The 142,775-nt window shown below is 47.6% G+C and overlaps 2 protein-coding genes and 4 long non-coding RNA genes across 29 annotated transcripts in view; 4 read left to right on the top strand and 2 right to left on the bottom strand.

The window, feature by feature from the left end:
* Cpn2 (carboxypeptidase N subunit 2) overlaps window positions 1–2,787 on the top strand; it is a 10,894-nt gene extending 8,107 nt beyond the window's left edge. For both annotated transcript variants that reach the window (XM_076942768.1, XM_034514768.2), the window contains exon 2: window positions 1–2,787. This exon is cut by the window's left edge. In XM_076942768.1, the coding sequence (XP_076798883.1) occupies window positions 1–830 (830 nt within the window). In that variant the 3' untranslated portion in view covers window positions 831–2,787.
* Window positions 2,788–45,118: 42,331 nt separating this feature from the next.
* On the top strand, window positions 45,119–49,903 carry LOC143444035 (uncharacterized). The gene is made up of 3 exons (XR_013113544.1): window positions 45,119–48,345; window positions 48,804–48,905; window positions 49,596–49,903. It is a non-coding gene; the product is annotated as an uncharacterized LOC143444035 (long non-coding RNA).
* Window positions 49,904–54,521: 4,618 nt separating this feature from the next.
* On the bottom strand, window positions 54,522–63,579 carry LOC143444034 (uncharacterized). The gene is made up of 3 exons (XR_013113543.1): window positions 63,450–63,579; window positions 58,298–58,430; window positions 54,522–55,168 (listed from the first exon to the last, which is right to left on the bottom strand). It is a non-coding gene; the product is annotated as an uncharacterized LOC143444034 (long non-coding RNA).
* LOC117717546 (uncharacterized) lies at window positions 63,311–67,393 on the top strand. Its single transcript, XR_004607956.2, has 2 exons — window positions 63,311–64,139; window positions 65,524–67,393. It is a non-coding gene; the product is annotated as an uncharacterized LOC117717546 (long non-coding RNA).
* A 3,087-nt stretch (window positions 67,394–70,480) lies between these two features.
* Window positions 70,481–84,341, bottom strand: LOC143444033 (uncharacterized). Its single transcript, XR_013113542.1, has 5 exons — window positions 83,999–84,341; window positions 83,776–83,890; window positions 73,999–78,926; window positions 73,393–73,563; window positions 70,481–70,584 (listed from the first exon to the last, which is right to left on the bottom strand). It is a non-coding gene; the product is annotated as an uncharacterized LOC143444033 (long non-coding RNA).
* Window positions 75,128–124,903, top strand: LOC143444032 (uncharacterized). Of its 23 annotated transcripts, none has more exons than XR_013113540.1 (6): window positions 75,128–75,265; window positions 80,755–80,880; window positions 81,055–81,169; window positions 82,580–82,676; window positions 87,919–88,050; window positions 92,147–93,939. XR_013113540.1 is itself a non-coding variant. In XM_076942766.1 (5 exons), the coding sequence occupies exons 1-5, from the start codon at window positions 75,223–75,225 to the stop codon at window positions 124,633–124,635; spliced, it is 483 nt and encodes a 160-aa protein (XP_076798881.1). In that variant the 5' UTR covers window positions 75,128–75,222; the 3' UTR covers window positions 124,636–124,903. The 23 variants fall into 23 exon arrangements, 1 of the variants encoding a protein (XP_076798881.1); XR_013113529.1 differs by lacking the exon at window positions 87,919–88,050 and adding an exon at window positions 84,335–84,410; XR_013113530.1 differs by lacking the exon at window positions 87,919–88,050 and adding an exon at window positions 84,335–84,410 and having other exon boundaries at window positions 82,344–82,676.
* The last annotated feature ends 17,872 nt before the right edge of the window (window positions 124,904–142,775 follow it).

The raw sequence follows: 142,775 nt of genomic DNA, 5'->3' as shown, positions 1-142,775 counted from the left end.
TGAAGGACAATGCCCTGCGGACTCTGCCTGCTGGTCTCTTCACCCACAACCCAGGCCTGCTTCACCTGTCCCTTTCCTACAACCAGCTGGAGACCATCCCCGAGGGCACCTTCACCAACCTGTCGAGTCTTGTTTCCCTCACGCTTGCGCACAATGCCATCACCTACCTTCCTGGGGATGTTTTCAGGACCCTTGAGCAGTTGGCCAAACTCTCTCTGGACAGCAATAACTTGACGGCCTTGCACCCAGCTCTCTTCCACAACCTGTCCAGGCTTGAGTTCCTCAACTTGTCCAGGAACCAGCTGACCATGCTCCCCGGGGGCATCTTTGACACCAACTATGACCTCTTCAACCTGGCCTTGTTCGGCAACCCCTGGCAGTGTGACTGCCATCTGTCCTACCTCACCAGCTGGCTCCGTCTCTACAACGACCGGATCTTCAACACCCAAACTTTCTGTGCAGGCCCGGCATACCTCAAGGGCCAGTTGGTGCCAAACTTGAAGCAGGAGCAGCTGATATGTCCAGTCAACCCAGGGCGCTTGAGCCTCAAGGCCCTGGGGCTGGATGTCAGGGAGCCAGTGGGCAGTTGGGATCTGGCCGTGGAGGGGAGGGCAGCTCACAACCAGTGTACCTACAGCAACCCCGAGGGCACTGTGCTGCTTGCCTGCGAGAAGGCCCAGTGTCGCTGGCTGAACATCCAGCTATCTTCCCGGGAGGGCTCAGACTCCCCAGCAATGGCCTACAATTCCAGTCAGGAGTGGGAGTTGAGGTCAAACTGTGGCTCCATGAGGGTCACTGTGTCTATTGAGGCTTCGGCTGCTGGGCCTTAGTGCAGCAGACAGATTCAGAAGCCTTAGGACAGAGGGAACAGAATGTCTGAAGTTAACGTAAGGGACATGGCCACATCTCCAGAGTAGGGAGGAGAGAGAGGCCTGCTTCACCTAGGGTCTCCTCAACATCTGTCACTAGGATCTCTTGGAGCCTATGGCCTAACAAGGTCATCCTCAAATCTCCCGAGGTCTCCTTGAGAACCACAGTATGGTCTAGCACAGTGGCTCTCACCCTTCCTAACGCTGTGACCTTTAACACAGTTCCTCATGCCGACCCCCCAATGCTGTGACCTTTAACACAGTTCCTCCTGCTGACCCCCAGCCATACCATTATGTCATTGCTACCTTTGTAACTAATTTTGCTACTGTCTTGAATGATAAATGTTAAGTATTGGTTTTGGAGATAGAGGCTTAGCAAAGGGGTCACAACCTACCCGCTCCTGCTTCTGCTTCGAGCAGTTGGCCCAGAACAGGAAGCTAGGGCAACAGCTTGAGCTAGAGCCTGGCTAGAGATGAGACTCAACAGGGCAGGGATGCTAAGGGAACCAGACGATTTCAGCAGCCTGACAGCACATACACAGCCCGATGGTGAATTACAGGAATGCAAACGAACCCAGAATAGGCTCCGCTTTACATGTATTCTATAGAAAGCTCACATGTAGTGGTGTAACAGGGTCCAGACCTTAGCACAACTGACTCCATCATGGAAGGACCACTCAGACTGTAAAGCAAGCACATAGACAATACCACTAGCCAAAATGAAAACAAAGACCTAATCCATCCAAATCCATAGCTCTCAGGAAGTCTTTAAATACACTGGCCTTGCTTTTTGGCTTCTGTAGTTCTGCTTCTGGCTGATTCCTCTTGGTAACTGAAGTGTGTCAACACAGAACAGGGTTTTCCTGCTTGAAAGCTCATCCTGAGAGAGGCTCAGGGCTACACTGGCATCCTGAAGAGCCAGTGTGGTGGCCGGCCAGCTACTAAAGACTTTCTATTGGTTTAAACCCATGCCTGAGCAGTCTTCTCTGTGAATGCCCCACCACAAGAATGTAGGGTAGTGCTGCTGGTAGCCCTTCAAAAGCTACCAACAGGTTCCAGTAAAAGAAGGGTCTGGGGAGGGGCCGAGTGGGAGGTGTGGTGGGAGATGCAGAAGAAGAGCCTGGTCTCAGGGGTTTCTCTTCTGAGTGACTGAAGACACTGAGGTTGTGAACAGGGCAGGGACAAGTTTGGGAGGGGCAAGATGCCTGCCCCTGGAAAAGTAACACACGCTCTTAACCACTGAGCCACGTTGACAACCACTAACAATTGAATGGTTTGGGGTTTGGGGTTTTATCTTTGTTTTTATGATTCTGTACTAGAAATCAGGGCATCTGTCCCCCACTTTCGGGACTTCTGACATTTATTAACTTATGACCTCTTGCTGGGACTGTTTCTTCATCAGTGCAACACAGAGGTCAGAGGAACTCCAGAATCATCTAGACTTTAAACACAGACAAAACAAATATCAGAGACTGGTGCTGTAGTGCGGGGGGATTTGCTTGCCTAGTATGGTTGAGTTCCCAGCACTAAAATATAAACAAGCCCCAAACATTAGCTGAGCGTAGTGATGTATGTCAATCGTCCTGACTACTCAGGGGGCTGAGGCAGGAGGATCACCTGGGCCCAGAAGTTGAAGTCTCATTTGGACAAAATAGGGAGAACCCATTGCAAAAAATAAAATAATAACGCCGGGCGGTGGTGGCGCACGCCTTTAATCCCAGCACTTGGGAGGCAGAGGCAGGCGGATTTCTGAGTTCGAGGCCAGCCTGGTCTACCGAGTGAGCTCCAGGACAGCCAAGGCTATACAGAGAAACCCTGTCTCGAAAAAACAAAAAAAAACCAAAACAACAACAACCAAAAAAACAAAAATAAAAAATAAAAATAAAAAAATAAAATAATAAAGTCCAGCAAAAACCAAGCTAAGATGTCTGGGCTTCATCTTCTGAGATTCTGACTAAAGTTACACTAGGAAGTGGCAAGGATGTCACCCTCTAAAATAACAAAGTATCCACTCCTCACAATTCTAACCCACAGTCAGGGTTGAGAACAAGGCTCAGCTCGTATAGACACCACCCAGATTTGTGTCCAACCATGCCATTTGCATCCTAAGCCAGGGCTGTGTTGTGAATGCTACTTCATGGGACCTACCCCGTATAACACAGTATATATGGATCTTTGATTGAATCAAGTCACAAACACCATAGAAAAACATGTCTCCTATTCCCCCACCGCACCCCCGTACACACTTTGTCTACGTAGAGCGCCCCCTGTTGGCACACAGGATTCCTTCGAAGGAGTCTTTTGATACTGCAGGTTGGTGACTTCCTGTCACCTGCTAGCTAGTCTGGGCAGACTGCTGAGTTCTGTGCCTCCTAACCAACAGTTCAATACTTCACAGCACACTAAGACAGTGGTGTAAGATAGATTCCCAAAGAGTGATTGTATTATTATTATTCACCCTTTAAAAGGATGTTTTGGCCAGTGATGAGCCACATACATAGACTGTCTCATAAAATAGTAACAAATCTGAAAAATCTCTACCTTCTAGCAACGTGGTAACTGTACAAACATCAGAGGACCTTACTCACCATTTTCTGGGGAATCTACTGTAAACAACTTTGCAGTCTTAAAAGTATAGCATATGCAATTATAGATGGCATACTATACCTACAGTGAATGACTAATATACTGTTTTGCCTGTTTATCATCATTCGGAGTGCATTCCTTCATGTATGAGAAACATTTACAGAGATGCAGACTGCCTATCTCATATGTGAGACACCTTGGATGGTGTCCCTGAGACCCTAAAATAGGCAAAACAAAATGTTTACTGTACAGCCCCTTGCTTTAGACTTTGGCATCCAAATCCATCTTATGTTGTCCACTCTCTCGATTGCATGAGACCACACAGAGTGGCTGACCCGTTCATCTGAGTTGGCGTCGGTGCAACCGAGACCTGACAGAACCCCCCAGAATTATAAGAAGGTGTTCCCTGTGTGATATGACACAATTGTACTTCTAAGGAAGCAGGTGTGGGTGACGATAAGGTTGGACAAATGCTGGCCACTCGCTCGGCCATGGCTTTGTTTTACCTGCTCTCTTGACAACATGGAATCTGCTGTGTCTTTTTCGAGGTAGCATTCTTGGGCATAAGGGAGATGCACTTTTCTAAATCTTCCGGTTGCTAATAGAAGATGTGGCGAACTAGACGGTGCTGTGAAAGAGTAGACAACCTAGCTCTGTGCAGGTACCACTGTGAATTTCCCGGGTTTCAGCTTGCTTTCGAAGATACATCTGGCTGGGACCCTACAGATATTAGGCTCCTGGTCTCGGCACGCCCCCTTGTGGCCGATTGGTAGAACGGCTTTCCGCGGTGGCCGCGACGCCTCCTCCTGGCGGCACAGCTGCAGTGCCAGGTCCTGCCCACGCGCCCAGGAACGGAGTTGGTAATTGAGCGTTCCGCCCCGTGTCAGTGAGGCCCGTCTGGCACAAAGCTGACTTGTTGGCGCCCTCCCACGATGCCCAAAGGTGCCGCTAGACACCGCTACGGTGTGAATCCGGTCAACAGTCATTACTGCCAACATTTACTACGGGAGTCTGTGTGCATGGAAGTCTGCTTCAGGGTTCCAGGACTGCCAGGGCATTCTAGAAGAAGCAGGTTTTGTCTTTTTAGAATTACATTGATCGTTCATCATTTCGTAAAAAATAATTTCATCTTGGTAATATATAACCTGTATTTTGGAATCTAAATTTGAGCATAAACAGAGAGCTGTTTCTTTTACATCCCTCCTAATGAATTGTAAGTAGGCACACCTGTCTTAAAAGCGCATGTGCTAGAGCAATGGCTCGCAACCTTCCTAATGCTCCGACCCTTAAATACAGTCCCCTCATGTTGTGGTGACGCCCAACCATAAAATTATTCCATTGCTACTTCGAATTGTAATTTTGCTACTGTTATGAATCATAATGTGATTATCTAAGATGGTCTTAGGTGACCCTTGTGAAAGCATTATTCGATGCCCGCCCCTCCCTGAAAGGGGTCCGGACCACAGGTAGAGAAACACTGGGCTAATGTCAGGAGATGACAGAACGGTTATAGGGTCAGCCTTCATGGCAGGCACTGCCTGGGGGAGCGTCCCTGGAGGGAAATTGTTTCTTCAGAGCTGAGAGAACTGGTGCAACATCTGCTTTGAAACAAGAGCATCAGTCATCTGGAGGCCCCGTGTGCCGAGTTCCCTAGAGGCCTTGCTGTATGTGGTGGCTGCTGAAGGGTTCTGACTAACTTGCTGGCTTCAGAGTGACAGAATGAGCCAGGGGCTTCTGTTCAATGGCTCTGTGAGTGAGAGAACTTGACTAGTACAGAGGTTTCTGCTTTGCCCAAGGAACCAGTGTTCCACCTAGCATGTGCCCTTGGCTGAGAGTCCCATTCAGCAGGAAGAAGCATCTAAGTTTGATCCCATGTAAAAAGCCAAATGGTGATAAACACGAGTAATCTCAGGACTCCTACAGTGAAGTGGGAGGCAGAGAGATCTAGTCAGAACCTGCACAGTGGCAGAAACAAGGTTGAGCTGAGGTAATTGACTCCGGAAGCTTGTCCCTGACCTCTACACCCGTGCCACGGCATGTGCATATCCACACACAAACAAACATTTCAAATAGCAGTAAAAGACAGAAAGGTAGACAGGAAGAAAGGAAGGAAGGAAGGAAAGAAGGGAAGCCTTTCAGAGCTTTTCCTAAATGGAAAACACCTCCACAAGAGTTTAGCATGCTACAGCTTCCTAGGACTCTAAGCAACCCTTATACCTGGTTGAATTGAGCAACAGGACCACGGGTCCACTTCCTTCCCCACCCCTCCCCAGCAGAAGCAGTCTCTCTGGGACTCTCCATCCCATGCCCCCTTTGGAACCATTAAGCACACTGTCGAGACACCCTTGGGCCAGTCCTGCCAGACCATCTCTCTGAGAGCAGGCGTCCAGTGGCAACAGCTCTGTACCCTGCCAGCTTCCCGTTCATCCTGCAGCTGATCAATTCTCATAACCAGAGCTCAGTTCTGCCTTAGAGAACTTGACTCTCAGAGGGTTTGGGATACTCCTGGATTCCTGCCTAGAGGCCAGTTAAAGCCTCTGCTTACTGGGTGGAGTCCTTCCTGCTTCTGCAGATCCTAGGACTCACTAAAGAGCTGAGTGGTCTCGTGGATCTGTGACATTCATCCAGGCCATCTTGTCTGGGAGCCTCCAAGGGCTTCTGCGTGGATGCAGAGATGTCAGCATCCCACTGACATCTTGTGTGCCATAACTCACAGTGGTTTGGGCCTCAGCCTTGCTTACCAATAGCTACCCTGAGCTGTCACCCTCAAGAGTACCAAGAGGGTCACTAGATGCACTCAGCCTTCAGATCATGTTAACAACTACCCACTCTCCAGCCTCTCTCCAGGCAGTAACTACTCCCCCATCACCATCCACTTGGCTTGCTGCAGTCTTCCAACCACACATCAAAGCTTGGTTACTACCAAGCAATGCACTGCAACCATAACCTCCAACCCTGTGAGGAGCCGCATTTGCCATTAAAAGATGGCGCAGGCTTCTGCTTCCTGGTTCTTCATGGAAGCTTTACTTGAGAATGCGCCTGCGCATCGCGCGAAAACCGAGTATGACAATTGGATGAAAGATTTGAGCCAATGAGGGATCTGCACGTCTCCCAAAGCTCTATTTAAGCAGCGGGCTTTCTGAGCTTGGCGTCCTTCCCCTTTTCTCCATCTTGAAGAGCTGTTCAATAAATGCTGTCAGAAGAATCCTGAGTGTGGCGTGCTCCTTATCGGAGAGGTAGCGCGTCGCACAACCCCAGTTCTCTTATCTGTTGCCTGAAGACCTTAGGACCTTCATGACCATGACATCGGCATGGAGTCCAGAATTATGGTGGAATGTGCCTGGACTTCTGATCCTTCTCCAGCAGGAGACATCCTGTATAGTTCCATTCATGCATCAGGGAATCCCCATTTACTTCCTGCCCCAGGGAGCCCTTTGCAGCAGCCTTTCCCTCTCCCCCATGTAAAACGTCCCACAATGCATCTCCCATATGCTACTACTACACAGGGAACCCTTGGGCGACAGCTTGACTGGCTGGCCTTTCTTCCCTCCCCACTCCCAGGACTCCGATACAGGTGACAATGAATGTCTGCTGACATAGATTCTTGAACCTGGAGTTGGAGTACAGCATCATTTGGTAGTCACTAGGTGTGCCCATCAGCTATGGCATGGAGAGGCCTGCTCCCTGCACTTTGAGGTTCAAATGGTTGCAGAGGAAGGAGCCAATCCCCCCACAAAGACCCCCCACCCCTCTTTTCACAAGGAACAACACACACCTTTTTTTTTTTTTTTTTATGGCTTAAATCTGTCCCCAAAGCACTTGTGTCTTAATGCTTGGTCTCCAGCTTGTGGTGCTATCTTGGATGTTAAGGAGCTTTTAGGAAAAAAAAATGAGGCTTAGCCAGGGGCTGGAGCACGCCTTTAATCCTAGCACTTAGGAGGCAGAGGCAGGCAGGTCTGTAAGTTCAAGGCCAGCCTGGTCTATAGAGGGAGTTCTAGGACAGTTGGGCTACACAAAGAAATTCTGTCTCAAAAAACAAACAAACATAATAACAAAACAAAAGAGGAAGAGGAGGAGGGGAAGGAGGAAGAAGAAAGAAGAAGAAAAGGAGGAAGAGGAAGAGGAAGAGGAGGAGAAAGAGGAAGAGGAAGAGGAAGAGGAAGAGGAAGAGGAAGAGGAAGAGGAAGAGGAAGAGGGGGAAGCTGGCTAGCCTTTAGAGGGTAAGGTGGAAGCAGGTCGTCAGGACTGAACCTTTGAAAGTTATACCTGCTTTTGATTGTGGTCTGTTTTCTCTGTCCCCCAGCCTGCCACCATGTGAACAAGCAGCTGCCACAGATCAAGCCTTCCCCACCATGATGGGCTTGACCCTGACTGTTGGAAACCCTTAGCCATAATTATTCTGTCTTCCCTCAGTTGTTCTGGTCAGTTATGAATGTCACAGTGATGAGGAAAGAAACAGAAGCACACCTAAAGCCAGCATGCCACGCGCCTCCTCCCACCTCCAACAGGAAACAGGGGGCTTTCCCAGAGATCTGGCACTTCTGAGTTAGACTCAGGAGCTGAAAGGAGGGATTGGTATCGGTCGTTGGAATAATTTAATTTTTTGCTCTGAAATCACCGTGCCCTAGTGTGTGACATTGTTTTGACATCTGTAAAACCAGGAAACTCGTGAAGTCTCCAGGCATCTTAAAAATTGGATCTATAAAATCGGCGTGTCCTAATAAACGGCGAACAAAAGGCCCAAGGACATGCACGTGTTATTGGATACCACAGCCTCACCCACAGATGTGACTGGGTTTCAGCTCGAAATGTAAGAACTTCAGCAAAGAGAATCCCAGTAGCCCACCCTTCCACTCACCGAAGGGGAGCTTCCTATAGCGGGCATGAAGACTGCTCCTCAGTGGGCAAAATGCTCCAAGCACCTCAGTTACAATCTCTGCATTTGTTCACAGGGGTCTTTTCGCCCCTAGTATTCAGGAGCCGTTGTGTTAGACCCAGGCCAGCAGGTGTGCCCACATGATTTCCAGATTAAAAGCAAAAAAAAAAAAAAAATGACAAGCTGGAGGGTATACAGAGTCTTGCTGGGGAAAGCTTGCCGATGACACAGAAGGTGATGGGGGAAATGACAAAAGTCAGCCACAAAGTGCAAAAATCAGGACAGCCTGTAGTGTCTCGCAGAGGATTTCAAACTGAGAGTGTGGCATGCCAGTGACCCAGAGCTTCCTTGGAAACTTAGCATCTCCTAGGATGCTTGCCCTGGAAGCAGGGCTCTGATAATTACTTAGATGCCATCTAATCATGGGATGAAGCAGGACCATGGGAAGGAAGTCCAGCAGAAGATGTCTCATAAAAGCTGCCAAGTATCCTAAGAAGCGTTGAGAACAAGCCAAGAGCAGCTTTCTCATGGGGAAAAGGTGAGAATCTACTCACCAATACCAACCACAGAGGAGTTAGACCGAGGGTGAAGGCGGGGATGAAAGAAAGCTGTTCACATCGCAGCCTTGGAGGAAACAGAGCAAGAATCAGGTAAGGCTTGGCATACGCCGTAGCTTTCAAAGCCAGGTCTCTGATCACCCACTTCTTCCAGCTAGACTCTAACTCCTGATGCTACCATTTCTTAATTCTGCCAGGACAGGAAAAATCCATGAATGGGTTAACCCAGTGAATGTCAGAGCCTTCAAGATCCACTCGCCTACCAATGACAGCACCACCAGCTGAGGACCAAAGCTCTAACACATGAGTGTGGGGAGCTATGTTTCAGAGCACGAGGGAGGGCAAGCTTGTTACTGAAGGTAACACTTTCAGGATGACTGAAGGACAAAATTGGTAATAAAAGTAACTGTCAGGTCTGAAGGACTTGAGTCTCAGCATCCCGGGACATCAGGTCTCATGACCACCTACAACGCCAAAGGATAAAAAGGCAACAGTTTACACTCTTGTTCTGAACTCAGAACTGTTTCAAAAAAAAAATTAGAAGTATTTTTAATTGTGTCTGCACATCTATGTATATGCACACAAGTGTAAGTGCTCACAGAGACCAGAGGTGTTGGATCCCCTTTTTATCTTTTGGCTTATGCTCACCCATACTGAAAAGGCCACAAAGAGCAGGTTTCCCGTAGATGAATTCACTGGGATGGGGCCCAGTGAAGCGGCTGCTGGGTAGGACCAATGTGACTGAGAGCATCCACCCTCCCCAGCCCAGCAGCGGGAATGCAGTTCCTCTTTGTGAGGAACAGTGCTTGGGTTGATGAAAAATAATCTCTGTCATTCATGGAGTGTGCTGGCAAGGCATGCAGATGTCACCAAGCAGGGCGTTCCCAGGTTTACCTGTGCAGGGCCTGGGAAAGGATGCTGTCTGCTGAAGAAGAATGCTTGGGACCCCCTGGAGCCAGGTCAAGCTGAAGCCTGAATGCCAAGCAGTCATTTGGAGAGATTGATGGAAGGGGCGTGTGTCCCAGGAGGCTGAGGCCTGCCCGAGTTTCATTACTCTTATTTACAGCCCACCCCTGGGCATCCATCACCTGCTGACAACTCACCATAAACTGATGACTGGTGACTGCACAGCCTGTGTCCTTCCTGCCTGGTCCTTAGCAGGATCGACGCTAGTCTCAGAGACACCAGCAAGACTTGGAGGCATGTGGGAGGTTACAGAGCATGCCCTGACCTGCATGAGCTCATTATCCAGAGACAAGGTGCATGCACACATGCTTGCACACCTAAATGTTTATATAGCCAACACTTGTGAGACAGATATAGCATAGATAACTTGATTCTTAGTTTAGTACGGGAGAAAGAAACAATTAACCTAAGAAGTAAGCAACTCAAACAGTTATTTAAAGAGTTTTTGCCATCTTGGTTAGTTGGCTGGCTTTTGCTGTGTGTGTGTGTGTGTGTGTGCAGATGTGTGTATGTTTGCATTTGCCTGTGTAAGAGTATGTATGTCTTAGGGTTTTACTGCTGTGAACAAACACCATGACCAAGGCAACTCTTATAAGGACAACATTTAATTGGGGCTGGTTTACAGGTTCAGAGGTTCAGTTCATTATCATCAAGGCAGGAACATGGCAGCATCCAGGCAGGCATGGTGCAGGAGAAGCTGAGAGTTCTACATCTTGTTTTGCAGGCAAACAGGAGAATACTAGCTTCCAGGCAGCTAGAAAGATGGTCTTTTTTATTATTATTAATTTATTTTATGTATATGAGTATACTATAGTTATCTTCAGATACACCAGAAGGTCTCATTACAGGTGGTTGTGAGGCACCATGCGGTTGCTGGGAATTGAACTCAGGACCTCTGGGAGAGCAGTCTTAACCTAGAAAGTGCTCCAGCCCCTAGAAAGAGGATCTTAAAGCCCATGTTCACAGTGACACACTTCCTCCAACAAGGCCATACCCACTCCAACAAGGCCACACCTACTTCAACAAGGCCACATCTCCTAATAGTGCCACTCCCTGGGCCATGCATTTTCAAACTATCACAGAATGTATGTATCTATGTGTGTAAGAATGTGTGGATGTCTATGTGTATATGTAAGAGAATTTATGTGTGCGTGTCTGTGAGTTTATGTGTATTTGTGTGGATATGCATACTTGAGTAGACGTGTATATATGTATCGTGTGCACATGTGTGTATATATGTTTGTTTTGTATATGTGTGTGTGTATGCATGTGAGAGCGTATGTGTATGTGTGTGTGTTGTTTCTTCAGGCAGCAGATGTACTAGTTGAATCCAATGCAATATGACTGCATGCAGATCCCCTGTGCTTAGTTAACACAGGGCTGAACAATACCCCAGGTTCTAAGAGACAGAGAATCCCTGCGTGGTCAGTTAACCCCGAGCATATCCTGGCTGGACCCACCTCTAGTAGCAGCTGTACTTACTGTGTTTGGAGTGTGTGAGGGCTGGGATTTGGAGTCAGAGGTCCAGGCGAGGGACCCCCGTTGGCCACTTCCCTTACTGATAGCAGGGTCTTTGTTTCTATCTTGTCGATGGAAAGGGTGCCAACCAAATGACATAAGACAGGGCAGCTGAAAACCACAAGTGCTCCTGGGAGGTTGCTGTGGTTGTGAATCTCTGCTTAGGAGGCCCTTGAGATACAGTGTAGCCCATGACTTCCACGGAGGGCAGACAAACCTCTGCATGCTGCAGCAGACACAGCCATGATATGCAAAACCTTAGCGATGTAGGGGAACATCCCATCAATGCTGTGTTTGCTTCGAAGCTTCCAGTTTGTGTGGCCAGAGATGTAGCTCATGGTTCTGTCACCACAGAGCTCACCTTTGACATGTTGGATTCTCACTCCCTTCCTGGGGCCTGCTGGGTAAACTTTTGTGGAATGTGTGTCTGGCCAGGGAAGGCAGCTGCCATGATGACCTCAGTCTCTCGAGTGATGGAAATGCAGCAGGAGAGATGTCTAGTCAGCCACTGGTGAGAGAAATGCTCTCAGTAGGAGGCAAGGGACCTCAGAGAAGTGTTTCTGTCTCTTGCTGAGTGACAAATTGCTTTCAAATGCCATGGCTTAAAATAGCAGTGTTCATTGATGCTCTGGCATTACTGTGGGTTAGGGTGCAATGAAGGCATCAGGGATGGTCTGTCTGTGCCGTCGGGTACAGCTTCTCACTGTGGCCGGGACTCCCTTGCGTGTCCCCAAGCATGGTGAGAGGAGAGAGGTGTTATCCTTTCAATAACTCAGCCTCAGAAGTCACAAGTCCCATCTAGGCCCCAGGGAAGGAACACAGACTCCATCTCTGGATCAGGAACGTCATGCAGGCTGGAACTAGCATACAGAGAGATCAATTTGGAATAATATAACCTATTATGTCAGGAGAAGGAGGTGGAGCATCCAGAGAAACCCCTGGGGGAAGCGATGCTTGACATGGGTCTTGAGGACTGGAGAGATTAAATGTGAGGAGATTCTGGGGGCAAGGCAGCATCCACACAGGCCAGGATGCTGAAGAAGCAGGGAGTGAGCAAGCACAGGCCGTTTCCTGAGGTGGAACATGGGCTGAGGATGCAGCTGCAGGGTGGGGGAGCTTAACCTGGAAACTCACTGATTGCCAGCACGTCTGAGAACTAAAGAAAATGCCCTCTCAGGTTCTCACATCATTTCTGGAACCTGGGTTAAAGCCCTCCATTAAAGTGATCTCATGAGTCTCCTTTCTGCCTGTTTCTGAGGAGGCTTGTGTGTTAAGGCATTGCTTGGGGAAATGGTTAGCTCTGAGGACTCAGACCTAATATCTATCTATCTATCTATCTATTTCTCTCTCTCTCTCTCTCTCTCTCTCTCTCTCTCTCTCTCTCTCTTGTTTTTTGTTTTTGTTTTCGAGACAGGGTTTCTCTTTGTAGCCCTGGCTGTCCTGGAACTCACTCTGTAGACCAGGCTGGCCTCGAACTCAGAAATGCCTCTGCCTCCCAAGCACTGGGATTAAAAGCATGTACCACCACTGCCCAGCCAGACCTAATCTCTTGGTGGAGTCATAATCTAATGGGGCTGGGAGGTGGTGGGAAGCAGGAGGTGGGAAGCAGGAGGTGGGGTAGAGGACATGGGTCCTTGGAGTCACATGGGTCCGTGGTCCACAGCATGACTGGCCATGGCAAGCAAACAAGCTGACTGTCTTTGTTGAGTTTTTGTTGCTGCCACACCTTGGCCAAAAACAATCTGTGGAGGAAAGGGTTTATTTGACTTACACGTCCTCATTGTAGTCCATCACTGAAGGAAGTCAGGGCAGGAACTCAAACAGGGCAGGAACCAGGAGGCAGGAGTTGATGCAGAGCCGGCTTGCTCCCCCTGCTTCCTTATAGAACCTACTTTCTTATAGAAACCCTACTTTTTATACAGGCCCTCCAGCCCAGGAACAGCATTACCCAAAGTGGGTTGGGCCCTCCCCCCAGCTACCACTAATTTTTAAAATGCCCTCTAGGCTTGCCTGCAGCCTGATTTTACAAAGGCTTTTTTTTTTTTTTTTTTTTTTTTTAATTGATGTTCCCTCCTCTCAGGTGACTCTAGCCTGTGTAGACTTGACAATAAACTATGAAGCACACTGACCGTGGGTTGAAAACTTCAAAATGCTGAGCCAAAATAAATCTTTCATCCCAGGGCCAGTGAGATGGCTCAGTAGGTTCAAAAAGTGCTTGCTATGCAAGCCTAGCCCTCTGAGTTCGATCCCTGAAAGCCACATAAAGGTGGAGGAAGACAGTCAACTAACTGTACAAAGTTGTCCTCTGACCTCCAGACAGGTACACAGACACTCCTATACACCCGTGTCGTGCTCAGGCACATCTGTTGGTCATGTGTGCTCCCATGTGGCACCTGTGTTGGGCTCGGAACCCAGGCTTGCGTGTTCCTGCACGTATTTATTCCCAGTTCAATCACTTCCCTGCTTGTCTGTGATGAGGTCACAGGTCATCTAAAACAGCTTAAATAAAATACTATCACAGAAAGTAATTTGGAGCTTGGGAATTAGTAAGATTTTTGCTGTGGATGCATGCAGGACCTAAGTTCATATCCCCAGTATCCACATAAAAAGCAAGGGATGGCTACACATAGCAGTAACCCCAGCAAAGAGATGAAAACACAAGTAAATACCAGGAGCTCATTGGCTTGCCAGCCTAGCTGAAATGGACATGTCCAGTTGCCAAAGAACAAGGAAATGTGGCTCTCATAGTGTGCCCCGTGCTGCTGTGCCTTCCGAGTCAGTTCAGATGTAACTGGCTGGCCATGGAAGAACCCTCCAGTGCAGCAGTCAGCAGCAGGGCTGTGGTGCCACTTCTGTGGGTGTCTATAACTCTAAGAAGCCTGCCGGCCTCCAATCAGTTCTTGGCCCAAATGATTCACCCAGACAGTGGCATCGTCAAGCCTTGGCTACACCTGGGACTTGGATGACATCTTGTGTTCCTAGCCTTATAAAGTGTTCATAAAGTACTCTTACGTGATTTTGATTGTGGAAACTGGGGAGGTGTGATGTCCAGTTTATGGGTGGGCACTGAGGTTCAGGGAACTTACTTGTCCCAAGTCACACCGATTTATTGTCAGAATGGGGGAAGGTGTCCCAGATCTCGCAGCATCTCTGTGATGGCCCTGGTTGCACCACAGCATCCTTGTTTTTAGAGTTGTTAGGGTCAGAGCCTGGGCTCTCAGAGCCCCAGGAAGCTGTTCAGCTACCTGTCCTCAACCCAGTCGTTAAAGAGATATCGAACAGAGAAAAGCAGAGAGAAGAGAGGTATGCAGTGTTTTTCAATGCAGCTGCACTGAGGAAAGAAACACACAAAGAGGTATAGTAACACCTTCTATAACTTCTGAGGTGCTCTCCTATGGTTTAGGTTGAACAGAAAGATGTCTGCACAGTGCAGCAGCCTAGCCAAGGAGTGTCCATGCATCACTATCTCTGCTCCGATCCCTCTTGCAAGGTCACCTGAAAAGTTCTCAGAACTGAGTAAAATCTCTTCTTGGAACAAGTTCCTCTTTTGGTTTCTATTAGGAATTCTGCCTTTTCTTTCCTCCGGTGTGAGACTCCTGGAGAAATCCCAGTTCCTTGTGATCCATTGTCTCAATTGTCTAATGGCCAAAGGATGGGACACAAGTCTCTCTCTTTAGAATATCTTTATTCCTACAGTTTACGTCCCCTCTCCCAGTCTTGAGGCCTGGCATGTCACTGAGTCACCTGACACCACTTTATGCTGCTTTCCCCAGGAGATTCATCTCTAGGACAGGGTGACTCCAGAGAGCCAAGAACCTGGGACATGTCTCTTAAGATAGAAAGCAGGCATAGGAGGACCCAAAGGTGTGCATAGGGCATCTGGAAAATGCCCAATTCTGGCACATGAGAGGAAGCAGTTGAGGTACCTAGACAGAGCTAAGAATAGAAAGCTGTAGGCAAGATGGGGGTTCCCAGAAGGGAAGGGGCACCAAGTCTACTGCATACCCTGATTGGTGGAAGCAGAGGAGGTAGGCATGGTAGGCACACTCTCTGGGCTCCCAAATAGGTTTGGGATCTACTATCCCAGGTAGCAGACATAGGCTTAGACTTTTCAAAACCCTCTTTAATAAGGGTTCACAAATACTTCGAACCCCCTTCTAGCCCACCATCCAAAGGTAAGGGAGTAAATAGGACAAGTACATGTGGATCTGTTTAGAAGTAGGTCTTTGGGGGTGATTCCGATCTCCATTATCAGGGTACCAGCAGTTCAATTCAATAGTGTCACCAAACACAAATCAGCAGTGGTGGCACAATCCAGAAGAAACAGCCAGGCCTCCGCTGAATAGGCATGAGTCAGTAGGAGCGACCAGAACCAGCCAGGACACCAGAAGAAGTTCTCTGCTGTGCCTCCCTCAACGAAGAGAAGATCAGCAAAGACATGAGACCAATGACTTGTTACAAGGCTAGCTACAGGAGCGTCTCTTCGCTGTCTGTTGGGTCCTATTTATACTCTCTCCAAACGTCACGTGTACTCCCATAGGTCTTACCTCAGCAAAGCACCGGGTGAGTCTGCATCACATGACACAACCAGAACCCTCCGCTTCAAGTAGTAGATGAGAGCAGAAGAAAGGGGAGGAGCTGGCTTGTGGCTCCGCCTCACTCTGCTCCGAGGGGAAGCGGTTACTGAGTGACCCACAGACAGACCTGCGGTGGTTTCTATTCCGGCCATTTGCTGCCATTTCCGCCTCTTTTTCTGCAGATGGTGCCAGAGACTTCCATCTGCTGCTAAACTCTGGACTATCTGAATATCTGACTTGGCTTTTAGGGTTTGATAGAGGCTATGGCCTGTTCTGTTCAGTTCCTCTGTTTGAAATGCCAGCTTGGCTCCTGCCGGATCCTGGCAGGTATAATGACTTCTGGGAGAGAGTTTCAAGTCACAGGTTAACAGTGTTGGTGGTGGGGGCTTGGGGGGGGGGGGAGGGGGAGGAGTCCTAATTTGGTTACTCATTTGATAAAAAACGCTTATCAGAAGCAATGTGGGAGAGGAAAGGGTTTATTAGGCTGGGGTTAGAAGAGGATGTCTGAGCCCCTGGAACTCTAGCTACAGACAACTGCGAGCTGAGCTGCCGTCTGAATACTGAGAACTGATCCTGGCTCCTCCACAAGAGCAAAAAGTGCTCTTACCTTCTTAACCTTCTCTCCAGTCGCCTGAACTTGTTCCTTTTAAAGCCCAGAACCACCTGCCTAGAAAAGGTGCCACCCCTAGTGGGATTTCCTACAGCAATCACTGCTTAAGAAAATGTTCCACACAGCACAGTAAAGCTGGCCGTGATGGAGGGTTGTGGGTGAGCAGGTCCTGAAGGCATGAGCACAGGAGAGCTGGCCCCTGGCACTCATCTGCCACGAGGTGGAGTGGGCTCAGAGGTGATGCTCTCCCTACCTCGCCTGTCACTGGTGGTAGCAGTTGGGAGAACTGACCCAGCAATGCTGATGGTGGGGCATGTAAAGGGCGTGCTCACTGGCTGTAGCACCAGAAGAGCCAGCCCTGCAGCTTGCCTGGACAACACAATAGCGCTGACCCTGATGAGGAAGGGACAGGTGAGTAAGTCCTGGAGTTGGAGAGTTGGCCCAGGCCTTCGCCAATAGGTTTCTCTCTCCATCAAATACAAAGGTGTCCACAAACCAGGAAGAGAGTTCTCCTGAACCAACTCTGCTTTGACTTTGATCTTACACTTCCAGCCTTCAGAAATACAAGAAAGAAATCCTGTGTAAGCCACTCAGTCTGAGTATCTGCTATGGTTTTCCAGACTGACACTGGACCACAGACTGTAAGTCAATCTAATAAATTCCATATATATTCATACATGTGTGTGTATATATACACATACACATATATATTCTATTTATATTCTCTCTATATATGTATATATACACACACATATATATTCTATAAATTCTGTTTCTCTAGAGAACCTGACTAATACAGGTCCCAAGCTGCCTTCCAGTCCTGTACCATTGCCCACACTCCCTCCACACACTGTGCACCCCCAAATTCTGTCATCACATTGGTCATTTACTAAACACTCTAAATTGCCCTCTGTCCCTGTTCGTGCTGTCTGTCGTGCTGTCGTGCTGTCTCCTGTTCCCTGATCTTCTCCTCCTTTTCTTGATTGTCTGTTGACATAAGACCCTCATTCCTGCCTCCTCAGAGCTCTTCTTGCATGTAACTGGAGATTCCCTGCCTGAGCCTTCCTTGTGTCCTGGTGTGGTTAGGCCTCTGTGGATACCCCTACACAGGAATTCAGTAAATATTTATTAACTGCAATGAAAAGTATTTCTTGAAATCTGCTGACCCCCAGTCTCTTGGAGATGTGGCCTGCTACAGGGTTTCTTCCTGTTTGAACAATCAACTGGGGTTAGGGGGCTCTGGTCCCCTAAGCCAGGGCTGTACATTTCGCTTCATTCTCAGTCATTCTGGTTAATGTTCAACTCAGTGGTTTTGCTTTCTGTAAGGCAGATAACAGGGCAGTGTAGCTGGGAACACAAAAGAGCAAGGCCCCCAAGAAAGCAAATACCCACTCCGTTTTAACTTAACAGGAAAATCGATCGTTTGGGAGCTGGAGAGATGACTTAGCACTTAAGATCACCTGCTGCTCTTGCAGAAGACCTGGACTCCGTTTCTGGCACCCATTTGATGGCTCCGAGCTAACTGCCTGTAACTCCAGTTCCAGCAGATTTGATGCCTTCCAGCTTCTGCAGGCACTTAGCATGCGTGTGATGCACCTGCACACTTGTGGGGAAAGTACACACATGCACACACATGAGTGTGTGCACACAAACATGCAGCATGCACACTCAAACATAATAAATTAAATCTTAAAAAATGATTATTTGCTCAGAGCTTTTTTTTTTTTTTTTGGAGAAATCTGAAATAAATATAGAATGTTATTACGGTCATCCAAAATAGTGTAAGTGGGCACAGACCATAGGGAATGCTTTAACCGCAGATCTGGGCCACGGGACGAGTGAGGGGGGTCAGGAGAAGGAAGAGGGAGAAGCAGAGACAGAGAGAAACCAAGAGAACAAAGAATCCAGAGATGAGCAAGGCCAAAATGACAGGTCCTAAAGAAACCCAGGACAAACAGCTAGCTGTGGTGCCTATCAGCATACCAAAGCACATGCTGGCCTCCAGGCTCCCTCAGTACCTGGGACTCCTCTCTGCTCTTCTCACCTCACCCCTACCCTAAATCTCTCCAGCCTGTGGGGTTCCCTTCCCCCAGTTTCTCATTCCTATATAACCCTGCCATTTTGGCCATGTTCTCTTGGTTCTCTTGGTGCTTTCTTTGCCTGCTCCACTCTTGGTCCTCTCTCTCAGTCTCCTTCTCCTGCCCCTCTTCTCTCTTCCTCCACGCCGCTCCCCTCATGGCCCAGTTCAGTCTGCTGGCTATGTTCAGCACACCACTTTCTCTCCCTGCTCTGGACTCTTCCAGATGCCTCTGGCTGGACTCTCCCTCACATCTACAGTAAACACCTTCCCCTCAGCCATACCTTGGTTATGTTCTCATTTCATTCACTACAGTCAAAGCTCGGTAACACGCTGGCCTCTGGGAAGACTCTATCTTCCTGAAGCTTCCATCACTTTCACAACCAACCCCACAGTGTAGATGGCTTTCTGCACAATACTGGAGAAAGCATGCACACATCAACTTCAAATTCAAGGTCATCTCTCTGGAACTCTCTCTTCAGCCTTGGCCATCTTGGTATGAACCCTCCTTCCAGGCAGACATCCTCTTTACAGATGTTAAACAGTCTTGACGTGAGGCTCACTCACTCCTGGACCTTGAGGACAGGGTAGCGGAGCGGCTAAGACTGTGTGGTGGTTTGAATGGGAATGGTTCCCAACTGCTCACCTATCTGAATGCTTAGTCACTAGAGTGTGGAACTGTTTGAGAAGGATTAGGAAGGGTGGACTTGTTGGAGTGGGTGTGGTCTTGTTGGAGTGGGTGTGGCCTTGTTGGAGCAGATGTGTGTCAGGCTTTGAGGTGTCAAAAGTCCACACCAGGCCCAGACCCTTTCTTTCTCTGCCTGCTGTCTGTGGGATCAGGATGTAAAGCTCTCAGCTATTACTCCAGAGCCATCCATGCCTGCTGTGGTCCATGATGGACTAATTCTCTAAAACTCTAAGCAAACCTCCAACTGAATGCTTTCTTTTATAAGAGCTGCCTTGATCATGACATCTCTTCACAGCAATAGAACAGTGACGTGATGTGTGGTTTCCATCCAACACCCACTATGCCCCTCCTGTGATGGCCGTCACATCTCCAGGAAGCCTGCTTTGGTGTCCCTGGGCCATGCTAGTGTCTCTTGAGTATCCACTTGCTCCTTTGTGGACACTGGACTCTCCAGACTTGTGGTGTTATTTCTCATGTGGTTATTTAGCTTCTTACACGGACTCTACACTATGGTCAAAACAGGACTATCACATGTCTCTGTATACCCACGAGAATAATGGCCACCCTGCCTTGTCTGGCCTCAGTGGGAGAGGATGCACCTGGCCTGCCAGAGACTTGATGTGCCAGGGTTGGGGAATACCTGGGGGCCCCCATCTGCTCAGAGGGGAAGGGTAGGGGAATGGGGAGAAGAATTGTGGGAGGGGTGGGAGGGAGGGAGGGAGGGAGTGAGCAGGATGTAAAGTAAAACAAAAAAAAATTAAAATAAAAAATAAAAGAATAATGGCCACCTAACATTTCACCATTGACTCGTCAAATTTATATTTGCAGTCAGCATGGTTCCCAGGCCTGTACAACCTCACCAGTCACTCGGTGCTTAGCCAAATAACTGGACATCAACAAAGAAAATGGAGACCCACCATATGCAGTTTCAAAGCCCACTTGGTGACAGGATGCTCAGTGCTACAGACTTTCTTCCGTTCATAAGATAGGCGTCTAATCCACCCCTGAGAATTGAGACGGATAATTATGAGCAGGTGATGGCTGAGTCTCAGCACTGAGGGTCAGAAGCTGACAGACCCTCCCAACCTCTGCCCTGAGTCATCTTGCACACCTGCCTGCTTCCCATTCCCAGCTGCCATTCTCCTGTGTCTCTGCTTGCTTCCTCAGCCCCTCCTATGAAGCAGAGCAGAGGCCAGGCAGCAGTAACCCTTCCTGACTGGTGGAGGAGACTGATCAAAACCCACAGGGAATGATAGGTCACCCTGGAACCCAGGTCCTGGGGCATCTTTCCATCCTCTGTGCCTCAGTTTCTCCTATATGGTGTGCAAGATAATTGGATCTGGGACATCCTATCCTGCCCTCCAATTCGGCACTCTTGGGGAGGGTGAGGAGCACTCCCTCCGGCTTGCTGTGTGAACCCTGACCAAAGAGTGCTTAAACTAACATTTCTCAGCCATGATATCAGAGGACTCATTCGTGTGTGTCTAACAGATTGTGATTAAGCGGGTGGAAGGTGGTCTCTAAGCCTGAATTTCTAGCGAGCCAGTGCTCAATCTCTGCCAGTCCTGTTTATATCCTGAGAAATGAAAAGCTGATTCACAAGACCCAACTACAGATCCATGGGATCAGAAACTCCGGGATATCTCCCAGCAATCGACACCTTATGTCTCCCAGGTTGTTCCAATGTCCCTCAAGTTCAGAACTACCGCTATAGGACAGCTGCTTCTGAGACTGTGGACTGGAAACCCCTGCAGAGAGTTTTTGAAGCCCTGGTGTCTGAATCCAGCTCCCATATTCAAATTTAGTAATGGGATGCCAATAAGGCATCAGGATTTTTAAAAACTCAGAATATGTGTATGAGATGCTCTGAAGGCACTGGCTTCCGGGCTGCGAGTCCGTCGTTCTCTGAAGCCTCTCTACCTGAGACTACCATGAGGGGGCGCTGTGGCGCCGCGGGGGAAAGCTCCGGGCTCCCGGCGGCTGCTGGTCGGGGCGGCGGAGGTGGCGGCTGCGCCTGGGGCGCGCGCCTCCGGGAGCGGCTCCTGGCCGAGGCTTGCCCTGTGCCTGCATCTGTACCTAATTAATGCTGGCGGCTGCATAGCCGCCCTGACGTTAGATGTGTTGGTGCTGGGGGAACGCCTGCAGCCACTCGGCACAGGTTCCTTCATTCCACCAGCTTTCCAGCTTTTTTCCAGTCTCTGCCTCCTCCCGGACTCGGGCTCACCTCTAGGGCTGCTCCCTGATACTTTCTGCATGTCCCAACTTCCTCTCACTGGGTTCCTTGTCTCGTTCCTAGGATCCCAGCAAGTTCTCCCAAGCCAAGGGACCTGCTGGTCAGCTCCGGAAACCAGCTCCTGCCTTTCTCTCTCATGGTTTCTTTTCTGCCCTTAGCTGAGTTGTGTCGGTCTTAAGATGTCCATACACAGGGTTTGCCTCTGATTTTGTGACACATAAAGCAGGGCCGTTTGTAAGGGACAATGTCTATTGGGGTGGGGAGCGGAGGGTTGCTTCTGAGTTTTGATGGCTCTGTGTGTGTGTGTTCTATTTTTAGGGATGATGCTTTATTCTGGAAAGGAGAGTCCCTTGTTTAGCTTCTTAGCTGGCTGGATACATCACCCCAGCCCAGGGGGGCTTTCCCAGCAGGCAGCCAGTGACCTTTATCATAAATAATCCACTTCATATTTCATCCCACCCACTGCCCCATCTGTTTGATATTCTGCCTTCCCTGGTGTGAGGCCTCATCTGGCGACAAGCCATGTGGGTAAAAGAAGCTTGCCCATCCCTGGTCTGGAGGATGCCTGCCTTGCCCTGCCAGCTTCTTCACAGCCTACTTTCAGAGGGGAGAGAAGAGGGGCAATTGGAGAGACTGTGTGTGTGCTTCTTTCCTGACCCCAGTTCTCATTTCCAGAGCCTGCTTTCCTCCTGTGAATCCCATGCTACCTTATTAAGGAGCCAGGTTCTCATTCCCAGGCAGTTGGCAGGGAGCCACCCCCGTCCAGGGGAAACTGAGACCCAAGAAGTTTGAAGGAACCCCTCGAACCACATAGCTGATTCCTGGCAGGTTCCCTTTCTACAGAATTGTTCAAAGGGAGACCTAGGGTCAATGGACACTTACCAGCAGTGACACAGTGGCAGAGGGAGCTGGTTTAATTTTAAGAACAGCCATCCTTCCTAGAATCCAAACAAGTGATGTCATCACGGAGCTCAGCTTGACCCCAGGATGTCAGAGACTGGGCTTGGGCTGTGAGCAGAAAGCAGGACTAAGGGTTCAGAGGGGAATCCCTTGTCAGGGGGATGGGCTGGGGAACTTGAGGGAGGGGTTGGGGGGTTAAGGTTAAGATGTGCTGTGTCAGAATGAGTCCTGCTCCCTCTAACTGGGACGCTGAAATGAAGGCTCTCAGGTGGGACTATGGGCTAGCCAGGAAAATTTGGGCAGCCACCAGTTGGGACAAGTTTCCCTGCTGGCTTGGCCGTGTGTCTGGCCAGAGACCAGCTGGAAACCAGGGCTCTGAAAGAACAGTTCAGGAGGAAGAAGCTGGGGCGGGTGGGGGGGGGCTATGCTGGAGGACTGAGCTGGGGGCGGCTATGCTGGTAACTGAGAGAAGATCAGGAGAGGGGCTAGCTCAAGGACATGGGACAATTAGCAGCACAGCTGGAGCTTGGGTGCAGGCGCTGGACAGGGAGCCAGATTGCCCCACTATTGTTCTTCCCTATGGATGGATGGATGGATGGATGGATGGATGGATGGATGCTCTGACCCTGCTCCTTCCTCTTTTGTTGGTGTATGCCATGTCTTCTTGAGACTGCATGGATATTTTCAGTTGTGTCTTTCGGTTCCCAAGTTGTTTTGGTGGTGGTGGTGCTGCTGCTGCTGCTGCTTCCCCTTCCCCTTCCCCTTCTTCTTCTTCTTCTTTGGTTTTTCGAGACAGGGTTTCTCTCTGTAGTCCTGGCTGTCCTGGAACTCACTCTGTAGACCAGGCTGGCCTCCAAACTCAGAAATCTGCCTGCCTCTGCCTCCCAAGTGCTGGGATTAAAGGTGTGTGCCACCACTGCCTGGTATTATTATTATTATTATTATTATTATTATTATTATTCCTCCTCCCCCTCCTCCTCCTTCCCCTCGTCTTTCTCCTTCTCCACCTCCTTCTTCCACTTTCTTTTCATCTCCTCCTTCTCTTCCTCCTCTTCTCCTTCTCCTCCTCATCCTCCTCCTTCTTCCTCTCCTCTTCCTCTTCCTCTTTTTGCCCAGAGAAAGGAAACCCTGAAATCTTATTCACATATATCAGAAAGCTATGGTTCTTTTCAGTCACATCCTAAGTCCCTACAGGTAGAAGTAGCAAGAGTCCATGGGACCTACTCTCTGAGATGCGTGGGGAGGAATGCTTAGCCTGGGGCATGCAAGCCTGGTAGGAAGCCTCAAATCTAAATGATATCCTCGGCTGTGCCTGCGGGTCTTTGCCTGTTGCTGCTGGATGGAGGAAGAGGAGCAGGCTCAGAGTGCAGCAGGTTTCCAGACTCTAGTCTGGCTAGTGCCGAGCTCATCACTTTCTGGACCAGGGTTTCTGCCGATGTGGGTCTCTGGCCACCTGCAGTACCTGGTTCAGGCAGTTGTTTGAAACAAGTAGTTGAACCTGCTTCAACCTCATGAAATTTAGCAGTAGCCAAAGAAGGCCCTCCCTTCCCTTGTGGACTGTCTATTTATGTTGGGGGGGGGGGACAATGATTATCAGTAACTAGTATGGAAAAGATGTCAATTGCATGGCAGAGTAGAAAGTAAAAGTAATTTGAAAAATAAGAACACTCGGTGTGGGGCTAAGAATGTTGGCTGTAAATGGATGGATGTATTTACATGTATGTATGCATATATGAATTTTTTTAAGACACCATCTCTGGATCCTCCTGCCTGAGTCTCCCTAGTACAGGGCTTACAGGTGTGCACCATCATACCTGGCTTTTTGTAATTTTAAATGTAGCAGTTTGGAGGGCTCTTACTGTAAAAAGGACATTTGAACCAAGACGTCAAGAGATAAGCCCTTAGCTATTGAAACTGGTTCCTGAGCCTGTTCCAACCTGTTCCTGAGAACCCGAAGGAGAGAGCCCAGGGACCTGGACCTCCAGAGTTCTTTATACGTGGCTCTTGGTAATCCTTGCTGCTCACCTTGATTCATGTCCATGCAAAGAGCTTTCCCCTCCCAGCTCAGGAAGTAAGTGCCCAGGTGTGACTTCAGGGGTGCCATCTGGAAGGAAGCTGGACTCTGAGGTCTCAGTGGTACCTCTCAGTGTGATGTGGTAATCAGCCGATGAGGAATAACTCAGACAGATGCAAGTTTCTCACAACTGTGACACGTCTGGAAAGGGCCATGAGGGGACAAGGAGGGGCGCAGCTGCCTGGTGACGGCACAATCAGGTTATTAGAACAGCAAGCTGGCATCACAGACAAAGCAAGGCTTAGCTGTGAGCTTCAGCCTGGGAGCCATGGGTAACTCTGCAAGTCATTCACTTTAACGCTTCTCACCTTCTGGGGGTGGGAGGGGGCGAGGACATGAAACGACAAAGCCTCTCCTCATCCCAGAGTGCCGTGGCCACCAGCTAGTCTGTCTACCCACCTACCCACCCACTATTGCCACGACTACCATAGTCCTCATACATTAACATCAATTTCTTTTGGTGAGCCCCATGCCAGGATCAACAGAATTTCAACCCAATAAAATAATTTGGATCACGGTTGGGGCCTTATGGTAAAGCAAGCTGACATGAAAAAAAATACAGAAGAAATATGGCACGGGGAGTGATTAACTGGAAAACCGAAACTCCTGAATCTTGGAAGGTCCAAAGGGTTGAGTCGCTTGCTCTTCTGGGAGGGTCAGACAAGTGTCTGTAACTCAGTTGCTGTGAACAGCAGCCCAGACTTTTCCCCGGTGGCAGGGAGCCCTGCCTCAGTGCCTAACCCTATTAACTGTTGGCTTCCCAGTTGCCTGCTTGAGCCAAAAACATGTTCTGCTGTTTGAAGTGCTTATTGGAAAAGCAGACCTCATCTTGGCTGAGGCTCTGAGCAGTTCCTTGTGTGGGGTGCTCCCCAGGGCTGAACACAAGAAAGCATTCCCTACGTTTGGCATTTTTGCTTTTATCTCCAAGTCACATTTAAAAATTTTTATTTAAAGAAAGTCAGGGAAAGGGGCCAGCGCGGCATGAAGCAGCCGCTAGTACCAGAACACCCAACACAGCGACTCCAGAGACCGGGGCTTCTGAGGATTAGTGGGGAATTAGAACCATACCAGTGTGGCAGGGCCTCCAGCCAGGCTTCCTGGGAGTTTTGCAGCCGACTTGCAATGGCTTTGGAGACGGCAGAGCAGTGCCCTTGGGGCAGCACACGGCCCAGGGTCCAGGTGAGCCCATGACTCCACTCCAGGTGTTGGATTTTCTCAAGGACAGGGGGGACATGGGAGTCCAAAGCTTGCCTAGGGTCTAGCTAGCCTCATCCGGCTGGGCTACTGGTGAACCTACTTCCAGAGGCTTGTTTTCTACATTGATGACTGGGGGGGAGGGAGGATTGAGGGAAAGGGCTTTAGTGTTTCTGTTTTTCCTCTGATCTTCTACAGGATTCTGGAAGCCGTGGACTTAACGGTGTTTATTAGCACTGGGCTGCTGAGCAACTCTTCCTGGAAGACTGAATTTAAATAACATTCCACAGAGCACCTTTAATCCCAGCACTGGGAGGCAGAGACAGGCGGATGAGTCTCTAGGAGTTCAAGGCTGCTTTAGTCTGTGTAGTGAGTTCCAGGACAGCCAGGGTTTTGAAGAAAGATTTTGTCTCAAAACAAACAAACTCCCCCCAAACAAACAAGCAACCAGATCAATCACTACCACCACAGCAGCAACAACAATAACACCCACCACCACCATCACCACCACCATAAATATTCCTCCCCCAAATAAGACCAAAACAGTCCTCCAACATCCCACAGACTTCGGAAGACACCACCCCCTCACGCCAACACCCCCCCTCCCATACTACAGTCAAACACAAACATACACCCAATCAGTTGTCTTAGGCCCTGGTTTTATGCACAAGTTATTGTGTTATCACTAGCTCCTCCCCCACCCCACCCCACCCCTTACTCTTTTCCAGGAGTGTTGGTTTATGGGAAGCCATTGGTATTTTTGTATCTGGCTTCTCCGGGTGTAGTCCCCTGCATTTATCCCTGTTTGATACTGAACTCAACAATACTTTGTAAAGACAATGGGCCTGGGAACACAGCTAGATCATTGGGTAGAGTGTTTGCCTAGCATGCATGAGGCTTTGGGTTCAATCCCCAGCACTGCATAAATTCAGAGTGGCAGAGGCAGGAGGATCAGGAATTCAAAGTCATCCTTTGCTACAGAATGCGTTCAAGGTCAGTCTGAGCTATATGAGACCCGGCCTTAAACGGGGGGTTCAGAGAAAACATTTGAGTGGCTTACAACAAATAAATGATACTGAGATTATTAAAACAGTCATCTTATTTTTAAAACCATAGGAAAGAGGAGGGAAGTAAATACGCAAAACTTAAATTTTTAAAAATATTTTTAGTTCATTTGTTTGTTTGCTTATTGGTTCATGCATAAGCACTTATCCTGAGGTGCTTGTGGAGGTCAGAGGGCGATGATGGGAGTCTGTTCTTTCCTTTCACCTTGTGGACCCTGAGGATTAGTCAGTCAGGCTTGACTGCAAGCACCTTTACCTACTGAGCCATCTTGACAGCCCTAAACCTTTACTGACACCTGACACCTTTACTAAACTTTACTGTTTTTTTTAAGTTAATTAATTAATTAAATGTATCTGAGTACACTGTAGCTTCAGATACACCAGAAGAGGGCATCAGATCCCATTACTCATGGTTGTGAGCCACCATGTGGTTGCTGGGAATTGAACTCAGGACCTCTGGAAGAACAGTCAGTGCTCTTAACCACTGAGCCATCTCTCCAGACTCTAAACTCTCAGGCTCTTGGTGGGCATAGAGGGGAGGCAATTGTATGGATTCTAGGAGAGATAAAATCACATAGTTTGTGAGTTCTAAGAGAAACGTGTGAGGGATTCCTGTAGGATGTGCAAAGGACAAGCCTGTTGGCAAGACATGGATGTATTTTTCATGATGACTTTCCTGTGATGAGCCATCGTGAAGAAAATCACCTTAGTGACCAGTCTGGTGTGCAACAGTAACCTCGGGGTAGAAGAGGAAATCCCAACATGATTGATCTGACTACCGGGGGCTCCACAAATACCATCCATGCTTCACGGCACTTTGAATTGGATCTGGGCAGAAGAGAACAGCAAGCTTCGGGATATACAAATGCACGAGCCACCGTGGACCATGGGGTGGCTAACTGCATCGCAGAGCTATGTCCATCCCCAGCAAAATGTGACTCAGCTTGCTGAATTAGCTGATGCCTCCGTGCTGGTCTATGTCTGTGACATGAGCCCTCTACCCTTCCACCCTTCCCAACCCCAACTCATGTCCCAACACTAAGCAGAAAAGTCTCAGGAGTTTGATATCAGCTCTGGTTGGTTTTGAGAACCTTCCAAAAATGAAAGAGCTTTTTTCAAAGTCCAAAGATCATTGTCTCTTTAGGAGCACAGGGCAGTTTTTGAATGCTTGGGACAGGCAGCCTGGGGCAGAGGCTTAATGATTCTGCTACCTGCTCAGGAACAGAGCCAGGCAACTGGACAGAATTCAGGGAAGCATTTGGCTCCGCTGTGTTCATTCCCAGCGAGATGAGTCTGTATATTGATTCTGCGTAGTCTCAGCTAGAGTGCCTGAGCTACGTGCTCTGCCGGATCAGGCCTCTTCAGGACACTTTGGCTTTAGACCTCAAGTGAACAGATTTCTTAAGGTCCTAGTGTTTCTCAGGCACCATGGGAGGAGGCCTTGGGTGAGTAGGCTCCCTGTCTGAGCAAGTGAGAATCCACGCCTGTCTCCATCGCATGCATAATTGTGAGACAATGAAATCTCATGTACCATGGGAACATTCTAGAAAATGAAAGTACTGTCTGGACTTCTGCCTTTCCAGACTGTGGCTTTTCTGCTCTGCACAGGTGTGTTTTCTCTGTGTGCGTTGACTACAGCTATCGCTGGTGTTTGGAGTGTGGCTTGACTGTGATGCAAATGATACATATTTGATTGCCAGAAGGTCCCTGTAACCTGTAAGAATTGGACTTCGCCTCTGGATGGGGCGAAGGGTTAAGGGTGTCTTGCCTCTGCATTCACCTCTCGCCATGTGGTCATACTTCTTGAGAGAGGATCCATGAACTCTGAGCAGTCCCAAGTTCTCATTAAAAAGGAGCAGTGATACAGTCCACACAGCCTGTTTCCCCAGTTGTAACAAGGAAGACAACTTAAGCTGCCTGTAGCAATGTAGGCAGAGCCTTGGTCTGGCGTGCACTTCTGATGGCAGACCTCTCTGCCTCTTCCCTTCAGCATTTGGAAGAAGAGCCATGGAGATGCCAACCCATACTCTCTCACACATATGGTAAGAGAGCACTTTTCACAAGCAGCCGAGCTTAACTGTTTCCTATAGCCGGTTTTTCAGAGCCTGGATCTGAACTTGCTAGAAACCCATAGAAGCTTGGTGAGCTGGACGGTCCTGCTTGACCCAGTTCCTCACTGTTTGTGGTGCTCACTGGGGTTTGGAGCCACTGAAGAAAAAGCCTGGCTGTGGCATATTCTTGGCAGGAGAGCCTAAGCCAGGAGCTCTAAAGGGAGGTGGAGATGGCCTATGGTTTGAAAAACCTGTGGCGTGATTCCAACCTCTTCCTGCCACCCCCCCCAACCCCCCAGAGTCATGAATTTGGGACCAACCTTTGGTTAGAGAATAACCTGTAACTCTGTGTAGTTAGATTTTTTTTTTCTTTTAAAGCTTTGGAAATTTTATTCCACTATTGGAATAGCTTGTGTTTAACCTGGAACTCTCCCCCACAGTTGTTACACAAAGGCTTTCTTTATGGAGAGGGTACTGTGGACCATCAAGTGCCTGAGTTAGGAGACCCTGAATGTCTCCAGCAAGCCCTTGCCTGCAGTATTCTGCTTCATGAAGTCTTTAATAGATGCTAGGGGCTCTTCAAGCCTCCCACCAAGGAGGAACAGCTACTCTCTGCAGGTGTTCTCCCGGTTTCTGCCCACCCTGCCAACCCCATGGGAAGGGAATGAGCTTCTTAGAAAATGCGCCTTCCTGTCATGGTGGGCAGTGTTTATCTCTTCTCGAGTGAGCGACAGGCTCCTCCTCTTCCCAGGCTGGTGTTTGCCTTGTGGTCACTGTGAGAGGAAGCAGGTGGCAGGGAGTTGACCTCATATCCCTGAGCGTGTGTGGGTGGATGCGCCACCAACTGTGGCGGAGTGGGGGAGGGGAGCTGATGTGGCCGATTGCTGAGTGGTTCTGAGCCCCCAAGAGATAGGAGAAGCTGATGTGCTCTGGTTGGCAGATCCTCACTGCAGACCAGAGAGGGGGTACATTGGGGCTCCCACTCTGCGTACTGAAGGGCCAAAAGAATCCAACAGTACCACTCGATCTGGCATGATGAACTCTGTATGAACCTGACTGGGGGAAGGGAAGATGAGTTGTCTAGACCAGTGGCTGGGACATAGTAGATTCTCAATAAATATGTATTAACTTAGTAATTGGGTTTGTCTCCAACCTTTCTCAGGTTCCCATTGGCCTGACAAAGAAGGAAGTAAAATCCTGGTTCAGCAGCATGTGCCTACTTGTAATCCCAATACTTGGGAGGCTGATACAGGAGGATGTCCAGTTCCAGCCTGCACTACACAAGTTTCTTCCAAATAGTCAACCAATAAGCATCCCTCTCCCCTGCTGTCACAGTTAAATGATTAGTTAAAAAATAGAGACGTGTACCTGGCCATGGTGGTCACCTGCTATTCAGGTGCCCTGTGGACGAAAAAGAAACTAAAAGGATGTCTTACTTTCTGCAGATGTGTGTCCAAGGAGAAGCTCAGACTGACTGATGAAATCAGTGTCCGATGCCAGGAACACCAGATGAGTTGGGGTGGGGGTGGGGAACCGTCCCATCCCATCCCCCTCCAGGGTTTCTCATGCCTTCCAGGTAGAGGTAGAAGCAGTGACTCATTCTCATATATTTGTTGTTATTTAAGGGAACAGCTTCAGCTTCTCCGGTCTCTCTCTCTCTCTCTCTCTCTCTCTCTCTCTCTCTCTCTCTCTCTCTCCTGTTATACTGTTGTGCCATGAAACGTTGTTCCCGAACCCCCAAAAGACCACCAAGGAGCCAACTGCAATTGCATTAGGGTCTCTTTATTCATGTTTGGGCCACGCCAAAGTCTCTGATACAGGAGAACAGGAGGGGTTCCCCCAAGCCCAGTGTTAGGCAAGCATTTGTAGAGTCAAGAATGGGGTGTCTAGCCTGGTACACACCTGATTGGGAGGCCATTATGACCTTTAACATAATTGCCTGGTGCTGGGAGCCAAACCATAAACTTAACTTCTGTTTTCCTCCTGACTGGTGGTTGGGCAGGCTTGTAACCTGGGGTGCAGATTTGTTGGGGGAATAACCTGGAAACTGGTGCTAGACACAGGTTTTGTTGGGGGGTAACCTGGAAACTGGTGTTAGATACAGGTCTTGTTGGGGGTGGGGGTAGCCTGGAAAGTAGTACTAGGTATAGGCCTGCTGGGTAATTAACTTGAGTTCAACCTTAGGTTAGGTTCTCTAAGATGGAGTCTGAACCCAAAAGATTTGGTCTTTCACTACTTGTTCATATGTACATGTACTGAGGCCTGCGGTTGGTACTGGGAATCTTCCTTGATCACTTCCCACGTGGTTGTTGGTGGTATTATTATTGGAGATTCAAGGTCTGATCATTGATTTGTTACTCTCAAAGACATATTTTGGGGGCTGGAGAAATGGCTCAGTGGTTAAGAGCACTGATTGCTTTTCCAGAGGTCCTGAGTTCAATTCCCAGCAACCACCACAACCATCTGTAATGGGATCTGATACCCTCTTCTGGTGTCTCTGAAGACAGCTACAAAGTACTCAAATGGATAAAATAAATCTAAAAAAAAAAAAAAAAAGATGTATTTTTGACTGGACTCAGAAGTAGAAGGTCTGAGCAAGGACAGTCTATCCTTGGCCCTCTGTTCCCGCCATTTTCTTTGGTTTCCTTCATTCTCTTGTCCAAAAGTTTAGCCCCTTGTTTTCACTATTTCCTCACACGCTATGTTACTGCTCATGGTTCAGGACACATGGATAATAAGACACTAATCCTGGGTGCTGCTGTTGTGTCAGGAAGCATCTGTGACACCAAGGTGCTGCCTCTGATGTAATTACATTAGGGTCTTTTTATTATAAACTCAAGTTTGGGCCTCACTACCAGCCCACAGGACGGTCTGGAGAAGTAGCCCTGAGTCCTCATTGGGACAGGGCTTTATAGAAAAATGGGAGCAAGTGAGGGGGTGTCCAGCCTGGCAAGCATCTAACTGAATGACTGTTGTAAGCTGACAAGTGAGTACTCTGAAGCAAACGGTCTGAAAGTACATCTGAAACAATCAGACTAATCTTTGATTAACTGTTGCTAGGCAGTCGCTAGAGAGTAACTCTGGGGGATGGGCCAAGGACAAGCCATAGGGACCTTCCTGGTACTTGGGTGTAGCTTGGGTTCAGCTGCAGGTCAAGCTTTTAGGCTTTTTGTCTTTTAAAATGGAGGCTGGTCTCAAGATGGAGTAGTTTTGGCCTCTCACTGTAGCCCTGTGTTTCTTACCTTCTTTGTTTAATGGTTTTCTGATAACATATTGGTGGACACCATTTTCTTTAAAGAGATTAAAAAGCTTTTGAATCCTGCTAAGTTCTTTTAGGCCCCAACTGCAGTAGCACAGTAGTAAGTCAGCCTCTGTCTCTCTGTCTCTGTCTCCCTTTCCCTCTCCCTCCCCATCCCCACAACAACCAAGTCGAGAACACTCAGATTGGCTCCCACAATGCATCTGCAAACAGACTTATACTTCTTCTCTCCAGTTTTCTCCAGTTTTCTCCAGTTGGTCTAGAACAAGAATGCCCCTTTCTCAACAGTAGGTGTACCCACTGTACTGTGGGTAAAGACACATTGTTTCATGGGAAAACTTTATCTGTCATTTCCCGCACTGATGCGGACCATGTAACTTTTCTACTCCAGAGCATCGGCTATATTGTGGCTATAGCTTCTCATAGTGCAATGGTTCTCAACCTATAGGTCACAAGCACAGGTCACAAGCACATTTTCATGACCCTTTTGGGGGTTGAATGGCCATCTGAAAACACAGATATTTGTATTATGGTTCATAACAGTAGCAAAATTCCAGTTATGAAGTAGCAACAAAATAATTTTATGGCTGGGGGGAGGTCACTACCACATGATGAGCTGTATTAAAGGGTCACAGCATTTAGGAAGGTTGAAGTTGAGAGCCGCTAACATAGACTGTATGAAGAATCTATTCATCATCCACTTCACTGAACTTCTGACAGCCAGTGGCTGGAAAGGAGACATTCAACTTTCTCTTGGCAGCCACAAAAAAAGAGCTTTTTAAAATACAGGGTCTCTCACTAAACCTAGAGCTCACAGATATGGCTAAAGTAGCTAACCAGTGAGCATCTGTCTATCTCTGCCCTCCTGACCTGTCTGGGGTTAGAGGTATGTATCATTGCACCTGTCTTCTTGTTGTTTTGTTTTTTGAGACAGGGTTTCTCTGTGTAGCCCTTGTTGCCTTGGAACTCATTCTGTTGACCAGGCTGGCCTCGAACTCAGAAATCTGTCTGCCTCTGCCCCCAGAATGCTGGGACTAACGGTGTGCGACATCACACTTTTTTTTTTTTTTTAATGTGAATGTTGGGGGTCTAAACTAAGGTCCTCGTGCTTGCTCAGCATATTTTATCGCCCAAGCCACCTCCCTAGTTTCTTGACACCTGCCTTTTATACCAGAAGTTTATTCAGAAGCGAGGACCACTCATCAGGGTTATAGGAAGGGATGATATTGGAACAGGCTGGACTCAGTGGTTTGTGATTGTTGCCTATTGCAATGTGGCAGGGATCTAGTTTTCTGTCCTTGGGGGTACAAGCTATATCCTTGGATAAAGGTCTTTGGAGGATCCTTGACTCTACACTTTGGCTGTGGACCAGAAGATTCCAGATAGCTCAAAATGCTAGGCATATACGTGGGCATAAAAGTTTTGTGGTGAATCGACATCCCCTGGGCCTTGACTCAGTGATGGAATTGTAACATTACCTATAAAAATAAGTGTTTTTCAAACTTCCATTTCTCTCTGGAGATGGTGACAGTGATCATGAGTTCTCCTCCTTGGGGCCAGCAACAAATATGACAGCATGTGATATTACTGGGAACAAAAACAAGAGCCTTGGATGCATGCAGATGTGACATGCTACATTGAGCTTGAATCAGACACAGCTGGAGACTTCCCGAGGAGGCCTGAGCTCACCCCTCCTAAGCTCATTTCAAAAGAGGGCGGTGGGGGTGGGGGGGAGGCTGGCCCGAAGATCCTGGGGAGCTTAGATGACACAGCTGGACATCTACATGGTTCAGAATAGCACTGGGCTCTGTCTGGAGACTGTCTGGGCCACCGACTAGCTAGTTTCACGACCCACGACAGTTTGCCCATTCATCATCGAACAAAGTGGCCTGATGCCTGGCTAGCCCCAGAGGACAAGGCTCCTGCTTTCATGGCTTTACAGTCCAACCAGACCAACAGTACAATCTGCTTTGTATTCCACTGTGGAGAGATGGTCATGAACTGTCTCCAAATCGCGCCCACCTTTCTGTGTTATTGTATCTTGCCTCTGCCTTTCCCGCCAGCATGGGCCAGCTCGCCTCGTTGTCTAAGGCTACCCCTGTACTATACCTCCATTCTTTGTCCCGATTGTTTAGGGATGACTCCGCATCTCCCTTCCCATCACGGACCATTGGCCTCTCCTTAACTCCTGGGTCTCTCTAGCACATTTCCACACCACCATCCCCCCGCCCCCGACTCACAGATCTCCCCCTTGCCCCTGCTGTCCTCTTTAGACAGACAGCTCAGCACTTGTTACCTGCAAAGCCCGACTCTCACTCCCCCTTGAACCCACCCTAATCAGACTGTCTTCATCTGTCTAATTGAGAGCGCATTTCTAGGTTTCCACCTTGATTGGCTCCTTACTACTCCAGAGGTCCCATACCATCCACAATCCTGATGAGTTCTGGTGATCGGTGATTGGTTCAGCAGCCTGTGATCGACTCAGGAGCCTGTGATCGGCTCAGCAGCCTGTGTGCCGACCCACAACTGCCAGGTGGATTATTTGCCTCCCCGTCCAGAACAGAAACCTTATAGACGTTTAAATAAAAGAAATAAGAGTTTTGAAATAAAAAAAATTTTAACTAGTTCAAAATCAGAGTTCAAAAATAGGTCAGTTCATATTTAAGTCAGGATAGGTGGCTGAACAAAATTACTTTTGAAACTTGCACCATTTTTTTTTAAGAAACCTAAACTTAAAAAAACCCAAAGACTTAAAACCAACTGTTTTACGTACAATGTGTTAAAGCATTAAATAGATGTTAAATATTTTATTTGGTGGCTTCCTCCCAAGACTTTAAAAACCACTGCCAACGAATACAAATTTTCTCCCCTCTCCTACGCATTTCCCCTGTACATATGAATACTGGTCATTTTGAGACCTTGTGGACTGTCCACAGCAACTTCTGTGAGAAGCCCCTGGGATTGTGCTCCTTGAGAGTCAGGGTTCTGGCCCTTGGGAAATTTCAGACCTCAGGCTGGCTGAGCAGGGCTGTGAACCTCACGGACATTTAGAGATTCTTGGTACAGAAGCCTTCTGCCTCCTTTTCAGCCTTCCGGAAGAGGCCAGGATGGATGGCGTCATCCATCTTGGGCCTGATCCCACCTGTCTGAGACCTAACTGTTTCCAGAGCCTTCCCACAGCTCAGCTGTCGTTCATGCCATCCAGAGGGGTAAATCACTTTTCTCCAGAAAACCTAGAAATCTCCCAGTGTTTATAGGACAGTGGGCTTTCTTGAGGAACGATGGAATATCAGCCTTGGGTGGAGCATGAGACTTTGAGAGGAGGAAGGTTCATTGTGAAGTAATTAATTAACAGTAATTAATGGGAGTGGTTCAGGGGACCTAAGTTCAGATTCTGTCTAGCTAAAAAGCCAAGCTTTGTCTTGCTTGTTACCCCAGTTCTGGGAGAGGTAGGTGGGAAGGCATGAACAGACAGATCTCTGTAGCTTACTGGCCAGCCAGTCTAGCTAAAACACCACACTTCACCGGCAGTGAGAGACTCTATCTCAAAAAATGAGGTAGAGAGCCCAGCATTGTTGGCCCATCCCTTGGTTGATCTCAGGACTTGGCAGGCAGAGGCAGGCAGATCTCTGTGAGTTCAAGGCCAGCCTGGTCTGCAAAGCAACCTAATAATTATAAAAGAATAAATGATATGATGATGATGATGATACAGAGAGAGATACCTAACATTGCCCTCTGGCCTCTTGACACACATGCATTGGCAAACACACCCCAAGGCTACATGGCGACATACACATGCACATTCACACTGAAATGGAATAATCACATTTGTAAGATTAGAACCAGGGTCACTGAGTTACTTCGAACAGGGCCTTTCTCATCTCTGCCACCATCTGCTATCTCAGCATCTGGCAATTGTTAAATCTATTTTACTCTCATCTGGAAGTTCTAGTATCTTTAATATCTTGAGTTCTCAGACACCATGACCAAGGCAACTCTTATAAAAACAACATTTAATTGGGGCTGGATTACAGGAGCCGAGGTTCAGTCCATTATCATCAAGGCGGGAACATGGTGGCATCCAGGCAGGCATGATGCAGGAGAAGCTGAGAGTTCTACATCTTCATCTGAAGGCTGCTAGCAGAAGACTGTTTCCAGGCAGTTAGGATGAGAGTCTTAAAGCTCACACCCATAGTGACACACCTACTCCAACAAGGGCACTAATAGTGCCACTCCCTGGGCAGATTATATACAAGCCATCACAAGTCTTCAAAGGAATTAAATAGTTAGAGCCAAAGATAGTTTCAAACTGGTGATCCTCCTGCTTCAGCCTTCCAAAATGCTGAGATTATAGGCATATATAACCTTGTCTGGCTTTCTTGTTTATTTTCTTATAATTCATTTTTTTTTTTTTTACAATGAATCAATGATCTCTGTAGAAAAAGTAAGGAGGGCATATGAACAGAAGGTGAAAATATTCGCCTGTCAGAGCTGGCAGTACATTCAGATTGGTTAGTGACTAAGCAGAATGGATGGTCTGGCTAAGGACAGCCTCCATAGGCTCATAGATTTGAATGCTTAGTCACCAAGAAGTGGCATTATTTGAGAAGGACTGGGAGGTGTGACCTTGTTGGAATGGGTGTGGCCTTGTTGGAAGAAGTGTGTCACTGGGATGGGTTTTAAGGTTTCAAAAGCACAGGCTAGGCTTAGACTCTGTCTCTGTTTCTATCTCTGTATTCCTCTCTCTGACTCTGTCTCTCTCTGTGTCTCTGTCTCTGTCTCTCTCTGTCTCTCTCTGTCTCTCTCTCTCTCTGTCTCTCTCTGTCTCTCTGTCTGTCTGTCTCTCTCTCTCTCTCTCTCTCTCTCTCTCTCTCTCTCTCTCTCTCTCTCTCTCTTTCTCTCTCCCTCTCTCCCTCTGCTTACATATCAGGGTGTAGCTCCCTAACTGTGAGTCAGCCCTCAGTTAAATGCTTTCTTTGATAAGAAATAGTGACTAAGGCAGGCCGGCAGGCAGCCTTAAATCAACCAAGGAAAAGAAGGGGTATATTTTAAAAGTCAAATCAGCAGGCATAGTGGCATAGACCTGTAATTCCAGTAATGGGAAGGTTGAGGCAGAAGAATCATGAGTTCAAGGCCATCCCTTGGCTATATAGTGAGCTTGAGACCAGGTTGGTATACATGAGATCCTATCTCAATGAAAGACAAAGAGAAAGAAGAGAAGGTTCTCCTTGTGGGGGGATCTTGCCTACCATAGTTGGGGTACTGTGGCTAGCTGGGCATCACTAGAGTGAAGTGCCCAGTATGAACCAGGTGTACCAAGTCATCTGAAGGACTGGCAGGAGCCACTGTCCCACACTGTCCTGGCTCTTAGGGGGTCATTCTAAGTAGGCTGTTGGCTGGCATATAGGGAAAGACAGCCCTGTGCCCAGGTGGATGTTCCACCTGTAATGCCTTGTCTTCTTATTGACCACCCTAGTGAGAAGGAACACCATCTGGATGGGACAGTGGATAGGACTCTGGATGTTCTCACTGTCTTCGGTTTGTACTTCCTGTCTGTCCAGGAAGTGATGTTACTTCATCCCTGGTTCCTGTCCTGTGGACACTGGCCAGACCCCTGTGCTAGGGAGAGGCTGGCTCAGTTGGGTCTGCAGTTGCCCTCTGGCATGTGAGACGTTCTGTTAACTAGAGGCAGAATCTTTTGCGGAGGCTTAGGTGTGACTTCTTCCTGGGCTTAGGACCCTAGAGCTTTCCCATTAAGAGACAGCCTGGCCCATCTGGGGGCAGCTCCCTATGTAAGTCAAGAGGCACCTGGGTGGGTCTTATTGGTGTGTGGATCTAGGGCAGCTTGTACCAGGGCTACCAGCAAGGCTGAAGGGAGAAATAAGAAGGCTCCCCTGAATGGACGTGCTCAGGAGGCCTAAAGTAGAAGAGAAGTGAAGCCTGGTGCCTCGGTAACCTTCACCTTTTGCCCCGCCCCATTTCATAAAACAAAAGCCCTTCCCGTGGTGGCAGCCGGCAGAGCTGAACGCCCCCTTCTGGCTCTCAGGCGTTACCCTGCACTGTGGGACCTAGAAGTCCACCAAGAAACAGCAAAGAATGGGAGGAGAAAACAAGCCCTCTCTGTCCCGACGGGGTGGAGGGTTGCACCGCATAGGTCCCTCAGAAGTTTCTAGTGGCCCATCTGGCGGAGGAGCACAGTGGCCGCTGGGCCTGTGAGACGTGTCGCCAAGCTCCCCCAATGCTGCATCTGTGCAATTATCGGGGAACCAGGGGATCTTTTTTCCCTTCCATTCCGCTCCTGCCCCTCCTCCATTTTTTTTTTCTTCCAGGCATGGAATTATCTACTTTAGCAGTTCAAAAGACATTCCATCCCCATGACAGAAACAGAAACCAGCGATGTTGGCATACTGTAGCTCTCTCTAGCTCTCTTACTGGGAGATTCCAGCAGTAAATCATCATGACTGAAAATTTCAAAGACCATTTCTTTACATTTTAATGGCCTACCTTTCTTACGTTGAAAGTAGCACTAACAGCGTTCACATTGCCCACAGGAGCCATCTCAGAAGGAGCCAGTGCTCAATTTTATTCCTTTAGAATATTAAAAAAAAAAAAAAAAAAAAAAAAAGGAGGAGGAGGAGGAGGGGTTGTTGAAGGGATCATTTTATTTTATGTTTTGATACAGGGACTTGCTATGTAGATCAGACTGGCCTGAATGTGAGACTTTCCTCTCAACTCAGCTTCTTGAGTGCTGGATTACAGGTGTGGTGGGCCATATCAGTCTTTGGGAATTGGTTTTAAACCCTTTTAAAAGTCTAAAATGTCTTGGGTATTTTTTTATGTCAGATGGGTTTTTAAAACACTGGGGGAGGGGGAATCATCATGGCAACAGTTGAGCCTGGTAGTGCATGAAGAGGCAGGTGGATCTCTGAGTTTGAGGCCAGATGGGTCTACGTGGTGAGTTCCAGGACAGCCAGAGCTGCACAGTGAGACACTGTTTAAAACCAACCAACCAAGCAACAAACAAACAAACACAAATGCAAACAACAACAAAACATCAAGGCAAATGCCGTCTGTGTTCCTTGTTTGTCACTTCCTCTCCATCTCTTTCAGAAGCAATGATTGATGTGGACACGGTGGCTCAGACAGGCCACACTTCAGCCTACGCCCCAGGATCTGGAATTAGATGTTCAGAAATGTTCTCAATAAAGTGTCATCAGATGAAGACACCACAGTAAATCAGGAGATATTTCCCCTAAGAGAGCGGGGTATTTTGAAAATTTGAACTTGTCTTTAAACAAAACAGTTTTACTCCTTCCTAAATGTGTTGCAATTTACACTTGGGCTGGAGGATCACTTCCAGACTCATAAAATTCCTACAAGTCCTGTTGTATTGGTATTTTCCACAGTTCACTGGACCCCACGGATCTGAGAACTATTATTTAAAGTCTGTTCCAGAAAGAAGCCCAGCAGTTTGGAGATTCGCAGGCTTCTGCAGGAAACATGATGGAAGAGAAAAGGGATCAATTACCAGCAAAGCCTGTGGTCCTCTATTGGAGAGGTTAAGGAGGAGAGCAGAGGCCACTGAGCCCCTGTCATCTGTCCTGGGGCGTAATCAAGTTATCTATCACATTGCCCCTTGTCTCCTAGTCTCCATCCCTCACTTGAAATGAAAACAAAAATTTGCAGACAAAGTTCTAACAGCAGGTAGCGGGGCCTCTCCTGGGAGGCTGGATGAAAAGCACCTGCAACCTCAACCGGCCTCCATCCAGTTCCTGCTGGGAGCCACCCAGGCAGCAGCCTGCTGGCTTCAGAGTGGTGTGTGTGAGTCCAAGCTGGTCTGGGGAGGATGGTGTTACCTGTGGGAAGAGAATGAGGCAGAGTGGACTGAGCTGTGAGAAGGAAGGCACAATGCGTCCGGTGACCTATAAAAGGTGAACACTATCTTATTCTTTTTGATATTGGATCTTTAAGGGGGCTGCTGTGCAGCAATCCTCAGGGTAGCAAGACGGGAGTACGGGTATCTCTGTGGAGGGTGAGCGGCAAGGAGGGTGACAGCTGGCCACCAAAGCCAGACACCGGCTCCTCTAAGCTGTCTCTTCCTGCTTCGGGAAGCGGGGATGTTGCAATTCACATGGAATCTCCCTGGTAGATGGAAAGGGAGTCTTAGGTCCCAGGCTGAGCGCGTTGTGTAGGGGTCAGGAGCTGTGGTGTAGTTCTCAATGCTTGACTTGAGGAGGTGGCTCAGCTACCTTTGGTTGTAGTTATTGTCAAATCAGAGGGTAACTATCCAGGCTAAAACCTACTCTCAGAAAATGGCACAGGCTGAGCAGGAAACGGAGACCCTTGGGAACGCATTGTTAGCATCTCCTGAGGTCCTCCAGTGTTGATGTTTTGTGACCCAATGTCAGAAAGAAAGATGAGAGAAAAGGAGAGATCTTAACTGGTGTTAAGATTTCATCCTGAGGATAAATCAGTCGCTGGCCAGGGGTACCCTTCTCATTAGCAAGAAAAGCCAGATGCTGGGACTGTGACACTGGGTGGAGCTTGTTGGCCAAATCAACTTTCTGAGGCTCACAGTGTGTTGTGCCCTTTTCTTTTCTTTTCTTTTCTCTTCTCTTCTTTTCTTTTCCTTTCTTTCCTTTTCTCTTCTTTTCTTCCTTTTCCTTTCTCTCTCTCTCTTTCTCTCTCTCTCTCTCTCTTTCTTTCTTTCTTTCTTTCTTTCTGCTTCTGTTACTTTTGGAAGCAGGGCGTCATGTATCTGAGGCTGGCCCCAGATTTGCTATGTATCAAAGAATGATCTTAAACTTCTGATCCCCATTCCTCTTTCTACCGCGTACTGTACTGTGTTTACCTGTATACCACACCATACCCAAATTGTTTTTTTTTTCCAAATTGATCAACCAATCAATCAATCTTTGTGCATGTGTGTGTGTGTGTCCCCGTGAGTGTGCGTGTGCCTGTGAATGTCCATATGTGTAAGTGAAGTTGTGCACGTGCCTGTACAACAGCCTCAGATTCCGGTCATCTTCTTGGGGGCACAGTTTCTTGTTTCTCCATTTTTCTACACCAGGCTAGCTGCCCTGGGAGCTGGAGATGCTCATTTTATTCTGCCTCCATCTTTCTACAGGAACACTGGGATTATACTCACTCCTGGGCCTGGCTTTTATGTGGGTTTGGTGTCAGGTCCTCCTGCTTGTACCACAATTGCTTCACTCACTGAATCATCTCCCCAGCCCCTTTTCATTTTCAAGACTGTCTCACTAGGCGAATAGCCTACCCTGGGCCTCAGCTGTGATCTCCCTGACGTAGTTTTTGGATACTGAGAGAATAAGTGTGCAGCATCACATCTGGTGAGCACTGTATCAGTGTACTAATTATTGTTATATAAGGTGTGGGTGGTCCATGCATGCCACAGAGTGTGTGTGGACATCAGAGGACAATCTTCTGGTGTCAGGTTTCTCCTTCCACCTTTACGTAGGTTGTAGGGAGCACACTCAGGGCACCAGGCTGAGTGGCAAGCTCTCTTTACCTAGTAAGTCATCTTGCCTGCCCTCTTTCTGCATTTTGATTAAAAAGCTCATGATTAAAACTCCAAGGTAGAGACCTGCTCACTCCATTCCTCCTTATCTTCCTGCCCTTCAGACAATATTCACGTTTCATCCACTCTGTCACAGGAGTGTAAGCTGTCAGCTTAGGTGGCAGTTGTAGCCTGTTTCCTTAGGTATCTTTCTGTCTTTGCACATCATGGGGGCAGTTCTTGAGTCTACTGGTCCACAGAAAGTGCTCTGTGGTTTGGGAAGTCTTGTTCTCCAAGGTGCTGTGTTGTGTTACCTCCTATGAGGAATCGTGGGAAAGAAAACTCTTTTTCATGTTTGTTTATTTCAGTAAAAGCCAATTTTAGTTTTCCTTTCTTTCTTTCTTTCTTTCTTTTTTTTTTTTTTTTTTAACTTTATTTTATGAATGTGAGTACACTGTCACTCTCTTCACCAGAAGAGGGCATCAGATCCCATTATAGATAGTTGTGAGCCACCATGTGGTTGCTGGGAATTGAACTCAGGTCCTTTAGAAGAGCAGTCAGTGCTCGTAACTGCGGAGCCATCTCTCCAGGCTCTAGTTTTCCTTTCCAATCTGTGTTACAACTACAGTGTTACAGGTAATTTAAGTGTAAATTCTAATCAGAGAAATGGAAGCACTAGTAGGTGCAAGTGTGTGTGTATGTGTGTACACATCTGTGCCTGTTATGCTAGTTATCTCATGCAGTGATGGAGATGCGAGTCTCCCTGAAGGGACTTTAGCCAGCTCCAGCATAGCAAACATGGTCTGACAGGTCTTTCCTTTCTCCCCATCCCCTCTGTCTCACTAAAACTTGTTAGATTGCATTCTTAAACTAGCCCCAAGATCCATTCCCTTATTTGGCCACTTCCGCCTCTGGAGTCTGACTACCAAGGTCCAGGTCTAAAAGCAATAAAGTCCAGTACTCAAAAGCCCCCTTTGGCTCACCTGATCAACATGCTCAATTAAAATTAAACACCTCATCCTAACACAGGTGCGACACGCTACCTGGCCGATAAGGAGCACATCACACTCAAGATTCTTCTGACAGCGTCTTTTATTGTTACAGCTCTTTTAGTTAGAAGGATGCAAGATGGAGAACAAAGGAAGGACCCCAAGCCCCAGAATGTTCTGACTTATATACTATCAAAGAGACATGATCTGTCCTCATTGGCTTACAGACTGGGGTCTCATTTACATATCCACTGATAGTACTTTCAGCGGGGAAAATTCGCGCCTACGCGTGCGCACAGCTGCAGACACCAAGGCCAAGAAGAACCAGGAACAGGAAGCCAGCGCCATCTTATAATGGCGAGCGTATAGCTACTTCAGCAAACACAGCATGGCTCCTAACACACAGGGTTTCCCATTTTACTTTATAAACTGTCATTTTCCTATGTAACCACTATGCAATCTGTCTCCTCTCTATCCAGAGGTAGTTCTTTGTCCCTCTGGGATAAATATTCCCTCCCCCCCTCTTCTTTGTTTCCTTCCCCTCTCCTGCCTCCTCTATCCTCTGCCTTTGTCTTTTATTCCCTGCCCTCTGTCCCTCTGGGGAAAATAAATCTCCTTTGTGCTGAGAATTTGGTCTTGGAGGTCCTGAGCTGATGCTTTTTCCCCTTTCACTCGTAGTCTTCCTGGAGGGAGCAGAAGCAGGGCTGGCATTCAGTTCAGATACAGAGAATGGGATAGGGCAACATCTGGTAAGGGATAGTGTAAATCCTGATCCATACCCAAAGGCCCAACGGGAAGAGCCAATGTCTAGGATGTCTCGCTCCAGAGGGGAAAGAGTCCCCTCTTCCACGTGTGGTTTTATCTGGGTCCTCAACGGATTGGAGGGTGCCTACCACACAGGGAAGGGTGTTTTTACTCAGCCTACTGATGTTAAACTCACACAGACATCTGGGCAGATATCTGGGCAGTCCTTAGTTCAGTTGAGGTGACACACAGAGTTGAACATCACAGAATTATAACTCCTTTTTGAAACATTTTAGGGATGTCCACTAAGGATTCCTTTACTGCCTCCCAAGACTGACGGAAATCCTGGCAGAGATGATTCCTGGATAAGCAGGTGGCATGGTGCTAATTTTACAGATTCAAGGAGAAAGGCCACCAGCCCAAACTGTCATGGTCAAATTAATTAAATCAAGCAATTAATTGAAGCAAGCCGTTTTTCCCTCATGTACACAATTGTCTCCCCTTCAAGGTGGGGCTCAAGAGATCACCATTGGGCACAAGGAAGACAAGGCCCCTATAGCTCAGTTTCTAAACGGGAAATTTGTAGGCAAAATAGGGTTACAGGAAAAGAACATAAGCATAACAAGTTAGTCACAATGATCTCCTGAAACAAAGACAGGATTGCAAGCTGGTTATAACAACAGACAGTTAATACAAGGTAGCCATAACAGACCTTTGAAACACAGGGATACAAGATGGTTATAGTAACTTTTTGAAACAAAAAGTTGGTTGCAGTTTCCTGGAAAAGGCAGTACAGAACCACCTGTGTAGTCCAATCCTCGAGAAGCAGAGGTTTAACCATAAACAGACACGAACCTGTATATATCCTCTTCCCTATATCTGCTCTTCCAGAGGTCCTGGGTTCAATTCCCAGCAACCACATGGTGGCTCACGACTATCTGTAATGGGATCTGATGCCCTCTTCTGGTGTGTCTGAAGACAGCGACACTGTACTCACATTAAAGAAATTAATTAATCAATTAATTAATTAATAGCAGGCTGAGCAAGCCAGAGGAAGCAAGCCAGCAAGCAGCACCCCTTCATGGCTTCTACATCAGCTCCTGTCTCCAGGTTCCTGCTCTGTTTGAGTTCCTGTCCTGGCAACTTCCTTTGATGATGAGCAGTGATACAGAAATGTAAGCAAATGAGTCCTTTTTTTTCCAAGCTCCTTTGGTTAGTTACACTGACTACGACACGACACCGGCTTTCTACAGTTAGTTTATGTCCTGCGATCTTCCTAGACTCCCTTATTCTCGACAATTTACAGGTTTGTTTGCTTGTTTCTGATTCTAGGGGAAATGGTTTCGCCTGTTGCTGTTAAGTATGATGTTAGCTGTAGTATACACACATACACATGGCATACCATATATACGTAGATAGATGTAGGATTTGTCATACATATTTTCATATGTATGTGATTTATTAAGTTGAGGGCTTTTTCTCTTTCTTAAAAAGTCGCAAGTATGTCATGTATTGATATAGTCATGTTTAATTAATTACTATGAAGACTTGCAGTTGTGTGTTTCTGGGCTAAAGATACATAGTTATGCTGTATTGTCTTTCAAAATTCTAATATCTTGTTACCCTTTATCTTCTAAAGTTCTGATTTAAAAAAAAAAACTAAGCATAGTAACACTCTTTTTTTTTTTTAAAAAAGATTTATTTATTTTATGTATGTGAGTACACTGTAGCTGTCTTCGGACATACCAGATCCCATTACAGATGGTTAAGAGCCACCATGTAGATGCTGGGAATTGAACTTAGGTCCTCTGGAAGAGCAGTCAGTGCTCTTAACTGCGGAGCCATCTCTCCAGCCCTAAAGTTCTGATTTTTTTTTTTAAAAAGGATTTATTATTTATTTTATGTGCTTGTATTTATTTTATGTGCATGTACACTTGTATACTGCATGCATGCAGTGCCAGCAGCGGCCAGAAGAGGGCACTAGGTCCCCCAGGAACTGGAGTTACAGACAATTGTTACAGACTCTGAGGGTGCTGAGAATTGAACATGGATCGTGGGTCATTCCAGAGAGTAGGTTAACCACCGAGTCTTCTCTTCGTCCTAAAAATCTGATTTTATGTGGCTATTTGTGAGAGATACTGGTCTCATGGAGAGTTGCTTTTCTGTAATCTCTTTCTGTTTTTGGTGTCAGGGTCAGAATGCTAACCTTCTTGCTAACCTCCTAGAATAAACTAAGAGATGCTCTGGTACCTCTCCCTTTTGAAGCGTTTGTGTGGGACAAGCTGGGTGTGCTGTGGCAGTGCAGCCTGAGATGCCAGCACTAGGTGAGCAGGGGAATCAGTAGGTCAGGTGCTCTCAGCTGCTTCGCCATCTTCGTTCCATACTCTGGATACAATGTCTTCCTTTCATATTTAAGCCCATTTTCTCCTTCTTCTGCCAAGATTATCCTGTTGTTAAAATGTGGGGATCTCTTGGTTTTTTGTTTTGTTTTGTTTTTTAGTTTTGGGATTTCAGTGTTTACCGTTTTCATTTTCTATTCTTACCTAATAATTTCCTATGGACATGTTTTCTTTTTTCTTATGTGATATTACAATCCATTCTCAAAATCCCCTGTTTGCTAATTATATCTGGTTCATTTGGTGCTGCTTTGTCAGGGAAATGCATTCTTTTTTATGGTTCTTACCACAGTAAATGCTTTTGGATTGTAATTCTGGATACTGTACATGTTAAGCTGTACAGTTTCTGAATTTTGCTACTTTTCTTTAGTGGATAATCCTGCATGTGTGTGTGGTATGTTTCTTTGATGGTAGTGGGAAACAGTTATCTTGCTGTGTATACCAGGCTGTCCTCGAACTCACAAAATTCTGCCTTTCTCTGCCACCTGAGTGTGGAGTTAAAGGCCATGTTAGCACAGCTGGCCTTTAAGCAAGCTGATTAATTTTCTTGGTTGGATTCAACTCCTTCTTTAACAGCTCAGTTGGTTTCCTGTGAATACATAACTCAATGCTTGAGCAGATGGGAGCAGATAGGCTGTTGGAAACCTTCTAGGCTCTCTCTGTTGAAGTCGTACTTTTTCCTTCTGTTCTTGTCGTTTGCTTGGTTCCTACAACTAAAACTTTTTTTTTCACTAGTCTTTTGCTCCCCAATTAGCACATAACCACCCACATCTGGCTTCATCTAAAAGCTGCAATCGAGAGAGTCCATTCTTCAGAGACTAGGAGTTCCACCAAATGCTGTCTCCTTAAAAAAAAAAAAAAAAAAAAAAAAAAAAAAAAAAAAAAAAAAAAAAAAAAAAAAATCGCAGGTACTTAACTTACTGGTTGATTGTGTGTGAGCATGTGTGGACTTGTGCGTGTGAGCCACAGCATGTGTGGAGGTGAGAAGACTACTTGTGGGAGGTGGTTCTTTCCTTCACCACGTGAGTCCTGGGGATTGAATTCTGGTCATCAGGCTTAGCAGCAAGCCCTTCTACCAGCTGAGCCATCTCACTCACTGTCTGTCCTCTTCTGTCCACAGAGTGTATGTAATGTCACTCGGCCATCAGCAGAAATCAGGATTGGCTTTATTTAACCTAATCACTAGAAAATACAAATATTTTTTTAATAGTTGAAGGAATGGGATAATTTTAGGATTACAAGGCTTGTTGGGCCCGACACAGAGTAAGTCCCAAATGAATGCTTCATGGCTGAATGTTCCCAAGGGCATTGCCGTGTGTCAGAAGTCCCTCAGTGACGTCCTGCACACAATGACATCCTCATAAAGCAGTACATTCCTTTTTAGACAATTCAGAACAACTGGTGGTGGCACACACCTTTAACTCCAGCACTTGGGAGGCAGAGTCAGGAGGAACTCTGAGTTGGAGGCCAGCCTGGGCTACAGACTGAGATCTAGGACAGAGAAACACAAAGAAACCCCTGTCTCGAAGGACCACCACCACCACCACCACAACAACAACAAAAACCAAGCAAACAAACAACAATAAAACCCCAAACACCCTAGTTTGCTCCAAGCATGTCATTTCTGTCTCTCCTCCTCAGTTTCCATTTAATGTTTCTGGCCACACAGAATGAGCCAGATTCCAGCCCTGAGCGCCCAAGTGGGTCCACCAACCTCAACTCCTCCAACCAGTTGTTATGGATCTGTAGTCTGGCTTGGCCCTGGCCACAGTCCTTCAAGCTTCATTGCTCTTTTAAGGTGTGTTGTCTGGAAGGATGTTCCCACCTTTCTGGTCCCAAAGCCTCTTGATGAAGCAGGTGAGTTTTCCTGTGACCCTCCTGGTAGCCATGGTGCAATTGCCTGATACTGAGCCAGTATCAGACAGCAACAAGATGCCCCCTTTTCTCTCCTTCCATGAGCAACATGATGCCCCTTTTCTCTCTCCCTCGGTAAGTGCACACATCAGGTTTCCCCCTATGACCTCCATTTCTGAGGGACCAAACATCTAGTTTTGAAGAACTTGTTGCCGTTAGAGCCCAGCTTGCTCTGAGATCTGTGTCACCATAAGGGAGGGCACCAAGCTTACAAATTTCAGAAACATTAATCTCTACCAGATGATATAATTTTTGTTCAAGGGAGGGTCTACCCGGGCAATAGTGGGAAAAAAAAATGGCACAAATGCTATTTAGAGTCTTATGGTTGGCAAGGCAGTTTCTACATGACCTCACTGGAGCTACCAGGAAAACTGAGAAGGGCGGGTGTGTGTGCACCATTTGACAAACGTGGGAAAAGACCATCAAAAACCAAGGGGACACTGTATGTTGATTAGAAAATACTTTTCTCTATACCGCGGGAGACCGAAGTCTGAATTCATCTCCGCTGTCTCTGCCGGTGGGAAGTTTTGTCCCCAGGCAGTTTTGGACAGAGAAGATGTACTCATCTGGTTGTCGCCTTACCCCTGTTCAAGGAATGGACCAGAGGACAGCTGTGTGGCCAGGAGCTTCTCAAGGCTGCTTTTCAAGACGTTGCCTCTGGACTCCAGCAACCAACAAAAGTCCAGGTATAGAGGCTTGGCTGCCCCTGACCTTTTACACACCCTGAGCTGAGTTGGGGGAGGAAGGGGGCTGCTACACAAAAGGGTCTGAGGAATGACCCGGCCTGCCTCAGCTACCTGCTGTTCGGCACAAAGGGGCCCCGAGGCCCCGGCTGCCTCTGGAGGCCCGAGAAAAGGACGGGATAATGGGTGGCTGGACTACCGCTGCTCTCTTCAGAGAAACCAGAGAAGGAAGGCGGCAAAACCTCCCTGATAATAAAGAAGTAACAAATGAGGAATAAAAGCTTATGGAAGACATCTTAACCCGGGGATGAAAAAAAATGTCAACATCTGTGAAGCTTTCTGCACCAGCGCCCCGGCCCTAATGAAAACTCTCCAGAAAGCATTCACTGCACACAGGCAAAAAGGCTACATTTTTCTCCGGGGCGTGGAGGGTTCGACCAGGCTGCCCTTTCTTTTTTCAGACGCTGCTGAACCAAACACTAATGTTCATCTTCAGCTCTCTGAAGGATGCAGGGGCAGCAGGAGAATGGAGCCGAGACCGTCTTTATTCCCCCGAGTCAGAGGTGGGTGGATTTAAGAACTGGCTACAAGTCTGCACGTTGAGGCCAGGAGAAAAAGGCAGAGGAATTAGAGAAAACGCTGTTTAACAAGGGTCTCTTTTGACGGGGCCTCTCGGAAGGACGCAGGACCAAGAAGAGTAATCCTCTTAGCACCAACTTATGTGTGTGTACAAAACAGGAGAGTCGAATCTGGCTAAAACACCTCATGAAAACACAGAGATTTGTGTTCTGGGCTTCACCTTGCATTCAGGAGCCCGGAGCATGGCAGATGTTTGCCTGAAAGGCTCATTCACAAATGCAGACTGGGAGTTTGGGGGTGGGGGAGGAGCTGACCCCACTGTCTTCAGAGGTAGAGGCTTCAGGATTTTGAGCCCCACAACTTTCTCTTGGGGGTTCTTGGCAGTCCTAACTCCCACTTCATACCTTTGAGGTGGTCCCTGTGGTCTGGTTTTTTTGTTGTTGTTGTTGTTTTGTTTTTTTGAGTGTGTATGGTGACTTCACCCAGCCAGGACTGTCTACCCTTTTTGGCAAACATGGTCCTTTTCCCGATTCTTCACACACAGATTATTGGGCCAAAATGTCTTTTATGTTTTAACCTTAAACTGAAACAAGAAGTGATGGGGTTGAATGAGCCTACAGGGATCGCCGAGGACATAACACCTAACTGAAAACAGGGAGTGTTCTTCCTTCCAGGATCCGGATGCTCGAAATCTAAATTGTTGGTTGTTGCAACACAAAGGAGCCAAGAGGGCAGCCAGGACCAGAGCGGCTCAGGTCAGGTGTGAGCTGTCCATCTGTGAGTTGGCCCTGTGGTCTTTGGCTTCAGGGACAGGTAGTGAGTGAGCTTCCAGAGCTACCACTGTTGTGGTAATTAAGCAGTGTTCTGAAAATTTTCAGTCATGTCATTGATTTTTATTAATTTGTTTGCACACACACACACACACAAATGTGCATGTGGAGGTCAGAGGACAACTTGTGCAATTTGATTCTTTTTCCTTGAGTTCAGGGGATTGTCAGGTTTGTGTAGCAAGTCCTTTTACTCAACTGAGCCATCTTGCTGTCCCAGTACAGGTCTTTTTAAGTTGAAGAGAGTCAGCCTGGTGGTGATGGGGCATGCCTTTAATCCCAGAGAGCAGGCAGATCTCTGAGTTCAAGGCCAGCCTGATCTACAGAGTGAATTCCACGACAGCTACACAGAAAAACCCTGTCTCAGAAAACCAAAATATAAGCAAATAAACAAAGTGGAGAGGATCTCTGCTGTTGTGTCGTTGACGTGGGAGTGCTGTCACATTCGTGATGTTTGTGACCTTCAGGGGGTTCAGACACTCAAGTACTCATGCTTGCCCAACAAGCCCCTTTGTGTCTGAGCCATCTCCCCAGTCCAGATTCTCTTCTGATGCTGAATTTGCCTAGAAAGAAACATTCCCAAAGAGGTTACAGGCATAGCTGGCAACGACAGTCAGTATTTGAACTCAGAGCTAGCTGCTGCCAAGCTCAAGGTATTAGCCTCATAATGGCACGCTTTGAAGAGACCCAGGTAACTGGTAATTTTCCTTCCCCCTTCTTTCATGGTCAGTGAGGAGACCCCACTGGTCTATCTCACCCCTCAGCATCTACCATGTGTCCCCCCCCCCCCCTCCATTTTCTTGGAGGGAAGCCAGGAACATCTTTGGTCTCCACTAGAAAGACTTCACATTCAGCCATTGCTCAGGCCCGGCGCCACTGAGGTGGTCAGACATTGCTCCTTGTATCCACAGACAGGAGCTGGGTCAGACCCTATGCTCAGGATTCAGGACAGCAGGTCCTCCATGAGATGAGAATGACAGTGTCCTGATAGGTAGAACTCTCAGAGTCTCCTTCACGCTCACTCCCCAGTCCTTCCTCTCCTCTGAGCCTTCCAACCTAGAGGAAGGTCCTCAAACCTGCTCCTTTCATGTGGTACCTAATGCTCTGAAGGGAAGGGAGCCATAGTCACAGACCCAGCACGTGTAAAGATGGCTAGATCTAATGCCTTGTGCTAAGTCCAAGATGAGGTGTTTACCAAATTGGGATCCATACTATGTCATTTAACCCTCTTCAAAGGCAGGGGTCTTCTTGACTGTGGCCTGGGTTTAGTAAACGCCTCCTGGAGATTAGAATGTGGTGGAGGGTGGGCTGTCACTACTAAGTCTGAGGTAGGGAATGATAGCTGCTGACATTGGTTCTCACATCTCTCTCTGTCCCCATAGCCCTGGCTGACCTGGAACTCCCTCTGTAGACCAGGCTGGCCTCGAACTCAGTGATCTGCCTCCCACGTGCTAGAATTAAGGCATGCATGCCACCATCTCCGAAATCTTGCTGTGGGAAAAGTCAACTGCCATTTTGGGAAGCCATGATTGACTATGGAAAGACCATATAGTGAGAAACTGAAGTCTGCTGGCCACCATATATATGGTCCTGGGAGTGGCTCTTCCTAGCTTTATATGGCAGCCATGTCCTGGGGGAAGCTCTCTCAGTCTAAGTACAGGCCTAAGAACACATTGACTGTAACCTCAGGAGAGACCTTGTACCCAAGCCATCAGGATAATCCCCTTCAGATTGCTTCTTGTTGAAGTTGCTGCCTTTGGGGACAATTTTTTATGTAACAGTTATGAGGCTGGTATGCTCCCTCATGAACAAGGACTTAGAGAAAGCCACAGCTCTTGTCTGCACTCTTCCTAGGATATAAAACAACTTCTTCTTCTCCTCCCCCTCCTCTTCTTTTTCTTTAAGATTTATTTTATATGAATACATTGTCTTCAGATACCAGAAGAGGGCATTAGTTCCCATTATGGATGGTTGTGAACCACCATGTGGTTGCTGGGAGTTGAACACAGGACTTCTAAAAGGATAGTCAGTGCTCTTATTCGCTGAGCCACTCTCCAGCCCAATATAAAACTTATCACACTTCCTTTTTCTTCCCAAAATAAGCCAGAAGAAGTGAATTTGGTTAGTTTCCTACACAAACTCAGGTCTGTCTGTTCTGCAAGGGCTCAGTATGACGTGGTAGCAGGGATAATTGGTCATATGTGGGTTGCTGCAGAATGTAACAACTCTCATGTGTCTCCTTACCGAGGTGAGCTATCTAGGAGAGAGAGAGGGAGAGGGAGAGGGGGAGGGGGAGGGAGAGGGGGAGGAGAGGGAGGACAGGGAGGACAGGGAGGAGAGGGAGAGGGAGAGGGAGGAGAGGGGGAGAGGGGGAGAGGGAGGAGAGGGGGAGAGGGAGGAGAGGGGGTGAGGGGGAGAAGGGGAGAGGGGGAGAGGGGGAGAGGGGGAGAGGGGGAGAGGGGGAGAGGGGGAGAGGGAGAGAGAGAGAGAGAGAGAGAGAGAGAGAGAGAGAGAGAGTGTTTCATCAAATTGACATAAATCATTTGGGAAGGAAAAACTCAATTGAGAAAATGTCTCCATCAGACTGACTGGTGAGCATTTCTGAGGGGCATTTTCTTGATTAATGATTGATATGGATGTCTACAAGGGATGGTGCTACCCTTGGGCAAGTGGTCTTGAGCTGTATAAGAAAGCAGGCTGAGAAAGCCATGAGGACCAAGCCGTGTCTTCTCCTTCAGTTCTTGCCTCTAGGTTCCTGCCCTGCCTTGAGTTCTTGCTTTGACTTCCCTCAGTGATGGTCTGTAAGACTGTGAAGGGACAGCATGGTTTCTGGTCAAGCACCAGCTAGAGATGGCTGGAGACCCCACAGGTTTCCCTGCAAGGGACAGCATACATTTCACCACGCTCCCAGACTCTAGGGTCCTGACATGAGGCCAAAGACCTCCATTGATCCCCACCTTTCAGGCAGGTAGGACAACATCTCTACTAGCCCCTCCACAGGTAGAGGGCGTGACTACAGGCCACAGAGCCTCAAGATAGATCTCCATATTAATGAGATACCTAAAGGCCAGAGAGTATAGCCGATTAAACATTTCTTTTCAGACCCTCTTCCTTGCAAAAGGTATTTAACCTCAGGCCCGCCCTGAGAATACTGGGGTATAGCTTCATCCATTTTCTGCCATGACAGTAAACATTTTAATACCATGGACAATCTCTCTTCCTTGGGATCTACCATGGGGAACCATGGAAAAGGTTTTCAACTACAGAGCCACTGCCTAATCTCCCTCTATGGAGGCCCACCCAAGCAGGCAAGCTGAGCCAGCCATGACCTAGCCAAGCGAGTAGGTGCAACCAAGACTCTCCTTCCTGCAGGACTCAGCCAGAGCTTCTTCCCCTCCCCTTGGGACCTCAGATTGTGTTCTGAGTCTCGCGCTTCACATAGCCTGATGTCTGCTTGGTGCCAACATGGAGTGACCACAGTCAAATTCTCATACCTCTGCCTCTCTGAGCTACGAGCCTAGCCCCTTGGTGGGGGCAGACGTGGGACCCACCATTCAACAAAACAACAGACCCACGCACACTACAACCCAACAACGGCCAGTTGACAAGAAGTGTTAGATGAAATAAACTTTTTCTTCCCCAAGTTGCTTTTGGTCAGGATGTTTTATCCCAGCAATGGAGCCTTACCTCAGACAGGAATTGGCACAACGGACTATCACTGTGGCAGATTCAACTTGACTTGGGGAGGACTGTGGAAGGATTTCAGAACGTTGGGCTGGGAAAGTCATCGAGGCTTCTGAGTTTAATGGGTTGTTGTGTGAATTTGGACAATAGGAACACCGAGAACCTCAGATGTGAAGTTTCAGAGTGCAGTAAAAACTGTATCGGGGCTGTTTGAGCTGTAGTTTGAATTTAGAGCCACTACAATGAAACCTCTTCTTCACCGGGACCGTTGATGCTGGTCAGCTGGAGCTGAGAAATGAGCCAGCCGTGCTTAAAGAGATCAGCATCATTGAGTTTGAAGTCTTCTGGGAGGTTTGCCTCAGGCTCAGCACACTGATGCCGTGCTCCAACGGTAGCTAAAGTGGTACATTGTGCTGGTAGCCAGACTCAGTAATATAAAAGTTTCCACTGTGGTACTGAAGGCGTGAAGGTGTCCTGGATTGCAGCCGAGGCTTGGCACCACGTGCCTGGATTAGAGTCCCCAGGGAGAGAGAGAGCCCAGGAGAGGTTAACGGTGAAGCTACAGTCTAGTTGTAGACTCCAGCAGTTTGGAGATATCTGTACCATGGGATGACCATCAAGGACAGCAGCAGCTATGGAGGGGAGTCAGCTGAGCCGAGGAGACAAGCTGTCAGTAATGCAGCAGCGGGCAGGGCCACAGCAGCCCTGCTCCCTGTGGAGTCTAGGGGTAACAGGTGGATCCCGGATAGCAAGCGCTGAGCTTTTTGCACTGTCAGGTTTTGGGGTTGCTTTGATTGATTGTAACTGTGCCCTGGTTTCTTCCCTCTTGGAGTGAGAAAGTATTCGATTTGCTTTTCCATTTTACTGAAGTCCACCATTGAGGGACGAGATATTTTAGAGGGACTTGGGATGTTTTAAAGAGGCTAAACTTTTAAAGTGTTTGGCTAATATAAGTGGTTTAACCCGTCCGTATCAATTTTGAATTTTGTACAGAACATACTAATGAGGTAAGCACAATTTATTTATCTGTTTATTTATATAAACGTAAGTAAAGTTTATGGAAAGAAGGAACATGACAGTCTGAGGTATAGCTTCCCCCCCCCCCCCATCTGTGTCCTTTTTCTCTGTAAGAATTCTGTATCCAGCTATTGGGGCTCTGCAGTCTTCATGTGCTTTGCCTCCTGGCTTACTAGAGGCCCCTTGTGACCCTGGCCCTTTGTGGTTGGAAATCCAGGCCTGCTGTACCTGGAGCTCTCCCAGACTAGCTCCAGACCCCCAGGCATTGCTGGCCCAGCTGCCTCAGCTCTCATTTCTTGGGTCTGATCCAGCTCCTCTTACCTACCCCCTCTTGGCTTGGCTTACTGCTTAAAGCACAGCTGTGTGGGCTCAGGTCTGGAGTCCCATCCCGCTGCCTGCGAGGCTTCCGTGTGGGGCTGCTGAGGTTCGTCACTCACCAGAAGTAAGTAGTTCTTCTGTTGCTCCCCCAGCCAGGAGGCTCCATGGCCTTGTTGCTGCTGAGGGGCCTGAGACATCGCTGTGGTGCTTGCGGACTCATCCACCAAGTTTGACTGGAGTCTGATGGGACTTGCATTACTGTCCTGATGCTGTGAAGAGACACCATGACCAAGGCAACTCTTCTAAAGGATGCATTTTAGCTGGGGCTGGCTTACAGGCTCAGAGGGTTAGTCTGTTGTCACCATGGTGGGAAGCAGACAGGCTGGAGCAGTAGCTGAGAGCTTTAGGTAGGTAGGAGAGAGAGAGAGAGAGAGAGAGAGAGAGAGAGAGAGAGAGAGAGAGAGAGCTAGTGAGCCTGGGCCTGGTGTGGGCTTTTGAAACCTCAGGCTCTAGAAACTTAGGAAATTGCAGCCCACTTCTCTCATCAAATCCAAGAAAACCCAAAACGGAGGTGAAATAAGTAAACAACCTTAGCTTCTACCTCCAAGGTGGCTTCTTTCCTTGTTTACCTTTATGGAGTTCTGGGTGGCCTGCCAACAGCAGCTGGGATCAGTGTGTCAGTGCCCATTACAGAGAATGGTCCCACTGGGGGCCACTACCAGTGATACACTTCCTTCAACAAGGCCACACCCCCTAATCCTTCCCAAACAGTTCACCAACTGGGGCCATTTCTACTCAAGACACCACAGTGGGCTTTAATCACTGTTCCTCTCTCCAGTGACCCATGATACTAAGTCTGTCACTATTGATTTTTTCCCCAATAGTTGCATATCATTTGGAATTTGGGGAAATTGTTTTACCACCCAGTGTCTCCATTTTGAGAGCCGAGTCACTGGGTTCATAGTGGCCCCAGCTATAGGTTGGAAAGTCTGAATTTCTAGCCCTGAGGTCACGTGAAATCTGTAGCAAGTAGGGGAATCTCTCAATATCACTTAAATCCTACTTGAATCCTTTCTTTCTTCATGGCTTGGACCAATCGTGTTGGTGGTGTGACCTTGTTCCCAGGTCCTGTAAAATTCTACCAAGTTAGTGCAGAGCTGAGCTAGAGGAAGCCCCCGTGAGCTGCAAACGAGTCTTCAGATCCACATTCCCTTTTGTACCTGCTGAACTGACTCCCAAGAAGAAGGCTGGGCAGGCAGCCAGGAAGTAGTCAGTCTCCAGCTTAGTACCTTTGTTTTGAGGTCTGGGATGCCTGAGTTCACCTCTAGGTACCTGAGAAGGCTGGGAGGGTTAAGGAACCCAGGGAGATACATGCACAGTGGGAGGCAGGCATGATCAGAGCCTCAACAGGTCTGCTGAGAGGGCCATAGGAGGGATGTACAGGTTAGTACAGGCCCTTAAACTTGTACCTGTTCATCCCTGTGTGACAGCCAGCCTCAACCTCAACCTGGGTGTCCTCTGTGTCACTTGCAGTCACCGTCATGATGGCTTCTGATGTTGAGATTTTGGGTCCCATGCAATGCCATAACTCAAGAAAACTTGTTTGTGTTATGTTACTCTCTGTGATGAGCACTTTTTCTTACCCACTGACACACTGATCCTAACAGCTGTTGGCAGGCCATCCAGAACTCCATACCTTATTCACTCCTGTCTTGGGTTTTCTTGGGGTTGATGAGGAAGGTGAGCTGGAGGCTCCTAAGTTTCTAGTGCCTTTGCTCCAGGGGCAAGATCAATTTCACTAACTTGATGCTGGTTTCCATAGTGGAGGCCTGATACCATAAATCCTCACCTGGGCACATGCAGCAGTAGCCAAGAGACCTGAGAGGATGGCCAAAGTTGAAAGACAGAAGTGAGGAGCCTGATCATATCCTGAAGGCCAGGAATGGGGGACAAAGGTTGCCCTTCCCAGAAAATGATACCAAGATATACTTATGATAAATATATGATCAGTGCTAGCAATCTTTTTCTTATTTCAAAGATGAGGAAATAACCTCAGAACAGCTTTGTGTGAATGCACCAACTGCAGTGTAGGGAGCTGAGGCAAGTGTCCCAGCTGTCCAGATCACAGTGGTCTTCATCCATGCTGATGCTGTGACCCTTTAATACAGTTCCTCATGTTGTGGTGACCCTTAACTATAAAGCCATAAAATTATTTTTGTTGCTACTTCATAACTGTAATTTTGCTACTGTCTTAGTTAGGGTTTCCATTGTTGTAGACAGACACCATGACCAGGAACTCTTCTAATAAAGACAACATTTAATTGGGACTGGCTTACAGGTTCAGAGGTTCAGCCCATTATCATCAAGGCAAGAGCATGGCAATGTCCAGGCAGGCATGGTGCAGGAGAAGCTGAGAGTTCTACATCTTCATCTGAAGGCTGCAAGCAGAATACTGGCTTCCAGGCAGCTAGGATGAAGGTCTTAAAGCCCACACCCACACCTACTCCAACAAAGCCACACCCACTCCAACAAGGCCACACCTACTCCAACAAGGCCACACCTTCTAAGAGTACCACTTCTTGGGCGAGCTTATACAAACAATCACAGCTACTGTTATGAATCATACTGTACACATCTGATATTCAAGATATCTGATTTGTGATCCCCAAATGGGTCATGACCCATAGGTTGAGAACTGCTGGTCTTGAACTATCCCGCCTATTTCCCATCAAGGTCATTGTCAGACACCCTCTTGTCCCAGTGTCATCTATGTGAGGGTTTCCATGGGGTGCCCCAGCTAATCAGCTGCTCATCCCACCAGACTTCTACCGAAACTCATCCGTCCTCCATTCACCCCTTCCCTCATCCCTCATCCCTCTGTCAGTTGCAAGGGCCAGGCTCCCCCAAGGAAGATCCTTGCTTAACACAGCGGGAGACACAGAGCAGCGTGGGGTGAACTCAGTCCCACACCCCTGCCTCCCTGAGCCACGGCCCCAGCTCCTTGGTGTGGTGGACACGGGACCGTAATTCAACCCAACAGAACCCAAGTCCATGCACACACTACAGCCCAACACATGCTCACTGTGGACCGTGTCCTTCTTTTTCCTCCACATGGGAAGCTCTGTGGTTTCAACCTAGGCTTTCAAGTCAGAAAGGCTGGAGTTTGAATCCCAACCCTGATCCAAGGAAACGACCCCTCAGGGAAACATCTGCCTGCAAGTTGTGGTTGTGTTCAACCCCAGAAGCTGTTTTCAGAGTGTCTGAGTTCCAGCACTTTCTTTCCCTCATAGTAGGAGAGGGAGATAAAAATTTGCCTCAGGGGGACCAGGAGGCAGATGTGAATTCATCGTACTTCCGCTGTGAGAAGCTGAAGTTACCTTCTACTCCGCCATAGGGGTTCCCTGAGCCTTAGATGTAAGGTTCAAAGGTCCTGACCCCTCCCTGTGATGCATAGACTCAGGGAAGCTTCATGGAAGGGCTAGACCTTGGATAGTAAAGGGTAGTACTTTACCAGGTCCTTGGCTCCTTACCTGACCCCCTGTACTGTGTGTGCTATGGGATTTTGGAAGGTCCGATTCTTCTTGTCCAAAACTGGAGTCTTTGAAAAAGGTCTGTCTGATCCGTGTAGACACTGGAACCTTTTCAGTGACTTACAGCATTTTCCTAAAGAATAAAGACATTTTTTAAAAGGCCCAACAGAACATCTTACAAACCTTTTTCACCAGAAGGGGTGGCGGTGGTGAGGGAAAGGTTAAAAAGAGGATGGACTTGAGCCAATAGCCCTGACTTGCTGCAGGCCAGCTGGAGGGTAGAAGCTACTCACAGGGATTTCTTTCCAGGGGAGTGTGCTGAGGCCAGCTGAGCCACTGCCAACCCTGATGGGCCAGCGGCCAAGAGCCAGGGGAGGGGGGCAACTGCCCTGTGCCCTCCATGCTCTGTGTCTCCCGCTGTGTTAAGCAAGAATCTTCCTGGGGGGGGGGCAGGGAGGGGGGAAGTGTCCCCCTTGGGGGCCTAGCTTCCTGAGGTTGGGTCAAGTTCTTCTTCTCCCTGGATGACTCTCAGGGGAGAGAAGAAAAGAAGGAACTGGTTGAAAGCCGGAGTTTGAGGCTTAATCAAGGACGATCCAGTGATGGCCAGCTGCTTGTCGATGTTGGGGTGAGTGACTGGGCAGAGGCTGGGGTTTGGCCAGGAGAAGACACTGAGCCTGAGGGCAGGAGACATTCATTTTCTTTTACTTTCTCTCCTGCCCACAGAGCCTGCAAGTGTTTCTTAGTTCAGCCTGTCTTCTGTCATTCTCTATTAATCTTTATTTGTGACACTTCTCCACTGTCCCTGGAGACAAAGGCGACAGCAGCCCCCTCTGCCTCTCCCCCATCCCAGTCTGTGTCCCTCGTTACCTCCCCACTGCCACCACCGTGGATGGCAGAAGGTACACTGTCTGGTTAGAGTGGACTTTGGTACCTTCCTCAGGTTGCAGTGGTGCACAGGGACCTTGGCTGTGGGCATACTGCCTTGTCAGGAAGTCCCAAGAGCCATTCAAGGCCAAAGAGGAAGGGAAGAGGAGGTGGGATTGGTGAGGTTGCTTGCCAGCCAGCCAAGACTGTCAGCTACTGGCAGATGCTGACACTGTGCCTGGTCCTGTGAGCAGCATTGGCAGACAGGGCTGGCAGCAAGGGGCTTTCTCCCATCAGATACTCCTACGTTCTTACTGGTGAATTCAGACAGTTCCTTCTTCACCATGATATAGACACACGGGGCTGTAAAAATGGCTGACCCTGCAGGAGGGGGATGGGCGGAAGGAAGGCAGGGATAGGCTTACACATGGCTGAGAGGAAACTGTCAGAGGCAAAAGTTTCCTTAGAACCAACCATCCATGCCCTTATTTTATGGTTAGAAAACTGAGGCTAGGAGAGGGGAAGGGACTCTCTCAGAGTCAGAGTCTGTCAAGCTCCTATCAACTCTGCCACCCAGCCAGGCAAGGCCATGAACCAGGCAAGGCCGTGGGCATCTACCGTAATCACAACCCAAATCAAGCCATTCATCTGATTGGAGAGCAAAGAAAAAAGTATATTGCTTAGTCAACTGCACCTCCCAGGGTAACGTGTCTTTTCCATCCTTGGCTTTTAAGAGAAGGCAAGAGGGACCGTTATTTAGAAACTTCTCTTGTCAATCAGTGTCCACGTGGAGGGATTTCAGGTGAAGGAATGGAGCCATTCTGGCCCCCACTGAGTGCACAGACATGCAGTTAGACAGATGAGGGAGGAATCTGTGTTGTAGGCGGACTGTCATGACATACACAACTCCTGTGTGTCACACACGCTGACATACACACTCACCATACGTACACTTACATCACACACACACTCATACATAGTCTCACGCATACACCACACACACAAACCACACACACCACACACACGTACACACCCACACACAATCACACACTCACTCCATGCACACCCACACACATATTTACACACTCATACCACACATATTTATACACGTACTCACACACAGAACACACAACACATGCATACACACTCACTCCATGCACACCCACACACATATTTACACACTCATACCACACATATTTATACACGCACTCACACACAGAACACAGAACACACAACACATACATACACACTCACTCGCAAATACATATACCACAAACACACATACACACATAGTCACATACACTCTCACACACATATTCCCACACTCACACCACACACACACACACACACACACACACACACACACAACATATTCACACACATACCACACACACATTCCCATATATCACACACACATATTCCCATATATCACACTCACACCACACACACATATACTACACATTCACACATAACACACACACACACTACATATTCACACACATACCACACACACATTCACACATAACACACACACATACACACACAGAGTGCTAACCATTCTAATCCACAGAAGCCATGTGTCCTGACAACATCCTTAATGGGAGTTTGAAGGGAGTCCACAGAGGAGAGGGTCTAGGCCTGCAGGTAAGTGGTCACAGAAAGGACTTGAAATTGGAGCTTGAGACATCATTTCCTTACTATTGCAGTTTCCCAAGGCTACCCCACCCTGCCACTCTGCTCTGGCCCCTTTCCCCTTTCACCTGTTCCTTCTCCTGGCAGCAACCCCCAGACTGGGTTTTTCCCACTGTCTGTTTTACTGACATTTAAATATTAATAGGAGGAAAAAGAAATATGTGCACATGTGCATATACACACATGTGCACAGTACACATACACAAACAAACACAAGAGGACACTCTCTAAAGGAATATACTAGGTGATGACATAGCGGGCAGGAAAGGCTTCCTGGACATCTCCCTGGATCACAGCCTGGCTGCAGAGAGAAGAGGCTAGCTAGAGGGATAGCATGATTAATGGGATTGCTGGGTTCAGCAGCAAGAGAGGGAAAGAGAGAGGAAGAGAGAGAGAGACAGAGAGAGAGAGAGACAGAGAGAGAGAGAGAGAGAGAGAGAGAGAGAGAGAGAGAGAGAGACCACATACGGTAGCATGTGCCCTACCACGTATATCCTTCTAGTTCATGTGTGAAGCAGGGCTTGGTGGGAAGAGACCTGTGGTGGAAAGGGGCTGGTATAGACCTGACCTGCTGTGGAGGTGCTGCAGGACAGGCCCCTGGGAAGCTACTTCCTGTCCAGCCCTCTGCTGCTCCTCTCCTGTATGACAGTGACACCTCTAAAAAGCATGGCTACTCCAATGCTCAGCCATTGTGAGCTAGAAGAAAACAAGATACAGCATAATCCAGCTGTCAACATTTGTTTGCCTGAAGAAACCCAGGAGCCTTCCGTGTGGGGTCTGGGTTGGGCCTTCTCTTAGGTGAAGACTGCTTCTCCGTGTCGTGGTTCTTGCTTGCTGGTTTTTCTCAGGCCAACAGCTGGTCTGCAGCTGCCCATCTGCTGGCCTGGTTCCAGGCTGACAGGGATGACTTGATGATAGAAATCTCTGCCTCAGCCATCGGGGTTGTAGCCCCCCTCAAATCGCCTAGTGTCTCCTTAGAAACCGGCCACTCCCTAGCACCGTCCCACAATGACGTAATGTGACTTGAGTGTGGACTTTGGCAGGTGAACACCATGCACCAAACTCATACGTGGCAACCTGGGGGACCACCCAGCCCTGAAAAGCTGGCCTGCCTGCCACACTCCAGGGTGAGTTCTCGCCATACTTGCTCTTGTTTTTCCTGGCACGTCAAAGACCACATGCTCTGTGGCCTTAAGCATGAGCTCCCTTTACACAGCAAAGGGAGAGAGATACGGAAGGCTACGTGGGAACAGAACCATTTATAACCCATTAAATTGCCTGTCCTGATAGATACCCGGTCCCTCCTACTTGGAATAATGTGTACAAGATGTGTAACGCTTCAGGCGGTCTGCACAGTGTGATCTGGCCAAGCTCTCGTGTTCTGAATAACCTCTTAGGCAGTGCTTGCTAATTAATACCAGGGACGGGCCTCACAACCCATGGAGAACAGAGAAGCCAGGAATCCCCAGGACAAGCGGAGGGTTTGCTAACGCCTTTGACTCACCAGCTCTTCACAGACTCAGCCCACCACCATCCAGATCCAGACAAACACTCCTAGTGACTGGAAGTGCACTGTCTATAACCTCAGTCTAATCTGCTAGAAACCAGCTTCTAGGAAGTTCTTTTCTCAAGGAATCCGAACCTGGCCTCTACAGATCTTCACTTTAGGGCCCTTGCCAGTCAGCTATAACATAGTTTTTCTCACAGGGGAGCCCTTTGCAGTCGAAAGACAATCATCCAGAGCTGGTTTGAACTACCTGAGACCCTCAATCCTCATCTCCTGGGACCTTCTGAGGCAAGTAACTTGCCAAGCACGGGCTGAGTGGCCCAGTGAGGAATCAGATGAGTTCCAGATTCATCCATGGCTTGTCCTTAGTGGTCAAGGATACCTGCTGTGGCAGCTACCAGGGATTAGGAGGCTTCTTCCTTCTCGGGGTCTCATAGTAACCAGTCAAGAGCCCAAGTCTGTGCTCGGGAGTTCATGCCAACCCTTACTTTCATTTCCTCAATAAGTTAATAAGCCGGCATTCAATTCTTTGACACTAAGAAACTGCAGCCCTTGAAGGAGAGCCGTCCTTCAGGTGCATCCAGATACACCTTAGGCTGTGAGGCTTTAAGCAACCAGGAGGGTTGACACATCTGGGAAACTGAGGCTGGAGCTAGAGGAAATGACATGTGCCCACAGGTACATGGCATACTACCTAGGATCAAAGCATCTATCTATCTATCTATCTATCTATCTATCTATCCATCCATCCATCCATCCATCCATCTATCATCTATCTATCTATCATCTATCTATCTATCTATCTATCTATCATCTATCTATCTATCTATCTATCTATCTACCTACCTACCTATCTATCTTGAGTCAGCTTTTCTTTGTGGAGCTCTGACTGTTCTGGAAATCACTGTAGACCAGGCTAGCCTCAAACTCAGATATCCACCCACCTCTGCCTCCCATGTGCCTCTGGAGTGCTGGGATTAAAGGCACAAGGCACCACAACCTGTTTGAGCTTGGCGTCTTTTGAGGCCAAGCCGAAGGCTTCTCCCTTGCTCTCAGACAGCTCAGCCAGGTAGAGGAGACAGGACTCACTTAGAATCGGCTACCAGAGACTTGACTTTGTGTTTCTGGGCACAGGTGCGGCTCTGAGTCTCCTCTGTGCCTCTTCTCCCCTCGAGAGCAAGGAGCTGAGTGTTTGTGGCTCTCTGGCACCAGAAGCAGGGTGTGCCCACTCAGCCTGGACTGCAGGGAGCTGAGGCTGCCAGTGCCTGCTCTACCACTCTCAGTGCCCGGAAGCCTGAGGGCAACAAGGACTGGCTGCCTTCCCAGAAAACACAGCTCACTGCCTGCCTTTTCTGTCCTTGAGCTCAGGCCCAGTGCAGTCCCGTGACAGGATCCCAGCTGGGGATGGTGGGCAGTGGACATTCCTCCTCCTGTGGCTTCCAAGAACCTCCCAGCTAGGGTCTCCAGACCTCCAGGGCTGGTCCCCAGGACACACATTCCCAGGGCAGCATGTGGCTTCATTTTAGTCTGTTTCTGAACAGGACAAGGGTCACCTCCCCTCCTTGATGAGTGACTTACTTCATAATGCCCTCTCTCCACCATGGGCAGGGGTGAGGACAGGGTCTTGGAGGCTTTCCAGGGGACCGCCTTCAGGCTTCTGTGGTTTCTACTGACAGAGCTGGAGACACTCCCCACTCCCTGTAGCCTGTGAACCAGGCTGAGCAGCTGGTGTGTGGTAGAGTTATCCAGAGGCAACTTTTGGAACTCACTCTGCCCACGGTGAGCAGAAAGCCCATCTCCTGCTTTGGTGGGGGTTAGGTGGGTTGTTGGAAGGGGAGGGACTGGCTCTAAAGGGGCAGCAGTGATCAGTCAGTCAAAAGGCTTTAAATCAGGATTAAACCCCAAGGCACTCGGTTTCTAGTGATCAAGATCAAAGGGCAAAGAGAGAACCAGATCTGTTCTTAACATAGTACGACATCTGTGTGTGACCAGGTGGGAAAGCATGGGCCATGGGTATGAGACAGGTCAATTTGGAGAGAAACACACTGATGCAAAGAAGACAGCTGTGGTTTGGACTGAGACTCAGCGTTCTCATCTGTAAAATGGGTCCTAAAAGTGTGCCGCACTCAAAAGGCACTGAGTATGAATGGGCCTTTGGCACTGTGACATAGGGTGAGACCTGCTGGTGTGGCCATCTCTCAGGCCTGGGAAGGAGCCCTTGGTTCTAGCTGCCCAGAGGAGGGCAGCAAGCCGGGGTGGCGCATCCTTCCGTTTCCACTAGGAGGAGCACTCGGCACTTGCTGGGATGCGTGTGCGTGGCAGGTCAGGAGGGCGGGTAGAGCGCCGGGTCCCCTCTGCTGGCTCCTGCCCTCCCCGCGGAGCTGGACCTCTCGTCTCCAGAGCCTGCTCTCCCTCCCTGGTGCTGGCAGGCTTTCAGAGGCCGGAGGAGGAGGCGAAGGTCTGGCTGCCAGGAAGGGTGGGGCTGCCAGACACTGCAGAGCCACACTGTGACCCAGCCGTCCCGGAAACGCTCCCAACCTCGGCCCTCTGCGCGCACATCCGGCCGGGGAGGGGTGTCGGCCAGGCTGTCAGGGGGACAGAGGGTGCGCCTGTGATGCCTCCGAGGTCAGGCTGCTAATGATCACCCAAATAAGAAATAGCAGCCTTTCCCCCTTTTCTCTTAAAAATGTTATTTTGGGGCGAGAGGCTTGGTGTTACAGAAGCAAGCCCTTAGCAGTCACACTCCGGGGACTTCCCCAGGCTCGCGTGTACACTCGATTTATTAATTAAAAGAGAACAGTCATCCTGTGCCAAATCGGTTACCTACAGGACCCCTTTTTCAACTTGCTGCTTATTTTGTCCATTTTATACACGAGAATGCAGAGGTGACAAGGGTGACTGGATCTTGGATACAAACCTCGGATTTTTTTTTTAAAGCAGGACCTCAGGTTACCCATCTCTGCAAACTGCCAGCACCTGGTAGAGCACTCAGTACAGATTTGTAAAGCAGGAGCCCGTGGGCACTTGGGCGTGTCTCTTCACCACTGGGGACAGATGAAATGACATAAAACAAGTGACGGCTCTGGCCATGCTACCGGGCCACTTGAACCTGGAGCTAAGGGTCTAGCTTTCTTCTTTTGATGTGATTTTCCTTTTTCCACAGACTGTGTCAGCGCAAGGCTGTTAGGCATCCCAGGCAGACCCCTCACTCTGGTGAAGAAGGAGATTGCTGTGAGACCGGAGGAGGCAGGACTCAGAGTCCCTTCTGTGTCCCAGATACTCCAGACCTGGGGTAGGGGCTGAGTGGAAAGACACCTGCTTCCTTCGATGACATGACTGTGGGAGGCTGTCTCACTAAGTCCTGATGGAGGAGGTGACGTGGACATGGAAGCTTGACCTGCCCAGAGCCCTGAGTCACAGGATCTGGCCCATGTACTCAAGAAGCATGGGCTCTTGTGTCATGGCTTCAGGGATGCCAGGGCTGGCTCAGCCTTCTGCAGCTAGGTGTGAGAGGGGATGGGGTACAGGCGGGTCTGAGAGTGCGTACCCTGACTCCCAACATGGCACCTCACCTACAAGCTACCAGTGTAGCTCAGCTTTCTCTCCTATGCCCTGGCCGGGCCCTGCGTTTGTCTTTTGTCAAGCCAGACCTGCTCCTTCCTCCGGTCCTGTTGACTGTTTCTGGGCTGGGGTTTAACATGTCCTGCTGATTTAGAGCCCGAAGGAATCCACGTAGAAAACATAACCCATCAGAAACCTCAGGAGATGGAGAATATGCGTGTAGGTGTGGCAAGTGATGGGGACACATGGGGACAGCAGCCTGAGACTGACAAGACAGGAAACTGCTGTCATTCCAGGCTACTGGGCCAGAGAGAACGTGGCAGAAGCCAGAGGAGAACTGGGACCTTGGTGCCGATTTCTTGGTAGGAGTTGGGGCTCTAGGGGTGGTATTGCTGGGCAAAAGAAAAAGAGACTGGTCCTCGTCCTCCCCATCATACCTGGGTCTCTGCCAGTGAGAGGTCCCTTGGCTATGGTAGTTTGCAAGAATAGAGCCAAGTATTAGATGAGACAGATGGAGGATGGGCTGGTAGGTCACAGACCTGTTAAGGTAGTATCCCTCCAATGTCGCACCAGAATTGAACAGCACATCTGCCTTTGAAGGTTATCCGGAGTTGTTAATCACGAATAATGCAAATGTCACTTCTGTCCCGAATGAGGCGGGAAGGCACGGGCTATTTTAAGAGGATGACTTGCTTCCTGCACATTTTTTTTTCAGAAGATAGGGTAGTGTCTGGTGCTTAACCGAACACCAGATGTTTTGATAGCAAGATCTGTGGAGGCGGTAAGACAGACTGATTGACGTGAACGAGTGGATGATACCGGACTCAATCAGACTTCAGAATCAGCTCAGATGCACTAGTTATCCTCCAGCTTCGGGCTCCGTGTCTTTGTTCAGATGGGGACTGTCGTTTTCAGGCTTCTATAGAAATGAACGACAAAGGGAACAGATAGAAAGCTTGCTTGTGCCCGTAAACAAGTGCCCCACAGTGTCCTCCCTCGTGGTTATGACGCCCTCTGGGGTGGGCACCTGTAATCCTCATCTCATAACCACCGAAACAACAAACAAACGGCATTCAAGAGCCGGCTTGTCCACTGTCTCCCTCAAAGGAGGAGTTTACTCTTCAAAGTCTGCAAACCCCTCTCCTCCCTTCTTATGTCTCTTTCACCTCCCTACCCTTGTCTCGAAAACATTCTAGAGTATTCTGTCAGGCATTGTGGGGAAGCTGCTCCTCCTGGCGCTGGGTACATCTACCCAGGTGCTCTTTGAACGGTCTGTGAGCATTGTCTGTTGGACAGGTCTAGCAGCAGAAGGCTCAGTACTCTATGGGACAACGTAATTTCCCTTATTAAAACTGAGTTCTGCCTCCCTGCCAGGCTTGTGCTGACTCCATGGATCTTTCTGGGATGAATGTAGCTCCTCTTTCTATGTCACAGCCCTTGAAATGTGGGGAAATAAACAAATATTTTCCCTCTCTGGTTTCCATTTGGGACAGGGTAGCTGATTTTTCCACAGCATTAAATCTCTCAAGATGGGGAGATCAAAGCCAGGATAGGTCTATTGTCTTGGTGCCTGGATTCTGTCACCAATGTTCCTAGGGCGCAGGGAAGCTGTATGGTGTACCCATGAAGGAACATAGGTGGAGGTTTACAGGTGATAGAGGGGGTGGGCTTGTTGGACACAGGGGCCCATCCATCTGGAGTGTGGCATGTCTGGGAACCATGCTCTGGCTGGCTGCCTGGGACAAGCCTGAGCTTCATTTTGGGGGTCTTACTCACAGCTCCCTCAGTTCCCAAAGGATCCGTTTTACAGTTCCCACAGCCTGACCCCAGCGTCCCTGGGAATGCCGACTGACAGCTGCATGGAGTGAAGCCGCAGCAGCCCTGTCGGGTGCCAGCTGGCCGTGCCTGGCCGCCACCCGGGGATGTCAGAGCCGAGCTGCAGGCCACCCTTCCGCCAGCAGGAAGCCCAGCCGCAAACACTTGGACAGGAAGCCTGTGTGCTGGCCAGCTGAGCCAGCTCTGGTTTCTCTTGTGTCTGAGGGTTTGGCCTCTGCGTAGAGGAAAGCGAGCCAGGTGCTGCGGGCTGCGCTGATGGGACCATGACTCCCCCCTGAGCTTGGGTTGTGGGTTCAAGGGTGTAAGCCGAAAAGCATCATCCAAGCTGAGGCAGAGGGGTGTTTCCTGGAGGAAGGGTGAGGGAGCAGGGAACACGGTGTTTACCAGGACTGGGCCAGCTGGCTGAGACTAAGCTGTGAACGCTTTGTGCCGGTTCCAGGGAAGATGGAGTTGATGGTTCAGTCCTGCAGTGCAAACCCAGGCTGGTTCCCACTTCGCAGCTGCATCTGCCTCTGGGAACCCACACTGCTGTCTGTCTCAGAGGGTTGGGATGTCCACATACTCCTGGCTGTCAAGGGGACTCCTCAAGGGTGCCAAGTTGTACTGTGAAAGAATTACTGAAAACTTGAACTTGCTCGGCCAGGGACAAAGATGATTTTGAACGCAGGGCTGACTATATACATAAATCTCTTGAAGGCAGTCAGTCTATACTTCCATATAACAGATGTGAAAGCACCTGGGATCATCAGACACGTATGCTTTCACAAGTCCCCTCACCGCCTGATTGTCCAGTAAGAGATGTCTGGTGGTGGGTACCCAGGTAAGCAGATGGCTCAAGACCACACAACTCAGCAGTGGCAGAGCCTGGGTGACCACGGGGACTTCTGCTGCTCTAGAAAGAGAACGAAGAGGTTTCTTTTCAAGATATATGAGCATCTACTGAGCATGCTCACCTGGGAGATGTGCTCTGGGCTGGCAACCGATGCTCACATCCCAAGGGAGACGCTCCTTGTGGCTATAGCCACTTCCAGGCTCCCTCACAGCCTTTCCTTTGCAGCTTGAATAATCCAGGTTTTATTCTCCTTTATGGCCTCTGTGGTTCTGACTTTAGACCAGGACTCAGCAAGTTATTCTACAAAGTATCCTGGTAATCGTGCTAACTTTTGTGGGGTATATGTTATTGGTGGCCATGACTCAATTTTTGCTGTGGAAGTGTAAAATTAGCTATAGATAATGCATATCTGTGTCCCAATAAAACTTGATCCACCAAACAGGCAGTGGGCTAGAATTGGACCCCCTCCCCCAGGCCATAATTTGTTGGTCTTCAAGTCAAAACCTTTTTTTTTTTTTTTTTTTTTTTTTTTTTTTAAAAAGAGTCTCATGTAGCTCAGGCTAGCCTTGAATTTACTATATAGTTAAAAGTCAGAACTGAATCTAATGACTGCATAAACGAACAAATTAGTTTTGCAGCAAGATCATTTTAGGTACCTTTCTTTGTACTTCATTCTGATCCCCATGTGAGGACAGTGGGATGTGACTCAGTGCCATCCCCCTGAAGGAATGCATAGGCTGGTTTGAACTCCAGCATACACCTCATCTTTCTCATCTTTGTCCCCCTTTGAAATGTGGGGTGACACCAGCCTCAGGGGATTGCAGCAGGGGAGTGAATGCATGTAAAGTTTGAGATTCAGAGGCAAGGGTGGGAGAAATGACAAGAATTGTTCCCCCAAGGAAGCCATGCTGCTGGAAGTCACCCACCACCACGTCTTGACAGTGGGGTTGTAATTGTGCCTGTGTTCTCTTGTCCTAGGCACAGAAAGAGGACACTGCCATATGTCTTAGCCTGGGAAACGGGGCTCAGGGAAGCTTGCAGAGGGCTCCTGTGTGGTATCTGAACTCACTCTGTCCAAAACGACCTCTTCATCGCCGCTCCTTCCTCTTTCTCCATCTCCTCTGCTCCAAGTCCGGCCCGGTTGGGCGTTCATCAGCCTTCTTGAAGTTGATGTCTGGCTTTTAACGGGCTTATTGAGACCCAATTCACCAAGTATGTGACTGACCAGTTTTGATTATAATTCAAAAGTTTTCATATGATTACACAGTTGTATAATCACTACCACAGTGATTCTGGACATTTCTCTTGTCCCTAAAAACAGAATCCCGGAGGCACTTCGGCTTCTATACCTCTTTCTAGCACTGGGCTGGTTCTATACATCAGCCACTAGAGACCTGCCTGTTCTAACATTTCATACAAATTGATCGAACTATGCTACACCTGATCTCTGGGGTCTAGCTTCTTTCACTGAACCTAATATTTTAAAGGCTTGCCCATTTTGCCACACTATCAATACTTTTTACTCTCTTTGAAGAGCTAAATAATATTCCATGCTATAGATTTATAAGATTGTATTTATCCATTCACAAGCTGCAAATTTTTATTCATCTTTCAAAGAAGATGAAAAAAAAGCAAGGAGGTGCTCAAGGAATCACAGCTCCCATGAGATTTGATAGAATAAAAACTGGACAGAAGTTTAACAGCTGTGCATTGCTTTGACGTCGTGACTCTCTGGGGGAAGACCATTTCCCAAGCTCCCTCCACTCCAGGGCACTGGGATGAGGACCAGTGTCCTGACCTCCAATCTTGTTACATTTCCAACTACCTCATATGCCAGAGTGTGGAGAGCAGATGAAGTCCCTGGGAAGTGTGTGCTTTTGACATGAGTGTGTCCGTGTCAGGGATGCCTCAGAGTCATGAGGATAGCAAGGTTCTCCGTGGGTCAGGCTCAGGGAAACGGCAAGGCTTTTCTTTGTTCCAAGTTTGAAGGTTGACCTTTGGTTAAAAACAGAAGGTTGGCCTTTGGCTAAAAATGGTACATTAAAAAAATAAAAAAAGACTTCAGGGTCACATGCTGCAGGCTACTCCCTACGACCCTTCACTTCGATTAGATAACCCATCTCTTTGTTCACACTGCATGTAAAGAACACCCCGAGTCTCCTTGCTGCTGGTGTGGCTTCATCTACATGCATGGTCTGCCTTTCTTCATCTCCAGTCACTCCCAGCCAAGTTTCTAGGACACTGCCTCATGGACAGAAACAGCAGAGCTTTCAGGACAGATATCCAGGTAACCATAGAAACAGCGAGCAATGCTCGTGAGCCTGCTCACCTCAGTTTTAATCCGGTTCCTTGGAAAAACAGTCTCGGATTACTTTTAGAGAATGATTTTAAAGATTGGAAGCCACTTTCTGTCACAATAACAGACACCAGAGACCATCAGTTGTCCTGCTAAAAAGATTTCTTTTGGCTCAGAGGCCTGGAGGGTTCTGTCTCTGATGGACAAAACCACTAACATCATGGCAAAAGGGAGAAAGGAGACATCCAGAGTCCTCCTCCAATCTCCCCTGAGTGTGCATATACAGTGTACTGTAGGTTTCCTCACCAGCCCCCAGCTCTGAGAGACTCCATCCTCTCAACAGACCTGCCCTAGAGACCAACTTTACCCCATGGACCTTCAGGGAACACTTATAAGCCAAATTATAACAAATTGCTACCTCATTGCTTGTCTGATATTCTGGATCTCATCCCACCTCCCACCTCACTATTGCCCTCATCTTAATCAGTAGGAAGACTGCATTTACAAACTCAGGAATCAAGTGTCCCACAGCTGGAAGATACCTCAGAACACCTATTCTACAGCAGGGTTCGCACAGGGAAGATGGCTGTCCAGGAAGCACCTCTGGCAGCGGCAGGCAGCATTTTCAGAGCCCCATCTGTCTGCGGTTTTCTAGCAAACCACAGAGGCAGCTTCTGTGCATGACGCCTCCACCCGAGGGTACTAGCTGCCTCTCCATTGGACCTTTGGCTCCGCCACCGTCATAAACGGTTATGCAGGCTCCCTGCCTTTGTACGGTCTTGCTGGCTCCATGCTGTCAGGCAGAAACGTGTGATTAGCAGGCTGTGAAGTGTGGAGAGCGGAGGCCGGCCGTCTTTCGGCCTCCATGCCAGCAGGTGGGCCATGCTCTCACCTATTTTGGGATTTTTCTAAAACAGGAAAAATCTCTGGATACTGAACAGTCGAAAAAAAAAACAACAGGTGTCCATGATAGTTCTAAATATAGTGTGAGCAAAACAAGTGAGCAAAACACAAAGCATTGTCCCATCAACAATGCCAGCGGTGGGCAATGAGTCAGAGAGCTGGACGGCAAGAGCGATAGAAGACGGCCTCTTTAGAAAGGTTGTGTCCTAGCGGGTGTCTCATAGGGAGGGCAGGGTGTAGGGAATGGGGGCACCGGGGTCCCTCAAGGGTTGAGATGTTCCTAGTAACCAGGGATGTGCTTTACAAGCAAAGAGTCAGATTGAAGAGGTGGGGAAAGCCTGATGCCTGGAAGTCTACAGTGATGTTGGTAGCGGAGACCAGGTTCCCACTGGTTCAGAGCAAACTGGTAAGCTTGTCTACCTACCGCAGCAGCCACTAGCCCATGTGACATTTGGGCTCTTATGAAATGATACTCACACGGAGCTGGAGAGATGGGACAGAGGTTAGAATGACTTGTTGCTCGGTAGAGCATCCAAGATCAGTTCCTAGCGCCCATGCTGGGCTGTTATGTGGTCTCTTCTGGCTCTAAGATGTTGAATTTTAGGAGAGTATCCCCATTTCCAAACTTGTCCCTTTGGGGCTACAACAGCTGTCCATATTGGCAAGGTCCTATGAAACCCAGTTCTCTTCCTACGTGTAGCAGTAATCCTAAAGAACCATGACCTTGCCTGGGCTGAAGAAAAGCAAGGTTTCAGGTGGGAAACCCACAGGCTTCCTAACACAGCCTCTGGAAAGGATACCTTTTCTTCCCTGTGCCAGGACCTTACACAGATGGGCAACTGTGGGCTTCCCTGTAGGGCAGGCCTGATCAGGGGGCTGTTGTTTCAAGGATGGGAGAGGCAGGCATAGGCTCTTCTTCCCAGGTCAAAGCAGTCAGCTTTTTCCTAAGGAAAAGCTTATTTCTCCCAGCGCTGATGCTGTAGGTGGAACTTGGGAGGTGGAAGACTCAGGTCTATTCAGCCTTTTAAAGCTGCAGAAACATCCTAGTGTCTAGTGTGGAGAGAGATGCAGAGCCCAGGGCAGGGACTGGACATTGGAGCTATCACATGAGCTGACTAAGCTCTCTCTGTCTCCTCATCAGTTGATAATGGCCACTTGGGCACAAAATGACAGTGTTGGGGAAGACACCACCTTGCTGAGTTTGGGTGGTGTGCTCAGCACAGACCAGCGGCTTCTGCTCACGCTCAGTGTATATTACGGGTCACATCCCCTGAGATGCAGGCTGGGCGCGGGGGTTTTCCTATCTCTCACTAGCTGGATTTCTATCTGAATTATAGACTTGTGGGGTTTCAGAGCCGTTAGGGGTCCAGATACCATCGAGTCTGGTTGCAGATAAGGGAAATGGTCTGCAAGTGTGGATGGGAGGGGCCAGCTAGGAAGAGGGCCATGTGTGACCTGGCTCCTCCACCCTCTGTCACCACAGCTTCCTAGACCTAGTCATTCAAGAAGATAGTCCAGTCCACCTAACCAGAAACCAGGAAACCTGCAGGGCCCCCCTCCCACTGTGGTTGCAGCAGGGCTCTATTCCTAGCAACCACATCCACCTGGAGGTGTCTCCCCATGGTCTCATAGTATCTTCAGCACATCCTGACTCTTGCTTAGGCCTGGATCGGAACTTTAGATCTCAGTTGCTCTGTTTTCTTCCCATTTTATATCCTGATGACAACCTCAGGCCATCTGAGATTCCAGGGGGCCTGTCCCAGACTGTCCAGCACCTGGAAAGAGATAAGGAGATTTGAGCGTGCGTGTGCATGTGTGATTTAATTTTTCATATGTTCCCATTTTATTGCTTTTAAATGATAAATAAGTATTAAATGTATTAATTTAACACAAGCCTATTCCTAACTCAAGGTATCCTGTGATAAAAAGAAGTTTGCCTTCCTTACATTTAAACCAGTCAAGTCACAAAGGATATACTGCAAAATCAGTTTTCATCTTAAATAAAAATGAGACAAAGTTGCACTAGGCGTTGACCGATAATTACACCTGTGGACACCCACGCCTGTGTATGTGAGCACACAATGCATTTGCTCCAGATACATGTGCTTTGGGGAGGTTACTTCCTAGTCAGTTTGAGGACAAGAAGCAGGATTGTTCTAGAAGAGAGATACAGGCGGGCCAGGTGGGGTTCACCTACAGTTCCCACTTACCTCACATGTGGAGAACAGTAATGGGAATACACGGCAGAGCATGAAGTCACCGGCAGGTCCAGGCAAGAGGAGAAAGGTCCCGGTCCCCTGCCGGGTCTGTCTGTGGCAGGATGGTGAGTGTCCATGGCCTGAGAAGAGCCACACTGAGCCACACCCTCAAACTTTTGGAGATCCACCCTGCTGAGTCCTGTCACACAAAGATGACCCTGGGGTTGCAGAAAAGACCTCTGCTCCCGGGACAAGATGAATCACAGGGATGGCACCTCAGAGGCTGTGGAGCTGGGCACCATGGCGTGTTACACTGTGTGAGGTGGAGTCTGTGCTTCTGAATCTGCAGCCAACTATCCACGACACTCTGTGCACCTAAGTGAGACCTTCATGTTCCCGGCTTCCAACTGCTTTTCTGTGGTTCTGTTTCTGTCATCAAGGTCTCCTCATGTCTCCCAGCCTGACTTCAAGTTCCAAATCCTCCTGCCTCTGCTTCCTGAGCACTAGGATTATAGATGTGTCCCCCACACGGGCTTCAACTGCTTTTCAGTGGGAAAAATTCTGGTCCAATCGCTTGCTTTATAGATGGCCTTATTTACTGAGCCACAGCCTTTCTTTGGCATACACTTCTGAAACTCACCTATTCAAACAAGGTCCCTCTTGGAGGGGTAATAAAACTTCAGCATTAGAACTGTTCTCTCCCCCTCTTTGGCTGTCTGTCTGTTTGTATTTATTGCAGGCACAAACTTTCAGCCTGGTTTGTGAAATCTGTCTATTTATTTTGAACAACGAGTCTGGACTTCATCAAAATGGCAATATTTTAGAGACTCTGCCCTAAGGTGAAAGTCTGGGATCTCAGGGTTTAAACCCCAGCCTCTGACCTCAGCCCCAGGGGCAAAGAGGTGGTTGTTTTAAAAGCTGCTGCCTTGAGGGAGGATTTACTCTAACCAGCACCCCACATCTGTGGGGAACACGCTCTACAGACCCCAGAAGATGCAGGAACACAGTCTATGTGCTGAGTTTTCTCCTGTACAGGTGCACCTATAATGGAGTGTCACCTCTAAGGCAGGCTCAGTAAGAGGTGAACCACAGCACCACAGAGCAGAACAGTGGGAACAACGGACTGTGCGCTGTGTAAGCCACGGTGCACATCCACTTACGCGACCATAGTAGAAGTCACGTGAACGTGGCCTCTTTCTGTGTCCCGGATTGTACCCTGCCGCTGGTCTTCCTGTGATGACGCGACAACGCTGGAAGGAAGCAGTTCCTGGCCTCTGTGGTATGTCTGAATTGTCCAGATTCCTGTTGCTGGCTTTTGGGGTCTTTATTAAGTAAGTAGGGGTCATGTGAACTGAGGTGCTGTCGTGCTACAAAGTGACCACGAAAGTGACCACGGCGGCTATGGCGAATGCTCTGTAGATTTTCTCCCTACCTGAGGTGCAACAGCATAGAGCAGAATTCAGAACTAAGGAATTGTAGCTGGCAGTGGCAGTGCATGACAGCACTTGGGAGCAGGAGGATCATGATGTCAAGGTCATCCTCAACTACATAATGAATTCCAAGCCACCCTGGGTTTTGAGAGACCCTATCTCAAAAAACAAAACAAAACAAAACAAAACAAAGACTCCACAAAATTAAACCATTTCTCTTTGTTCCCAGGATCTTCCTACTTGATATTTTCAGACCACAGTTGGCCATAGATGACAGTAGTCCATGGGGGGGGGGGGGGAGGCTCGGAAACTGTAGACAACAGGGATCTCCTTCTGTAAATGAGACTTTCTTCTTATGTAGTCAAAAGAAGCCAGTAGCTCCAATTTCATCCAGAGAAAAGCATGCGGGGCACCGGCATCACTGGGATTCCTCAGTGTTGGCCAAGGGTCTTCTCCCAGGAGGGTGTTTAGTGAGTGCTTACTAGCAGACCAGCTTTGTGACAAAGCATTATGGGTACCTCATGGGGGCAAACCTAACACACAGGAAGCTATATCACATGGGTGTGGTTGGCCCCCTCCCCAGCACCATTCACGGTTTGCCTTCCACGCAGATTCCGTGCAGCCGGACCTGACTAGCACCCTGGTATTATGGTTGGTTCTAATGGCAACTTGGCACAAATTAGAACCACTCAGGTCAGGAGCCTCAGCTGAAAAACCAAGCATCCTGGTTGCCTTAATGTGGGAAGGACCATCTCGGTTTTAGGCCACATCTTCTGGATTAAAAGGGTATTTTAGAAGGTTCTGCAACCAGCGATTCCAAGCATTTATCATAGACTAGAGACCAATGGCTTTCCAGGAAACTTCCTGGCTCCTGGCCAGACTAGGACTACTGAGACACCCCACCTTGTGGACTGGGTAACTGCAGGTTGTTCCCAACCACCCGGTGAGAGACAGTTGTTTCAGGACTACTCCCCACTGTTCAGGCATCAGACCATCTAATCCCAAGGACCCAGGAACTACTACCAGGTTCTCAGCTTCTCAGGTGATTCTGCTGCTGTTCCTATTTTAAAACTGACTTAGCAAATTCACATATACATGTATACATACATACATACAAACACACACATTGCTGTAAATGAGCTGTGTAATCCATGGTGCACATCCAGTTACATGACCTTAATAGAAGTCATGTAAACCTGGCCTCTTTCTGTGTCCAATGTTGTACTGTGCCCTGCTGCTCGTCTTCCTGTGATGATGATGGTGACGATGATGGTGATGGTGACGATAAGTGTATGTTTGTGTGTTTTCACATGGACTGGAGTTTCCGCCTTGCATGCTCCAGTCCCCATCTACAACTAGGTCTTTGTCCCAAACCTTGCTTTTCTAGGTTGGAGCCTGTTGCCTGCTGGGGACTGCTCTGTGCTGTTTCAGTCTGGATGGCCACCTGGCTCCCACCTGACTTGACTGTCCCATTGCCTCTGAAAACAAATAAAGGACGACACAGACTCTTAGTCCCACTCTGCCTACACTGGGCCACCTTGGCATTTCCTGTCACCAAGAGACACCCCCTACATCTAAGCACCCTACTGAATATTGAAGACTCAAGAATCCTCTTAGCTGATATCCCCTCCCTTGCCACCTTCCAATTAAAGGTGTGCACGCACACTCTGCTCTGTAGAATTCTCTCCTTCCTGCACATGGCCATTTGCTTGCTCGCCATGGCAGCCTCAGACCCAGCACAGGAGCCATTAAATAGCTGTGACGTATGTGGGACCCATGAATACGATCATGAGTGAGCTAGTTAGCAGGTTCCTTCCCGGATGACCTGGTCCTCCTGGTATCTTGATCTCCACCTCTCTGATTTCTTAGGGGGCAATTTCTGAACACCTTGTGGCTCTGTGTACTTCCCAGTCCTACCCCTCCGGATCTCCCCGCTTCTGTCTTCACGGGTGGCTCCTCTGCTCCCTGTTCTGTACCTAGTCTAGAGAGAACATGCTTTTTTATTTGTTGTTTTTTTAAAGATAGGGTTTCTATCCTGGAACTCACTCTGTAGACCAGGCTGGCCCCAAACTCAGAGATCTACCCACCCTGCCTTCTGAGTTTTCAAGTGCCTTTATGTACTTTATCTACCACTGTCTGTCACTATAGAGACCATTCTTAAAGAGCCTGTAGCCCATGGCATTGTTCCTGCCTGTTCCCTTATTGACTGTTGCAGTTGTTTGCATCGATTGTTCTTGCCAGACAATGTACCAGGAAGCAGGATCTGGGTCCTGGGTCCTTCAGTCACTGCAGTCCAGCAAGGAGCTTCCTAAGAATCCGTGGTCTGATGAAGACGCAGAAAGTCCTGATTCTGTGTCTATGTCTAAATCCTGTCACTCTCCTGTGTTGCTCCCCATCCTGGTCCATCTTGATTCTAGCACTGGTCACGCAGAGGTGTCCTGCTGCCTCAAGAGTAGCTCTACACAGCTGGCTGTCTCCGAGTGCTGGAATTGCCTGTCCTGCTCTTTGCCAAACCAGCTCAACTTAGGGCAGAGTGCCCTGATCTGTGCAGTAAGATCTGGCTTAGCACCCTTTGACCTCCTAGGGTGTGTGCAATGTTTCTGCCTTTCTGCTGTGCCCGAAGAGTTTCTCCTGTGGGGCTCTGTGTTTTGAAAGGTTCACTGACTTGTGAACTCCCCTAGGGCAGAGGTGACATCAATTTGCCCCAGCCTCTCCCCATGCCCAGAACACCCAGAACAAGAGCATGTGTGTACCAAATAGGTTCCTGGGAAAGGCCAGCTGGTTCCACTGAGTGGATTTGAAGGCCGAGGGGAGGGGAAGAGAGAAAGAACTCTGGGAAATAGGCCAGCAGGAGGGAAGCCATGAAGTTGAGAGAGGAGAAGAGTGGAGAAAGGAGGAGGAGGGTGGAGGAGGGTGGAAGAGGGAGAAAAAGGGTGGAGGAGGGAGGAAGAGGGAGGAGGAGGGAGGAGGAAGGTGGAGGATATATTCCTCACCAGAAGTGGGGTGAAGAAGGAAAGCATGTCAAGAACCATGCAGGAATAGTTAGCACAAAATCATTGAGAGCACATGAAGAGAGCAGAGCCTGCACCATGCTGGTTTGCTGGACAAGGTAAAGCCTCCCAGACAGCAAAGAGCCCAGGACTCAGCCAGGTACAGGTCCTTCTGACCACAAGGGCAGGTCTGATAGGAAAGGGTGCCTTAATTCTCCATCCCAGTTATCTATGTACATGTCTTCTGTTCTTTCTATCAAGGTGAGAGCCAAGCCAGCAGAGCGCTCTCTGTCCCCTCAGTAAGGGGTGTTCCTGTCGAATGCAGCATGCTGCCTCCACCACCATCACTGAGCCTCTCACATCAAAGGCTCCATAGTTTCTTCATACTCACCTTTGTTTTCTCACTTCCGTCCTTGTTGCTGCTGTGGTTTATTCAGGTTCAGAGAGGTCAAAGGGCTAACCCCAGGTCATTCGACTCTCATTCAGTCATCTCCTAGGGTCTGAGTTCAGATCCCAGCACCTGTGGAAAAGGCCCAGCGTGGTCATGAGTCCCAGAGCTGGGAATCCAGAGCTGGGGATGGGAATGGGGGTAGGGGTGGGGTGGGGGGCGGGTGGGTCTAGGGTGGGAGTGGGGGTGGGGTGAGGTTGGTGTGGGACTAGAGGTGGGGGTGGGGAATAAGAGGATTGCTGGGGTTTGCTGGCTGCCAGTCAAGCTTCAGACTCAGTAAGAGTCCCTATTTCAAGAGAATAAGGAGAATGACCGAGCAGGACACTCAGTATTCTCTGGTCTCCAAATATACATGTGTAGAGTGAAAAATTATAAAGGCCATCTTATGAAATATGTGTAAATTTTTCGCCTTAGACCTTGGGCAGAAAAGCACCTGCCAGCAGGTTTGGGTCCATCTAATTAGTTACAGAGGAGGGGGGAGTTACAGGACAAAGGCCTGTTAAGAACATCCCAGAAACTGACTGGCCAAGGGAAGAACTACACCCTGCCCCATGGTACGGCCTACTAGTGTTCAAAAAAGGTAAAACAACCAATCCTGTGCACCCGCGCGAAAGTTCGATTTTTCCCTACCCCGCCCATATATAAGCGCTAGACCCCTGAGCCACGAGGTCAGTCCCTCTATCCCCTATGTGAGATATGGGGATATGGGCTGGCCCAGAGCTCTGATTTAATAAACCACCTCATGTGCTTTATAGCAAGACGGTCTCTCGTGTGTCCTTTGGGTGTGTGCTATCCTGTGACTTAAGTGGGCCCCTCTCTGGGGAGTCCCGGACCTTTCACATGCAGGCATGTATTCCTACATTTGAATATACACATATTCACCATGTGCTTCTCCCAGACAGAGAGAGAGAGAGAGAGAGAGAGAGAGAGAGAGAGAGAGAGAGAACCAGCCAGCCAGAGAGACAGGGAGAGGGAGGGAGAGAGACTGAGGGGAGAAATGGCTTCTCATAGAAAATAATGCTAGGCATAGCCTTAATCTGTGCCTGTGTGTCTGTCCTGGTCCTCTGTGTGTACACCGGTGTCACTGATACCCTTCATGCTGGGGTGATCATAGGCGGTTAGTAGGTGTACACCGTAAGTACTTCATGGGTGTACACATGCAGAACTGTGCTGGAGTGCCCTGAGGTCAAGCCTGTCTCACGTGGCCTGTGTGTACATGCTGTCACACGCAGGGGCACTCCACCCCCTTCTCAGATGTCTTGGCTGTGGCTTTGACAACTGAAACCCAGCTGCGTTCTGGCTGGGGAAACATCCGCTGTGGAAACGTAGAGGCTGACAATCCCTAAAGAGGAGTTCCACATGCTGCCAGCGAGCACGCCTGGCCCTCCGCCTAATTCCCTGAAAATGCTTCTTAAATCTGTTTCTAATTTGGACACTGCCTCCTCCTGGCCTCACCAAGCCTTCCCGCTCTCCCAACTTGCCCCTAACCAGTCAAATTATGCTGAATAATGGCTGTAGAGGGGAGAGGCATGGTAGATTAAAGATCTACCATGGACTTCTGGGTGTAATAGTGTCATATATATATATATATATATATATATATATATATATATATATATTTTTTTTTTTTTTTTTTTTTTTTTTCCAGGAATCAAAAATAACAAATAATTTGGGCTAACGTTACAGGTCACACCACTTTGTGGAAGAACTCAGTAACTGCCATGGCCCACTGCCCTCCATGTTTAAGAAAGCCCATGTGCATGTATATACAGATACACAGGAAGGCAGTTCCTTTCAAAGGATAGGTGTTTCATCAAGGATCTCCAGTTGTCCAAGCAGTATCCAGATGTTCTGGGTATGAAGATTCTAAAACAAAATATGTCTTCCATATACTTCACAGTTCTGCGACAGGCTCAGCACCTGGAAGCCCCAGCTCATGGGAAACTACATGCAAAGCTGGAGGAGAAGGAAAGGAAGTGGGGTTGTTGTGTATGGACACACGGTACACATTGACAGGCTTGTCCAGGTAGAGAAAGGAGGGATGGGGGCCAGAGACATTGATTGGAACTTGTTTGTGATGGGGGCTGGGAAGTGACTGGAGACAGAGATGTTTTGAGGATTAGTGTGCACATGGAAAGAGTGCGTGTATTCTTTAAAGCCAGGGGGACTTGCCCTTCTGACCCCCTTTGGTACCTTGCAGACCAGTGAGGTGGGAAGACGCCAGGGAGCACCCTGAATCAACTGTGCTTTGTGGCCAGGTAGCTGAGGAAGCCTAGAGGAGGACCAAGTCGTGTGTCTGGCCTTTGCGGGACTCTGTGAGTGAATACCATGTGCCTCCCCTGCCCCAACCCTGAGTGTTAGCAGCTGGTGTGCTATGGAGGTGACTCTCGCATATGCGTTTGTGTGTGTGTGTGTGTGTGTGTGTGTGTGTGTGTGTTGCTGGGCCTGGCGTGTTGCCTGCCCCTCAGCTGGCTTGGCAATTGTGGGAAGGTGGGGTTTACAGCCTCGGGCCACCAGGGAAGCCGTGAGGCTGTCAAGACCCAGAGCCACACGCTTCTCTCCATCTGGCTGCCAAGAAAGCCTGGAAGAAACCACGCTGAGCTCAGTGACACCCTGAGGACTTTGCTCTCCTTTCCCTACCACATGGCAGACAAGGCCACCAGGAAGCCTTGAGAAGAAAGGGGCGGATGCGGCCACCCTTCTGTGTGCCCAGGCCCTGTCTCCTATTTCACCCAGCAGACACTTCCCCCTCCTGTCTTTCCCATTTTTAAACTGTTGCCACTTAGTTATGTGCAATGCTAAGCGCTCTGCAGACGTCCCAACCTCTGTTTAGCGCCAAGAGCATGTCCAGAGGTTCTATCAGCAGAGAAGACTAACTGGCTGAAACTGGTCCCCATCCCTGCCCTGCCTTGGAATTAGCTGTTCCTTCAGAGCTTGGTTCTGACTCATGTCTTTGAGGAGAGGAGAGGGCTATGGTCCCTGAAAATTTCCCTGGAACTTTCCAAGCTTTGTTCTCTTCTTCCCAGATGGGACAAGGACGAGCTGACCTTGGGGGACACAAATTAAAACCATAAAGCAGCGGCCCCTGGCACTCCGGCTTTCTGAGTCCTCTGTAGAGAATGGCTAACAGCAGCGTCATTTAACTAGTTCTGAGTAACAAGTGAACCACTCTCCTGTGTTCACAACACATGCTGTTGGTGTTTGCTATAGCAGTGAACTAACTGCTAACTGATTAACTAGAAATCTTCTCTTCCCTTAAACAAACGAGTCGAACCAACTGCCAAAGCTGTCTGTTCAGTAAATAGCAAGCATAGGACAAGAGTCCCTTATGCTCTGGTTGTGTTCTTCCTCTGTCACAAGGGCTCTTTACCTGGAGGTCAACAGCAGCTCTACCGAATAATGTTAGGGCCCCCCACCCCAATCCCCCTAGACTAACTTCCAATAGGTTTGGGAAATGTCAGCTTAAGGTCCACAGGTTTCTTCGCTCAGGCCTCTTTAGGATGTGAATGCTCTGTGATGGAGCAGCGACCTCCAGCCCTGGGGGTTTTCCCCTAATGTCAGGAGACAGAAGCCTTCCTTCTCAGAGCTTTCGGTGGAGAGGTTAAACTCCAGCTTGCTGCCTGTTGTGACATGATGAATGCTCGCTTGCGGAGCCCCAAGAATGTTCATCAAAACCCAAGCCCTCAGGACGTTAGCTAAGAGGAGGTCCTAAATCAACGCAACAGGTGTCAGTGTACCAGAGAACGCTCGTGTATGAAACAGACAAGGGATGCAGAGGAAGGCAAGTGAAGGTCCATCCGCAGCAGCGCAGCGGGATGTCAGGTGAGACAGAGTATTGGATCAACGTGTCTAAGCCAAGAAGTGCAAAGATGGCCAACAAGTACTGAAATCTGGAGAAGGACCCTCATAGAGCCATTAACTCAGTACTTGGCCCTTCCGGCACCAGAATTTGGCCATCTAGCCTTCAGAACTGCCTTTCTCCCTTCAGGGATGAGGGATGAGGGATGAGGGATGAGGGATGAGGGATGAGGGATGAGGGATGAGGGATGAGGGATGAGGGATGAGAATTGTCTAGAGAATGAACAGATGCAGAGAGGGGCTGCTGGACTGAGTCTCCTACTTCGTTTGTGTTTCGGGCTCATTGCTTCATATTTCCAAAAGGCTTGCTTGCTTGCTTGCTTGCTTGCTTGCTTGCTTTCTTTTTGTTTGTTTGTTTTTCAAGACAGGGTTTCTCTGTGTAGCCCTGGCTGTCCTGGAACTCACTCTGTAGACCAGGCTGGCCTTGAACTCAGAAATCTGCCTGCCTATGCCTCCCAAGTGCTGGGATTAAAGGCGTGCACCACCACTGCTCGGCTCTAAAAGGCTTTCTTTTCTGTAAAAGGGAACACTAACACTTCACAGAGGGGGTGAAAGGGTTAGATGGGTACATGTATCTAAAATGCCCAGGCTAGGAGCCAGCAGGTAGCTAGTACCTGCTGGCTTTGACACAATGCAGGTATCATGTGATAACTCTAGGTGGATATACACCTACGTGGCATTTGAACACTATTGTTGTTACGGGTGATCAACACTCACTCATTCGAGGGACCAAAGCCAGGGCCTTGCACATGTAGGTGAGCCCTCTACCATTGTCTTTACCCCAAGCTCTTTCTTTGAGACAGGGTTCTATGCAGTTTAGGTTGTCCACAAACTCTTCGCCTTCCTGCCTCTACTAGCACACCTGACTAAAAGATTCTTCCTCTTAAAGTGAAACTATGACTCCAAAAGGGTAAGAGTAAACCTGTGTTGTCACGTATAATGATTGAACCAGGGGTTCTTATACCTAATTCAAAGTTGAATCTGAAGGACAGACTCGTGTCTGGGTCAGGAATGTCGGTTGTCTGAAGGGATCTGTGAACACTCTGAAAGTGCTCAGTCTCACCTGATTTCAGAGGGCCGCACCACACTGGCATTTGCTCAGGGTAACGGGAGCTCGTTTGCAGGTCCACCCTTGAGAGTCCCTGTGTGGTCTTCCATTCCCCAAATACTGCAGAGCTCTAAAATTAGCTCAAAGATTTTGTCTTAGTTAGGATTCTACTGCTGTGAACAGACACCATGACCAAGGCAACTCTTATAAGGACAACATTTAATTGGGGCTGACTTACAGGTTCAGAGGTTCAGTCCATTATCATCAAGGTGGGAGCATGGCAGCATCCAGGCAGGCATGGAGCAGGAGGAGCTGAGAGTTTCAGATCTTCATCTGGAGGCGGCTAGCAGAATACTGACATCCAGGCAGCTAGGGTGAGGGTCTTAAAGCCCACACACAGTGACACACCTACTTCAACAAGGCCACACCTCCAAATAGTGCCACTCCCTGGACCAAGCATACACAAACCATCACAGGCTTGAATCAAGCAACCAGGAAGGACAGACTTCTGGAAACACGACGTTTTTCTTGCAAACATTCAAGTAATGCAGTTGCTTATTCCACATCTCCTTAGAGTTGCTCACGTACTGCTGTGTATGGCGATGGGAAAAGAGGGATGGACACACAAGAAAAGCGAGCCACTTCCCAAGGTATGATCCTATTTTCATAAAAACAAACAAGCTGTGTTTGTATAAATACACACACACACACACACACACACACACACACGAGTGGGTGTGCATATATAACGCTGATTAAATATAGACAAATGTCAGAAGGCATACACAAAGACTATAAACAATGGCCGCCCCTCGAGTGCAGGATTAGTGATGGTGATGGTGGAGGGAGCCTTTCATGGCTTATTTTCTAAACTTTGGACTTGTTTAAATAAAAAACACGCCTCCCCTGTGTTGAGATGAGGAATATCTCCACGTGGAAAACGTCCATCATGTTTAGCAACACGTGTAGCATTCAGTACGATTAGTTACTTACACTCTAAGAGTCCAGAGGCCTGTTCTTAGGAAGAAAATTGCCAGCAAGGAGCATCCCACTGAAGCCCAAGGCCTGATCTCTCTGAGAAGCTCATTTGGCTTTATCCTGAGTGGTTAAACATTGGGTGGTTTTGTCTATTTTGTTCCCTAAGCCCCACAAACAGTCCCACACTCATGCTTACCCAGGGTTTAGCTGATAGAAACTTCTCAACTAACAGGGACCAAATCCCTGGACAGAAGGGCTCCCTAGCCTTAATCTTAGCCCCCTGCCCAGCCTGGGGCACTCATGAACTCTGAGGAGTCTTGTTAGCATTTGTGGTGGTTTGAATAAGAATGGCTCTCCCCCCACCCCACCCCCCACCCCGTGTGACTCTGCCTGAGTCTCATGGGGGAAAAAAAATGGCTCTCATAGGCTCATAGGTTTGAATGCTTAGTTACCAGGGAGAGGCACTATTAGGAGGTATGGCTTTGTTGAAGTAGGTGTGGCCTTGCTGGAGGAAAAGAGTCACTGGGGGTGGGCTTTGGAGTTTCAAGTGCTCAAGCCAGGCCTTGTGTCTTGCTTTCCTCCTTCTGCCTGCTGATCTGGATATAGAACTCCCAACTACCTCTCCAGCACCATGTCTGCCTAGACCCTGACATGTTTCCCACCATTATGATAGTAGACTAACCCTCTGACTGTAAGCCTGCCCCGTTTAATGTTTCCCTTTATAAGAGTTGCCTTGATCATGATGTCTCTTCACAGCAAAAAACAATGACTAAGACAGCATCCCAACCATGGAGGAGATGTGAGACGCATAGGACAAAGAGACACCTTGTTGTTTGGTTGGCTGTTTTGCTTTTGAGACAGTGTTCTCTGTCTGTCCTGGAACTCACTCTGTAGAACAAGTTGGCCTCAAACTTACAGAGATCTATCTGCCCCTGTCTTCTGAGTACTGGGATTTCTGAGTACTGGGATTAAAGGTGTGTGTCACCACTACCCTATTAGAGAAATCTAGTTTTTGATCATGCAAAACTGAGGGTCAGTTTTAGCTTCTGACTCATCTACCAGTGGTCAGCTGGGTACACTGGAGAGGACTTAGGTGCGAGTGAGGTGACCCTTACTGAGTGAACATAGCCACTGTGTTTCTGTAGGCTGTGCCTGTTTGGCTATCTGCCCTATGACTATAACAGTACTGTCAATATCATTAATGGGTACTGTGAGGTTCTACTGGGGCAGTGCCTGGGAAAATTCCTTAAGATCTATGCAGATCTGTAGAGATTTTACTTTGACTGATTATGTGAGTAACTCCGTGTAGTCAATACACTATTAAACTACAATAACAGCAACCATATGGCTCCCACCCATACAAGGCCCAGGTTCCTGATGTATAAGAAGACAACGGACATTTATATATACACACATACAAATTTGTAGTTTTCAGATCTGCTACAAACATCTATAGGTTTCATGAAGGTTTTTAAAAATCTTTTTTTAAAAGCAATTCTTTTGGATTTTCTATATGAACAATTATGTTATCCGAGAACCAAGACAATTTTGTTGATTTTTCCCCCCCAATAAATATAGCCCTTATTTCCTTTTCTTTTTGTTGCATTATCTAAGATTTCCAGAGAGATACTGAAAAGGGTGATGAAGGGGTTTGTCCTTGTCTTGTTTCAGATATAAACAGGAAAGTCTTTAGTTTCAACCATTAACTGATATGTGAGATATATGTTTCTGTAGGTTTTTTGGGTTTGTTTTGCTTTTTATCAAGTTGAGGAAGTTCACTTCATTGAGGGATTTCCTTGCTCTGAAGCCTGTCCAAAACTAATCTTGCTATTCTCACCTTCTTACATTGGCCTGGTCTACCTTTTCTCATGCATTTACTTTACATTTCTATGTGACCGTACGTATTTAAAGTGAGCTTTTTGTAGACACATTAGCTGGGTATTATTTTCTGATTCACCCGACAATCTCTCTTTTCTTTCTTCTCTCATTTATTTGTATACATAAGGCAATCTTTCACTATATCTCCCAGATTGTCTTGATCCCATGATCCTTTTATCTTTCTCTATCCCTCTCCCAGTTTTTTATTTACTTTTTTCTTTATTTCTTCCTTTTTTGTTGTTGTTTTTGTTTGTTTGAGACAGGGTTTCTCTGTGTAGCCATGGTTGTACTCAATCTGTAGACCAGGCTGCCCTTGAATTCAGAGATAAACCTGCTTCTGCTTTCTAAAGTCTGTGGTTAAAGATGTGCACCACCACTTCCACTTCCTGGCTTTTCTCTTCTTATTTAGTGTGTGTGTGTGTGTGTGTGTGTGTGTGTGTGTACATACTGATATGAATGTGTGTGCATGTCATCTACATGTTGCATATATATATATATATATATATATATATATATATATATATGCGCAGAGGTCAATATTGGTGTCTTCCTCAATCACTCTACACCTCGCTGTTTAAGTCAAGTCCCTCCCTTAACCTGGACCATATCTGTTTGGCTGGCTGGACCAATGAGGAACATCTTGGGTTATAGATGTGTACCACTCCTGGGGTTTAGATCTTCTTTTTAGTGTGTATCAAATCCTATGGATGCTGAAGATCTGAACTCAGGTCTGTATGCTGTATGGCTAGCACTTTACCCACTTAGCCATCTCCAGCCCCCATAAGGCTTGAGCCTCGGCCTGTCAAGGGCTGGGATTATAGGTGTGTGCCACCGTGGCTGGTAATCACTGTCTTTGAACTTAGAGTGTTGATTTTAAAATGATTATTCACACAGCTGGCTTAGTACCTACAATCATCGTTAGTGTGTAGTTTTATTAGCAGCTCGTGTTGCTTCTACTTTTGGCAGCCTGTTGTGTTACCGTCTTTGTGGTTTTAACTGGACCGTTTATATATTTTCACTTACTTTAAAATTTTTAATTTGTTTAGTCTCTCTCTTTCTCTCTCTTTCTTTTTCTCTCTGTGTGTGTATGAGAGAGAGAGAGAGAGAGAGGAGGGTGAATTCTCTGGTATACACATGGAACTCAGGAGCCAGTTCTGTGACGTCTTCTCTTTCCTTTCATATTTGCGTGGGTTCTGGGATCAAACTCAGGTCACCAGGCTTGCACAGACAGTGACAAGGACCTTTGCCCACTGAGTCACCTCACTGGGTCTACTTTTTTTTTTTTCTTTTCTAACTGTGCAGGCAGGGTTTATGCCCTTTGAACGTTTGTTCATCCATGCCCAGGATTAAGCACTGTGCATTACAGCTCCTCCATTGTCACTTGTTAGGGGACTGCCTGGCTTTCCAGGTCCTGTGGGGACCTAAAATAACACAGTAAGTAGCTCCCTGATTTGTTCCTCTGCCTGTGTTGTCCCTTGTTTCATTAAGGCATGCATCAAAAGGTTGTTATTCTGTTACTTCAATTAAGTACAGGAAAAATCAAAGTTTTTATTTTTATCAATACTTCCTCCTCTCTAGCATATGCACTTTGTAGATCTAAGTTTCTGATCTACATCATTTTCCTTCTCTGTGAAGACTGTCCTTTTGGGGACAGGGTCTCAATCTGTAGCTCTGGCTGGTCTAGAACTCACTTATACTCCAGCCTGGCCTCAGAATCACCAGGCTCTGCCCATCTCTGCCTCCCAAATGGGGGCTAAAAATGGAGCCAGCAGTCAGGCAGTGGTGGCTCACGCCTTTAATCCCAGCACTCAGGAGGCAGAGGCAGGTGGAGCTCCATGAGTCTGAGGCCAACCTCGTCTACAGAGAATGTTCCAGGGCTACACAGAGAAAACCTGTCTTGAAAAAACAAAGCAAAAGCAAAAGACAAAACAAAAACAAACAAAACAAAACAAAAGAGCCACCACAGCAGCCTTTATGAAGTTTTCACTCATTCCTGCACGCCTGTGTGGCTTCTGAGGAGTCAGAGACATTGCAGGAAAACCTTCCTTCTCCTCTAAGGAACAGAACAAAAGTGTAAGGGTGTGAAACACTAACCAAAAAGAATGACTCAATAAACACTTTTGGGAGATCAGACATTGTTAGCATTTAGCCTAGGCTCCGCCCCACAGTTACCTGGCAACAGCCAGGTGTGCTTAACTCACGATAAAATGGGCTGCTCACCCCCTCTTCTCTCTCTCCTTCTTGCTCTTTTCTCTTGCTCCGGTGCCCCCTCTCTCCCCATTCCCCTTCCCCCTCTCTTTACATGTGCTCATGACTGGCCTCTCTCCCCTCCCCTCCCCTCCCCTCCCCTCCCCTCCCCTCCCCTCCCCTCCCCTCCCCTCCCCTCCTCTCCTCCCCTCTCTGCCTTTCTACTACCCCCTCAACTCCCCTCCCCATGCCATGGCTGGCCCCTGTGGAGGCATCCCCTTTCCCCATACCTGACTACACCTCCACCAAATATGTTTCTTCTCTCTTTATTTTTATAAAACACAACAGACACCCTAAGGGGGAAAACATCTCTGAATCTTGAAATATCCCAATGAAACCTTCTAAACTTGAAACACTAAGAGCAAAAGGTCCAAATCAAACCACAGAATGATACTCAAGAACCATGGGACAGCTGCGAATGGTGTCATGTACATATATATTACATACTTATGTATATATGTATGTATGTATGTATGTATGCCTGCATGTGTGAATATACAATGGGAATGTCAGAAGGAGAAGAGAGAGAAGGGAGTTCCCCTGGAGCCTGTGTCAGGGATACTTTCCCTTTGTTTCTGTAGTTTGAAAGTAACTTGCACAGATGTGGCATTTACCTTATTTGAACCAGTTTGTTTGTTCGCTGGTGGTTATCCTGCATGGTGAGCTTGTTGCGTCCTTGGCTTCCTATTTAACACTAATTTGAGGAGAATTCTCAGTCCATGACTCCTTTGCTGTATTTCTCCTGTGCCTCTCTCTGCTTGCCCAGAGAGTCGCCCTCTCATGGGTCTGCGAAGATCTGTTGTGCTTCCAGGCTGCTCAGTTTTACACTTTTTCGGGTGGGACTGTGGCTTCCCATCTGCTGCCTTCAAAGCTAAACATCCTCTCCAGCCTTGCTCTTTTGATTTTCAATAACAAGAACACCCAGCACTTGGGAGGCAGAAGCAGGTTGATCTCTGTGAGTTTGAGGCCAGCCTGGTCTACAGAGTGAGTTCCAGGGCAGCCAGGGCTACACAGAGAAACCCTGTCTCGAAAAACAAAACAAAACAAGCCCCAAATTAAAACCAAAACAAACAAAACTACTACCAGCATCACGGCTATGAACAACAAACTGCCAACAAAACCAACCAACCAAACAAACAAAAAACAAACAAAACAAAATTCAAATCCCAAAACCAAGAGTATAGATGGAACTTTTCCTCCCTCAGACACTTCATGGTCAGTTCTCTCACTCTCAGTATTTGTGAAGCCACTGTAAAAAAAAAAAAAATGGACCCCAGGATCAGGGGCAACTGGGGCCTATGTGGTGGACAAAAGCAGAAAAGAAAATGAAGAAGAGATGGTATAGCTAAGAGTACTGGTCGTTCTTCCAAAGGCCCCAGGTTCAGTTCCCAGCACCCACATGATGCCTTCTAGACATCTGTGACTCCAGTCCCAGGGGATCCAGAGCCTTCTTTTGGCTTCCATGGACACCAGGCATCCATGTGATTCAAGACAACATTTGGAAAACTCAAGAGTTTTTCTGTCTTCCAATGATTTAGTCAGAAAGACTCCCCAGGGTAGCAATAGTAATTTGGGGCTGGGATGTTATGGAGAAGACTACATCTGTAACATATCCTAAGGCTTGGGGGTTTGATCCCAGCATTTGGAGAGGTTGAGACAGGAGAATCAGGAGTTCAAAGTTATCTTTGGTTGCACACTAAGTTCAAGACCAACCTGGGCTACATGAAACAGTCTTAAAACACAAAACAAAACAAAAAACCTCATCACTTCTGGAGAATACACAATATTGCAGATACTGTTTTAAATTTGAGTTCAGTGTGAAAATAAATTTATTCTCCACAAGCCTGTGTTATTACTGTTTAGAAATGAGGAACCAAGCTGAGGAGACCACAGTACTGTGTATCATGTCACCACTATGTCTGCCACAGAGAAAACAGTCTTATCTTGGGGAGTCCTTGACTCCCCAGGATTATTTAATCAACACTTTGAAATGCTGCTCTCTTACTCTTTCCAGCCTCTCGATTCCCAGCACAGAGCATAAACTAAGAATTCCTTTTATCTTTGGAGGGTCAGGGAGTGGGGGTGAGGGTGGGGGATGGGGTGAGGTGGGGTGGCAGACTATCTGCCAAGTCACTATTCCCATCCAGGTCTCCATCTCAAAATTCCCTTCTAGACTAAGAATGATGGTTTCTCACCAGGCAGCCTTCCCAAGAAGAGCCCCTCTGATGTTAGAAACACACAGTGCTGTTTTCCTATAAAGGCATTCTGAGAAATCTTACTTACTTTGGCTGACTCACCAAACAAGGAAGGAGTCTCCTACCTCAAAACAAAATGAAGGAACAACACAACCTCCCAAGGGTCCAGCGAGATTAGAGGTTAGATGCTGAGCTGCGCCCAAAGCCACACATCTGCAGAATGAGGAAGTGACCTTGGCACCTCCTGAGGATGCCACCTGTCTACCACTCCTTGCAGGGAGGTGGGGGTGGGGTGGAGGTGAGGAAAGAATGACTGATAAGCTTTAAGAGGCTACCCTCAAGGTTCTGCTGGAAGTCAAACCACCTCTCTACCCCCAGAGTGTGGGACAGGAGGAACTGTGGGGGAGGGGACTCTCTGAGAGTGACATTAGGAGTCTTGGCAGTTTAGAATTCTCTCCTCTGAGACCTTTCAAAACACGTTTATTAGGGTTATGATGTTAGCCCAACTAGGCTGGGTTGCTTTTGCTGTCGTTTCTAATTGTGGCTCAACTAACTGAACCTTGAAACACTCCAGAGAGAGGTAGGTCCGACATCTGAAGGACCCGCACTCGGGTGCAGGAGCTATGTAGAACCTCCAGGCACCATAGCAAGCAATGGCTATCACAGTGACTTCTGCTTGATGGTGCCCCCCACCCGGGGCGGTCTGAGGACAGAGTAACAAGTACATTTATTGGGTGGTCCAACCATGGAAAGCAAAGCCCCTTGATATCGTCCTGGTCTGGTCAAATAAAGTAGAGTGAAAACATTTTCATCCTGAGTACCACAGACGGTTGAGGAGCTAGCTGTACCTCAGCTTCCTTGCAAACAGGAATATGTTTGGTAGATACAAACCTACCAGTGTGAAGGAGGTCTGGATGTGTCCAAGCAGAGGTGAGATTTCTCTAGTGAGTAGACCTTCCTCCAGCCCACACCCCCCCCTTTCTGTGGCAGAAGAGTGGGCAACCATCATTAAAACAGCTATAACCTTGACATGGGGCTGCAATGCATGGGTGTGTGCCCCATGCAGCTGTTCCTACCTTTTGCTGCAGGATCTCAGAGGCACTACTCTTAGAACACTGTGGGACTGAAATTCACTGCACTGCATCAGAGGAGGCAGACACATCCCTCTCTGCACAGGAGCTGTGCTCTGAGGGACCTGTCAGACACACAGCACTGGAGTCCACTGAGGCGCCACACCCTCCTCTCACAGGCTGCTAAGGCTTCTACAGAATGATGAGCTCCCCACTGGTGATATGAGACCTCTGTCGGTAGAAGGCTCCTCCGTGCTCCATGACCTTTCTTCTCTGCCTTGGTGGTGCTGAAGACCATGATGGACTTTGTCAGCAGAGGAAACAGCCTGGGGCAAAATTCCACTGACTCCAGAAAGCAAACTGGGTTTTCTGAGAAGTTATAAATATGGTTTGGAGACCAAGCCTTGCCTTGGCCAGCCTTTCCCTTGGCATTGTGTGTCAGCTCCCTAAGATTGCAAATGAAAGGCTGGAGATTACTAAGGTCTGCCTCTTTCAACACTAGCTATGTGAACCTCGAGGACTATTTGATCTCCTGGTGCGTCTGCTTGCTCATGTGTAAAAGGAGCCAAAATACTATAGGCTATTGAGAGAATTGTGTGACCTCATGAGAGAAGTGTCTCTGTCCTGTAATGAGTGTTCACTGTTATTAAATGAGAAACATGGTTAGTTAGTTAAACACATATAGACAACCATCAAGAGAAAGCATTCCTGGTTAGATTTTTGGTAGCACTGGTGCCTTTGGCTGTCTGTGTTCTAGTCCGTGCAGATGTTCAGAGCGTCTCTGAAAGCAACTTCCAGTTGACACACACACTTCGTTGTCTCCAGATGAGTAGACTCGTTCCTGCCTCCAGAGAAAAGCAAGAGTGGGGGTGGGGGAGGGGGTGTTAGGAGGACGGGGGACTGATTTCATCTGTGACTTTGGACCCTTTCCAGAACTTCATAGCCACACTTTGAATGGATGCTGGAAGAACCGTCAGTAGAGAACCTGACAGGCTTAGAGGCTGCCCGGATGTTAAAGTTAAATGATAGAAAACGAAGACAATTCAGCTTCCGGTTTCCACGGGGAATTTTGATCCGAGCAAACCAGAGTAGGGTGAGCCGGCAGCTGTGACAGCATGGTTCATGTTACTGAAGGGCAGCCAGTGGGAGGTAAGAAGGAAATGCAGACAAAGGAGAGAAGGGGACCTGGGGACAGCATCTCCTCCTGGGGACAGTTTGGAAATGACAGTGGAGCTTGCCAAAACTTACCACATCTGAAACAGGAAAGAGGCTCCCTACTTCTAAAGGTGACATTCCAGCTGGGACCAGGAAGGTCTGAAGCCTCATCTCAAGGGCTGGGTGTGACTCACCTGGACCTCTGTTCTGTTCTTCTTTAGGACAGTGGGTCCCCAGGGACACAGCATGAGGCCCATACCAAGGGAAGTGTGACCCGATCTTTATCACACTAAAAGCAAAACCAGTACAAACTTGATAAAGTGCTTGCCTAGGATGCAGGAAGCTCTGGGTTCAATTCCTAGGATTCCACAAATCAGGCAAGACAATGAACGCTTGTAATCCCAGAAATCAGCGGGTGAGGCAAGAAGAAAATCAGGAGTTCAAGGTCATCCTGGAGGTTGAGAGTTCTCTGGAAACAGGAGACCTATTATTTGAATAAGCTTAAGAATTGTAGATTACCTGCTATCAGAACCTGTAGATAATGTGTTAAAAAGTTTGGTATGCTTTCTTTAGGGTTTAGGGGGAAAGCTGAACGATATTGTCCTGGGTATCTTTTTGTCAACTTGACACGAATTAGAGTCATCTGAAAAGAGGAATCCTCAGCTAAAAAAGGCTCTCACTAGACTGGCCTGTGGGCAAGCCCCTGTGAGACATTTTCTTGATTGACATGGGCATGGCCATCCTGCGACTGGGTGGTGTCACCCCGGGGCCAGTAGTCCTGAGTTGTGTAAGAAAGCAGGTTGGGCAGGCCCGTAAGCAGCGTTCCTCCATGCCTGTTGCCTCAGTTCCTGATTCTAAGTTCATGCCTGGACTTTCTTAGACGATGTGATGTGGAAGTGAAATTAACCCTTTCCTCCCCACGTTGCTTTTGGTCATGGTGTTGGTATCAGGAACCAGCTTTATGGTTGTAGGTTGCCCCGAATCCAGTGAAGACAGTGACGTCACCCATAGGCGACAGGAACCGAGAATCTTTTGCCATGGCAATCGCCATACATTTCCAGCAAACATCTGGCTTACCTCCCACTCTTACCTGCGAGTGGTGATGTCACAACCCAAATAAAAGGCAGACCCTCCTGAGCTCCTCTCTTTTTTCCCCCTTCGTCTTTGTGGCAACCTTTTGCCCCCTTCCCCCACATCAAACCTCTCTCTCATGTGGAACTGTATTGGCTTGGTATGTATGGTCTATGTGGGCCACAATTCTAACACAACACATGGTATTTTATCACAGCAATAAAAACCTAACTAAGATGACTATAACTTAAAAAAATATATGTAGTAGTACCTTGATCTTTCTTAATGTTTCATATTTATTCTATATAGCATAATGGCATTTTATAGGTATGATTGAATCCCTATATAGTATATCAAATAGATTTATTATTGGTGAATTATTCTTTTACATGAAGACATTTTGAAGAGTCCTTTTTTTAAAACTAATATAAATAATACCACAATGAATGTTTTTTAAACGACTTATTGGACTGTAGCTTACATGTTATAAAGTTGATTCACTAAAAGTGTAGAGTGTGGGTCTGGGAGATAGTTCAGGTGCTAGAGTGCAGGCTAGCCCTGCAAGCATGCAGACCTGGGTTCAATCCCTAGAACTCATATTGAAAAGCAGGCTGTCATAAGCATCCCTGCAATCCCAGCTCTGGGAAGCTGAAGACAGGCTGACCACTGGACCTCATTCACTAACCAGCTTACGTTACCTGTCAATCCCTAGGGCAGTAAGAGATCCTGTCTCAAAAAAGCAACATAAATGACTTCTGTGGAGTGGAATCCCAGCTTGTGCAAATACGTACACGCTCCTTACACATACATGTGCCTCCACACATCAGTGTACACGGGGAAAGTTTTCAGCATACCAATAGTTGGACAACCATCAGAACTAGTTAGTTCTAGAGCATTTTTATCAGCCAGCAGAGGAATCACTTCTAAATTCCTTGCAAGACATATACAAGATAAATATAAGGTGAATTACAAGGTCCCCTTTCATTACTGGGGGTCAGGCCTCTATCCCCGCCTTTACAAGATTAGAATCGCCACAGCCCTTCTATACTTAGAGAAGGGAGGAGATGTCAGGGGCAGCCCTGCTTATACACTGAAGGCCTAAAATTAGCCATAGGCCTAAAATCAGCAATAGGCCTGACATACATGCCTGCTAACACAAAGTCTTGGGTCTCTGTGGAAAAACACTGAAACAGATGGCTATAAGTTATTGTAAACAGGCAGTTTTGGAGGAAATTTAGCAGCCTGAGTAGCCATAGACCTTGTAAATAGGCAGCCTTGGCAGATAGTACAACTTAGATAAGAACAAGTGAATCATAGGCAGAGTCATAGCGACCTGTCCCTTGAACCTTCACCCAGCCAATACCCTGTTCTGGAAGATATCTGTACTCCCCCTGAACACTTATGCTTTTGTGTCATCCCCTTTCCCACATCCTGGCTTTTTGTGTTTATAAGGCCTGTGTGGAAAAGTAAAAATTACAATTTAATAAAGAAAAAAATATATAATGTGAATAGCTGTCATGCTGTATTGTTTAGGGATTAGGACAAGGAAAAGCCTGTACATGTTCATGACAGATATCTCTCTCTCTCTCTCTCTCTCTCTCTCTCTCTCTCTCTCTCTCTCTCCCTCCCTCCCTCCCTCCCTCTCATGGGTATGCACACATGAGTTGGTTTTTTTCCCCATCCATAACTGATTGACTCCCCAGATGAGGAAACTAACTATGAAGTGGTGACTAGTGCCTCACTGTATAGATGTACCACACTATGATGGTGGTACGGGGTGGGGGTGGGGGTGGGGCTGGATACAGAGTTTTCAGGCAGTCAGTAACTCAGGCCTCAAAAGCAAGGATTCATAGTAGGCTGCGGATCAACAATCCACCTTCTAGATTCAGACTGTCAGTGAAGTGCAGCTGGAACCAAGCAAAAGCAATCCCAACTAAACAACAACAACAACAACAACAAAAAGACAGAAATGATGGGAGTGGGAAACAGGCTGCCACTCAGAGCAAAGATGTTGATTGGAGCCAGCTGTGACAGCTGGGTGGCTTAGCTGAACGTCTTCTGGCTGAGAGAGTAGCAGTGGCTGGTGTGGAAGTGATCTTAGCATCACCTTAGCAATCAGAAACGGATGGGCTCTCTGACAGCTGGGTACCAGCTCACTACCATGGCAGTGGTGGAAGTGGGACCTGCGACTGGATGGGGGAACTTCTGGCCAGCCCAGAATTTCTCCCCCTCCCCTCTATATCTGACCGTTATTTCCCATCCCCGATTAGTCCCATTTTGCAGCTTACTGGCATGCACATGCATCCAGCCAATCAGAGCCCACCTGGCTCTATATAATTGGTTGAGCGAGGAGACAGAAGAGGAGAGGGAGTACCCAGACCTTATCCAGATTCCAGCTCCCAGATCTGGAGACTTTCGGTGACCAGGCATTGGGCCTGAGGCATGGGACCCGGCTCCGGTTTTCACCGTTCCAGCTTCTGGGAGCTGCAGCTGCAGGCGGGGGTGGGGGTGGGGTGAAGTTAGAGGGGTGGGGCACAGTTGTTATTCCCAGACACTTGGGCTGCAGATGGAAATTGGTTTCTGCTGCTTGGAGAACACCAGCTGTTCATTGATCTCAGTCCCAAAGGCCCCTGCCTCCAACCCAAGACAGAGGACCAGCCACTTCGGCTGCTCACATCAATGACCTGCTTCCTGAAGGAATACTTTGTAAGGAACTGCTCTCAGTGATCACCCGGAAGTCCTCCAAGAACTTTTGAGCTATAACACTTGCCAACGGTCTCTCAGCTGGCACCCCAAAGCCTACTCAGGGTATACTGTGGTATTGCTGGTATTGCCATCCACGGCCTCCGGGTTCTGCTTTCCTATTGGTGGTTTTACTTTCTTATTTGTATTATTGCTCTACAGTGGCAAATGAAGTCCCCCATGATTCGCCTTTTCCATTTGCCTACTTCACTCCTGGAGGAAGAAGGGCAAGGTACGGACTTGAGGCAGAAAAAAGATCGACCGTCTCACCTTTTAAATCAGCTCATCATTTGGCGGACATCTTTTGACTGCTATAAATAATGTTGTTGGGAACAGTAATGGCCAAGTTTTTCAAGGACGTCTCTTCCTTCTTTGTTTCCTTCCTGCTTTCCTTCCTTCCTCCCTCCCCCTCCCTCCTTCCTTCCTCCTCCTCCTTTTAAAATTCTCTCCTATTACATCCTGAGGGCAGTTTCCCCTCCCCCAGTCTCCCCGCCCCCCACATCTCCTCTCCCCCAGACCTCCCCTCCTGCCTCCCATTAGAAAGGAGCAGGCCTCCCAGGGACATCAACCAAACATGGCATAACAAGCTTCAAAAAGAACAGGTGCGTACCATCACATCAAGGCTGGTTGAGGCAGCCCAGTAGGGAAGAAAGGATTTCTCAGGCAGCAAAAAGCCCCCGCAGCCGCCTGCTTCCACTATTAGGAATCCCACTAGAACACCAATTAACTCAACCATAACGTACATGCAGAGTACCTGTCAGACCTTCACTGGCCCCGCGATTTCTGTTAGCCCCCACAAGTCCAGGTCAGTTGATTCTGTGGGCCTTGTTCTTGTGCGGTGCCCCTCACCCCTCTGGATCCTTCACATATTCCTCCCACTCCTTGTGACTCCCCAGTTCCGCCTACCATTTGGCTGTAGCATTCTGTATCTGCTCCCATCAGCTGCTGAATGAAGTCTCACTGGTCTTTCTGACGATGTTTAGACTAGCTCTGGTCCCATTACATTGTGCAAGCATGATAAACTGTAGGTCGAAGGTTTTGTGGCTGGGTTGGTGTCCCAAGCCTCCACTTGAGCCATCTCTTCCTCCTCCTCTTCTTCCTCCTCCTCCTCTTCCTCCTCCTCCTTTTTGTCCTCTCCTTCTCTTTCTCCTCTTCTTCTTCTCCTCCTCCCTCCTCCTCTTCTTCCTCCCTTTAAGCCTCTTTCTTGCCAATAGATGTCATTACCTGGGGCTCACAGGAAATGCTTTACACCAGCTGTGGTATCTGACAGGCATTGTCAATCAGGGAGAGGACTGAGCTGGAGAAGAAAATCCTGGGAAAGGTGTTAGACAGACCACACCAGACCAAACGGTTCCGGAGGGTGTGGGGGGTATTCAGGAGATAGAGCAAAGGTGTGGGGGGAGGAGAGAAGTAGAAGAAAATGGAAGAAGAGAGCGAGATCAGGTGGTTCTGCCTGTTTTATATGGGTGGTGACATTGCCTCTTTCAGGTAGGTAAAGGTGAGGTAGCCAGGTGGATCCTGGGAATGTATGGCGGTTGCCTTGGCAACGATGTGGGGGTCGCCTAGATGTGATGCCACTGGGTTTGAGCCTGATACCAACAAAAGGAATGGAAGATGGCTGTAGAAATGTCCACAGAGAACAACTCTTTTCTGCTTCCAAGACCGTAGAAATGTCTAGTCCTTCCTTGTGTCCAAGGGGACAAAGAGGAAGTCAGGGTTTCTCAGCTACCTGGAGCTAAGTGAGAGGCAAGAGGCAGAGGGAGTTCTTAGTGGAACCACACGAGAACAAAGGTTTGAACCCAAGAACCAGTCAGCCAAGAATCACCTGCAGTCACAGGATGGCATAGGGCAGCTGGCTGTTAGTGACCTTTTTAAGGGGTTCTCCATTGCTGGTTCTTTGGGAGACATTGATGAGACTTTTTCATAGGGAAAGCCCCCTTCTTGAGCTTGGAGAACACCAGCTGTTCATTGCTTTCAATCACCAAAGATCCCGTTCCCCTTAAACTCAGTCTCTAGGCCCAGATACTTCTCCTTCCTGGCATTTGCCAGAACAAGGTGGGTCACCTCAAAGCTGTTCCATCATGATTGGGCTCCACTGCCTGGTTCCACCTCTCCTGGATGGGGGCACTGTGGACACCTGCCCTGGCTTCCTAGTCGGCTCTGCCAACTCTGCTACAGGGATGTTCCTGTGTGCTTGCCTGACTCCTGCCTTCCTCCCTCCCTCCCCTCTCTCTGCCTTCCACACCCCCTTCCTTCCTTCCTTCCCTTCCTCCTCCTTTTCTTCCTCCTCCTCCTCCTCCTCCTTCTTTTTCCTCTTCTTCTTCTTCCTCCTCTTCCCCCCCCCCCCAGATCTCATATATTCCAGGTTGACTTTGAACTCACTGTGTAGCTAAGGATGACTTTACACTTCTGATTTTCCTGCCTCATCTTCTGGGTCCTGGGTGTGTGCTACCTGTCATGCCTACTTTGTAAGTGCTGAGGATTAGACTCAGGGCTTCAAAAATGATAGTGCAAGCACTGTACCCCAGTAGATCTACACCCCCAGTCCCTTATTGTCCTGATAGCATTTCTTAACACACAGAAGTTTGAAAATGTAAAAGTTTTAAAAGTTCAACTTACTTCATTCTTACCTTTGATTGTGAGTGCTTCTGACATAATATCTGAGAACTAAGTGTTAGACCAACCTCACTAAGTCCACACCTTTGTTTTCTTTTAAAAGGTTTACAGTTTGGGATGTTACAGTTAGATCTCAACATCTGTATCCCAAGATCTCAGTAACCATATCCCATGGAAACACCTATGACTGTTTCCTAGAAAAGAAGTACCAACTGAAATGCCAGCAACATTTTGACATCTCTGGATACATAGTATCAACTTGTTCTCCAAAGTGAGTGTACCAATTTTCATGCCTCCTAGAAAGTATGGGAGGTGTGTGGTTTCAATGCACACTAAGAAGCTTGTATACAGCTTCTGTTAATCTTGGTAGACCAGACAGCATCCGATTCTCACTGTCCTTCATCCCATAATACCACTCTCTTTTCTAACTCACATTATTTCTAAGTATTAAGATGATCAGCAATCGGAAGAATCTTTGTACGTTGCCCAAACTGAAGAAATGAATGCAAATTGAGATACCATGGGAAGATTTATCTCATCAGTGGGAATAAGACATCATGGATGACCTTGGGGCACAGTGCTCTGGGGGACAAGGAGGACAGGAAGAGAAAGGAGACACAACAGTGAATAAATTGGCCCCATATGCTCAGAGTTTATCCCTAGTTCAGAAAAAAAAATGTGTGCTTGTAAGATACATTTTTTTTTTTTGGTTTTTCGAGACAGGGTTTCTCTGTATAGCCCTGGTGTTGACCTGGAACTCACTCTGTAGACCAGGCTGGCCTCGAACTCAGAAATCCACCTGCCTCTGCCTCCCAAGTGCTGGGATTAAAGGCGTGCGCCACCACCGCCCGGCTGTAAGATACATTCTTACAGTTGCAGAAAGTCTTGAATAGTCTGATGGTAGACAAGATGCCATCCCTGCAGTAACCATGAACATCAGCTTGGTAGTAGAAATGTCTGGCATGAAGTCAAAAAGTCAGTAGCTACTAGTTACTGATTATCTGTCATGCACTTGGTGTTGATTTAGAGGCATGGTAATTAGCCAGGTACTTACATTGTGCTTGAGAAGACACAAATACAACTCAACTGTTGAGTGACCTTTCCTGGGGAGATGAGAGTAAATGTCTACTTACCCAGACAGGGTGCCAACGAAAGACCCAATAAATGATCTCATATAAGTCTAATTTAGTAATAAACCGTGATTTTATCAAGGTGAATCACAGAAGTGTAGATAAAGAGGTGCCACTCTGAAAAGCCTACCCATAGTGGACAACCCTTCAACAAAGTTTCATATCTGAAAGAATTAGCTAGTGCTGCAGGGTGGGGAAGGGCCCCCCCAAGACAACAGTACTATCCAAAGGGTCAAAAGAGAACCCCTGATGGTTTGGCCACATTCATAGACCTGTCCCTCCCAGTTGCTGGCATTTGCTCATCAGAAGCTCGTGCACACTGGGCAGTATGCCCAGGCTTTGCTAGATTGTATTGAATGTCTACATGCTACTGTCTTCGTGGAATCAAAGGAATATTTCCCAAGATGGCAGGTAGGGACCTGAGTGCAGCTTATCAGCCAAGTCTTTGAAGCTTTTTGTTGTTGGGTGTTTTCTGCTGAGCTTACTGACTAGGACATGTATGGGTGCTGGGATGGGGTCATCTGCTGAGAGGAGAGTGACAGCAGCCAAGAGCTTCACCTCAGCTGCCCATGTCCTGAGGAAGGAGGCATCAGCCAAATGGAAGCCTCGACCATCCCCTGGGCAGTACAGCTGACCGCTCCCTGGCCACCTCATTTACCCCAGAGTAGCCTTTGAACTTTCTTTTCTCTCTTGAGTCAGGCTTCGTTCCCATTTGTTTAGTTCCCAGTGGTATGGACAAATCCTATCTCTCCCTTACCAAGTTTTAAAATTTTCACTCATCAGCACACTGATAGAAGAATTTCCCCCTAGAGGTCAAATTAAACCCTGCTTTGCAAAATTGGACTTTCACTGATGTATCAAACTTTAATGCTCATGAGATGTTCATTGAAATAGAGATTATAGCTCACCCGTTTGCCCAGAGTGCAAGATTTTCCACTTTTAACAAGCTTCCTGGCAATGCCAATGCTGCTGGTCCCCAGGTAACACTTTGGGGTGCACAATTATCAAGTGCCTATGAGACACACACCATTGATCTAAAGCCTAGAAATCATAGAGCCATTCCCGGCTTGTGTGTACACGCTGAGCATATCAAATGGTCTTGACAGGAACCTTCAGCAGCCAGAGCTGGTTTCTTATCTTTAGGAGTGGAGCCCCAATCCAATTGCACTCCTAGCCACAGCCCTGTCCCCACCTCTGCTTAAGTACATCTTGCTCTGAACCCCTGAGCCATGTCTGCTGGGAAGCCTGGGCTGGTTGTATCTGATGCATGGCAGCTTAGCCACATTCCCAGCACACCTGACTTCAGCTGTGTTTGGAGAGAAACCCAGCATGTGCTACAACCAGGTACACACACACACCATTAAGGGGTTGCCTCCTCTGATGCCACAGGATTTAAGTCTTTGCCAGGTGAGCTGAGAGTTGGGCTTCCTGTTTAGGTCTGAGGGCTGAGTTTACTTCTAAGAGAGGACCTAGGCTTCAGAGAAAGGAATGTAAATTAGGAAGAGGCCTTGCTTAGGGAGACCTTAGGTCTTTGATGAACCTAACACAATGAGTCTGATTTCCTTCTTAATCAGAGTGGACCATATAAAAAAAAATGATCCCTTTTGAATGCTAACCCCCCTTGACTACAGGCAGTCTCCCAAGGGTTGACCTAACACTGCAGTTCACAGAGAAGCCAACCTCAGTGTACTCAGGAACACCGTGTTCTATACAGAACTGTGATGACTTGAATGGGAATGGCTCCCAAAGGCTCATTTACTTGAATGTTTGGTCACTGTGACCTGCAGATGAAGATATGGCTCCCAGCTACTGCTCCCGTGCCATGCTTCCCACCATGCTTCCCTCCCTGATAATAATGAACTGACATCCTGAAACTGTAGAGAAGCCCCCAATTAAATCCTTTCTTTTACAAGAGTTGCCTTGGTTATAGTGTCTCTTCACAATAATAGAACAGTGACTAAGACAGAAGTTGGTACCAGGAGTGGGGTCTTACCCTAAGGCCTTTACTCCCTTTGTCCCAGTTAGCATCAGGCTTTTCTTTAAACTTTTTACCTCCTTGATCCCTGAGATTATCTCCATGACAATTTCTGGTGACCTCTTTCCTCCTCAAACTGTATGTTTTGTTTTTCTCTTTGTCAAGCTTGCTCCTTTTTTATTGCGCTCCACTCGACCAGCAAGGAAGACGCGAACAACCGGATCCTTTTCAACAGCCTTTATTGTAGAAGCGCTTCATCATTCTTCCAGGGAACCCTGAGTGCCCAGGGTGAGCTGCTTATATACCCTCAGCCCTGGGCGGGGGGGGGGGGGGGCAACGCGTGGAGGTACGCGATTGGTCAGAATTGCAGTGCTTCATTAGCATACCCCGCTCGGGAGGGGGCGATTGGTCAGGATTGCAGTGCCTCATTAGCATATCCCGCTGGGGGGGGTGGCGCCAAAACTGAGTTGGCCCAAGGGTGATCACATGCGCAGTGTACTTGTTTACCAGTAAATCATACCAGAAGCCGGCGCCATCTTGACCAGCCGAGTCGGGTCGGCGGCCTACACCTTTTCATTATAGATCTGTGTAAGATTGATTACTGATAACCACATGACACTCAAGACTAGGCTGTCTTGAAATCTCCTCTGCCAGCATCTTTAATCCAAAACTCTTCACTTCAGCCTCAGGCAGACTTTTAGGACAAGAGCACCACAGTCTTTGACAGAATATCACAAAAATGGCCTTTAAAAAACTTTGTATTGGTTCTGTATGAATTTTATACTATATACTCCAATACCACTCATTATTCCCTCCCCTAGTATCTGCCCTCCACCCTTGCAATCCCTCACCCAATACAGAAAAATAAAAGAAATCTCATTGTGTAAGCTGTAATGTGTAACGGTGTGTCCCACAGAACACCCTTTTGTTTACATGACTTTTCTCACAAATGTTGACCATCACAGGTGGGCTTGGTGAAATCCTCACTAAGGTAGTGGTATCTGAGCCAAGAGTCAAAGCTTCTGTGTAAAGGGGATAAGAAATTCTGATGTGAGAGCCAACTTGAGGATTTTAGGAATGAAGAGACCTATGTGTGCGCAAGGAGGTGAGCAAGCAGATGATTTGTAGGGAGGAGGTGGGAAAGCCCATGCTGTATGGTGCTGTGAATCTTGAATAGACGTTGGGCTTCTTTCTTTCTTTCTTTCTTTCTTTCTTTCTTTCTTTTTTTCTTGTTTTTGGTTTTTGTTTTTGTTTTTGTTTTTCGAGACAGGGTTTCTCTGTGTAGTCCTGGCTGTCCTGGAACTCACTCTGTAGACCAGGCTGGCCTCGAACTCAGAAATCCGCCTGCCTCTGCCTCCCACGGGCTGGGATTAAAGGCGTGCGCCACCACCGCCCGGCCAGACGTTGGATTTCATTCTAAGTTATATGGAAGGGTGCTGGAGTGACATCAAGAAAACTGTGGGAGGAATCAGGAAGGCCATCTATTTGTGTTTGCTGGGGGAGGGGTAGCTGTAAGGCCAAGCTAGGGGCTGTAACGATGATGACCCTAGATTGGATGTACTTTGATAGCAGAACTTGTAGGACCTGTTAGTGGACTGACTGTAACATGCAAGACTAAAAAACAAATCAAATATTATTCCTGGATTCTGGGCTGAGCTAGCAGGTATATACTGGTGGTGTTTATCAAACTAGGAAGTATTTGCTGGAACAAGGAATAAAATGTTAGAAATGATTAGAGTTCTCTTTGGACCTTACTCCTGAGGCGAACCCAGGTTTAGTTCTTTTAGACTGCTGTAAGGAAACAGAGGTCTGGGCGGTTTAAAACCAACAGAGCGTTCTCACCATTCTGTGGACAGGGAGTCCAGATGTAGACTCAGTATCTGTCCAGATCTACTGCCTTGTAGACAGGCTTCTGGCTCCAGCTTTATGTGTCTGAAGAGCGGAGGGAGCTTTCTTAAGCATCCTGTATTAAACAAACAAACAAACAACAAACAAACAACAAAAAAGCACCAGTGTAATTCATGGAATCTCAACCATCACAGTTGTTTCCCCAAAGCCCTAACTTTGAGGGTTAGTGTATTATGCAGGGGTCTCTAGAGGAATGGAACTTATAGAATCAATCTATCAATCAATCAATCAATCTATCTATCTATCTATCTATCTATCTATCTATCATCTATCTATCTATATCTAGGAGATTTATTAGAGCAGCTTACATGCTGTGGTCCAGATACTCCAGGATGGCTATCTACCTATGGAAGGTCCAAGATTCTTGTCGTTTTTTAGTTCATGAGATTGGATGTCTCAGCTGGTCCTCATTGTGCTCTGAAATCTCAAAGAAGTGGGCTCTAATACCAGTGAAGGAAATGGACTTGCCAATGAAAGAGAAGAAGCAGGCGAGAGAAAGTAAGCTTCCTCCTTCTGTGTCCTTTCAATAGGCTGCCAACAGAAGGCAAGGCCCAGATTAAAGGTAGATCTTCCTATCTCAGAAGACCTGGATTAAAGATGGATCTTCCCATCTCAAAGATTCAGATTAGAAGTGAGTCTTCCTACCACTAATGATTTAATTAAGAAGAAAAAAAATCCGCCGGGCGGTGGTGGCGCATGCCTTTAATCCCAGCACTTGGGAGGCAGAGGCAGGTGGATTTCTGAGTTCGAGGCCAGCCTGGTCTACAGAGTGAGTTCCAGGACAGCCAGGACTACACAGAGAAACCATGTCTCGAAAAACCAAAAAAAAAAAAAAAAAAAAAAAAAAAAAAAAAAAAAAAAAAAGAAAAGAAAAAGAAAAAAGAAAGAAAAAAAAATCCCTCACAGATGTGCCCAGCCATTTGGGTTTTAGTTAATTCCAAATGTAGGCAAGTTGACAACAGAGAACAGCCATCACAGTTAACATCATAACATTTAAATCAGAGCAGAACATCAGTATTCAACTCCTTGCATGTCCTGGCCAGCACTGGGTTTCCCTGCTGTCTCCACTACTTATCCATCAAAACTCTATTTCCTAAGAACTGCTATACACAGTGCTCAGGGCACAGGACAAAGCAGACATATAAAGGACACTCTCTGCAGCTACGTCCTAAGTCAGAACCAGAAGCTCTGCTGAGGCTCTCCTATGTGTTGGACACATGCACAACAGCCCAGGCACACCCCCAACAGTGCAGTGTTTCAGTTTAATTGAATAGTGTAGGTGGAGAACTGAGAGCCATAAATTCGTTCAAGATGGATTTTGTGGATGCCTGCATAGTCCAGACACTATACTAAACATGCTGTGTGTGTGTGTGTGTGTGTGTGTACGCACATGCACAGAGACAAAATGCATTTTTGCATCCCCAAACTCCCATTCACATGAAGAGAAGTAGGGAAGCAAATGCTTCCATCCCAGAGTGGTAGAGAAGGGACCCTAAAGAAGCAGATATGTTCGCGTTGCAGGGGCTACTGCCCCCACTAGGGGACGTCACTTAGAAGAACGCTCCTGACTTGGCTTGTCTTGAAGGATGAAGCTGACCAATAATAATAATAATAATAATAATAATAATAATAATAATAATAATAACAACAACAATGATGAAGTCACTCCTGGTCAAGGAGACAGCAGGAACAGATACAGACAGAGTGAGGGTCGGGAGAGAACAGCGCTGAGGGACTCGCAGGGAAGGGAGCCCCTCAGAGTGTTCAGTGAGGAGTCAGTGGCAGGCCTTGTACTTTATAGTTCCACACACATAAGCTTTAACTGGATGTTGAAATGAATGTGCACATGCATGCGTGTGGTATATGTAGGGGTATGGAACAGAGCTGACAAGGGAGAGAGAAGACACGGGAGCCTGAAATGAAAGACAAGGGAATTGGGTGAAGGTAGGCCTCTGCCACCCTGAAGACCTGTGTGGTTGGGAAAATTTCCCCAGGGAGGAGGTAGAGAAAAGAAGAAAGAAGAAGTCTGACCCAATGTAGATCACAGGGCAAGGAGGGCTGTGGTCACACTAGAAGTGGAGTAGATCTTCAGTGTGGCCTTTTATCCTCCCAGTGACAGTGACTTAGTCTTATTTATTTATTATTATTATTTATCATTATCATTGATTAATTTATATGTGTATTGTGTGATGTGTATGATACATGTATATGCATGGGTGGGTGCACATGCCTGTACACACACACACACACACACACACACACACACACACAGCGGCTACAGCAGGATGTCAGATGTCTTCTTCTATTGCTTCTGCCTCATTGCATTGAGACAAAGTCTCTCACTGAGTGGGAAACTCATCTTTTTGGCTAGGCTGGCTGACCCGGCCAGTGAGCGCTCAAGATTTTCCCAGTGCTGGGGTTGCAGGTATGTGTAGTCATACGTGGCTTTTTATCAGCAATAGAAATTTGAACTCTGGCCCTCCTGCTTGTAGAGCATGTACTCATACCCACTGAGCCATCTCCCCAGCCCCAACCTACCCCATTTTAAGGCAAGAAAACGAAGAGCCAGAGTGGTTGGTTGTGGCTGGTTGTGCTGGATGGGTTTCTCTATGCTTGGCTTACTGCCTTTGGTCGGCTATGACCCATCTGCTATAGGTTAGAACTCAGACGACAACCTTTGCCCCTGAAGAGGGACCTAGACATTATACTGAAATCCCCAAGGAACAGGAACAAACATCAGGTTAGGCCACAGCTGGTAGCAGGATGGGTCCCTCTCCCAGCCTAGCATCCCCTCCCTGAGCAATGTGAGCCTTCCTCCCCTGAGACTCACTGCCCCACCTTCCCTGCACCCCAGCACGTCTGACAGCCGCCAAACTCATCACCTCTGAGATCAGAAAGGCTTGCAAGTAGACACTAGTGGTCTTGAGCTGAGGAGACACACAGGAGAGCAATTAAGGCCGCACGTGGTTGTGAGCCCGCCTCTGGTGGTTTGCAGCTGCAGAAAGCCCTGGCTCCCCTGGGCTCCCCACGCTTGCTCTCTCTTGCCTGTCTGTACTTCCCATCCTGACCAATTAGATCCCCATGTGTGCTGCAGGCGTGAAAAAAAATAGAAAGTGAGTAATCCTTCATGCGCCTCTGCGTGGCACAGCTTTGATCCTGGTGGTGCGGTGGCCCCGTTCCATCAGAAAGTGCGGCTGTCTCGGGTTCTTTTCTTTTCTTTTTTACTGTTAACCCAATTTCTTTTTTTCAAAATGACATGAACCTCCACCCAGAGACCTGTGAAATGACCACCATCCATCTTCAGACCCTTCTGATCAAAGCTGGGTTGGATTTTTTTTTTTCCTTTGTCGCTTTTTTTTTTTTTTTTTTTTTTTTTTTTAGATTTTTGTCCGTCTCTCCTAAGGTTGGTTTGCTGCCAGTGTTTCCAGGCTGAAATCAAAAGAAATCGTCTATTAATATCAGCCTTGGGCAACAAGGCCACCATTGTTTGGTTCATTTCCGAGTATCTACAGTCTGGTTTGGGAGTATAGGGGTGAAGGGAGAGAGATTAGATAAGCAGTTTCAGAACTAAGGAGGGGTGAAGGGCGTTACCTCTGGTGTCTTTCAAAGCTGCGACCAGTCTCAATAAATGGCTACAGATTTCAATATTGGGGAACTGTTTGATTTCGAAAGTGCTGCAGTCCTAGAGGACTCTCTGGTATGAAGGCCTGTTTCAAGCTGACAAATAAGGTGGTGTGTCATTTCTGTGGCCTGTGGCATACGGAGCTAGGCAGTGGAAGAGGAGGTGACAGAGATCTGGGGTGCTGCAGAGGAGGAAGTGGAGTTAAGGGTGATGGGGATGGTCTTAGTGGGTGTGGAAGAGACACAGGTGGAATAAGAACGAGGAGGTGTTTGTGTAGGAGAAGTGGAAGAGGGTTTCATGGTGGTAAGAAGAGGAAGGATGGATGGGGTGCTGCTGATGGTGGAGGGGTGCTGCTGATGGTGGATGGGTGCTGGTGACAGTGGGGGTGCTGGTGACAGTGGAGGGGTGCTGGTGATAGAGGAGGGGTGCTGGTGACAGTGGAGGGGTGCTGGTAATAAAGGAGGGGTACTGATGATAGAGGAGGGGTGCTGGTGATAGAGGAGGGGTGCTGGTGACAGTGGGGTGCTGGTGATAGAGGAGGGATGCTGGTTTAAGAGGAGGGGTGCTGATGATAGAGGAGGGGGTGCTGCTGACAGTGAGGGGTGCTGGTGACAGTGGAGGGGTGCTGGTAATAAAGCAGGGGTGCTGGTGATAGAGGAGGGGTGCTGGTGACAGTGAAGGGGTGCTGGTGACAATGGGGGTGCTGGTGATAGAGGAGGAGTGCTGCTGACAGTGGGGTGTTGCGGCCCGAGCTGCCCCACATTAGGCGCCAAAAATGTTGAAAACCACTCTGCCCCATGCTTGGGGGCCAAAATGTCTGGGACTGCTCTGTCAATATTGGAACCTGCAGTGCCAAAAGCCTTGGGGGCTAAATTGTTAGAGCCCACACTGCCCCAAGCTGCTCCAGTCCGCGGGTCAGGGTTCAGCAAGAGAGAGAGTGAGGATGGACTCGAAGAATGAAGACCAGACAGAGTGTGATTCAATCCCGATTATTCTTCAGTCTCTCTTCCTAGTCCAAGTCCCAAGTCTTGAGTTCTTAGTCCCTAGTTCCTAGTCCCTGGTGCCTCCAAGTTCCAAGTTCCAAGTTCTAGTCTCAAGTCTCTTCCAAGTACAAGTGTCTAATCCTAGTTGCCTGTCTCGAGTCTCAAGTGCCTACTCCAAGTGCCTAATACTTAATAATAATTTCTTCTGTCTGCCTCTCGTCTTTTATATGTCTCACTTCTAAGCCATGCCTTTAAGTTACACCTTTAAGTCATACCCTTAGGTCTTGTCTCTAAATCTGATCTGTAAGTCACACCCTTAAGTCACACACCTTTAAGTCTCACACACCCAAGGAAAAATCCTGGGTATCTAAAACAAGATGTTATCAGAGTGTGCTCAGCTGTTGTAGGCTATTGTAATCAAGTCTCTTGTCAGGGTATATGGCTCAAGATGGCTGCAAGGATGATAGCCGCCTTCTGTCGGCTCCCCACAGATTGGGGGTGTTGGTGATAGAGGAGGGGTGCTGCTGATGGTGGAGGGGTGTTGGTGACAGTGGCTGAGTTGGTATAGTAGGAAGGTGGTAGGCACATGGTTGAGGGGCATAGATGGCAATGGAGAAAGCCACCACGTATACATGGAAAGGACAGAGAGTCAAGGGATGAAGTCTGAGCACGCAGAGGGTGTATACGTTACTTCCTGTTGGTGTGAAAACATACTGATTAAAACTGGCCTGGGGAAGAAAGGACTTATTGGGCTCACACTTCCATGTCACAATCCATTACTGAGAGATCTAGGGACAGGAACTCAAGCAAGAACCTGGAGACAGGATCTGAAGCAGACATGGCAGGAATGCTGCTTACCAGCTCTCTTTCCATGGCTTGCTCAGCCTGCTCTCTTATACAACTCAGGACCATGTACCCAGGTGTGCCATTGCCCATGGTGTCCTGGGCCCTCCCACATTATTGATCAATCAAGGAAATGCTACATACATGCCCACAGGCCAGTCTGATAAGAAGGGATGACTTAGGCACTTTCTAATTGCTGGGTTATCAAACACCATGACTTATAAAAGAAAGCATTTAATTGGGTTTGTGGTTCCAGAGGGCTAGAGTCAGTGATGGCAGGGGTAGCATGGTGACAGGAGCAGCTAAGAGCTCACATCTCAAACTGCAAGCAGGAGGCAGAAGGCACAATGGGAATGGTAGGGGTCTTTGGAAAACTAAAGCCCACCTCCAGTGACACACCTCCTCCAGGGCCACACCTCTTAGCAAGTCTGCAACCCTATAAGCCTATAGGGATCACCCTCATTCAGACCACCACAAAGCCACTCCTCAGTTGAGGTTTTTCTCAACTTTCTAGGTGACTTTAGTTTGTGTCAAGTTGACAAAAACCAGCACAAGGGGGGAAATGAAAGCACCAGAAGAGTTACTGAAAACCAGGAGTGGCTGTCCCATCTGACTGGACAATGGAGGAGAAGAATCCAAAGCTGATTGATGGCAGAACATCCCATTTCCATAGGGATATGCATAGGTCTTCTCTGGGACCACTGAGGCTGGGCATTGCCACTCCTGTCTGAAGCCAATTTGGATAGCCTTTGTTGGGGACAGGTGCCTCTAGGCAGGAGCCCATATCACTCCAGCTGTTGAGTCAATCATTGTGGTTTATCTCCCTGAGAGCGTGGGTAGGAGGGCATGAGAGTCACCCAGACCACCTGCACTGAATGTGTTGGGATTTCTGAGTAGCCCGTTTAAATAGAAATGGCCCTCTTAGGCTCATATATTTGAATGCTTGGTCATCAGGGAGTGGCGCTACTTGCCGGGATTAGGAGGTGTGGCCTTATAGGAGTAGCTGTAGCCTTGTTGGAGGAAGTGGTTATTAAGGGTGGGCTTTGAAGTCTCACATGCCCAAGCATTGCCCAGTGTGACAGTTCTTTTGTGACTGCCTGTGTGGATCAAGAGGCAGAATTCTCAGCTCCTTCTCCAGCACCATGGCTACCTGCATGGCTACCTTGTTTCCCACCATGGCCACAATGGACTAAGCCTCTGAAATGTAAGCCAGCCCCAATTAAATGATTTTTTTTTAATGAGTTGCTATGGTCATGGTGTCTCTTCACAGCAATAGAAACCCTAACTAAGATCCCGCCTGATCCAGTAAGAAACATGCACTGGGAATCCTGGACCAGTTTGTTGGCCCTGCTTCTGCCCAGCTGAGTGACTTTGACTAGAGTACTTTTCCTCTCAGCCCCACAGTCTCCATTGTGCAAAGTAAACTCATTCAACCTGAGATGTTGTATAAACTCTGACATCCTGTTTTTGGCTTTGGAGAATCTAGTGATGTCACTGGAGCTCTGCCCAAGGTCATTCCTCCTTTAACTATGGAGTTCTGGTTTCCATTGCTTCTGCCTGGTCCTTGTCCGAAGGTCTCTATTTGCCCTTTGGCATTGTTCGATAATGGATGGGGGGTGGACCACATCACCCAATGCCCACTACTCTCCAGTGACAACAGGATCAGGAGCAAATGCGTGCTTGCTCTAGAGGAAAGGTTTCAGGTTTTGAGGAAGGGCTCCAACGTGGACCGTTACCAGCTGTGAATGCACACTGGCTAAGACAACGCTGACGAGAACCACCGAACAAATTCAAGTGATCCACCAGATCAGCTAGTGAGCAGCCGGCATCAGAATAGGAAAGCCAGCAGGGCAGAGGAAGCAGAGGTCCTGCACCAACAGTGAGCCAGTCACAGCCTCTCTGGCATCTGGTGCTCCGTGTCCCAAAGCCAAGGAGAAGACTTTTAAGGATCAGAAAGATTTTCCTCCCTTTGGACCCAAAATTGGATCCAAGGAGTTATGAGGCAAGTTGCTGCTTACAAACGCTTCCAAAATAAGTTGACTTCTGTCAGGCTGCGGTGATGTGTTTTCAGTTAGAGATTGGGACTGGGATGTGGCTTAGTGTACCTCATCTTCAGCCATACTTCCCTGCACGTGTCTGATCTCATATGATCTTGGAAGCTAAGCAGGGTCAATTCTGGTTCAATCAGAGGGTGTACCTAGCATGTGCAAAACCCCAGGTTTACTATACCTAGCACAGAGAAGGAGAGAAGGAGGAAGTGAGAGGTGGGTTGACTCTGAAATGTATTTCTGATACTCCTGGTACATTGCCTCCCTTGGTCCCACTCTTCTCATCTCCGTTGTCATGGAAACAGTAATGGAGGCTCCTGGGTTATCCCTGTCCTTTTCCTTATCCATGATAAGGACGTGATGGTCCCTACTGCCCTGGACTCTGACTGGTATGAAGGGGCAGGTGAAAGGAAAGGAGATCGTGAGGAAGAGGAGGGTGTCCTTCTGCCCATCCTGAGCAGACCAGAGCTGAAGTCTGATTTGACATCCACTGACCATTACTACATCTGAATGCTTCTAAAGATATAATTACTCAAGGGAAGAACCAAGTCTTGAGAAGAAGAGAGCTGACATTTTCTTGTACCAGCTATTCTGCAGGATGGGCTCTGTTCATGTTAGATGGTGAATAATTCTTTCAGGATGTACATTATTGTCTCTATCTGACAGTGTAAGGGTTCAAGATTCTCGAAGAATGGTACCCCCCAGACTCAAGTAGTATGCAACAGCAAAGAGTGCTTATTCTGTAGAGAACTGGCATGCAGGGGTCTACCATATATCAGGATGAAAGACAGAGGTGTAGACTTTGCAAGGTCAACTTAAAACCTGTTAAGACAGAAGTGGGAGGCTTTTACCTTTCTTTCCTTGATTGGTTGGCTCTATCTCCACGAGTATGTGTGCCTTTGTGATTGGTTCAGGCTTTGGGGGATTTAGGGGACTTTGTTGATTAACCATACTTGGGTCAAACTTCTTGGGACAGCTTCTACACCTCCTGCTTGTGAGGTTGGCTCAGGCTAGGTGGTAAGGCAGCTTCCTGATTGCCAGCTCATAAGGGGTGGTTTTTCCTGAAATTGACTTGTTTTGGACTTTTCCAGTTCTGAGAAACAGAAACTTAGGCCAGTTAGCAGCCTGTCGTGGAGTCAGCCTGGCTCTTGCTAACTCTGTCCTCTTAACAGATAAGAAAATTGATGCTCAGAAAGATTGAGTAGCCCAAAGTCATAGAATTGGTCGGTGGAAGAATCAGGGCTCAGATCCAGGTTTATCTGTCTGCCTGCCCCACCATGGTAGGTTGACCTCCGAGGTAGTCTGAATGGGAAATACTCCATATTCTTGAGCATCTGAATACTAAGTCCTAGTCTGTGATAGTTTGGGTAGGCTTAGGAAGTGTGGTCCTACCGAAGGAAATGTGTCCCTGGGGGTGGGCTTTGATGTTTCAAAAGCCATGTGCTATTTCCAGTGTGCTTTCTATGCTCCCTGTTGTGGTTTGAGATGTGAACTTTTAGTTGATGCCCCAACTCCTTGATGCCTACCACCTGCTACCCTCGCTTCTCCATCATTTGCTCTCTGGAATCATGAGACAAATAAGCCCATTATTCTATTAGTTACTTTGGTCATGGTATCATATCACAGAAACAGAAAAGTAATTAATACAGAAGTTTGTACCAGGGGGTGAGCCTTTTCTATGATAGACCTGACCATGTTCTTTGTTTGTTTGGTTTGTTTTGTTGAGAGATTCAGAAGGCTTCTGAACTTTGGACTTGAAAAGCAGTTGAATGCTGTAAGCCAGTGGCTCTCAACCTTCCTATTGTTGTCCCTTCAATACAGTTCCTCACGTTGTGGTCACCCCCAGCCATAAAATTATTTTTGTTGCTACTTCATAACTGTAATTTTGCTGTTATCAATCGTAATATAAATATCTACATTTTTAGATGGTTTTAGGTGACCTCTGTGAAAAGGTCATTTGACCCCCAACAGTTGAGAACCACTGCTATAAACAGAACCTTATGGGGCCAACCTGGTACGATCTTGGAAGGCTGTAGTGCTGAGAACTATGTGGACTGTGAAGGCTCAGATCAAGAGGTTTTAGAGTGGAAGAACATTAGCACTGGGACTAGAGACCGTTCTTGTGATATTTTGACTAAGAATGTGGCTGAATTTTGTCCTTATCCTAAGAACTTGCCTGTGGCTAAATATAAAAGTATCAGACTATCTTCTTTGGTGGAGGAGATTTCAAGATAGCCTAATATTGACTCCGTCATACAGTTATTATTAATCACTCTTATGCTGGCCTACAGTGGAAAGGAGCAAATGGGACAGAAACACACATGTAGCCTGGAAAGAAAAAGGACATGAGGAAGGGTAATGTTACAGCCAAGACCTGTGCTAGAAGAGAGGCTATAATTGTTAAGGCAGTTGGTTCCATGAGGGACTAGATCTGCTTTGTAATAAAGGGAAGGGTATGGGGGCTATTTTGATGCTAAGGTCCTGTTCCCCAATTGGTTCTTAATCTGTCAGTAAAAAAGACATGGGCTAATTGCTGGGCAGAAGGAATAGGCAGGAATTTCAGGTCCCTGAAGGAAAAGAGACAGATGCAAAGGAGGAGAGGAGAGTTCGCCAGGTTTCTGATGGAGAAAAGTTGACCAGCCATGTGGGGTCTTGAAATAGAGTGGCCACACAGGCCACTCCTACAATCTGGCAGTCAGGGATGTAACTGAACAATTAAGTTTAGGACAAGTGTGAGGGAGGTGCATAGATCAGAATATCAATAAGGCCACACTTTTCCAGGCAGAAGATAGTAGTGCCCAGCAATTCTGTCAGAAGGCAAGTTGGAAATGAGCAACGCTTGTGTGTGTGTGTGTGTGTGTGTGTGTGTGTGTGTGTGTGTGTGTGTGAAGCTAGGTGGAGGCTGGTATCACAGCCTGTTCTCAGATCTCAGGCCAGGCAGCAAAAAGCTACACAAGGGTGTTCTCAGGACAAGATCCTACTCAGCTAAGCTTCCAACTGTGAAAAAAAAAAAAGCCTAAGGAATTTTCTGCTTCTAGAAAGGAACACCAAACCAAAGTGCAGCAAATCTGCTTCAAGGAGGTCACCCAAAGCTGGTGGCTGAACTTGACATTGCCACCCACATGATGCTGGCTTTAGAGCCATGGAGGATCCAAGAGTAAAGGGGTCATGGGATTTGCCTCCTTGGTTTCAGAGGCTGCTGAGGCCAAGTGTGTGATAGGGAGGACCTTCATGGAGGCCCTGAGAAGCTATTTCATTAAGCTATGGAAGTGAAGCCAGGTTGCCTTGGAGACCCTATGATGATAGAGGTGCCAAAGCTGTGGAGTGTCTGCCAGAAAGAATGGTATACAAGGGGTGGAACCAGCACAAGACAGACTTCAGAGCCTGTTACGAGCAGCAAAGCTGGAGGGGCAGAGCCATCCATGCCCTGATAGCAGACATAGAGCCACAGGATTTAGAATTTGCCCTGCTGGGTTAGAGTCTTGCTTCCGTTCAGCACTTGCTCACTAAGCTCCATTCCTTCCTTTTGGAACAGTGAAATATATTCTATGCTATTGCATGTTGGAAGCATGTAATTCGCTTTCTTACTTTACAGGGGGTTACAGTTAAGATTGTCTTGGGTCTAGCTGAGCATAGTGGCAAACAGCTTTAGTCCCAGCACGTGGGAGGCAGAGGCAGACAGATCTCTGATTTTGAGGCCAGCCTGGTCCATGGAGTCAGTTCCAGGACATCTAAGGCTGCACAGGAGAAACTGTTGGGGGTGGGGCCGAGGGAGGGGGAAAACAAGATCACCTTGAGTCTCAGAGGAGACTTTGGACTTTTGAATAGTGTTGGAACTGAGGGAGTAGGAGGGCTTGAAAAGATGGACTAAATACATTTTACATTAGGATACGGCAATGAGACTATGGGGGCCAGGGAGTGAAATGTGGTTTGAATGAGCCAGGCCCCATAGGCTCCAGCAATTGAATACTTGGTTCGTAGTTGATGGAGCTATTTGGGGAGGCTTAGTGGGCGTGGACTTTATGGAGGAAGCTTGTCACTGGGGGCAGGCTTTGAATTTTCAGAAGCCACATGCCATTTCCAGTGCACTCTTTCTGTTTCCTGCTTGTTTGAGATGTGATTTCTCAGCTGGTGCTTCAGCTGCCTGCCTCCTGCCAGCTGCCTCCTGTACTCTGCCATCATGGACTATTATTCCTCGAACTGTAGCCCCAAATTAAATTATTTATTTTTATTGGATATTTTATTTACATTTCAGATGCCATCCCCTTTCCCCATTTTGTGTTTTCTTTGACAGTTGTGTCAATATTTTCTATGGTATCTACTGCACCTGAGATTCTCTCTTCTATCTCTTCTATATCTTATATTCTGTTGGTGATGCTTGTGTCTATGACTCCTGATTTCTTTCCTAGGTTTTCTATCTTGAGGGTAGTCTCCCTTTGTGATTTCTTTATTGTTTCTACTTTCATTTTTATGTCCTGGATAGTTTTGTTCAATTCCTTCACCTGTTTGGTTGTGTTTTCTTGTAATTCTTTAAGGGATTTTTGTGTTTCCTCTTTAAGGGCTTCTACCTGTTTACCTGTGTTCTTCTCAATTTCTTTGAGAGTATTATTTATGCCCTTCTTAAAGTCCTCTATCATCATTATTAGAAGTGATTTTAAATCTGAATCTTGCTTTCCTGGTGATATGGGAAATTCAGGACTTTCTATTGTGGGATGGCTAGGTTCTAATGATGCCAAGTACCCTAGTTACTGATGCTTATGTTCTTGTACTTGCCTTTCGCCATCTGGATATCCTTAGTGCTGCCTGCCCTGTCTCTGACTGGAGCCTTTCTTTCCTATTATCTTGGTTGTATCAGAACTGTGTGGGGTGGGTATTACTACTGGGGTTAGAGCTGGGGCCTGGGATCTGCTCAGTGCTCGGGTCCAGACCAGAAGGAACCAGTGCTCCAGACCAGGAGTGACTCCTGGGTCCTAGTGGGTCCCAGTTACTCCCTGTTTGGGGCAAGTGTTGCTGTCTCCTTACCTAAGATACTGCCCCAGTTAGAGCTCCTGGGAGGCCTGACTCCTCTGGGTTCTGTGAGATTGGAGGCAGAGCTGCCGCCCGGGATCTGCTCAAGTTTTTTATTTTATAATTTGTCTTGCATGATGTTTTATGACAGAAAACCAAACCAAACCAAAAAAAAAAAAAAAAAAAACCAAAAACCAATAACCAAAACCAACATCTTACTAAGACAAGTTGATGTCTTTCTATGATTGACTAAACAAAGAAATTATGATCTGCCTCTGGATTTGACACTCACTTTCAAATCCATTTCCCTGTCTTCTGGATTAGCCAAGGAGGATATCAGAAGACCTAGGAGGGAAACCTGGAACACTGTTTCCCTGAATTAATTCTCATCCCCTCTTTTAGGTGGAGATGAGGGACTTTCCTAAAGAATCTCAGAAGGAAAGGGGCTTTGTTCTCAGTATGGTTTGCCTGAGGCTAGTGCCTGCATGGTGGGTGCTCACCTTGGGTGCTTAGTGAAGAGGCAGTGCTCCGTGCTCAATGGCGTCCATAGTGATCACACCTCCCTAAAGGGAAGAGAGGTATAAGATGCTCCCGAGCTTATCACTGACCAGAACATGGGAACAAACAACAGTTTTGCTGTCGCTCAGGCTGGATCTTGCCCTTCCTTTCTGGATCCTTCTTATTTCTCAGCTCATAGTTTACTTACTAACTTAGATCCTGGTGATAAAATCCAGGTCCTCATCCATAATAGGCAAGTACTCTCATTTGTCTCAGCCCCTGGATGTTATTGAAATGTCATTTCCTTAGAGGAGATGACCAGCTCAGTAGGCTGTCATTTTGTCCCTGAAAACTGTTGTGGGATACTTGTTCACATTGTGAACCCCAAGGTTATGTTATTTACTGAATTCCTGCTTTTAGTTGTGGTGTGGCTCAGCCTTTAGTATACACCTTTAATCCCTCTGGCTGGAATATAGACTCACCCTTAGTACACACCTTTAATCTCAAACAATGAAGGTAAAGTTAATTTGTAGAAGGAAGCACCTGTGTTTAAAAGTGATGTCTATTTGAGTGGCAGACAAAGTGATGAATCAGGGAAAGATTTGACAGAATAGGGTATGCCCGACTCATGAGAAGAGAGAGGAAAGGGAAGCTACTTAAGAGAGCAGTACAGAGAAAGAGGAGAGGAGGAAGAGGAAGAGGAGAAGAAGAAAGAGGAGGAGGAGGAGGCAGTTTTACAGGGATAATTATAGAGAGACAGGTTTAAGAGAGAACAAGCTAGATGCAGATGAAAACAGAAAGAGCCAAAGAATGAGAAGAAGCCAGAAGATTAGAGCATATTGCCAAAGTTAGTATGAGGCCAAGCAAAGCAATTCAGAAAAGACAGAGAAAGAGACAGAGAGAGACAGAGACAGAGAGAGAACAGATTGAGTTAGTCAGTGTGAAGAGTTTTGAGCTAGAGCAGCTGAGTTGATCAGCCAGCCAGAGCTCAGAAAGAGAGGGAAAAAAAAAAAAAAAAAAAAAAGGGTGAGCCTATTCAGCAGTAGGTCTCAGAGAGTCAGAGAGTGAAAACATTCTAGGCTTAGATAAGACTGTATAGAGGCTAGAGGCTAAAAGTTTCCAGGACTTGGCCTAAGTTAGCAGACTGAGGTCATAATTGGAGACTACATTTATCTCTAGAGGGTAAAAGCTACATTGACACATAACATACCCCATCATCCTTCCCCTTTAGAGGCACTACCGGTCACAAGTTATAATTAATATTTGCTAACTTCCCTATGTGACATCTATCTCCATAGGAGACCACTGGACCCGTGAGCATTCTCGTCACCAAGATACACTGGATACACTGGTGTCATCACCACAGAGGAGTTGCTGTTCTAGACGGTGAGGTGACTCGTGTCTTTGATTCTAGCACTTGGGAGGCAGGTGGATCTCTGCGAGTTGGAGGCCAGCCTGGTCTATAGAGTGAGTTCCAGGACAGCCAGAGCTACATAGTGAGACTCTGTCTCTTCTTTTTTTTTAAAAAAAGATGCTGCTACTCTGTCCGATGAATGGACAGGGAAGGTGGGGAAAGGAAAGGAGTTTTGTGTCTGAGGGATTAGCATCAGAGCTCTGGAGGGGAAAGGAAGTCTATAGAAAAAGAGGAGCCTGAACTTAGAGAAGCTCTAAAACATAAGGTCATTTATTCAGGACTCACAGGGAACTTAGTGGCAGGGGCTTCCATGATCAGCACAGAGATCTCTGATGTCTTTAGAGATCTGTGTTTTCAGTCCTCTGCTTATCCATCCTTCTGATCACACAGAGGGGCTGCTACCCTCCCAGGGGTGACGTCTGGCCAATCAGACCCAGGGAAGGAGAGAAAACCGGTCTCATCATCAGAGACTGTCTCACAGCTGACTTCTCTGACTGTAGTGTCCTTGGCCAAGGCTGGGTGCTCTGTCCCTGAACTGGCCCCAAGGAGTCACTCCAGATCCAAACAGAAGTAACTCAGTAGATGTGTATTGTGGAGTTAGCACCACCTCCTCAAGCAAAGGGATTAGACTTGGGTTCTTTCCTTGGAAGACATTCCCATACTGGAATCATTGGGGTGCCCCTTGTCCAATGACTAGATGAGACCACTTGAGAAGTAGAAAGCTCCTTACCTCAGTTTCCAGACAAGTCTTTCTATTAGACATCATGAATCCCTCCATTACTGTGTATTTCTTGGATTGCATATCTGGCTCTTTATAGCATTAGAGTTAACATTTCCAATCATGTTGGGGCTACTACTGTCTCCTATGAATGTGCTTTTTCCAGTCTTTTCTGTGATAGCAAATGTACCACCACGTGCCTACCCTCAAGCCCACCTCGAGGAATGTTACTAGGTCTGAGAATTTGCCTTTATTCAGTCTAAGACCTCCTACCTTAACCTCTAAGACCCATGCCAGGTCCAGCGCTTCCCAGTGCTCCCTCGCCTAGTCCTAGAGTGCTCTTCTCTTGGCTACTGTCAGTGACTTGGGTTTGTCTCCCTGTTGCCATCGTTACCCCTCATAGGTCAGTTTTCACTTGGCCATCGGGGTGGTCTTTCAGAAGAGCAAAACAACCATGTCCCTGCCAACTTAACATCACTAGTGGGTACTCAGTGCTCACAGAAGGCAATGCAGCCTTCTCTGTGGCCCTCGAGACCCTCTGCCATCGCTCCCTTACAAGCTTTATTTGCCGGGCTCTAGTAGCATGGATTCTGTCCTCGGAAATGCAGCATTCTGGCCTTCTCTTTCTTGGTCTTCTTGCTCCCATGTTTCTGCTCCCATGCTTCTGGTCACTAGCTTTTTGCTATGATTCAGATTTTTCATAGCCATTGTTGTCATTTGGAGTTGGCTGCACTTTATTTTGTCTTCCGCAGAAGAATTCGTTCTCCTCATATGAGAGCACTTATGCTGACCCTGCATAGAGTCGGTCCATATTGCTCAGAAACCAGTGAACAAGAATGAATCTCTGGCCAGAAGGTGGTAACATAAGCTTTAATCCCAGCATTCAGGAGGCAGAGACAGGTGAATCTCTGTGAGTTCGAGGCCAGCCTGGTCTACAGAGTGAGTTCCAGTACAGTCAGGGACACACAAAAGAAACCCTGCCTCAAACAACAGACCAACCAACAAACAAAAAGAATGAATCTCAAAGCCTTTAAATCTCATATCAGTTTACATGTTCTTTGAAAGAAAAAGAAAGCAATCAACTTTCTGGACATCGGAAGGTCTGGAAAGTGGTGGAGGCAAGGGGCTCTATAAATGAGGGCAGCAGATACTTAAGACAATAATACTGCACTGAGCTAGACAGGTCAGGGGTGGCTATAGGAACAGGTAGCCCTGGATTTGGTCTTGATTCATCCATGATAAATTTGGAGCCTGAGATGTTATGACAGCTAGAGATGTCAAGCAGAAGAAAGTTGTTTTAGTTACATTTCTCTTACTGTGATAAACTACCCTGACAAAAAGCAACTTTAAGAAAAAGTTTATTTTGGCTTGTAGAAAATAAACAGAAAGAAAGAACACAGTCCTCAAAGGCAGGGAAGGCTTGGGGGGGGGGGGCGGGGGAGGGGGAGGAGAGGGAGAGAGAGAGAGCAGGAAATAGGGTGAGGCTATAAACCGTTTAAGTACTTCCATGAAGTACCTCCTCCAGGAAGGCCCCGCCCCCTAAAGGGTTCATAACTTCCCCAGACAGCACCTCCAACTGGGGACCAAGTGTTTAATACTTTTGCCCATGGGGGACATTTTTTTTTTCAGTCAAATGTCTCTGTCCATTAGAGTTGTTATGCTCACCAACTTTCAGAGGCTCAGTTAGCCATTCAGACTCTCTGAGTTTGATTCCCAGAACAATGAGTCGCTTGATCTCTGAGGCTTGACCTACTGTGGTTGCTTCGTGTTTATTCAATGGTTCTTTCTGACATTTAGTGTCATTTAAGTACCTACTATGCTCTTTGCCACATGTTAGGCACAAAACAATGTAAAGTCCCTCCCCACCCACAGGCAACTTCTAACATCGAGGGTAAATATCGGCCAGTTCCGTAAACGTGCCACCGTTGTCTTGGGAAGGGAAAAAGTTATAGTGAAGGTGTACAGAAGGGATCCCATGAGGACTTCAGCTCTGGACCTCCTGCAAAAAAACAACGTAAACTCTGACATTTCTTAGCTTTATGCAGATTTGATCTTTTGGGAAGCAGACAGGTGGCTTTGGGGAATTTCTAACAATGCTCTCTCCCCCTTGCGCGCATGCTTTCCTCAACACGGTGATGGATGAAGCCTGTTGCTTCTTGCTTGTGGCATGTCAGTCACTACTGGAACCAGAAGGGTGGGCTCAGTGGGATAATCCAGGCTGGGTAGGGTGAGGCACCGTTGCCTTCCACGGAGCAGAAGAAGCGGAAACCGCACGGGCAGCCGCAGTCCTTAAGCTCGGGCGGCCAATAGAAGTACAGAGTTGCTCCACTCACCTACTCAGGGTGTGTGCTCACTTGCTCAGGGTGTGTTTTTGGAGGGTGCACATCTAAGTGCATCATTTTATCTGTACAGTAAATGTCATTTATTTCCTCCTCCAGGACCTGCGGTCCAAATGCAGAAAAGTCCTTACCAGTCACCACGGGAACTCATTCCTCCGCTCTCCCCACCACAAGATCCCTGAATCCAGCCAGACTTGCTCTTTCTAGAGTACCAGAGTCCCTCGTTTGGATCTGACACACTGAAGGGATGAGGCTCCCTGCGGGACTCAGAATCTCTCCCTGTCTGGGAAACTTCTTATCAAGCTGAGGCAATGTTTCTCTTCAGCCTCAGCCCTATAGAAACCCTGGGAGACAAGGGTATCTACCTGTTTGGGCGGCTTTGAAAATTCTGGAAAAAGCACACAAATCAATACTTTCTAAAAGCGATCTTGCCGCAGAAGTGGGGCTCTCCCCACTCCGGCCAATCCTGTATTCATCAGACCCTGGTTTTACCTGGACAAATGGCTACTTGTTTAAGAGTGATGTATTTATTTTTACCTTGTCTCCACCTCAAGGACTCTCACAGTAGACACCTTTATGGAATTACTGTGAGAAAGGTAAATACATATAGTGTGTCTAGCACATTCTGAGAACACACTAAATAATGACTGAGGTTTTACTAACACATGATGGTGTGTGTGTGTGTGTGTGTGTGTGTGTGTGTGTGTGTGTGAGAGAGAGAGAGAGAGAGAGAGAGAGAGAGAGAGAGAGAGAGAGAGAAAGAGAGAGAGAGAGAGAACGCTGTGTCTGTTGAGGCCAGCGGCTGGCAGAGGTGTCTTCTTCTATTGCGCTGCCTACTGTCTTTTCTGAGGAGACAGGCTCTCTCAACTGAATCTAGTTCACTGATTCTAAGTTGGGGAATGTGTTCCAGGGATCTACCTGTCTTTACATGCACCCAGAGCCTCATGTGGGTCCTGAACACCCAGAGCCTTATGTGAGTCCTGGGTGTGCTCAGGCCCTTGTGCTTGCCCCCATGCAGCTTCCTAATACTTGGTTTGAACTACTGTTAAAAGATTAGCCTTATGGCTGATGACTTTGCTCACCACGGCCGTGTACATTATCTAAAAACGATCAATTATCTAAAACTATCAATTCTTCTCACCTAGCTCGGCAGTGCTACACAAGGGTTTAGTGGCAGGGTCTGCAACACTGTGGAGCCCCGCCTTTCTTCTACCTTTCCTGGCAAGGCTGATGGCGGATCTCACGCTCCTTGAGAAGAAGGTGATACAAGTCTCATCTTGATCTCTCTCCATCAGCCTTCCAGTACAATGCACAGAAAGTGATCTCCTTAGATCTGAATCAAACCCCTCTTGTCCCGACAGATTTCCCCCTCCACTTCTGCTCTCCCACGCCCATGATTCCTTTCCAAAATGTTATGAGTCAATATCATTTATATTGATTTAAAAAAAAAATGTTTCCCTCTGGGGAACTCACTGCAACCCCCTGAAAGTCTGGGAGGCCTGCCTGCGATTATATTTTTTCTAAGCCCAAGTCCAATTTTTGTTTGTTATGGAAACATTTAGTCGTTTTAAAAAACAGCCTCAAGTCTTGGAGACTGACACTATCATAAGCCACTTATGAACAGCAAGAACAGAAGTGGGGCGGGGCTGGACAGCGGCGGCATTCTCTACCGAGAATGGTCATGGTGGGTGGGAGTGAACAACATAGGAAGGAAGGGAGGGAGAAGGGAAGAAGGAGGGAGGAGGGAGAGAAGAGGGAGGGAGGAGGGAGGGAAGAGGGAGGGAAGAAGGAGAGATGGAGGAGGAAGGGAAGGAGGAGAGATGAAAGAGGGAGGAAGGGAGAGAGAGGGAGGGATGGAGGAGAGATGGAGGAGGGAGAGAGGGAGAGAGAAAGGGAGGGAGAGAGGAAGGTACAGAGGGAGGGAGGGAGGAAGGGAGAGAGGAAAGGAAAAAGGGAAGGAGGGAGAGAAGGAAGAAGACCCTGGGGAGCAAAAACATGGGATGGAAGCTGGGGTTTCTTTCTTTCTTTCTTTCTTTCTTTCTTTCTTTCTTTCTTTCTTTTTAAAGAAGACAGTGACCTCTATAGTTCTCAAGCTTTCAAATCTAGAGATGGATACAATACCAAACAAGGAACGAACCACAACCCTGTATGCATATACACCTAGCTGAGGCTTTGGGTTTTATTCTTTTCTACTACCCAGCTTTAGGTTGATTTAGTTTTTCTTTTTACATTTATGTATTTTGTGTATTGGGGGACAGATGTGGTCATGTGGCATAATGCATGTGCTTTACATTTTAAGTATATGATTTCAACTTTCCTGGCAGGTTAAAACGGGCCAGGCCTGGTGGTGCATCATTCCTGTGGTCCCATCTACTCAGGAACCTGAGGCTAAAAGATTGAATCTAGGAGTTGAAGACCACTATGGGCCAGGACAGTGAGACCCCTGTGATGGTTTGTATATACTTCGGCCAGGGAGTGGCACTATTTGGAGGTGTGGCCTTGTTGGACTAGGTGTGTCACTGGGAGTGTGGGCTTTAAGACCCTCATCCTAGCTGCCTGGAAGTCAGTATTCAGCTAAAGATGTAGAACTCTCAGCTCCTCCTGCACTATGCCTGCCTGGATGCTGCCATGCTCCCATCTTGATGATAATGGATTGAACCTCTGAACCTGCAAGCCAGCCCCAATTAAATGTTGTCCTTTATAAGACTTGCCTTGGTCACGGTGTCTGTTCACAGCAGTAAAACAACTAAGACAACCCCTGTTTTTAAAAAACAAATCTCAATTCAATATGCTGCTTTTTTCAATTCTTTATGACATGGAGTCATTCTGTTGATTTGAATGGACCATTGGGCTTTTTTGTGTGTGTGTTTTGTTGGTGGTGGTGGTTTGGTTTGGTTTGGTTTGGTTTTTGGTTTGGTTTTGGTGAGATTTACACCGTGAACCTTGTGGGCCTGCTGTATTTGAGGAGTGCCTTTTCCTGGGTGCCTGCCAGGCAATTAGCAGGAGTCGCTTCCTAAAGGCGCTTGAACAACCATAGCAACTGTCCTGTATGTCGTCGGTACTGTTTTATCTCTGGTAAACATGGGGAATGGGGGACCTGAAGGTTAAAGGCACCGACTACAGCAGTGGGTCTCAAGCTGTGGGTCACAACCAAAAGGACTCACACATCACACATCACACATCCTTCATATCAGACGCTTACGTTACAATTCGCAGATATAGCAAAATCACGGTTACGACGTAGCACTGAAAATAATTTTATGGTTGGGGGTCACCACAGCATGAGGAAATCTACTAAAGGTTGCGTTGTTAGGAAGGCTGAGTGTTAGCATTCTGTCTGAGCTCTGCCCCAGTTACCTGGCAACAGCCAGGTGTGCCTGGCTCACTTTAAAAGGGGCTGCTCGCCCCCTCCTCCTTCTTGCTGTCTTGCTCCTCTCTTGTCCTTCCCTTTCTGCTCCTGCCCTCTCCCTGTTCCCCACCCCCACCCCACCCCACCCCACCCCACCCCCGCCTCCACGTGCTCATGGCCGGCCTCTACTCCTCTACTTCTCTACTCTCCATCTTTCTGTCTTTCTCTGCCTCTACTCCCCTCCGCGTGCCCTTAATAAACTCTATTCTATACTGTACCGTCACGTGTCTGGTCCCTCAGGGGGAAGGGATGCCTTGGCATGGGCCCGCAGAGGTACATCCTTCCCTCATACCTTACTACACCTCCATAGAACATACCCCCCCCCCCTTTATCTTTTTATAAACACACCACTGAGAGCCACTGGTCTAGAGCAATGCGAGCCGTCTGGAAGCTGAAGTTCCATCTTTGTATCCAGTCACGTGAGGAAGACTCCCGAGCATCTCTCCACACTCCCTGCCTCCTTCTGTCCTCTCAGCCCATGGAACTAACTGCCCACCCATGGCTCCTTTGCATGCACTCAAAACACCAGCCCTCACGTGAGAGCACCCTGCCCTTTCATGCCCGGGGCTCCACAATGGCTGTAGAAGGGCCAGCGTGTGCCAAGTAGCCATCACATACTTCTGACAGACAGCTTCCTGAATCCCTACGAAAACAAGGCCTTATTTTAAAAAGTGAGCCAGTCAGCGACATTTCGATTTTAGTTCTTACACTTAATCAAAATTACACCTGTACACACCTTGGAGGGCTGAAGAAGTCCACAGTCTCCTGCTATATTAAGAATTAATTTCAAGCCGGGCAGTGATGGCGCACGCCTTTAGTCCCAGCACTTGGGAGGCAGAGGCAGGCAGATTTCTGAGTTTGAGGCCAGCCTGGTCCACAGAGTGAGTTCCAGGACAGCTAGGGCTACACAGAGAAACCCTGTCTCGAAAAACAAAAAAACAAACAAACAAACAAACAAAAAAAACCACAAACAAAGAAAGAATTAATTTTAAATGTCCTCCATAACTGGCATGTTCAGTCTTCATCCTGTGCCTTGGTTTCACCTTACCCCTTTCACCCTGCATTTCCCCAATCTTGTTATATGATAAAGTAGTTTACCCAACTCCCGTGTTTACATTATGAAAATATAAATTATGTTTGTAATGGGCCCTTGCTCAAAACCGTGGTTTCTTTTTCTTTTCTTAAGTTAATAACCCTGATTTTTAAAAAAATTTCCTTTGCATTAAGCAATAATTAAAAGTTCAAACTCTGCCAGAGTTCTAAATTCCTTCCTCTGTGGTTTAGATCATCTACTCTTGTATGAACTCCACCTCTGAGCAGAAGCATGAGCTGGTCCCCGCCCTGGTTACGTCTGAGCTCAGTGTGAATCTGCACTCGGGTCCTCCAGGATGTTTGCAGCATCACCATCTTGTGATCTCCTCTTTCTTGGTTATTCTCTCATTGGCAAGAAGCTTGCTCCCAGCAACCTCAGAAGAACTGGAGGCTTTTTAAATCTCACCTCTCCCAGAACGTGGTATCATAGGTACTCTATAAATGCCTGCCACAGTCAGGAATAAACTAAGAAAGGAAGACAAGGAAACATCAGAAATAACCTTGCAGGACACCGAAAAGGCAAGAGAGAGATTTGCATAAATCATAGTGAAGTTGGAGAGAACACTACCGTGGAGGAATGCATGGGAGGGAAGAGAGACCCTGAACGACCACGTTTCTTTTCTGGGACTTGGCTTATCTCTGCAGAAAAGATAGGAATGATGATATCACCTACTAAGAAAAATCATCACATGAAATGAGAACTCAGTTGGGCCAAGCACCTTCACATGTCATCCTCTTAAAATGGCATTTAGACTAAATCTCGTATGCAAAGTCCCCAGCACAATGCCCGTCTTTTGTAGAACTTACTAACAGGAAGGACTTGCTCTTGTCCTAGGATGGCCAGGCACTCTGCATCACTAAATGCAGCAGTATGAATTATGTTCAAAACAATCATAGAAAATCAACATCGGAGGCTTGGGGTGTGGCTCAGTGTTAGAGCTCTTGCTAAACACGCAAAGGTTCTAGGTTCGATGTCTCAGTACTCACGAAAAAGTTTAGCTTTGAATTCAGTGCAATAGTGTAGAGGTCACCAGGAGCTTGAATCTTGACTCCCACAGTGACTTTGCTGTATGTTCTTAGGCAAGTTTCGTTTCTGCTCAGCCTGAGTAGTTTCTTTAGTGAAATGTCTTTGGCCCCTTAGCCTACCACCTCTGTTATTCCACACAATATTGTCGTGTGAAATACCCTTCCAGGATAGCCCCTCCCCACCTGCTGCTGTGAACCAGCCTGTACTCCTGCCACCAGCCTCCTCGGAGTATGGGGTTCAGGCTGCTGGCCTCTGGGGCAGAGTGGGAGACTATCCCACAGTATGATCTTCTGCAGTGCAGTGCAAAAACACATCTGGCCTTGGTTCCAGCTAACCCAGGGACATGCTTGTAACCTGCCATCTTGTCAGTGTCAGGCCTGGGTGATTAATGACTCTTTAATCCCATAGTCCAATACCTGACGAAGTATGCTTGGGCCAAAAGACAGAACAAACCTAACTAGCCTGGTCAGCCCACTCCCAAGGTGTGGGTTGCTAAGGATCCCCAGGGCTTGGAGAGCAAGCCTATCCCTCCCTGTCCCTTTCAGGTCTGTGAAAGAATCAAGTGGCCACAATGGGAAAGGGACTCCATTAAAAGGGGTGGGGGGGCTGGCCAATGAATAAACATGCAGGTTACCGTGTTGATATTACACTGAATGCAATTCTGAAGTGGGGTGCTTGGGGCCTCGGAGGCCGCGGCCCCCGGGTATTGTGCTGGGGGAGGGACTGGCCATTTGAAGTCAAGGTGAGAACATACTGGGGGCAGATGGAACCTGCTTTGTTTGTGAAAGCGTTTTTCTGCTATTTATGCTAATGAATGGGAAATACTTCTCAAGCATTTCAGATGGTTCTGTAATGAGGCCGGGCAGAATGTGCCAACATTGTTGGCCCTAGACAATCTTCAACTCCCACTCGGCACATTAGCAGCCCCTTTCTTTACAGGAAGGCCCTCAGAGGGTGAAAGAGGACAATGGGGGAAGAGTGAAAACATCACAAAGACGGCCTTTTGTTTCCAGGTCCTTTGAACCGTCTCAAAGGCCTGGTTTCAAGGGGTATGTTGGGCCTGCCTTTCAACGTCGCTGAACCCGGAATCCCCTGTTGTTTAGCAACATAGAAAGCTGACCTTAATTGACTCCACTTCTGAGCAGGCTTTGTAAATCACTCTGCCCAGACTGAAATTTCCTGATGGTGTCTGTGGGTGAGAGAGACTGTCTGTACCCAGGACACCAATTTGATCGTGTGTATGTGTGCACACACAATGGCTTACAGCTGACCACTCTGATACACGTTATTCACTTTAAGTCTCACAAAGGCTCCACCTTCCCAATGGGGAATCTTAACTCCATTTTATAGGTAAGAAAATTGAGGCACCCAGAGGCTGGGAGATCTGCTGAGAGCCCTATATCAAGAAGGGAGAGGATCTGGGACTTGGCCCTTCCCACTGCACCACAGACAGTCTGGGCTCTACAGTGTGTGCGTGCATCAGAAGATCCCTTCCATGGTAAGTTTCTTTAACTGATTATTTTGCAGAGAAAGAAGAACACCACAAGGCTATGGTTGCACTCTGGATTTCCCCTGTCGCTTCTCGTCATCTTAGCATTTCCTTGATAAGGCTCGCCTTCCTCTGTACTCTGGCTGTACAGTGCTGATTGCACCATCCTTCCCCTTTATACCCACTGCCATTTAGGTCCCCAACAGAAAAGATAGGGAGGCTCCACCTTCTGGGTGGAGATGGCGCTTCATTGAGCCTTGTAAGAGCCAGGGTGTGGTAAGGAAGGGTTCCACCTTGAGCTTACCTGAGACACCATGGCCACACCCTTAAAGTTCCTAGATCTGTCAAAGTTAAATGACATATGACCATGCGGTCCTCCTGACAGGCTCCATGCTCAGAAGGGGGGCATGTTTATATCAGTACTCTGATAGCACAATCTAGACATTCTTGTTGATTTCGTCTTTATTTTGTGAATGGAGTCTAATAAGACATTGGAGCGGGCGATATCAGAACAACTGCCATTACTTGCTTCCTCGCCCTTGTAAAGCATCCTTTACACCCCCAGGACTATAAGATTCCAGAGGCAAAGATACACAGTATTTTATGGGCTCATTTGAGTAAATGGGGCACTGATGGTCTCAAGAGGCCATACTTTCCATTCAAACTAGACTGGCGATTCCAAACTAGATGATGGTAGTGTCTTAAGAAACACCAATGACTAGAGGACCCTGTAATATCCTTTTTTATCCATGGGCCAACTATTTACATCAAGAACACAGAGGAGGAAGCTGCCTGAGTGAGGCTGGCTGCTGCCCTTTGCATGAGCCTCATTCTTAAGAGTGTGACCAAGAAACACCTCTGGCGCCGGGCGGTGGTGGCGCACGCCTTTAGTCCCAGCACTTGGGAGGCAGAGGCAGGTGGATTTCTGAGTTCCAGGCCAGCCTGGTCTACAGAGTGAGTTCCAGGACAGCCTAGGGCTACACAGAGAAACCCTGTCTCAAAAACAAAACAAAACAAAACAAAACAAAAACAAACAAACAAAAAAAACCAAGAAACACCTCTGGCTCAATACAGCACTTCTAGTCTGGTGAGAGTGAATGACAGCCATGCATGAGTGGACTGCAAAAAAGAAGTTTCTAGTTGGGAGGTAAAAGCTCTTATATTTGCAGTAAAATTGACGAACCAACATGACACATTGAGATCACAGCAAAGAGAGGAAAAAAAAGAAATAAAAAAGAAAAGAAACTGCTTTCTAGTGCAACTTTTCCTCTGTCTTAGTTGCTTTCCTGTTTTGGTAAAATACTCTGACCAAAGCAACTTAGGGGAGAAAGGCCTTACTTCCGGCTCACAGTGTAGGTTACAGCTCATTATGGAGGGGAAACCAGGGCACTGGGAGCTCGAAACCGAAACCGCTACTTCAGAGTGACTGTAGCCAGAGGAGAGCCACAGTCGTAAGAGAGCCATGAATGCATGCATGCCAGTGCCACTTACACAGTACTGGTCCCCAAATCCAAGAGATGCCTCCCCAAGTGCATGGGTGTGAGGTACGTGAAGGTCATCCTTGTGAAGGAAAAAGTGAGATGGAGAGCGGAGGCGCCATAGGCTCCTGTGACTCCTCAATGAGTCCTGATCTGTGTAGGTGGCATTAGATTTAAGATGGCTCCTAGAACACCGGTGAGACATCAAAAAAGAACCAAGGACAGAGCTGGTTGCTTTCCCCAACTTCAGGGAAGTCCTAATCAGTGATGATGCTCCCCACTCACTCCTGAGTTACCTCATCAGGCAGGGCTTTCATTGGGGCATGGAGACAGTGTGGCGAGATACGATTGGCTGAAGATCTAGGGGCTTGGGATTGGCTGGAACACTGTGCAGAGGTTTATGTGCTGCATAATAAACTCAGATCTGCATCCTGATGCTGGCCTCCAGAGTCTGATTCCAGGATTTGCCATGTGACTCCCGCCCCCCCCCCACCTTGGTCCTGTTCCCACAGGTGGGTGCTCACACAATCAGTTAACATAATTAAGACAATCATCTCAAACATTTTCCCCCACACCCCTCCCCACCATCCAGAAAGGGTTTCCTCTGTGTAACAGCTCTCCTTGGCTGTCCTGGACTCAGTAGACCAGGCTAGCCTCGAGACACAGAGATCCACTTGTCTCTGCCTCCTGAGTTTTGAGATTAAAGATGTGCACCACCACCAACTAGTACCACTCACATTCTTGTCTCAGGTCCTTGTCTCAGGTCCTTGTCTCAGGAGAGTCTAGATTGTGTCAACTTGACAATTAAAACTGTCATAAACCCTGGGTTCCTTTTCCTCTAAGCCTCTGACCCATGGTTTTCCTGCTCCCCCCCCCCATGCCCTTACATACATAATAGTCAACTTTACTTATGGAAGAAGACCTATAAAAATAAATATGACATGGTTTTAAAATCTCCTGTAGTTATAGCTTTCAGCGCTGGAGAAATTGCTCAGTGGTAAAGAAATCATGAGGACCTGAGTTCAGGTCACACACGCACACATGTGTGCACACACACACACATGCACACACACATGCACACACAGGTGCACACACCCAACACATCACATTCATAGATCACACAATTAACTCAAAAATAAGTGTATTATTTGGTTTATGTCATTGTATTCAGCTTAGGGTCTGTGCTGGGCACCACACAGCCCTGAATTGCTATGTGGGCTAAGGGTGACACTAGGAGGTCAGGATAGACTTGGATACCCAGCTACAAGCAAGTCACTGGTCCACAGGCCTGTTTCCTCAATTGATGATTACTTGGTGTTTAAGTCCCTTAAAAGGATAAATACAAAAGTATTTTGAAGTTAAAGCCTTGTGCGTGTTTAAAGTGCTATATAATTTTTGTCACTACTAAAATACTACAGAGCAGGAGACGTGAGCATTGCTGTCTCTGTTCCCTCTGCTTTGTGAATTAATGTTGAAAATCCTCGCCGGGCGGTGGTGGCACACGCCTTTAATCCCAGCACTTGGGAGGCAGAGGCAGGTGGATTTCTGAGTTCGAGGCCAGCCTGGTTTACAGAGTGAGTTCCAAGACAGCCAGGACTACACAGAGAAACCCTGTCTCGAAAAACAAAAACAAAAACAAAAAAAAAGAAAGTCCTCTTTGCATACATTGAATTCATCATTTTTCTCTTTATTAATAATGTTTGGAAGATATAATAGAAATGCAGGGCATTTACAGCCCTCCTCCCCTGTTGTAATAGAACAGACATTGGTGTTGGTGAAGGCTGGAGTGGTTGGTTTGCCAAAAGGAAGGTTTCACTCCATAGGAAAAAAAAAGAACAAAACCTGAAGTATATATGAAGCTGTTTATAGTCTTCTGATTATACAATTGTCAAGTCCGTGTATCTAAAAATGTCAAGGAAATAAACCAAAGGCCTAACAGAGAAAGAAACAATATGCCCCAAGACACACGAACCATCACGTAGGGCCCTAGCATGACATCCTGCTGTTCAGACAGCTGAGGTGCTTCTGGATTAAAACATGTCTCCTCAAATGTGTAGCAGCTCACAGCAAACCTGAGTGACTCACTGAGTATGTCAGGACTGTTATAATCCCATCCCCTGACACTCTCACTGTGCTGAGGTCTCTCCTGTATAAAATTAGCTTTATTTGTTTTTGCATCTATCTATTTATCTATCTACCTATCATCTACCTATTTATCATCTATTTCTCTATCATCTATCCATCACCTATTCCTCTACTTATCCCTATATACACATATAGTGTGTCTGTCTGTCTGTCTGTCTGTCTATCTATCTATCTATCTATCTATCTATCTATCTATCTATGTATTTGTGTATGTGGATCCAGTGGTTGAACTCAAGCTGTCAGGCCTAGTGACAAGAAGTACCTTTATTCTGAGCCATCTCAATAGTCTGAAAAACAAAGAAACATGCAACAATAGCAACAAACCCTTCATAACACATGGCGGCCAACACAGAGTTCTAATGGTAAATTAGGAATGTATCTTCTCTTAGTTCAGGCCCAGCACCAGCCTCTCATGTTTTGATCTGTGTCACCTTCCAAGTCTCAATGCCAATGTCTTCCCCGGGCTACCTATGAGCTGACATAGCAGCGTTCTTATGGGTTCTTATGGCACAGTAGATCTGAGCTGTCAAATGCAGGTACCAAGACCACATCCAAGCTGCTCCCTACCCCAGCTCTCTCCTCTAAATGAACTCATTACCCCAGGCTGGGAGCTCTCTCCCCATTGTGCTAGCCCAGCAGGCGACTCTTCAGTGTTTGTGGAAGACAGTTCCAGACAAACTTGTCACTGCTTTCAGGCTTCTGTTCTGACCACACTATGTCTGAGATACAGATGTCTCTCCTCAGTGTCCTAACTTATTGAATAAGCATGCATTCACACGCTACACCAAGCTGGCCCTGATTTTGCTTGATAGGATAGCTGCTGGGAACTGAAGCTCCTTTTATCCCAATCTTTTTTTCTTTCTTTTTAAATGTATTTATTTTGTTTATACGAGTACATTGTAGCTGTCCTCAGACACACCAGAAGAGGGCATTGGATCCCGTTACAGATGGTTGTGAGCTACCATGTGGCTGCTGGGAATTGAAGTCGGTGCTCTTAGCATCTGAGCTATCTCTCCAGTCCCGCCCCCTTTATCCAAATCTTAACTATGAATCTTAACCATTAGCTTCCACATCACGTCTCACACAGTGGCATATAGGTTTGAGAATGACTAAGACAAAGTTGGAGTATGCAGGGTTCAAAGAGGCTGGCAGCAAAGGGCAGGGCAGAGAGCTGAGAGACGCAAAGAGAACCACTGTGGGGGATCAGATGCCAGGTTAAGGAATGTGTCACACTGCTGTTGGGGGTGTGCATAGAACCTGCAAGAAGAAGTACTAGGCAGTCTGGTCTGGACCAAGGCAATTCAGTTGAGTGTGTCACACAGGGGCAGTCAGGGGTAGGGGTGATGTGGTTTGGTAGGTTATTCTGTGAGGACTTGTGTTACTCATTAAAATGGCATTTATTAAGTGACCCCAAAATGAAAACAACAACAACAACAACTCTAATACGCCACAGTGGTTGCATTTATAATAGCCTCACATGCAAAAGAGCCCATGTCCCTACCCATCAGCAGAACGGATGAAGAAATACCCTTAGAGCCTTCTGAGGTAATGCTACTCCCCAAGAAAAAGGAGAGAACTTTGTGGGTGAATCTCTCTCTCTCTCTCTCTCTCTCTCTCTCTCTCTCTCTCTCTCTCTCTCTCATTTTTTTGTTGTTGTTGTTTTTGGGTTTTTTTTTGTTTTGTTTTGTTTTTTGTTTTTCGAGACAGGGTTTCTCTGTATAGCCCTGGCTGTCCTGGAACTCACTCTGTAGACCAGGCTGGCCTCGAACTCAGAAATGCACCTGTCTCTGCCTCCCAAGTGCTGGGACTAAAGGCGTGCACCACCACTGCCCGGCAATGGGTGAATCTCAAAAGCAGAGTGAGTCAGGCCCAGGAGAAGACACTGTGTGCTGTATTTAAATGCAGTTTCCCAAACAGGTGAATTCATCTGAAGTTGTAAAACTCAGAACAGCAATTGCTGGGTCCTGCGTGTGTGTGTGTGTGTGTGTGTGTGTGTGTGTGTGTGTGTGTGTGTGTCTGTCTATCTGTCTGTCTGTCTGTCTGTCTGGGCTGAGCAAAGGGAATTTTTTTTTTAGGGGATGTGTGTTTCGTTCTTTGTCTTGACGGCTTGATGCACTTGAGACATTTATTTGCCAAACTGAGCGCAATCGGCATGCCCAGGTATGTGTATTTTGTCTATAACCCTCAACATCAACACTAAAAGGCCACACTGGCCTGGGCTTATTTGTATTTTCCAGGCTGGTTATCACCAGGCCTAGAGCTGGGGAAGTGAAGGTCACACACTCCTCAGCTGACGCTGAGCGGGTGGGGTGTTTCTCAGATCTGTGGGACTATCTGTACACGGGGCCCATTTTTCACCCAGACGCTTTTCTAGATCTTGGTACACACCTGCCTCTCCCAAGATCCTCCTGGGGTACGGAGAAAATGCTCATCTTTCTTGCCTTGCTCCTTCAGCTCGGGTCTTCTTGGCTCTTGCTGCTCCAGCCACGCAGTTTCTGAATCTTCCCCTATTCCCTCGCTGGGATAAGTTCCAGCCGCACACCCAGGGTTTACTTATAAGGATTCTCTGAGCCCTGCCCCTGAAGAACTTCTCTTGCTTCCAGAGTGACTTTAGCGGGAGGAGGCGGGCTGGGAGCCATTGTCTGAAGCACCACCAGGTTAAACTTTTGTTAACAGAGGAAAAGAGGACCGGAAATGTGGCAGAATCCCACACAGGCCCCTGCCAATGATTGACACATATTTAAGCAGACCCGGCCTTTGTGTGGTGTCATCGACTGATACATTAATAGATATAATTTGTAGGCACCCGAGGAGAGGTTAAAGGGGAGAGCAGATTCCTTTGAGCCCACTTGGTGCTCCTGTCATCTGTCCCCGGGCTTAATCAAGTTATCATATCAACACGCTGTCTCTTGGACCTCAGCTCTGTGTCTGAATGAGGAAAAAATTTGCAAACAAATTTCTAGCAGCGGGGAGTTGGAGCTGCCCTGCGAGGCTGGATGAAAAGCACCTGTAACCTAGCAAGGTCTCTGCCCTGCTCCCGCTGGGGCGTTCAAGCCGCCCACATACCTGATTAAGCCTCTCAGCCACCACTGGCTCTCCCCTAAACAGCAAATACCACTGTTTTGTGTAATTATGGAAAAGTGGAGTAGGCCGGGCACTTTTGCGTGGTGTGTGTGCTCACATGTGTCTGTGAAGAAACATAAACATGCATTCGTGTAAGAAGAATGCTATGTGTTGGATAGTCCAGCGTTGATTTTTTTTTTAATATTGCCTTCCTCTGTTCGCAGAATGGAGTGACATTCAGACACTTTTAAAAATCCAGAAAAAAAAGATACCTGCATCAAGTGCTGTGTATTAGTTTTTTGGGGTGTGTGTGTGTGTGTGTGTGTGTGTGTGTGTGTGTGTGTATTTTCAAGACAGGGTTTCTCGGTGTAGCCTTAGCTGTCCTGGAACCCGACCTGTAGATCAGACTAGCTTCAAACACAGAACTCAGAGATGGTCCTGGCTCTGCCTCCAGAGTGCTGGTGTTAAAGGAGTGCTGCCACCATCACTGCTGGGTTCGAGTTTGCAAATTAAAAAAAAAAAAAATATTTTGAGTTCTGTGTGTACACATGAGGCCAGACACCGTGGAGGTAGAGATCCAGGGGTGGTGTGTTTACAATAATAGGAACTAATACTAAGGCATTACAGATTCCTTTCTTCCCTGACCTTATAGTGTTACATGTTATTTAATAATGAGAGTACAAATATCGATTGTCTCTGCAAAAATCTTCCGGGACTGGATTTGTGCATATCCACCTGGCTTGTTCCTCACTTGAGTTTATTACAGTGCTATGTGTTGTGAGCATGTGGACCTGTTCACATGCCTCTCCACCTTTAAAAAAAAAAAAATCATTTTCTTAGAAAAAAAAAGTGTCCCTGAATATCCAAAAGTTAGGGGAATAAAGAGAATTAATAAGGCGATCCTTGCATTCCTTTCCTGATGGTGGAAGGTGATGGTGTCTGTGTCCTGGGCATTTTCAGATCAGCCTGCCTCTGCTGCATGTGAGGGAACTGGTCGGGCTGAGTGCCACCTGGGCTTGGGGACAGTGCTGGGCGGTAAGAAACGGAGGCTCCTTCCTTTATCCATTTACTCCTCTGCCAAGCGGAGACATCCTCCTGAACCCAAGAGGTCCTTTTAATTCCTCCCGTTAGCAGGCGGGCGGGAAAGCCTTGAGCCAGCGGTCTCCGGGCTCGTTAGCGTCTTTATTGAGGACTCGCAGGGCAGTTCCCACGGGGCTGGGAAGTCAGCGTTGAGGGGCGGCGGCCCGGGGCAGGAGACGGCTGGCTTTTATTTCGCGCCATAAAGGGCAACACAATGTCTGCTGGAATTTCAAGTTAAAGAGAGCGCTCGGCACAAAGGGGCGCTCAGGCTGTAATGGAGGAAATAAATTTGATTTTCTGAATTCTTTGGCAGCTGGTGACAAAGGGCCAGGTACAGCTCCCGGTGGGGGTGACCCTTGCAGAAGGCGGCCTCCCTGCGGGATGTGCAGCCCGGGAGGCACAAGGGCCGGGAACTGCGGACCACAGCCAAGGCCAGGGGCAGGATTCCGGACTTAAGGGGCCTTCTGTTGGGGCCCCGAAGCCACAGAGACTTTTCAAACTAATTCGTCAAGAAAAGGGAAGGCAGACAGAAGATCATGAGTTCCAGGTCACCCTCCACTACATAGACTTTGAGGCTTGTCTGGGCTACATAGGGAGCTGTTCCCCATAAGTCAAAAATATAAATCAATCCTTTGGCCAACTCAGAGGGCCACAGGGACTCCCCTTGTGAGGATTCATTTTGGTTGTCAACTTGACATGGAGAAGAGGAAATCTTGCTGAACAAGTACCCAGTCAGAGTGGCCTGTGGGGAATTTTCTTGATTGCTAATTGATGGGGGAGGGGGAAGGCAGCTCACTGTGGGCCTGGGTTGTGTAAGGTAGCTGAATGGGGGTGGGGGGCGCGGAGAGAAGCTTCCTCCTGGGTTCCTGCTTTGCTGCTGGAGGAGTTCCATTGCTGATTTCCTTTAAGGACTGAGTTTGATCCGGAAGTATAAGCCAGATACCGCTGCCCCCCCCCGCCCCCCCATTAATGCTGGTCCCTTTTATCACAGTTACAGAAAAGCACCTCTGATTCCTCTACGCACAATAGCTGAGTGCTCCCGATGCCTTTAAGTACTGTGGTTTTATGAATCTGCCTAGTTTTCTATCTGAGGACTGTTCTTTCTCCTGCAGAGTCAAACTCAAAACTGGTTGGGAGGAACTAGGAAATGATGTGGGCGGCCGCTGGGGTTTCATTAACTCTTTCAAAGCCACAGCAAGCGCCCCTGCCCCTGCCCACCCTGCACAGATATCAGAATGTTCTTGCCTGCCCAAGTGTCTGCTCCTTTTTACTCCTGAGTGGCCACCTAGCGCTGATCAAATGCTCGCAGACAGGAAGTGCCCAACACCTACCCAGCCTGGAAGGCCCTGGCACAGAACGCTAAGGACTTCATCATTCCTGTGTTCCCTGTCCCACAACCCTGCACGCCAAAGTTGAATGTCCTCACCGTTGCTCTCAGAAGTCCAGCTGCCACCTGTAGACACCTGTCAACCTCTGGTCCCATTCCTTTCCTATCCAAAGTGGGACTGTCCTCAGTGTTGACTTTATTCATAAAACATGCTAGAATTCCAGAAGAGCATAGTTGGGAGAAAATGAAATGTGTTAACATCTCCCCCATCCCCTTGCTCTGTTGCGATAATGTGTCTCATGTCCCCAGAATGGTTGTCTCTTTTTAAATCACAAACATTTTTTAGGTTTAAAAAATTATGTGTATGGGTGGGTGTCTTCTTCTGCTAGTTTGAATTTTGACTTTGGTCTTTATATGGACTAAGCAGTTTTGTTTGGAGCTAACTTTTGAGGTTTCTGCCCACCACCATGAAGCCATCAGAGCTGTTCAACCGAAGCGGGAGCACGGGATCTCCTCAGATGTCCTCTTGAACAAGATTCCTCCCATGACTCCGAAGTCCCACATCCTAAAATGGTAGAAGACCTGAGAAAGCTGACCTTCAACCCCGGTGCCATGAGGCTTCCTTTCCTTCAACCAGAAAGAAGCATGTTGGAAATTCAAAGTGAATTCCCAGGAGAAAGGTCGGGCCATTGCTGTTAGTACAAAATGACCCCTATAGGCAAGATGAAAAGATTTATGTGGAGTGAAACAAACAAACAAACAAACAAACCCTAAGAAGTCTTTATGGAAATCAGCATGAAGGAAGTAGCTGGCCATTCAGACGCATCTGTACTGTCTGCCTGTATCCTGGGTAGGATCCTTCTGAGAGTGCGAGGTTAGGGGAAAACAGGAGAGTTGATTTTGGCCTACATCGTGCACTGTCCATAATGCAGATAATGCTGTGCAGCAGATGGGAAAGGTATTCTTTAAGATGGCATTGTAAAGCACCATTTTGAGTGATCTCGGCATGTGTTCTGTGATACGCTTTGATTCTCTCCTTTTTCTGGGGCTGGGATCTCTTCCAATCTTGTCCCCAGTGATCTATACAGAATGCGCAGCCTGAATGCATGTGAGTGACTTCATTATACCCTCATGGTTTAATTTGACCCAAAGATGCACAGGCGAGTCTCAAATATTCTGTGAGCTTTAGAATCCTCAAGCCTGAGATGAAATACACTCTCTTGAAAGGATGTAAGTAGAATTTGAGGTAGTTTGGTTGGAAGGTAATAATTTGAATATATCATTGGATTTCCTAGTCTGCAGAAATTTGTAATAAAGGCATTCTTGTTACCTTAATTCTTAGTAATAAATGTACAGAACTGATTAAAATGGAACAAATATTTGTATGAGTGTTTTGCCTGCATGTATATATCTGATACTACGTGCCTGGTGCCCACAGAGATCTCTTCTGATCAGGAGCACGTGCATCTAGAGCCGAGATTCTAGATGGCTCCTGTGCTAGCGTCTTCCCAAGGATTTTTAGTTTGCCTTGGTGCAAATCTGTAAATAAAAAGGAACTCAGTGCCTTTATCTTCTATTAAACCCCTGGTTATAATACACACACACACACACACACACACACACACAGAGAGAGAGAGAGAGAGAGAGAGAGCGAGAGCCACCCACAGACAGACACAGAAGGTCCCTTGACACATCAGTTCATCAGGCATCTCATCCCTTGACGTTTTCTCTCAGAACCAACAATATCAAACAATCATACCAAAGCCTCTTGCTTCAGGTCCTTAGGATACCTCAGAGGAAAGTTCTTTCCTGCTGGAGGCACTTTACTTCAGTTTGATCCCTGATTAAATTTGGTATAATGCAGGAGATTCATTCTCATTCTCTCTCTGTCTCTCTCTCTCTCTGTCTCTCTCTCTCTCTGTCTCTCTGCCTCTCTGTCTCTCTGTCTCTCTCTCTCCCTCCTCTCCCCTCCTTTCCCCTCCTCTTCCCCACCCAGTGTGTGTGTGTGTGTGTGTGTGTGTGTGTGTGTGTGTGTGTGTATGTGTAACTACAGTTTTTGGAATCAGTAGCAAGAAGCCAGGAAATGAAGTCTAATTAAATAAGGATTTAAAGTAGAACACGTAGCCTGGAGTTACAGAAAGACAATGATCTGTAACCCAGCATGTAAAAGCAGCTGTCTGTCTACCTCAAATTTGTGTGGGTAACGTAATGCTGGAAGCACACAGAGCTATCCTCAGGCTTACAGGATGTCAGGTGTCTAATGTACTCACTGCTCCGTTGTGTTAAAGATGTTTTGCTGCATCACAAATGGCTACACATTTAGTGCCTTGAAAGAACTCCCATCAGCACCTCCTGGCAGACCTTAAATCCAGTTTGGGGCCAGAGTTAGAGTCTCATCTGAAGACTGACTGTGCCGAGTGACAGCTGCTGATGGGTTGTCAGCTGGAGGTCCCTTAAGGCTTCTTGCCATGTGGCCCTCCTTACATCAAAGCCAGAACAGAGCAGTCAGCAGAGTCTTCTGTTAAGATGGGTGTCACATGAAGTTAGAAGTGACATCCCCCTTTGCAAGTCATATCCTGTTGCTTAGAAACAATTCACAAATCCTGCACACACTTGAAGGGAGGAGATCCCACTGGGCCCTAGTGACTTCTATACAGTCTGTTCACTACAGTTTTTTGACCTCTGACCTCTGAGTAAACTGAGATCCTAAAATGGGAGCCGGCCTCTGTCAAACCCTCCCTGAGTTGATTTCAGTGGTTCAGCTTCGATGTAGGACTTATTTTCTGTCTTGTGATTTTTTTTCCCTCCACAACTCCATACAGCTCAGTGCTAACATCAGCCTTTACCACACGGATGGCTCTCTGGGGACACTCCATAGCCACGTAGCACAGACCTCCACAATACAGCTAATGAAGCCTCTGGTTTGGGAGGCAAGTAGCTTTATACAACATTTTTCAGTTGCTGTCTGAGTCAAACCCAACTGTACTGGAGTAAAGAAGGAAAAGAATCACGCCTTCCCAGACACAAGTTTCCCCAAACTAAAACAAATGAGCGGCAAACCTAAGTGCCTATCTGAGGGAGATCAGAAACGCTTATGAACTTCAGGGTTTGCCCAGTCTCTACCTCTTCAGCTGAGGTCTAGGAAAGAGAAACCAGCCATTCACATGCATAGTGATGCGGCCTGCCTCTCTTTATTTCCAGCAAACTTAGACATGTTATACAAAATATATTGACTTGAGTAACCAGCCCACTAAGAATGACCTGCTGGCCAATGAGACAAACAGACCCAAGACTCCTTCCGGACCTATCTCTCATAGCAGCCTGTCCCTCTGGGACCTGACACGCTCAGAACCTGGTTGCAAAAGGGAAAGTTTAAAAACCAAAATCAGCAGCCCTGATCTCAGCTGTACACCCGGGTGGTCTCTGAGGAAGAATCGGCTCAGATCTTGAGTTATGGGTGTGGCACAGCTGCCTCAATAGCAGATTCCCAGGTGAGCACACGTCACTGACAAATGCAGCACTGCATAATAGGAGCCGGGTTTCCTCTCTGTAATGTCAGAAGAATTTCAGCTCCTACCTCAAGAAGTGGAAGCAAAGTCTGATTTAATATGAGATGTATGGTGTGTGTGTGTGTGTGTGTGTGTGTGTGTGTGTGTGTGTGTGTGTGTCTTTTTTCTGGGTCCAAGTCTTCAATCTACTCCTCCCTGTCTGTACTGTAGTTTATAAAACATGCCAAATTTTGGTCTCAAATGGCTACACTTAGCCAACAGTCTTGAAGCAAAGTTATGACCACCATTTCCTCTTCCCCTTGGACTCTTATGGAAGAGGCTCTGGCTGTACCTCCTTCCCATCATCCTCAGGGAATAAGGGATGGAGCCGTGGAGCAGGATGTAGAGTTTGTGCCTGTTCACCTTGGTGCTCTCTGGGTGGCTCAGAAATCAGCCCATCTGTTAAGGAAGTTTGGAGAGTGGCTGGAGGCTGCTCCTTAGTCCTGTGCACTCACTGGAGACCTGTGTAGTCCTGGGCTGGTTTGTGTTTCATCTTCCAGCTCCATGTGGACTTTCTGATGAGAACTTGGTTTCAACAGAAATTGCAATACATGTTTCAGACAAACAGCCAACAAAATCACTGGGGGAAGGAAATGAACGAAAAGCATTTATCTGGAGAGTAAGATGAGCTGTTCTGGGCTGCATAACCGACTTTGTGGAGATGTATCTATCACAGACTCTGTCTGCATCAGCATCTGAAGTGCACTGACTGGAATGCAGGCCTTCTGGACTCACTGACACCAGCCTTCGCTGAGTGCAGATTATCAGACTTATCCCTTGATGACTGCTACTTGCTGAACTCAGAGTAGCTTCTGTCCCTACTCCTGCTTGCTTGGTAGGTAAGCCCTTCTGTGACGCTCCAGACAGTTCCCACTTGCTCGATTATTTTTTCCATTCATAGAGGCATGAGCTTTCCTCTC

This window comes from Arvicanthis niloticus, chromosome 12 (assembly GCF_011762505.2).
Source record: "Arvicanthis niloticus isolate mArvNil1 chromosome 12, mArvNil1.pat.X, whole genome shotgun sequence".
NCBI lineage: Eukaryota > Metazoa > Chordata > Mammalia > Rodentia > Muridae > Arvicanthis > Arvicanthis niloticus.
This window is presented reverse-complemented; position numbering and strand designations above follow the sequence as displayed.

Coding starts and splice junctions, on each gene's coding strand:
- LOC143444032 (XM_076942766.1), top strand. CDS start 75,223: ATGACGCGACAACGCTGGAAGGAAGCAGTTCCTGGCCTCTGTG. Junction 103,106..119,024: donor GGGAACCCTGAGTGCCCAGG/GTGAGCTGCTTA, acceptor CTATCTCCATAG/GAGACCACTGGACCCGTGAG. Junction 119,113..123,342: donor AGGAGTTGCTGTTCTAGACG/GTGAGGTGACTC, acceptor CTTCTCACCTAG/CTCGGCAGTGCTACACAAGG.